This window comes from Malaclemys terrapin, chromosome 3, assembly GCF_027887155.1.
Source record: "Malaclemys terrapin pileata isolate rMalTer1 chromosome 3, rMalTer1.hap1, whole genome shotgun sequence".
Classification (NCBI taxonomy): domain Eukaryota; kingdom Metazoa; phylum Chordata; order Testudines; family Emydidae; genus Malaclemys; species Malaclemys terrapin.
This window is the reverse complement of record NC_071507.1, coordinates 109,131,358-109,275,536: the sequence shown is the minus strand read 5'-3', so window position 1 is coordinate 109,275,536 and position 144,179 is coordinate 109,131,358. Positions and strand designations below refer to the sequence as shown.

Here is a 144,179-nt window from a genome sequence, read left to right as displayed (position 1 = left end):
GCCAAACCCCGCTCTTTGATGCGTCACTTTTTTACAAAAAATATTCGGCTTATGAATGAGTATATATGGTAATTCCCTCTTAACTATTAAGCCATTCAAATTATAGGGGGAAAAAAATCAGACCTTCCACTCCTGCCTTAACATTCTTTATTCCTTTCTAGCCCGCCCCTTTCAAGCCTGAAAATACAAATAATTCTTGCAATGTGCCATGAAGGTCAACAGACTCAAGTTCTTAACTTTGGTGTTTCCTGATTTGCTACCTTAACATTTTCAACATACATTTTTGTATGGAAATTCTTTTGGGGGATGGATGGGGGGAGGTTGTTTAAAGAGGAAAAAATAGAAAAATGAAAATGAAAACAACAAAAACATAAAAAGTAATATCTTCACTCTCCAAATTTGAAGCTCTTCTGGGTGGCCAAAACTGATAACAGCACATGTAAATTTCATAATCTGTAACCCTGTTCCACTCACACACCTTAAAAGGTTTGCAGGAGGATGCACCTCCTCTGTGAGCTTTAGAAGCCGCATAACCAGGGGGAAGCTCCCTCCCGTGTACTCTACAAAATGCACTTAAGCCCACCCTCAGCTCTGTGCCTGATGCAAGGTGTGCAGGAACTGAGGAAGAGCAGCCTACGTGCCTCAGTACTACACTTTTAACTAGGCTGCTAAGTTAAGTCATAGTAGGGGACCTAAACTCAGAATTGAGACATTTATAGGAGTAGCATGAAACTGGAGCTGGCTGAAAAACAGAATATCAATTTCATGGGAAACTTCAAAAGCATCTTCAATCAAAAATGGAATGAAATGTCACAAATTTTGAAATTTAAGAACATAAGAATGGCCATACTGGGTCTCCAGACCAAAGGCCCATCTAGCCCAATATCCTGTCTGCTGACAGTGGCCAATGCCAGGTGCCCCAGAGAGAATGAACAGAACAGGTAATCATCAAGTGACCCATCCCCTGTCACCCATTCCCAGCTTCTGGCAAACAGAGGATAGGAACACCATCCCTGCCCATCCTGACTAATAACCATTGATGGACTCCTCCATGAACTTACCCAATTCTTTTTGGAAACTGTCTCCACACCAGTCATGATTTTATAGACCTCTATCATATCCCCCCTTAGTCATCTCTTTTCCAAGCTGAAAAGTCCCAGTCTTACTAACCTCTCCTCATATGGAAGCTGTTCCATACCCTTAATCATTTTCGTTGCCCTTTTCCAATTCCAATATATTTTTTTTGAGATGGGGCAAGCAGATCTGCACACAGTATTCAAGATGTGGACGTACTATGGATTTATATAGAGACAATATGATATTTTCTGTCTTATTATCTATCCCTTTCCTAATGATTCCCCCCAAAATTCATATGAAACAAAAAGTTCTGATAGTTTTTTTTAATCTAAAACTGTCAAAAGGAAAAATATCAACATGTTCTTGCCAAATGAAAAAAGGTTTGAAACTTTGACTCAAAAAAGGAAGTGCAAGAGTGGCCATTCTGCATTTATTTTTCAGTGTGCCAGTTATCCCTGGTTTATTTCTAACAGCTTTGCCACTTAAGCTAAACCCAGTAGAAAGTATTGACACAAGTGGACAATTAAGAAATCAATAAACCTGGTACTTATCAGATAGTAAGGCAGTATGCTACATGCTGGACACATCAAATCCAGTTTCCTATTGTTTCTGTGGGGGAAATCATTCTGACTGACTTCAGTGGCTCGCTGTGGATTAACTCTATAAGGTAGCCAGCTGGAATCAATGACTGTCTGTGAAACTGAGTTCCTCCCCACAACTGCAGGTATATAAAAATACAAGGTATTTTGTTCAGAACATGATCTGTAAAAAGAGAGGGGAAAAAAAACTCTTCATCCCTGGAAGCATCTCTGGAAGTTTCCCAGCAGCATCCTTGTGTTGGTATATTTTTGATTAGATTATATATTGGACTAAATTTTGCTCTCATTTACTTAGCTGAAGCCCTTTTTAAAATAATGGACTTGCACATGTACAACTGAGAGGAGAATTTGGCCCAGTAACCCAATTCATCCATAGTGTAACTGACAACTGCAAGACATGACACAGGTTAGTCTCATACCTGTCACAAGCATGGTCATGTTGCCACCTGTGTATTGACTGGTGGATGAGTATTATTATTATTTGTATTATGGTAGCGGGTAGGAGCTGTACTCATGGATCAGGATCCCATTGTGCTAGGTACTGTACAAATACAGAACAAAAGTAGTAAGCAAATTATATTATTTTCATGCATTCACATGTTTTTAAAAAGTTGCAGTTCTAAAGTTCATAGTTTAGATGATGAATAGCCTTTAAAATATACCAAACTGTACATAAAGCAAGGGCCCTCCATTTCCATTATAGACAATGGGCCAAATCCAGTTTGCCTTACTCATTTGAGTTGTCCTCTTGACCTGAGTGGGACTACTCAAGTGAGTATAAAGTGCAAGATTTCAGCCAATTGGGACTAAGAGTGCTCAGCACCTCACAAGCTTAGACCCTAAATTTCTTTCCCCATCAAAAAAAATTATACTTTCTTATTTGAAGTTAAGACATTGCAGAGCCAAATAAACAGTAATTTCAAATGCCTACAGAAAGTCTGTAAGCAAATGTCACTGATTATTAAAGTTGTAGAAAGTATTTCATAGGTTAATCAAAGATAATGGTGAAAGGAAATTTAAAAAGACATTTATTTAACTAGTAAGTATAGGGCTTCAAATGATTCAGTTTAGACCACAGTTCACAGGAAGATTATCAGTCTGTCCAGTGTTGTGGAGGTAGAAGAAGTCTGAGTTGAGTTCAGAGACCATCACTCTACAGTCCATATTTCTTGTGCATACCACACCCGAGTATTATGCAGTGATACTATAAAATAGATATCTTGTTAGTATAAATTCATAGGAGAACACACAATCCCCATTCCGAGTCCAAAGTCAGAAGGTTAACCTATGAAGGAAGAGTTATAATCTGTTTCAAGATACTTCTCATAATGGCCAATCCTGTGATGTGCTCAGGTGCTCTTGGGGGTTGCTGGACATCCTGGCTGTATCAGGCACAGAAGCATTCCAGTCAGATTCCTGGGCTTGAACTTTGTTGTCTTCCTTCAGATTTTCCAGAACATGAACAGCTTTGTTTTGAATCTCCAACAATATGCGTATTAGCTATTGGGATTCAAAAGTGCATCAAGATGTCAGATAACCAGGCTCAAACGATTTATGGATCAGCAGTAAAGTCAACAGAAAGGTCAATATGTTACCAATGTGAAGAACAGTCTTGCAGAGGTTACATCTTCACAATGTTCCAAAGTATGAGCTCAGTTTTGCTCATTTATATTTCCCTTGTTTATGACACATAGAAGACCCCTCAGATTCCACTTTATTACTACAGACCTTATACATCTTTTCTCATCTGGTTTTGAACAAAACATTCTAGATGTCAGTAGATCATCTGCACTAACTGTTCCAAGCACACAGTTCACAGCTGACAAACCTCAACAGAACATATACATCTTGCTCTGACAAATTCTATATGTACAAGGAACAGAGGTTCCAACAATTCAACCACTACTAAGTTTCCACAATAAAGCTTACCCTGAGTACAAAATATTCTAGGAGATTTTAACTAGATCAATGCACTAACATGCCACTATGTTCAAAATAATCCAGACTTGAAAGGAAAAATGACAGATTCCTCAATCCCTTCAGATGCAATAATCTTGCTATATATTCCAAATTTACTCATCTTTGAGTTGGAGGACTGAAGTCAGGATAATTAAAATGTTCAGTCTTCCATATTTAAGTCCCTTTTTAAATCTTGATGCCTGCAACATTTTCTTGTGGTTTCTGACATCAAGAAATGAAATAATAGCACCCCACAGCTCCTCTATACTATTTTTTACCTAACATGGAGGAAGTAGCTTTTTTCAGCATGTAATGGGTCATCAGTTGAATTGATCCCCACATGTTCCAGTAGAAAATTCTCCAAGAATACTACTAGCTGAGTCCTGCTAGGATTCCAAGGATTCTTTTGTTCCAGGGCCTTGGCTACACTTGTGAGTTACAGCGCAATAAAGCAGCCCCAGGTGCCCTAGCTCACTCCTTGTCCACACTGGCAAGGCACGTAAAGCACTCTGACTCCGCAGCTACAGTGCTGCTGGTACTCCACCTTGGCAAGTGGAAAAATGTTTGCTGTGCCCCCGCTGGAGCAGCGCCGCACCGATGTGAATGAAGTGTTGCATTACTGTGCTGTGATCAGCCGCTGGAAATGTCCCATAATCCCCTTAAGTCAAGTGGCCACTCTTGTCATTGTTGTGAAATCGGCTGCAGGAATGCGGAAATGCCCTTTCAAAGCTCCATTTCAGAGCAGCCAGCTGCTTATCAGCTCTGAGAAAAAAACAAACATTTACTCTTTGCTTTGAGTGAGTGAGAGAGAGGCGAGGGGAGGGAGGGGGGTCTGAACTTACAAGACAGCATGCTGACACACTCTCAGCACCCCAAAAACCCACTCTCTCTCCCCCACATACACACAACACACTCCCTGTCATACTCCACCCCACCCCATTTGAAAAGCACGTTGCAGTAACATGCCCATAATACACCGCTCCCAATGCCACTGCAAGTGCCGGAAATGTGGCCATGTCAGTGCGCTTGAAGCTGTCAGTGTGGACAGACTGCAGCGCTTTCCCTACTGCACTCTACGAAGGTGGGTTTAACTCACAGCGCTCTACATCTGCAAGTCTAGCCATGCCCCAAGATCTAAACTAGTTCTCTAAGACCTCAACTCTTCTCTCCAGAACAGTCTTAGCCTTAACTAAAATCTGAATATAGGATGCTGCTCTTCAAGGACAGTCATCAAATCACTCATTTTTAAACAATTTTTTCCTACACTGCAATATAAAAAACACTATATTGTTAGGTGAAATTGGTGATTCTAGTTCTACTATAAATTGGTAGGTATTTCTGTGTTCTCAAGTACCTTTATTTCTTATGGATAAAATCGGGTAAGTCAGTAATGTACTGAAGTTATTTGCATATGTGTAACAATCTCAGTTTCCAATAATTTTCTCAGAATCTATAAGTCGTCATCACTTTATTTTACAAATATTGGAAAAGTTCACCACTCTGCAAGAAAGTTGTACCAGCATATAATTTGGCCAAAATTCTGTGCCAGTGGCCTTATTCTGTTTTTTTTCCTCTTCCTCCTTCCTCAGATCTGTATTTCATCATTCCATTGTTACATCTCTCTTTGCAACTCTCTCCCTGCCCTACTTTTTTAATGGTCCTTTGAAAAATTTAGTTCTCGTCCTGTCTTCTTCACCAAAAGTTAGCTCAAAAGATACCATTACTTTCTTAACAGGTGGAAGCTGAAGGACAATGAGTAAACTTTTCTAAGCAGGTGATTTTAACCCTCTGGATTTTTAATGGACCCTGATCCATTCTGTAGTTCATTCAAGCTGTTGTATGAGTTGACATTAAAGAGGCGTTTCTGCAGACATCTCTGCTGGTGGAACTAATGACGTCATTTACAGGAGAATCACAACATCCAGTGGTCAAGGTATCTGGGATTTATGAATGTGCTGTCATTTTTAACTGAAGACGACTACACAACCTCACAACACAGAACCACTCCTGCTGGCTGGAGAAAACAGCATTTCCGCTTATTATTTATATTAGAGCTTGTATGATTTTTTTTTAAGAGAGCTAAATTATCTTTGTGCCCTGTGATGATCTCTATATTAATTCACACTAAATTAAATTATAGGAACTTGTGGCAGGGCCCATAGCCTGTACAGTAGCTTACTGTATTCAGAGCTAACCATCTCTATTCAAACAGATATTTCTCTTATTATAAAATGTTAGCAGGATCACTGAAGGATATATCCCTGTGCCTTCATCCACTAGAAGACCATTCCTCTATACGTACAAAGGAACCTAGCAGGATCTCCGATGCCATTGAACTTGAATGAGGATATATAGAAAGACAAAAACAAATACAATATGCTGAGCCACTACAGGACCTTTTCTGTTCACTCTGATTCAAGAAGCACCACATGCTGGGTTTGTACCAGTGGGTGCATTTTCATGGAAAAGTACATTGCTGACTAATGAGAATGGATGAGAAGTAGAAACAATTCTCCCTGCTCTGTGCATTTCCTGGGATATCCTAAGTCTGACAACAAAACCGCATTTTAGTCTTCCAACACATTGAGTGTTGTAGCATTTGTCATTGTGGCAGTTATTTGTTTTGCTAAAGGAAATGCTTTGAGAAGGAGCTCAGACTCAACTGGGCATAAAACTGAGTGCCCAGATTCCTGACAATAACAGAGGTTAGGTGTGTGGTTTCTCTGATGTGTTTATAGCACCCATTCTGCACTGCAAAATGTAAAACACAGAAACTTCTTAGGGAAGCCACTGTCTTGAGCTACTTGACTTCACAGTGAGACAACACTGTTCCAATGGAAAATAACCCTCAGAACATCATAATTCCTTCCTGATCTGCAACAATGTGTTCATGCCTATCTGCTGCAGGTTAGTGACCATTTTTTCATGTTAGCATTTAACCAAGTTTCTATTATAAACTCCAGATACAACGGCCTCATGTATCTGCTGGACCCCAGTTCACTAAGGCAGTGGCAAACAATTTTACTCCAAAGAATAAGATTTACACTGCACAGAAGTTTTTGTTTTGTACCGCAGTGAATTAAAATAAGGAATTTGTAATTCTGGTAAAATAGTAAATAAAAAAAGTTATGAAAGTGAGTTCATCACATGAGGAAAAACACAAGTTATGCAAATAGCAAAAAAAACTTTAAATATTTTTGTGGGTTAAAATGAAACTTGCTGTAAAACATGAGGTGCCAAATCCTGATCCCGTTGAAGCCAATGGGAATTTTGTCTATTCATTGACTTCAATGTGCACAGGATTTGGCTATAGTGACTCAGTTACATCTCTTGCCACTTTGAGCTCTGCTGCTGTTTGAGAGAGGGTATCATACCTCAGCAAAGGTGGCTGGCTGGCTGGAACCATTGGGCCACATTCTGCCCTTTGCTAGACTGTTGAGAAACCGCACTGCTAGTCCCATTGCAGTCAGTAAATGAGAACAATGTGGACCACATTATCGAATCAGTTTGATGGTTCCGATTATCACCTATGAATCTAAATGAACTTTAAACATTTGTTTTGATCTGTTCCCTGGTATTTATCAGATCTACATCTTTTGGCCCTCACAGTCATTGTTTTCCCCATCAAAATATACTGCAAATTACTTTGGAAATATACCTTTTTAGTATATCTTTACTCACAGTTTGTAATGTATGCAGTCTTGCAAAACCAGGAAAATAATTCAGAATGGCACATATGAGAATCCAGAAGTGATATGGAATTTTCTCAGGGTCATTCACTTGTGGAGTAAAACAGATCGCAAGGAATCTCCTGTAGCCATTCTTCTGACTTCACAGTGCCTCCTGCATCTCCCTGGTTCATTGGACTCCTGACTAGTGCGGCTTATTAACCAGGGACTCCACTGCAGCCCCAGAATATCCCTCAGATCCCAAAAGAGACTAAACAGTATGGAGAGGAGTGACGATCAGTGTCCAGACTCCCCCAAGGGGGGAACAGAAGGTTTAAACCCCAAAAATGAGCAGTTAAACCAACTGATTGCATACTATATTATTGTACTATAAAAGTATATCAAGTAAGATCTTTCATGAAAGACTGTGGTTATGAATCTATGGCCATATCTACATTACAAAATTATGTCAACCTAACTTACATCAGCATATGGCCACCGCGTTATTAAATCTCTTGTGTGCGCGCACACTTGGCTCCTTATGTCAGCAGTGCATCGTCACCAGGAGAGCTTGTATCAATTGTATTGTCAGTGTGGGGCATTGTGGGATGGCTCCTGAAAGCCAGTAAGGTAAGATATGCAGTGTCTACAATAACATTGCATCAACCTAATTACATTGATTGAAACTCTATGCCGCTCGGGAAGCCAATGTTATTAAGTTGGCATAGAGGGGCACTGACGTCAGCAGGAGCCAAATTTAAGTGAAGACACTTCCACAGGTAGGTTGATGCAAGACAGTTCACGTCAACCTAACCATGTAGTGTAGACCAGGCCTAAGTATTTGTGTATATAGAAAACTGTGCTCATAATCTATACTACAATTTGGACCATACCTCACAGCCAGGCAGTGAGTAGTTAAGCCGGGAGAGGCAGCTCCCAAATCAATTGTTTACATAAAAACAGCTTCAAGCAATGATCCATTCTCCAGCCCAGGAAAAGATATTGATGGACCATTAGAATTAATGGAAAGACATTGAGACATTCTGGCTATCAAGTCAAGAGGGCATCTCCCCACTCTGAAACAGTGTGAGGCACCATGGACTGAGAGGAAGAAAGGAAAGAAAAAGCCTTGTAAAAACAGACTTGGCTTGGGACTGAAGTTTTGTATCCAGAATCCGAGATGCAGTCTCTAGCAGGGAAGCTGTCCATGAATGCTGAATCCCCCCTATAGTTAGAGGGTACACTGAGAAACTGTTTTAAGGATAACTCTTATTAGAACAGGGATTTTATCTAATAGGGAAGTGTATTGTGTCTTGACGTTTATTGACTATGTCTTGAATGTTTGCTTTCCCTTACTATTTCATTTTTGCATCTGTGTTTTTACTACTAAATAAACTTTGTTTATTTTTACTCAAAGCAGGTCTCTGGTGTGCACAGTGTGTGGAGTGTGAGTGCCAAAGTGAGCTGGTATGACGGGGGCTGGTTTTGTGCCTTCGGGGATGATGAACCAGAGGTCCGCATATCTGGTCATTAAGAACTCAAAGGACAGATTTGGGGAGACTTGAGATTGGAAAGGCTGTTGGTGTCACCCTGCAAGGAGTAACTAGGCTGGTGAGACCTCATGCTTGTGGGCAGGCTACTGGTGTCAGGGCATTGAACCATAGCTGCATAGCACAAAGATTACAGGGCTGGTGGTGACAGGGCCGCTTACTGGTTTGGGCAGTCCCCACAACACCACAAAGGGTAGGCAGAGAATTCAGTGCTGACTCTATTAATTTTTGAGTTGAATTCCCATGGGTTTGGGGATGGGATGATGAATGGAAAGCACATGTCCTTCCTAGCCTCACCCACTCCCTCCTCCCCAATCCATCCTCTTCCCATCTGTGGATTGAGATCTCTCCCCTTCCCCCACCACCACCCACCCACCCACCCACACCCACACAGTGTCTACTATTGGACCAGGGGGAGTGATGAGGAATACTTTTATAGAGTTGACATTGCACCTTCTGCTAACACCAGGTAAGCATCAAGCAAGTTTTCATCCCCTCCACCTGCAGATTTGGACCTTAATTCCTTACCAGGAAATACTTTCCAGAGCAGAATGGTACACTGTATAAATAATCAACTATATCCTAAGCTTAATAAGCCATTCCACTGGAGTGTGTTTGTTAGTAGCCTATTAACCTTCAGCTTCATGCCTTGCAATGCATCCAAAGTCTGCATGGGCAGCTTCTGAATGTACGCACTGTTGTGACTTATTGCTATAGTGGAGTCTGCTAAATTTAGAATTCCAAGAAGTCCACCTAGTATGTAAAGGAAAGAAGTGAGCAAGGGAAAGGAATGAGACAATATCTCCTTGACTACTGAGATATAAACTTAATTTTAATTAAGACTAATAAAAAAAAAATCAGGAAATGGACCAAAAGTAAAATTAGGCATCAGCCTTAAAACTGTACAGTCCTCAATACTATGTATTCATTGTATGCTTCCAGCAATCTGCACAGTTAGTCCAAACTAATAATCACTAGGCCTTGGACAAACATGACTGATACTGACCTTTCCTAAGTGTAAATGAAACAGAACATAAAAATAAAAAAAATACCTGGAACATAAACACATCTGCTTTGCCAGCAGCCACATCTGACTCTTCAGCAATCTTTTCTTATTCTGTTTTCTTAACTTTCTTTTTATTCAATTTTTAGAAAACTTAATACAGAAACCTGAATGTATTCACCAATTAGACCATTACACCTCCAGGAATTCTTAGTATCAATATAAACAGGTTTAAGTTATACACAGCTTGTTCCCAGAACATACCTCCTCCAAGGAGGGAGCGACCTCCTCATTCAAAGCTGGAAGGAAAGAAAAAGGACACAAGAAAATGAAGCTCAGTTAACAATTTCACTATACACACACATCAGCATAAAGAAATGAAGGGAGGAGATGTAAAACCTAGACCTCTTCCTCCATGTTTAAAGGGTAAATGTCACCTACACTTGTATTTTTTTAGAGAACTTTATCAAATGTCTTGTATCAAGTACAATTTTTAAATATATGGCGCATGCAATCTTCACCATAATATTTCAAACTTGATAGTGTCTTAGATTTTCACTAGCTGGATATCATTACTATTGTGACCCTGGGCCAGAAAGGGTTACAAAACTAGCAGGCGAAATTACCCAAATTCTACCTTTCAAGACATATTTTAAAAGTATGTAAATGGTAATTAGGGCCATTTCTTATAAATAGCTAACAAAGCCATATTAGATAGACTAGAGCTTTGAAATGTAGACTTGTATTGTTAGAGAATTAGTAGAGGATAGTGATCGTATTTGTCTGAGTTTACCTATAATCTTGTTTGAGGTTAACAACATAGCCCGATAGTTCCTGTCTCTTACTATATTCTATTGATTCTGAGATAAAAAAGGAATATTAACATGTAGATGAAACTTGGGTGTAATGATATCATTGCCTATATTTCTCTTTGAAGTTTGTAGTAAACTGTTTATGAACTGCTTGATGGCTAAATACCTTATGCTGATGAATGCTCCTTATTACCTGTGTATATATAGGAAATAGGAGGTTTTACTTCAAAGCCACAGTGCTTCACCCAAGGCTGTCGATAGCCTGCCAGAGATCTATAAAAGAACTCTTAGGCCCCAATCCTGTATCTCAGATCTGTTTAAGCTTGGTCAGGGGGAGCTTAAGTCACAAGACTGAGGTCTCCAGCTTCAGTCTGGATTACCCTGCTACTTCTCATGGAAGAAGTTAAACACTATAGATGGACAGCTTCTTTGGACTATAATCTGATGAACTGATTCTGGAAAGAACTTTTTGCAACTCAGCAGCTCACCATCTCTACTATGAAACTGACCTAAGAACTTTATTCAGACTTGCATGTATAATGATCTTTTAATCAGGATACTCTCTCTCTCTTCTTTAATAAATTTTAGTTTAGTTAATACGAATTGGCTGTAAGCATGTATTTGGACAAGATCTGAAATATTCATTATTCTGATGGATAACGTGTCTGATCTCTTGGGATTGGTAGAACTTTATATCAGATTAACAAGATTTTCAGTAATCCTCATCATATTTGACGTGGCTGTCTGGGTGGGAGCTCAAGGCTGGATTGCTTTAAGGGAGTTGTGTTTTTGGCTTCTGGGTTACCAGTAAGGGATAGTAGAAGCTGTTTTGTTGCTGGCTTGGTGAATCTAATTATTAGAATAACCACCAGTCTGGGGGATCGTCTGCTCCCTTCTTTGCAGTTTGCTGTGATTGAGCAATCTCAGTGTGGGCCCTACTGGCACCAACAGTCACAGCTATATAGAGTAAACCGAGTACCAACAAGAAAATAATCCTGCCAGCAGTCTCAATGTATTGTGTGTGTGTTGCAGAGGGAGAGGGGGAGATCTTATCACCCTCTAGTAGCTGGCCTAGCAAGAAGATAAAGGACCCACTCCTACTGCTAGATAAGGGAGATTTCTGTTTGCCTAAGGAGTAGATGCCTGTGTTCATGGGTGTATGTATGGTTTGCAACACATGGATTCATTCACCTTGTGCTCTCATCCTTTCATATGGGCCCCTAATGTGTAAGATCATCCAGAGCAACATCCAACATTGTAATATTCCAATCCTTACACTAAGCAATAGAGTTATTTGCAATTTTATCCTTTGTCACTCAAACAGGAGTAAAACAAAACCAATTATACAAATAACTTTGTTTTAACCAAATTGTTGACACTATATTGTCCCTACATTGACAAGCTTGTGGAACTGACAAAAATACAACAAATAGTCTAATTCTTGGGCTTCATTTCTCTTGGCAGTCATGAATTTGCCAGCTTCTCCTTTCCCTCTCAGTTTGAAAATTCAAGATAAAGGGCTTAAACCTGCTCACATAAGATCACATAAATGGCAAAAACTGTGATTGACTTCAATGGAACACAATCACCCCAAGGCCAAAATTTTTGCTTCCAATTCTTCCAACACAAATAATTCTACAGCAGCAAAAAAAAAAAAAAAAAAAAGACCCCACAACGGTGAGTCTCAGGGCCCAGGTCAATTGACTCAGGGTCATGGGACTCACATTGTGGGGTTAATATCAGCAGTGTAAACATTCAGGCTCATGCTGGAGCCCAGTGTCCACAACCCTTTCTCCTCACCTGATTTCAGAGCCTGGGCTCCAACGTGAGCACAAATCAACACTTATTTTTAGCCCCACAATGTGAGCCCCAGTCAGTTGACCGGGGCTCTTGAGACGCACTTCCACACGTGTTATTTTTGCTGCATGGACATACCCCCAAGAGACCTGACTCTGAGATCACACTGGTGAGAATCAGGAGTGACACCAGCATAAAACAGATATAAATGAATGAAAAATCAGGTTCAAGTTGCTTATATAGCTGTAATCATACCTGGTTTAGAGCCACCATTGTCCAATCTCATCAGCTGTCCTAGTTAAGCCTGAGAAGGCCTGCTCAGTGTTTTCCAAGGAACCTGCAGATTCTACACAAAGAAGCATTGATGGGTGGCACTGTTGTAAGACCCTGACTAAAACCAGATTGTGCTAAAAACTACTTTTTATATAGTATGTATTTTTTTCTCGATTGCAGAAAGGATGTGATTTAAAGTTTTATCAAAACCATTATGAAGATTAAGTTAATGAACTCTCCTGTGCATTAAGTAGGGTGGTTTTACCAGTTTAACTCATTCCTAATAAGTACTGTCTCTAGTGTCTTACAACAGTGATGTGACAGTATTAGACAACATCTTAGCAGTCAGTGGTTGAAACTGTTACATCAACACTAGCTTTTTGGCAGCACTTCCTTTGCTAGAGATGAAAAACTTGTTTGGCAAACCTTGTGTATTCATTCATATCATTACATTTTTGGAAATTGTACAGCTTTTCACATCCTGCCTGGCATGGCTTCTCACTCTGTTTTCAACATCAGTTCATGTGATGAGATGAATGTGTTCCACACCCAGATGGGCAGAAGAGAAATTACGCTTGTTCACTGGATGAATGGAAGAGAATCTGCTCCACCAAAGAAATGTTGACGTAGCTGCCAGGTATGGAGGGAGGGGGCTTCAGATGGGATTCCAAAGGAGCAAAGGTAAAACAAAATGAGTTTGCTTTAGAAGCTGGCTTCTTGTTACAAGTAGCTGAGGTTCATCTTTACATACAAAAGACGACTTATGACTATATGCCCTGAAGTAAAGGGAACAGATTTGATTTCCTGTGTTCTGCCAGAAAGGGAAAGTCTTTATTATTCAATAAAAGGACACAAAGCACTTATAAATCTCACAGGCTCCTACTCCATTGGGCCCATTGGTGTGTTTTTTTTTTCCCTGCAGAGTTGCAGCCATGATGTGTCCTAGTGGAATCAAAGACTCAGAGGTAAATCCATATAAATCCAGAAGTAAATCCACTGCTCCACAAATAACATCCCAGGAAATAAAACCTCAAGAAATGAGGCTGCAGTATTTAAAATACTGCTTGCTGGTCTCTCTGAAGTACCAGGAGCTGACATGTAGCTTATTTTAATCTTTTCCTTAGTTCAGTCTCCTTTTCTTATTAAAAGCTGGTTAAAGCTAAGCAAAAAACAACTTTTTATTTCCTCACCTAAGAGACCACGTTAAAACCTGCCCTCAGTTGTACCTGTGTACAAGGGAAAAACTTGGCTTTCAGTTTCGCCAGTGTAACATGCCACTGAATCAGACTGGAATCAATGTAAATGAGAGCAGAGCTTGGACCATCATCATTTTGAAAATATTTCCTACTGTCTCCCCCAAAGGGAATGTAGAGCACATTTCAGTGGATTTGAGTGTCAACTGCACTACATGGAAATGCATGTTAGAAAGAAACCCAGGCCACTTCCACTGTTTTCCCAAACCATTCCTACGTATTCCACCACTCTTCTGCTGCACTTTTGAAGTCAGATAGACAGTTCCCTTTTGTTTAGATCCCTCATTATACTAGAACTGTTGTCAGGCACAAGGGGTTTCCTTCAGTCTCACTCACAGGGAGAACTAGGGACTTTTATAAGATAACTGCTCTGTAATTATGAATCATAGCAAAAACAATACGGACCTGTTCCTTTTCCTTACATGAAAATCTCTACAGGAAGGGATTTGCCTGTTTCTTGGAGCAGATGTCCAGAATCCAAGTCAGAGATCCCTTTACACATTTAAGAAACGAATAGGGGATAATTTCACCCTGCAGGACGACACAGGTTCTAATATCCAAGGCTGGCTATGTATAAGCTAGAGATGAAAAACTTGTTTTTCACCTCACAATGACAGTTTTAGTTGCCTACACTGAACTAACAGCACCTATAACATCACAGAATCATAGAAATGTAGGGCTAGACAGGACCTTGTAAAGCCATCAAGTCCAGCTCCCTGCACTGAGGCGGGACCAAGTCAACCTAGACCATCATTGAAGGGTGTTTATCTAACCTGTTCTTAAACTCTTCCAATTATGACAATGCCACAACCTCCCATGGAAGCCTATTCCAGAGATTAATTACCCTTACAGTTAGAAAGGGTTTCTTAATATTTAACCTAAATCTCCCATACTGCAGATTAAACCTATTCCTTCTTGTCCTACCTTCAGTGGACATGGCGAATGATTGATCACTGTCTTCTTAGAACAACTCTTAGCATATTTGAAGACTGTTCTCAGGTCCCATATCAAGACTAAACATGCCCAGGTTTTTTAACCTTTCTTCACAGGTCAGGTTTTCTAAACCTTTTGTTATTTTAGTTGCTCGCCTCTGGACTTTTCCAATTTGTCCACATTTTTCCTAAAATGTGGCACCCAGAATTGGACACAGTACACCAGCTGAGACCTCACCAATGCCAAAAAGAGTGGGACAATTACCTCCTGTATCTTACATACAACACTGCTGTTAATACACCCCAGAATGATATTAGCCTTTTTTTGCAACTGTATCACATTGTTGACTCATTCAATTTGTGAGCCACTATAATCCCCACATCCTTTTCAGCAGAACTACCACCTACTCAGTTATTCCTCATTTTGTATTTGTGCATTTGATTTTTCTGTTCCTTAGTGTAGTACTTTGAACTTGTTGAATTCAGACTAATTCAACGTTTTTTCAAGGTCCTTCTGAACTCTAATCCTGTCCTCCAAAGTCCTTGCAACCCCTCCCACCTTGATGTCACCTGCAAGTTTTATAAGCATACTCTGCACACCATTATCCAAATAATTGATTTAAATATTTAATAGTACCACACCTAGGATTGGCCCCTGCCTCCCTTTGCTTTACAAAATATTTTAGATCATAATTATGAAAGGCACTATTGAACAAATACTAATGTTTTCTAATTTACATTGTAGTTCTGGAAACACAAAAAGCAAGTTGTGAGAATAAGATAGTCAAGATCTTTTATCTATATTTGAATTTTTAGAACATAAGAACGGCCATATTGGGTCAGACCAATGGTGCATCTAGCTCAGTATCCTGTCTTCCGACTGTGGCTGGCGTCAAATGCTTCAGAGGGAATGAACAGAACAGGGTAATTTATTGAGTGATCCATCCTCTGTTCTCCAGTTCCAGCTTCTGGCAGTCAGAGGTTTAGGAACACCCAGAGCATGGGGTTATGTCCCTGACCATCTTAGCTAACAGCCATTGATGGACCTATCCTCTGTGAAACTCATTTTAAATTAATTTCTAGTTTATTTCCATATACAAACCAGATTGGTGTTTTTAGTTGGTTTCTCCATTCTCCTGTACTGTAAGATAATGAGTCACTCCTGTTCTAGGCTCCAGCCAATCCACAAGCCAGGAACTGCACAGATAGTCACCAGACCAGGTGTATAAACCTCAAAGGAGGAGCAACAGCTCAGTCTGCTCAACCTCACTCCAGGGCTTTGAACTCTCTCCTGCCTGACAGTGGCAACAGACATGCTAAGCCTTATCCTGTTCCAGCCTTGCTCTTGCTCCAACACTGTTCCTAGTCCTGCTCCAGCCTTGCTCTCGCTCCACCTTCACTCCAACCCTGCTCTGACCACTAGGCTGGACTGCCACAACACTGACCACTAGGCATGACCATCCCCATCACAGTTTGTGACGTACTTATCTGGACTCCCTCTAGCAACGGCCATTTTTAATTATTATTTTTCTTCCCCCCCACCCCAAGAGAAATGGCTAAAGTGAGAAGTTTAATGTGTTTTTTTTTTGTTTGGTTGGTTTTTTTTTACTAAAAATAATAGTGGACACTAACAGAACTGCAACTGAAAGGGAATTTAAGTTATCATTGAAATTTGTGGCCAATTTTTTCAAAAATTGGTGTCTAAAGTCATGTGTTGAGCATCCAAGCACCTTCAATTATGCCACACTCAAATGTGACTTCATTATACTACACTCAAAACAAGGGGAGGTGTGAAGTGCTCAAGATTCATGAAAATCAGGCCACTTATATAGGTACCTCTGCATAAATCCTTAGTTTGCAGCAAGCTGAGGTTTAAAACTACCTTGAGCTAGCCTGCTGCACATTCAGGGTATGTCTACATTATAATGTAAGCCCAGGGTTAGCGGGACTCAAGTTCATGGACCCTGGATTTGCAAGTCCAGGGCTTGAGTTACACAGTGCATGTTGACCCAAAGTTTAGAATTTCTGGATCTATGCCCCACACTCAAGGCTCCAGTACCCACACTGCAGTATACAGACCCAAGTCAAACCACCGTATCCCAGGCTTCCTAGAGCCCTCTCCAACTGTGGCTGTTCTGGCCCCCGATTCATGGTTCAGTAAGGAAAGTTGTCACAGCCTGCCAAGCTCCCAACAGCTACTGTGGAGCCATCTGGTGCATGTTCCTGGTAACTGGAGCCAGCAACATGGTTTCTTGTTTCCGCTTTCATTCCTATTTCAGAAAACAGGCAGAGCGTCCATGAGTAAGGCTAAGATTTTGTGTCAGACATTTTTTGTAAAAAGTCAGTCAGGTCACAGTCAATAAAGAAAAATTCACGGAAGCCCATGACCTGACTTTTACTAAAAACATGTGACAGAATGCGGAGGGAGAAGGCTCCAGCACCCATTGCTGCTGCAGATGCTCTGGAGTCCTCTACCGCCCGCAGCAGCTGTGGGGACCTACTGGGAGCTCCGGGGAGGCCCCCACCAACCTGGCAGCTCAGAACTCCAGGGTTCTGTCACCTGCAGCTCGGAGCTGCCCACCACCTGCAGCTTGGAGCTCAGAGTGGCCCAGCCACACAGGGTAGCTCATAGCACTGCAGCTCGGAGCTGTGGGCTCACCAGCCACCACGGGTGGTGAGCTGTATGGGCCCGTGGTGCCCAGGCTCCAGGAATATTCAGGGCTCCGGTTCCACCAATGTTCAGAGTCAGGTCTCTCTCACAGCACTGCCTGTCGCCCGCCTGCGCCTCCTGCGGGCCCTGGAGCGTCCCTGCCTCAAGCGGGCGGCTGCTCTGCAGCTCCGCGCTGAGCTCCCTCCTTGCCAGCTGCTGCTGCCTGCAACACAAGAGCAGCACCGACAGCAGGCTGAGGTGGCTGCTGCACCTGTGGAGGGAGGAGGGGCACACATGATTTGCAGCTCTGCCCTCCCCCGGCAGGCGATGTGGAGGGGGCTTCCGGAAGACGTAGCCTGGGCCTCACCTGAGCAGCTTCTGGGGCTTGGGTGAGTGTCCGACCGTGCGATCTGCACCACACACACCCCGGCCACCACTCCTACGCCACGCTGGGCAAGGGGCAGCCCCATCCCCCATGAGGCTATGGTGAGGGGCAGCAGGGGAGGAGGCCACATATGATGGCAGCCCCGTCCCCTCCCAGCCCCCACCACAGGGGAGGCGAGGGGGCTTCCTGGACCTGAGGGGCCCGGCCCCTAGGAGCATGTGCAGTGACAGTGGTGCAAAGTGAATGTGCTGCTGGGGAGAAAGGGGGGCCCCTCTCCCAGAGCTCACTGCTGCCAGCAGGGAGAGGGCTGTGGGGGCTGTGGAGTTCTCCTCTCTGTCCCTAGCTCTGGGGCAGCCTGCCTACACCCCAAACTCCTCATCCCTGGCCATACTCCAGAGCCTGCACCCCCAGGCAGAGCCCTCACCCCCCACACTCAGCCCCCTCCTGCACCATGAACCCCTCATCCCTGGCCCCACTCCACAGCCCTCACCCCTGCACCCCAACCCTCTGCCCCACCCTGAGCCCCCTCCTGCACTGTGAACCCCTCATGCCCAGCCCCACTCCAGAGCTCTCATCCCCCCACAATATAGGGAAACTTAAACGCTTACTGTTTCCAGCCCATTTTCTCACACACATATATATACATATGTGCATACTTACAAGGCAGGCCTAGGGGGCAGACTTGGACCCGTTCTGGGCACCACCAAAAATTATACAAACCTGCCACCCCTGCAGCCTACTCTTCAGGACAGGGATCTGCCATGTTATTTGGCTGCAAAGCAACAGACATCCCTGTCACTGCATAAGCAAAACAACAATCAATACAATTTTTGGTCAGCCCCATTACAATCATTAAAAGTAAGAGTAATAGTGAATATTTTGAAAGCATTTGTTTTTTCTAAACTTCCTCACTGTTCCAGTCTGTCTGAATCTTATTTTTCAGGCTGTTGAGCAAAAGGTCACATCACTATCTCCCTCCAATGGTAAACTTTGGAATTACTTAACAAAAGAAAACCCCTCAAGGAGGTTTGTAAGAGACATTTACCAAAAGATCCTGTCTTGTCTATTCAGTAAAGAGGTATTTATAATTTAAAAAAAACAAATACTCATAACACAATGCAGCTTGTGAAGAATTTTAGTTTATGATCTGAATATGCATTTATACATTATTTATTTTATGAAAAGTATTAGTTTATTAGGTGCCAACATTCTTCTAAGCACTGTATTAAACTATAAGGAGACATGGAACTTATGGGACCCTGCTCCAAATAACTTTAGTCTAGTACAAATGCAAACAGAACAGTTCAGAGGCATATAAAAAAGTTCACGTAGGAATAGTATCAGTTGAGAGTGTATATATTATATGCTAATCTACATATGGACTGTAGGCCAGATTTTCTTCTGTACCTCGATCTACTTGGCATGGTCTCTTGGTTCTCTTATGATCAAGTTGACACTGGATCCTGTTTTAAAAGAAATATGTGAAAATAGAGATGGCAAAAAGGAACAGAAGAACAGAGGAGAGAGAAGGTGAAAATCGGGGGTGAGGGGAGGGGAGAAATAAAAAACATAATTAAAGAATCAGGACAACCTGCAGACAGGAGCTGGCAATCTGGAAAAGGATGAGGACATCCAGACCTTGCAGCATTTAGTATGTCAGCCTCCAAGGAGAAGGCCAAAACCTGCAGGAGACCACTTTATTCCTTTTATACCCCCTCCTACAAATCTCACACAACCTGTCACAATTGTAGTGTCTAAACACAGAATATTAGAGAGACTTCTCTCCCTGTGCAGCCAAAGGTGCTCAGAGACCAGGAAGATGAGACCATGGCCCTTCTCTGCCTTGCGAAGGGAAACAGGATCAGAAGGACTGTAGTAGCAGGCAAAATTATTCCTAGAGATGCCTGGTCAAGTTACAGCATGGGGATGAGGTAAACATGTTCTGAGCACCTTTGAGCTAGTTAAACATTTGTAATTTTAGGGCTATCAAGATGGTTTTGGAGTAAGACAAACTTTTGCAAATTTTGGTTTAGGGACCTGGGTGTGGAACATCATCCTGTTGCCATGGCAGCTCAGAAGAACGTGCACTCAAAAGTTGACCGCCCCCCACCAAAAAAGGATGGCTTTTTAAAATCATACCCATGCTCCAAGGATGGGCTTTGCTGCGTTGGCATTCTTTATTTATGCTGTAACCTAGGCTTGGGTCAGGGTCACTCACCTTCATAGCTAGAACCAGAATCTCACCAATTTTGCCAACTCTTTGGTTAATTCCTTTGGTCAGTTAGTATCATATCACTGTCCCTTCTGTGACACTTGAGTCCTAGAAAGGGAAATAAGCCAAAGGCCAAAAGAATCTTTATTTAAACTTGTGGAAGTATGAAGAGATATCTGCTTGCTGTGACAGGGTGTACCAGGCATTTGCTGGTATACCCCACCTGGAGGCCTCGCAGCCTCAGCACACCCTGCCTAAAGAAAGTATCCTGGGGGGGGAGACTAAATTTAGTCCAGGAGCTTCCTAGAAAGGCCATCCAGGATCAGGAGCCAGTGGAACCAATGAAGATTGGTACTCCAGAGGCTTGAATGGCTAGGGGCAGTCAGGAGCCAAACGGAACCCAGCAAGCAGAATAAAAATAGTTGGCTGCTTCTTCCAGGGGCCTGTTTTGGGTGAAGGTAGAGCAGAGGAGGAAGGATCTTCCTGCCTTAACCCAAGAAGCCAGCCTGGTCAGGACCTAAATCTGATTGCACCTTTTAGTTTGAGTTAATGAAAAACTGTTTTGTTTACTTTGTAGAGTGTAAGGCCTGCCTGGGCCATCCTGAGTTGAATATTAATTTGACTGATGTAAGACTAGGGCAGGGGTCGGCAACGTTCGGCAAGTGGCTCGCTAGGATAAGCATCCTAGCGGGCCGGGCCAGTTTATTTACCTGCTGACGTGGCAGGTTTGGCCGATCGCGGCCCCCAGTCGCCACAGTTCGCTGTGCCAGGCCAATGGGGGTGGCGGGAATCCGCGGCCAGCACATCCCTTGGTCCGCGCTGCTTCCCGCCGCCTCCATTGGCCCGGGACGGCGAACTGCAGTGAGTGGGGGCCACGATCGGACGAACCTGCCGCGTCAGCAGGTAAATAAACTGGCCCAGCCCGCTAGGGTGCTTACCCTGGCGAGCCGCGTGCCGAACGTTGCCGACCCCTGGACTAGGGCATCTTGCTTTGTGAGACTCTACTGGCTCATAGATTCATAGATTATAGGACTGGAAGGGACCTCGAGAGGTCATCGAGTCCAGTCCCCTGCCCGCATGGCAGGACCAAATACTGTCTAGACCATCCCTGATAGACATTTATCTAACCTACTCTTAAATATCTCCAGAGACGGAGATTCCACAACCTCCCTAGGCAATTTGTTCCAGTGTTTAACCACCCTGACAGTTAGGAACTTTTTCCTAATGTCCAACCTAGACCTCCCTTGCTGCAGTTTAAACCCATTGTTTCTGGTTCTATCCTTAGAGGCTAAGGTGAACAAGTTCTCTCCCTCCTCCTTATGACACCCTATTAGATACCTGAAAACTGCTATCATGTCCCCTCTCAGTCTTCTCTTTTCCAAACTAAACAAACCCAGTTTTCAGCCTTCCTTCATAGGTCATGTTCTCAAGACCTTTAATCATTCTTGTTGCTCTTCTTTGGACCCTTTCCAATTTCTCCACATCTTTTTTAAAATGCGGCGCCCAGAACTGGACACAATACTCCAGCTGAGGCCTAACCAGAGCAGAGTAGAGCGGAAGAATGACTTCTCGTGTCTTGCTCACAACACACCTGTTAATGCATCCCAGAATCATGTTTGCTTTTTTTGCAACAGCATCACACTGTTGACTCATATTTAGCTTGTGGTCCACTATAACCCCTAGATCCCTTTCTGCCGTACTCCTTCCTAGACAGTCTTTTCCCATTCTGTATGTGTGAAATTGATTTTTCCTTCCTAAGTGGAGCACTTTGCATTTGTCTTTGTTAAACTTCATCCTGTTTACCTCAGCCCATTTCTCCAATTTGTCCAGATCATTTTGAATTATGACCCTGTCCTCCAAAGTAGTTGCAATCCCTCCCAGTTTGGTATCATCCGCAAACTTAATAAGCGTACTTTCTATGCCAATATCTAAGTCATTGATGAAGATATTGAACAGAGCCGGTCCCAAAACAGACCCCTGCGGAACCCCACTCGTTACGCCTTTCCAGCAGGATTGGGAACCATTAATAACAACTCTCTGAGTACGGTTATCCAGCCAGTTATGCACCCACCTTATAGTAGCCCCATCTAATTTGTATTTGCCTAGTTTATCGATAAGAATATCATGCGAGACCGTATCAAATGCCTTACTAAAGTCTAGGCTCAGGCAATTCCATGACAGTTACTCTCATTGTTCTAGAGAGAGAATTTCAGAGTTGCAGTATTATTGTTACCCACAGAAAAAAAGGTGAATCCATCTCATGAAGAATCCAGAATGTGAAGATGAAAATAAGAAATCAAAAGGATATCAGGGTAGGAAAAACTCATTTGGACACTGATCTAAAGCCCACTGAAATCAATGATGCCCACTGGCTTCAACAGACTTTGGAGCAGGTCCTTATGAAAGATGAACAACTTAAACTTGATACTGACAACCTTGCAAAAAAGGTGCAAGTCCTAGATCTAAAACTTTTTGGCAAGAGGGAGTATTTTATTGCAAGGGGAAAAAAAGTTTGGGTATGTCCAAAGGTTACAAAGGAGGGCAGGTCAGTCTCTTAAAGCTAGCAGGTTCATAAAAACTTCAGATTAGCATCCAAACACCCATTTTTCTGGGGCCTCTAACTTGGTTGTAAAATGTCCTTATAATCTGAATTTAGTAACAAATGTCTCAACAGAAATTAACTGTTATCAAAAGCTAGATATAAATAAAGGTTTGGGCACATTAGGAACAAGAGTGCAAAGAAGACTCTACTAGCTTTGGATCTGTAATTTGAAAATGGCTGTTATAAACTGAAGTTATGCAGGTCATTTCATACCAGGACCACATTCATTCTTAAGTGTGTCTTCATTGGGTTTCAGTGATCTTTTTAATGATGGCCAGTAAGGACTATGGAGATAAATATTAACGATACTTTTTAAAAATGTAACTTGAAACTGGCTAACTGTGCCTATAACTAGTCTATGTGATGTATTCCTAACATTCTAATCCTGATCTGTCCTTCATCCCCTCAGATTGTTACACCCTATTGTTTTGTGTCATTTTGTAAACTCTTTGGGCAGAGATTCTCTTATCTCTTATGCATTTGAAGAGTGTCCAGCACAATGGGGCTTCAACCCTGATTGTGGCCTCAAAGTGCTACTTTAATACAAATACATATGTTTTTTTTGAAATGTAGCATAGAAAAAGGGAAGAGACTGTAAATTTAAAAATGCCATCCTTAGCAAATAGTTAAAAGTCTGTGATGGGGTATCTACCCCCCCCCCCATGAGCCTGAAGGCATTAAGGTGGCCACATAGTGGCCACATACTTTGCACCTGAAGGAGGACACAGGGATCAAAAAGGACTAATTAAAGAGGACAGTAACAGGAGGGGCCTATATAAAGCCCAGTAGCTGGCAGCAGAAGGGGACTGGAGAGAGAGAGAAACTGCAGTCACTCTCCACATAGGAGAAGGTAGGGTAGGAAGTAGCCCAGGGCTACAGCAGTGAGATGTGGGATTGGGCAGACCTTGACTGCTTATTGTGGGGTCTCTGGAACCCAGTCTAGAGGTTGGGCCAGGGTTTCTCTACCAGCTACTGGGCAGTAGCACCATTAAGGGGTAGTGAGAAGGACTGCCTGGGACATTGGGTCCTGATAGACTTTGAAATCCTTGGAAGATTAGGACTACAGTGACATGGCCAGAGGGCCAAACCATGAAGTGGGAGCTCTCAAATCCAAAAGAAGTGAGAAAGGGAGAGTGACAGAGTGAACAACTACAGGAGGGATGTTGGCCTGGCAGAGCTAATCTCCAGAAGGAGGCGTTCCAGTGGTGAATACAGCATCCTGTGACAGGTCTTAATAAAGGCTGCCACAGAATCCATACTCAGCCCTTTGAAACACATCATAGCACATAATGTTCTATTGCAGGTTCCTACAAATCATACTACTGAGCAAATGTTTATTTCACAAATTTGGAACAGGTGGAGAAATATAAATATTTTGTACTTTGCTTGTAGCAGAATTTCTTCAGATATGTGATATTCGTGAATCACACAGCACAAACTGTGTACTGAAATCTCAGTGTGTACACAATAATTTTAATTAATAATTTGTTTTATATTGAAGTAATGATAATCCATTTGCAAATATAGGTGTATCGTTTAGCAGGGTGTCTTACAGCTCTGAATATTTTGACCATTGGCCAATCACATCAGTATTGTACTGTTTATGGTCCTTTACTCACACTCACAGGCAGGCCTGGAGCCAACTACACTTGGAAAGTTCAAGAGGACTGGGTGTTCTTGGCCAAGGGTGGGGTGTTTTTTTCATAGCTGAGATGGGAAGGAGTCAGACGGGTGTTCATGAATGGGAGGAGAAACTGGATAGGTTTCCACAGCTGAGCGGAGGTAGTTCTTGGTCACAGGAGAAAGCTGGAAGCTGAGGAGGGTGGATATGTACCTCTTTCAGGGAAGGAATGGGAAGGGTTTCTGTCAGAGACCACATAGATTTTCACAGGGGGGAAATGTGATATTTGAGATGCTGAACAGAGTTCTGAATAGAAGTTTTTTTTGTATTCATATGCTTCTCTAGGGATACTGGGGGTTTCTACCTAAGTCCAGAATGAAAGTCCTCAAAACCCCTGCTCAGCTGATGCCTAACCCTGTAGGTGCCTAAATTCCCTAGGCCAGTAAAGTCCCCTTGGCATCCATATTTCTATGGGTAGGGATGCACAAAGTTGCTTGAGTTCTGATGCCACCAAGCTGTTCAGCACCTAAGCCCAGGCAGGATTCTCAAACTAGGTGTTCCTCTGCCCAATCCAGGAGGCCTTTTCAGAGGCTGCCTACCAGATTGGGCCTCACACAAAAGGTAGGAGAAAGTGCTGGTAGGTTATTCCAGTGATTAAATCACTCTCCTAGGTTGTGGGGGACCTGCTCTGATTTGGTGTGGGGAGTTGAAGGGGTGCACCTCTTAGTGCTGAAGCTTTTCCCTCTTTATAAATAGCAACTGGAGCAGGAACTGAACTCTGGTCACACAGGCAAGTGTCTTAACCACTGGCTTATAGGTCACTGGCATTCTCTCTCTGGCCTAATGACTATCAGTAACAAGGTATCTGAATTTAGGCATCCAAAAATTCAGGCACCCAAATTTAAGACCAGTTTTGAAAATGTTTGCTTCAATTTCTGCATGTGCAAAATGGAGTGCTAATAAAATACCTGTCTTGAGTCCTTTCTATTTTTTTCCTATTCTCCGTTATCTTAGTTTCTTAGCCATCACAGTACTTTAATTCTGACCTCATGACTTCAGTCCCCAGGCCTTACCAGACAAGACCATGTATGCACTAGCATTCTCAATGCAGCAAGCCAGTTTATTTGTACGTATTTCTGCTCTAATGTATGATGAATTCAGTAAGTTTTAATGATGACAAAAGGGAATTTAACAAAACAAAAACAGTCTTTTAGCTACACTGCTCTTTTCAAAGTACATATTAGGCAAATCACAGCACAAAGCAAATATTTTTCCCCATTAGACTGCCCTATCAATCCATCAGTATTTTCCATATCAAAACTTCAAGCAAAATATATTTTTGCAGTTTAACAGGATATGAAAAACTCCCATGTGTTTTCAGACAATTTTACTGCTATGCTAGTGTCCATCTAGGCCATCATATCAAGTTCTCTGATTATTCAACCCACTGTGATCTGCGTAAGTTGTTTTAACAGTCATGTACCAACAGTAAACATTGGCCTCTCTTCTTCCTATGTCACTGAGCTTCTCCCTTTACCCAAAAGCTACTGGCAAGCTGCCACAGACAGTAGGCTCACCCTCTTGACTCGGTCATATTTATTAACTCAGTCTGGATAAACACAGCTGATCAGCAGCAGCCAGTGTACCTTACTCAGCTTCCTCCCCTCCCCCGACAAATTCTAGTCATAGTGGCCAACTCTTATTTGAGGTTACTATTTCAATAAAGCTGTGTAGGAAGAACTGGTGTCACTAAGTGAAAACAGTGCAAACACAAGATTCCAAAACAAACTTTGTGAACTTTAAAAGCTCCTAGGCAATAACCTTTCCAGCCCAAATTAAGAAAACATAAGTTAACAGGAATAGGGCTTAACTGGTACAGAGGAGCCAATAGAAATTGACATTTCTTGACCCTGCCCAACAAAGGGAAGAATGTAAAACTAAAGAGAAAAGATTACAGCCAAAGTGCATGATTATCTTTAGGGAAGCTTGATTAATTAGCTGAGGATTAAATTATCTAAAAAATAACATGCACATATTCAATTCTAGTCAATACTGAATTTCTTGGAACTAAATGTATCCTTTTTACAGGACAGAACACGTCTCAAATTTATTCACTTAAGATGGTTGAGCAGCTGAGCCAGTGTTGGAATTAGTTTAGGTCTGAACCCTCACAATTGAAATAGGAACCCTGGTACCTCATATAATAGACCACCCTAATGAAAGGAGGAGGATTGCCTGGAATGATGCTCTGTATATGATAGAGCTAAAATAAAAGTGAAGTTTCCCAAAGAGAATATATTTTTTCTGAATATTTGGATACTGAATTAGTCAGCAAAAATCCTGCATTTACTAACCCTGTCTGTTTGTTGTTTAACTTCCTGTCTCTGCAGTGAATTATCCCCTTTGTATTTCCAGGTTTATATGTAAATATGAAACCGTCTAGCAGAGTGCTGGAATTCTCTGTGAACCAGGCTTTCTATTATAGCCTTTGCCAGATGAGCTCTTAAACAGGAATTATTTTGATGGGCACTGCTTAGAGATCACATCTGTAGCTTTAGTACATTCAGCACCTTGGGGGAGGGGAGGGAATGGAATCGCTCCATCGCTGATATCGATTATAAAACTTTTCTATATTGGTTACATTGTGTTAAATTACTTTTTGACTCCCTTATAGAGATGAAGTTTCTTTGGGCTAACAGTTAGGGCTAGATTTTTGCCATTTTTACATTGAGTAGTACCTGCCTCCACAAGTAGCCCCATTGAAGTCAGGGGACTGGATCCTGCCCTAGATGCAATTCCCACCCTTACTCATCTCCACGGACTCTCCAGAGTATAGTTCCAGGGGCATAAGAATAAACCGCACTGTGTTCCTGCTTGCCTGCCCCTGGAGTAGGTGAGTGGGAAACCGGCACAGGGGAAAGGAATAGGCAGAGGGATGTTGAGCTTTCAAACTTACCATCTAGCCTAAGTATAGAACTCTGGATTTCCCACTGAAATTCAATGAAAAAACATATTCTGATCTGTGACTGCTACTTGCTGGAATCCTATTCTCACTTTTCAGCTGCGAAACTATTGGTTTCAGTGATCAAGCTCTGGAATGCAGGGAATAACAATCCACAGCCAGCCCACCCACCAGTGTTAGGACAGCTTCTGAGTGAGCTATGTTTTCAGGACAGTGAATGGGGATCAGCAGTTAAGGGCAAGTGTACAGTATGAATTTCACCAGGAACTCTGAATTTTCCAATGGGCAAACACAAACCTTCTCCCCAGGGAGAAGTGGTACATTAGAAATTCTATGCACTATTTTTGAAGTGAGCTTTTCCCTCCTACAATTTTTTTAAACAGGAGAAGATTGTAGATTACTGGCATTTGTCCCCTTCTTGAATAAAACGAATGTACAAAACAGTAAAAACGAACAGGAGTCAAATTGACCAACTAACAGTGGCTTGGTGAGCTGATATTTTTTCAGGTGCTTATATTTCAGACTCTAAGCTTACATTGGAATAAAAGTAATGTAGGACATATGACTGCAAAGGGAGAGGGAGATTGGGAGTTGGTGTGGTAATGGAGCATGGGACTGGCTGGGCAAGGAGACTAGGACTAGGAGCTAGGGAAGAAAATTGCCTGGGGGGACTAGAATGGGGGGTGGAGGGAGAAGACTGATCAGATGAGGAGATGGGGAGGAGAATGGGACTGGCTGGCAAAGAGACTGGGATGAGAGGCCTGAGGAATGGAGAGTGATGATTAACTAAGAAGATAATGGGATTGGCAAGAGAAACCAGGCTGGGGACAGGTTGGAGTGGGCAGGACAGAAGCAGTCTAGCTTGGGTGGGGAGGAGCAGGCAGTAATATATATTTCCCTGCAGAGTCTGAAATGGAATACACGATTCCCAAGTTTCAGAATCTTCTGCTGTCAGAAAACAGATGTGAAACCCACTGGCAAAAAGCAGGTCTCATCCTCCCACCACCCCTCTACTGATGGTCCACATAGAAGATTACAACTTACTACTGCTATCAGTTACTCTGTTAGCTCAAGGTCTGTAGCAAAGACATGTCTGTGAGGTGGATTTAGGGTAAGTCTACACTACAGCGCTACAATGGCGTAGCTGCACCCATGCAGTTGAGCCACTGTAGTGCGTCTAGTGAAGACACGGTATGCTGACGGGAGAGCATTCTCCCATCGGCATAATTACTCCACCTTGGTGAGAAGCATAAGCTATGTCAGCGGGAGAGTGTTTCCCACCAACATAGCACCAGTGTGGACAGTACAAAACTTGTCGCTCAGGGAGAAGGCTTTTTCATACCCCTGAGTGACGAAAGTTGGATCGATTTAGCCAGTAGTGTAGACCTGCCCTAAAGGTTCCAAGGCAGAGGTCTGTGAGGCAGCTCTAGAAGTTCCAGTCCTGGTGGTGAACCGTGTAGGTGTCAATATTATGCCACCTTTTTTAGTTTCTTTTTTTAAAAGACTAGGAAAGTACACAAACAATATTAAAAGAACATTAAGGTTACTAAAGCCAAGCACTCAACGGTTAAGAAATGTCAGAAATAAGGTTGCCCGTGCTCACAAGAAGATATAGGTGTAATAGCAGGCAGTGTTTTCCCCAGGAATTGAAATTGGGGGAGGAGTGTTTGAATTTAAGGGGGAGGAGGGATCAGGGCTGATGAGGGATGAGGCCGTGAGGGTGAAGGTGGGCTGTATGGTACCATAGTAAAAACTGTTTCATGACCATTTTATTAGATTTAACTCATGTTTTGAAATCACACAAATTAAAGTTGGCTACTCAAGCATTCTATGAATCATTACATCTACATCCTTCTTGGTTTCTTGTTATAATTTTGCACAACTCTGTTAATGAACTTCTTGAATGCAACGCATTCATTGTTGGTGGCTTCTCATGTGTCCAGTACTTCCATTCCTTTAATTGATATGCTCATTAGTTCATTCACATGATCAGGCAGAAGGTGACTTCTTTCAGAACACAAAATTCTATTCGATGATGAAACACTCAACTGTAGCGGTTGTGACTGGGACTGGCAAGAGATGAATTCCTACTTCTTTCATCCCAGAAAACATAGCATAAAGATCAGGTCACGCCACTAGTGATGATAAAAAAGAAAGTTGAAGTCAAATCTTCATTCATTCGTCATATGATATTCCACTCTGTTCAAATTTTCTATTCTGTCCTGAGCACATGGCAGCCCCATTGCTGGTAGTGCCTCACTTCCCTCAACTGTCAGTGTTTTATAGGACAGGGATCTGTAAAAGCTACGTAGAGGTTGAGTAGAATCTAGAAGTTGCTGTTGTAGATTTAAGAATAAAGTCTGTGTACTTTTTCAGTTGTCTTAAACACTTCTTGTTCTCTTCACTTAAGGATTCAATATAAATGCCTTCATTAGTCAACTTCTGGACTGAAGTCTTTGCTTCTTCCAGTACTTTTTCAATGAATGCTCTCTGATTGATCCAAATGTAGCTTCTATTGCTGGACAAAGATCTACTACTTTTGTAGCAGATGCCTGGATGGCATTGTTTAATGACCCAAGTGGTTTCAACAGTAGACTTACAAGAGAGAGAATGGCAATAGTCTTCTCTGAACGTAGTAGCAAAAGTAATCCACCAGCCTCGCTACTTAGATCCATCCCATCTTGGTAGATACTTTCCAAAGTCAGTAATAATGGCTGGAGTAATTTTAAGACAACAGCCAAGGACCACTTATGAGAAAGCCAGAGGGTTTTCCCAGGCTGGACTAATTTGAACTTCAGTCCCAGTGTATCTTCTATATTTTCCAAGATATTCAGTCTTTTTGGATTCTGGCTGAAAAAAAGAATATAATGAAGACATTAAATTTATAGCTTTTTAAATGTCTTTGAAGAGTCTGCAGCTTGTACTAGTGCTAGTTGGAGTAGATGGTCTCTGAAGTGTGTATAGGAGAGATTAGGGTTACACTTTTCTCTGAGCAAAGCTTGTACTCAACCATATCTTCCAGAGACATGCACAAGCAGCCATCTGTTTGGGGTCCAATTGACAAGCATTTAACTCTCCTAAGATGCGGATTGTCATAGAGGTCTTCTATAATTTGAACATCTAGAAATGCATCTACTGACCTACCACTGACATCAAGTACACAATGACTTAATACTTGCCCATTTGCATCGGTGCATTCTTCAGCCATGTATGCAAATTTTTTGAATGTGATGAGAGAGGTCTTCACTTTTTCAACTATTGAGTCTTTCACTGTTGCACCATATGCTTCTAGCCAGTCAGTTGAGTTTCTTGCAGAAAGATAGTGAGCATTTGCTGGTCTTGTTCGGAACCAGTGTTCAACTTCAGGATGTACAAGTGACAATGAACTTAACATTGGCTTCCAGTTTGTATTGTGTGGTGTCTCTTGCTTAAATAGAAAGTATGATGCCACACCCATGTTTGTTTGCATGTCTCTTGAGGTTCCACCCAGCCCACAGTGATTTCAGCTGAGCTCTCAGTGGGGTAACCTTGCTGCTAGTGCAGTCTGGGCCCTCTCTTCCACTTAGACCTGATTATCAGTGATTTCAGCTGTAGTGGTCACTTAAGAAAACAAAAGACTATCTATGGAACCTAATCAGCTCTGTCTTTAAACAGTGGAGAGGGGCAGGTCAAATTAGAGTGACCAGACAGCAATTGTGAAAAATTGGGACAGGGGATGGGGGAGGGGGGTTAATAGGAGCCTATATAGGTCAGACCAGATGATCATAATGGTCCCTTCTGACCTTAAAGTCTATGAGTCTATATAAGAAAAAGACCTAAAAATCTATAAAACCCTATAAAATCGGGACATCTGGTCACCCTAGGTCAAATAGTACTTGTGACTCAGGCAGACCATCAAGCAAAGCACCTGTCCCCACCCTCTTTCTCGATGCCCTCAATGAGCACAGGCTAATTACAGTTCTACTGCCCTGTACTCATACAATAAGAACAACAGCATTTCACACACACCCCTGCTCCCCTGGCATTCAAGTGATTTGTAACCCAACCCCAGCCAAAATCTATTACTTGGGCAACACAGCTCAGTTTGCTGGATACCGAGGTAGATTAGGTGTGACTGTAAATACAGTCTGGTTCTGAAGCCTTTCCCCCCAACTCATCACTAGCTGTCAGGGAGAGCTCATTTAGACTTTGCTTACAGATCATCATTTGGCCAACATCACTGAACTGAATGCACTGACATAGTCATAAAAACAAAAGCTGTATAAGGAATAAGCTAGTCTATATTCATACTTTTCAAATCTATTATACTTTTTCAGATACATGTATTTTATCATACACTTTACATGCTTTTAAAATATGTATTAATGTTTCAATTTCGATTCAAATTTCCAATCACTAAATTGGCAACAATGTATGTAACTAATTCACAAAACTGATAGCAGGCACTTTATAAGACATAACTCAAAGGCAGAGAACTTTTCAGAGCTCCCATCAAGGAAGTAATGAACTTACAGTATTTAAATCTTTTTACTCTTTCCTGCCTCCTCTCTAATTACTCTCTCACTTGGTGCTGTCAATGATTTCAAATATTCATAGTAAGTAAATTTTGCCCTATATAATGTTAGGAGGGATGGATTCCCCCCCCCCCCCCTCCTTTTGCAGCAAATTCAATACCACAGGAGGGCACCCTTCTCTCTAACTTGGACATGAGGAGTTGTTGATATTAAAAGAACTGCTCCTGTGCCAACAGAGCAAGCTTAATGTGTTTTTCCAAACGGTTGTGAACCAAATGTTTCAGCAAACCTGCTTATTTGGGACTGAGATGAAGCAAATCATTCTGAAGATGGATTAAAATTAACTTCTTGGAATGATCTATCCAACAATGTGTTGCTCTTTGCTAGGCCGTAATACTCTCCTGATACCATTAGATGGCAGCTCCTTCATTCAAAGCAGTTAGTCATTATCAATTTCTTTGTAAATTTGTTTGGCAGGTTTAAATTCTGATTTTTCCAAGAGATGATCTCTTTCCCAGACCTGAAGATCTCTGTGGAGCTCAAGAGTTTGTCTCTTTCACCAAGAAAAGTTGTTCCAATAAAATATATTAATTACCTCACTCAATTTGTCTGATTCCAATGTCACAACTGAATGTTAATTTTCCACAAGCCAGCAGAGAGCACTGTTCCCTAAGCTATTATTTGCTAGATTTCCATAAAAGGATGAAGTACAAAGAAAAACTACAATTAATAATCATCATCAGCAGCAGCAGCGGACTCTATCTGTATTCAGTGCCCTCCAACCTCTACCAATCAGATTCTAGAGGCCAGTCAGCATTTAAACAGTTATAGGACCTAAAGAGAAATTAACAGCGTTTTAGCTCACTGTGCAGTCTGTGGAACATGTTTTCCATACCCGAGCAACTACGCTGTGTGCCCAAATCCAGCCAAGTGGTCATTTTGACTTCAAGGAACTTTAAATCAAGGTCTATGGGAGTCTTCCCATTGACTTCAGTTGGCATTGGATTAGGCCCCTAGCTGCCTGGATAACCATTTTATGTGCCCTATTTGAATAAAGGATTTGGGTTGTCCTCTTAGAGAGGACAATTTGCCAATTAGGCCTCAAGATATAACTACCACCAGAAACCTGCAGAAGACTATGGAGTCAGCCCAATGAGGCTCAGAAAAATCCTCATTTTTAAGTACTCAAGACATTTTTAGTTACTTTTTTAAACTAGTTTTGTAATTAAAAAAAAAACTTACTGTGGGAAGGGGGGAAAACTGTAGAAGGTGTGGATGGGTTGATAAGGGGAGCCAGAGAGAATCTGAGGGCAGGGAATCCCTAGAAGAAAGATGAAAAGCTAGAGAGCGTGGAGTGGGGAGAAAAGCATCAGCGAGTGAAACAGCAGGAAAGGAGAAGTAGCAGTCAGAGGGAGGTCAGCAGGATGGCAAGTTAGCTACAGGGTCATCAGGTGGATGGGAACAGGGGAATTATAAGATTATAGTGCAGGAATAAGGGAAGAATGGTGACCAGTTATTAGGAGATAGGTCAGGAACACAGCAGGATGATTGGCTGGGAGGGAAGCACAGCAGGCTAAAAAGGGAGTGATGAAGTTGCTGGAAGAGAGCAAGCAATCTGCTGTATAAACAAAGCCGATGTTACCAGAGTTAACCCAGAATCCAAGTATTTGAGGGAAGAATTCTCCTTTTCCTGTTTATGATGATTTGGAAGTTTAGCAGCTCTGATGCTAGATATTAGAAAGATGCTGCCCTCTTCTCTGAGGAAGGGGAAAACTTTCTTTTCACCATTCTTCCCCTTACCATCACCAGGATTAGTCAAATGTACATGGTATTTACTGTGAACTACCTTTGACAAAGATAGAATATTTCATAGATGTGTATTCCTTTTCTGCTTTATGCTATTGCTTTTTTAACCCAGTAAAATTTTAATACCAATGAAATTTAAAAATTAAATTTCAAAATGTTGTTAGTAGCAATATTACATTAGCACTTCGCCCCAACTGATTTGAGGGCCCCCTTGTACAAGGGGTTTTGCATACTCATTGCAAGAGGCAGTTCCTGCCCTTAAGAGTTTGCAATCTAAATAGCAAAGACAGACAAAGAATGGGAGAAGGAAAATATTATAAACCCCATTTTACAGATGGGGAACTGAAGGACAGAGAGGCTAAATGACTTGTCAAGGCCACACAGGAAATTATGGAAGAAATCAAACTCAGATCTCCTGATTCCCAGGCCTGCAGATTAAATATATCACCAAATTTCCCCTCTATTTTATAATTTAAAATGTATCCCCTTAGTAAATGTAATTGAGAAAATGGCAAAGAAAGCAAAAAAACCCAAACCAAATTCTGTCCTTGCATGTGCACCTGAAGACCACAAAATGAGTTTAAATAAATCATTCCTTTAATATTGAAATGAAAGGCCACTTTCCCCTCTCTGTCACCCCCAACTCACTCAGATTCCCTCTCTCCTATCTAGGTTGGGAGCACACGGACAAAATATTTTGGGTGAAATAGCGGCTCCACTGAAGTTAATAGCAAAACTCCCACTGACTGCAGTAGGGCCAGGATTTCACCCTATGATTTTTATTGAAAAAATAATGGTGATACTTTTTTTTCCATTTTGCAAATTCCACCTTTCTGCCATGAAAACCTGATACAAATGCTCAAACTGTAATTTTTTTAAACAATCTGGAGTCTGACTTTTCATGAAATCTTTCATAAATATCAGCTCTGGTAAATCTATATTCCCCACAGAGAAACAAGTCCTGTCACCCAGCTCTGGTTGCGAGTGAAATGCTTGCAGATATACTACAGAAATTAGAAAGGAAAGAGACTTATTTGGTCACCTTGCTCATCCCCTTGGCCCACGTGGGATTATTCCATAAAACAGATTTTCTAGGATTTCATCAAGTCTAATGGTACATATCCCATGCCACGGAGCTCCCACAGCTTTCCTTCTGAGACTAGTCAAGAGATCTCACCATCGTGAGAAATGTGTGTGTAATATTCAGCTTCACTCTTCCATAGTTGTATTTTATACCATTGCTCCAACAGCCCCGTGAATAATGCCTTCTCCTCCCCCAGTGTTATAGAAAAATGTGCATCTAAAATATATTTCTCATCACTGTGGAATCTAAATCCCTCACACACATTAGCAGATGTATCCTCCCCCCGGCCTGTGAGGCAGGGAGATTATCATCATCCCAGCTTTGGAGAGAAAGATGAGCAATTTGCCCAGCATCACACAGGAAGTTTTTAGCAGAGCTGGGAATTGAAGCCAGAGCTCTTTAGTCCCAATGCAGGGCCTCAACTGTAACACCAGCTTTCCTCTCTTTTACACCTTGCACATTATATGGAGACTTCATTACGTATCCCCTAACCCTCCACCCCTTCAAGTCACTGCTTAGCTAAGATATAGCCATTTTGCTTTTCAAACTTTTCCTCACACAGTAATTCCTCCCTCCTCTCTCTGAACTCCTTCCAATTTGTCTACATCTTGCGGGTGTTGACGGGCCAAATTCTCTGCAGATATAAATTGGTACAGCGCCATAGTGCTGATTTACACCAGCAGCGAATTTGGCCCACCATGTCTAAAAATGCAGGTCAGTATTCCAGTTTCCATCTCGCCAGAACTGCAATGTCTGGGAATAGCATCACCCAGATTTATTACTTATTACCAAAACTTAACAGCTTTTATGGCCTTAGCACACCGCAAATTTGTAATTGTGTCCAACTGCATCTCTAGGTCTCTTGTACTATTACTAACTTACAGGACCTGTCTCTCCCATTAGGTAACTACATCCCCAGTAACTTTCCTCAGAGGCACAAGTGTGCACTTTTGAAATAGAATCACATTTAATTATTTCCTGCCCATATTTCTAACTTCTCACATGATTGGGAGGCCCAGACTGAAACAAGGAGAGGTACAAATCAGAATTGAAATGCAATTACTTTGCTTTCACTAGCACTGTATTAACTCACAGGTTTTTTTTTTCTTTTGGGTTTTTTTATTTATGAAAGGTTTCCAGGAAGAAGCAGGGACAATTGAAGTCCTGAGGCCAGAATTAGTGCTGGGAATGCCGAATATGGTGCAACGTTCCAACGATAATATCTCCTGCAAACCATTTGTGACAAAGACAAACGTAATGTCAGACAAAGTGTGTTTTTACTGGGTTGCTCAATGCATCAATGTTTAACAGCACTTGAGTCTGAGAGAGCTATTTTAACAATGGTTCTGCATCTGCTAAGGATATCAGCAACTCTTTGCATCATTCCTAAAGGCCTCATCTTTTTTAAAAAAAGGTAAGTTGATCAAAACAAATAATGCACATCTTTATGGGGGTTTGCTGCATTCCAGAGATGTTCTGCAATAGGCATTACAGCTAGCAAAGGCTTATGAAGAAGTTTTTAATCACATCCAGTTACAGATCTAAAGATTTCTCCTGATAGCAAGAAATTTAGATAATCTAGGCTTCATATAAGCATCCAAATTGCTGAGCACTTATCTGAGCTGAAATAAACCTGAGTAGCCTGCAAACCATTTGAAGTTCTCCTGTCACTAATAACTCCTTAGAAAGAGTGAATTGTTCACTAAATTATATAAAGTTCTACCTTTTTTATCTTCCCATGTCTTTGTTCAGAGTACTGGCATTGGCAGACAGGCTTGTACGCAATGGCAGAGAAAGATTTGCCTGAGAGGATCATTATCTGGGCTAAGTAAATGTTCATTTCAATAGGATTTGAGATTGCGGGTGAAAAGCACTGTATTAGTCTTAACTGATTTTCCTGTTATTTTTAACAGTTAAGTTCTGACAGTGTGCTGAGAAAATGATTGCTCAATGTCAGTAAAACTAAGACCCATAGCTGCATAGTGGGGGTGGGGCAGAGGGGAATATCAACTGTGCTGCTCTTTTTAGGGGAATTGGAAAACACCTGGATTGAGGCTGGCCTAGTGGTTAATTAGTGAAGGAACCAGACTGCAGCTCTTTGTAAAAGCAGCAGGTCTGCAGCTCCACACCAAATCTAATGTTGGCCTCCTTGGCCTTCTGGTATGCCTGCTGCAGCTCCTTGGCTTTTATGTGGCAATGGGGCTAGTCCCTGTTTTAGCTCTTCTCCTGCATCCCCTGAGCAATCTGCTCATAGATGTAGGGTTACCATATTTCAAGTTCCCAAATAGAAGACACTACCAGGGGAGAGAAGGGAAAGCTGGGGGCACAGTAGCCGCTGCTCTCCAGCTGCCCAGCTCTGAAGGCAGCACTGCTCCCAGAGGCAGTGCAGAAGTAAGGGTGGCAATACCATACCATGCCACCCTTACTTCAGCGCTACCTTCAGAGCAGGGCGCCCAGCCAACAGCTGCTGCTCTGTGGTCACCCAGCCCAAAATCAGGGACATTTGGTCAGATTTCAAAAATCCATCCAGACAGATCAGAGGACCCAAAGAGGTCATGTCTGGGAAAATACAGACCCATGGTAACAGACAGATGTCCGTGTTTCTACGGCTGGATCGGAGCTATGCCTGCACAGCCTCTTCTCCCCACAGACCCAGAAGATCCAACACCACTTATGTACTCCAGGCAGGAGCGCATCTGCAGCATGTAGCCATGGTCAGCTGGGCAGTTACACTCAACAGTGGAGAGCTGCTAGGTGTGTTTGCTGAGCTGGGCAACCAGGAAAAGGAATTTCAAAAATTCATGGGGCTTTCAAGGGGAAGGGTGGCTTCCTGTCCACCTTGCCAGTGAAGTTCAATGGTAACCACAGTGGTCAGTTACTGGAGGCCAGTAACAGCTGACATAAGAAATGCAGTGTCTACACTGACACTGTCAACCTAACTACATCGACCCTGACTCTGCACTGCTTAGGGAGGTGGTAGTAGGGCAGTTACATTGGCAGGAGGGAAATTTAATTGTAGACTCATCCATAGCTAGATTGACATACACTGCCTTGCATCAACCTAACCATCTAGTGTAGACCAGGTCTTACTCACTAGGATGGAAGTGGCTGGAAGCATTTACCAGGTGATATACTTAACCCCCTGGGAGACATGAAAAGGAGGGAACATTTACAAAAAAAGGCAATTTACTTTGCAGTAACTCTCTGAATCCCCAGGGCTATTTTTAAGGGTATTGTATGTATTTCAGAGTTCTCTCCCTCACAGCCCACCTCAGTCCTACAGTGAAACCCTGTGTTCATGAAATCACAATCTGTTACCATGGAAATGAATGTGATGTCCCAAATTCAGCATTATATGACTTCATGGCAAGGAAAAATGGGAGGGTGGTCTGTACAAGATGACATTTGTTTAAAAGCAATCATTGATGATAATTAGCAAAGATGACAAAAAAAGTCATGGAGAAAACACCAAAACAGAAACACAAACATTTAATTCAAGTGTTCCCTGGTATGGAATCACCTTTTGAAGAACTGTGTCTTCCAAAGGAGCTGTGTTCTGTCCAATCCTCCTCTGCTATAAAGAGGGCGATTACCATACAGTCCTGAGATGGACTGAAAGTGGAGAGAAAAAAACCCACTGGGCCCAATTTTAAGAGATGAGCCCCCACATCATCTAATTGAATTCAATGGGCTGTGGAAGTGCATAGCACCTCTGAAAAAAGCAGGCCTACTGTAACCAATATAATCCTAAATACAAAGATGTGAATTATAAAAGGTACTAGAGGGTTAAAATACAGGAAGCAGCTGCTATTAAAAGATTAAATGACAAATATATTCCACATCCAACATCCCTTCAAATAGAGAAATGATTAAAATTATTTTAAAAGTATTAAAAAAGTAATGGTATTTCAATATGGACAGAATCAATGCAGTCAAGGTGAGGATACCAAAAAGAAAGTATAGTTTTGCAAGCTCAGAAAGGCTACATTATTTATCTATCGGATGTCACAAAGGCAAGAATGGCTGGTCGTAACAATATTATCGGATTCAGAATTTAAAAATAAAAAAAAACAAAATAAATGCCTAATTAAACAGACATCTTGATTCAGATAAAACTGATGAGCTGAGGGGCTGTTTCCTTTTTACTATTTGTAAACTGCATCTATTTATGCCCTTCTTGTCTACTTTGAAAACCTCTAGTCAAGCAACCAACCCATGAATTCACTGCACAATGGTTGCATTGAAAATGAAGCTCTATCATTGTTTCCTTACATCTGATTCAGGAGTGTTGCCGTTTGACTTTAATTGTGTTGGTTATAAATCCCAAGACATCACAGACTTTGGCCCCGCTCCTTTTAAGGCCCTTTATTTATTTAGATTTGTAAAAATAATGAAAAGACACCTATCCATGGCTTTCAGTGCCCTGACACACACTACCAATACAATTCCAAGAAAACAGCATTAAATAATTACTTCAGTGAGAGTTCAAGCCAGCCAGTCACTTACAAAAACTCCTTTCATCATCATCATCTAGGAAGCATAGTCAATGGCAAAATTCCCACTGGCTTCAATGGAACCAAGATTGTGCCCATAATGCAGCTCTAATAGCCTTCATTATAAAAAGCATTTGATTAGTTTATAGTGTGGCCTACACAGTAGCCTCTTACATTTCAAAGAAGCTGCACAATGGTTTCAGCCATGCAGTTCCCATTATATTCAATAGGAATCACAGTTAAAATCCCTGTAATACTTTGTCAATGTAGCAATACAATCTGTTTCAGTGTAAAGTCCATGTGCAGTTTTAGAACACAATCTTTAAAAAACAAAAAAGAGACTCTGACCCAATTCTTGCCATTTTCATTGAGGCCTACAGAATTTTGCACAGCATCAATGAAAACTGACAAGAATCTGGTCAGTTTTAACTCTGCGACCCCTTGGCAAAGTTATAAGCAGCAGCAGAGGCTGTCTGCCTACAGACTTAAGATGACAACACTAGCTTTACATTTAGAAGGCAATCTTCAAAGCCATAAGGACTCAAAATTTAATTTTAAATGACAGCTTGGGTTCTGCAGGAGTTGATGATACTGATCCCCACATTTGTCCAAGAAAGCTTTATACTCATTATGGACTAGTGTGTTTTGTCAAGCTGTGAAATGTAGTAGAGAGATATATTTGCCAGTGCAATTTATTGCCTTAGATACTCTGAGTCTGATTCACTATTGCCCTGCACCGTCTGTGATCATTTACATCAGTGCAAATTGGATTTAAATACTACTGTCAGAATGGTAGCATTTTTCACTCACTTTCACAAGTGTAAAGACTACATAGGAACAGGGCAATAGTGAATGGTGTCCTCCATGAGATCTCTCACTTATGCATTGACTATAGATTTATCTTACCTTGAAAAAGACCGGATGGAATGGAGAAACAATTATGAATCTAGAAGAGAAACATTTGTATCTATAAATAACTCAGTGAAACTAAAAATAACTCTAAATACCAAAGCAACATATAAAATACAAACCAAGGCAGGTAATGGGAAGACCTGAAGTTGATTATGTGGGATATGCCAGTGTGATTCTAGTTAATCCTGGCTCAGAAGAAGTGGCATGTCAGCTCTTGGAATTTAATCATGATTTTAGCGTGTCTTGGTCTTCACATAGGCAGGGAGGAAGAGACATGATTTTGGCTAAACTGCAGGCAGGCCAGTGTAAGAGCAGATAGTTGCCAGCTCTTGCACTATGATTATGAGTCTTGCACATATTTTTAGAGGATTATTTTAAGGCTTCTCATGATGTCTTGACACATTCTTGCCAGCTAGGGCTAGGGTGACCAGATAGCAAGTGTGAAAAACTGTGGTGGGGGTGGGGAGGATAATAGGTGCCTATATAAGAAAAAGCCCCAAATATCAGGACTGTCCCTAAAAAATCCAGACATCTGGTCACCCTAACTAGGGCTGGCCAGCAATCAAGAATTCCACGTAAAAAATGTGAGGTTCAAAATGTGTTTTCATTCCAATGCAGAATGAAACTGAACCCTTTTGAATTTTTGGTGCGAGAGACATGAGAGGAGAAGAACAGGTAACTGAGAACCTGCCCAAATAGCAGCTTGAGTGGTCCCGGTAGTCACGCGGGGATGTGGGAGACCCACGTCCAAGTCTGTACTCTACCTGACTTGGAGCAAGCACTTGAACCCAGATCTCCCACATTCCACGTAGGGGCATAAGCACCAGGTTAGACACTCAGTCTCTCTTGTGATATCAGTGAATATTCATCCAGAATAGAACAAAGCCAGCGGTGGGTCAGACCGACTCTGTAGCCAAGTGTTTAGGGCACTCAGCTGGGGTGTGGGAAACCTTCTGACTTTAAAAAATATATATCAGAAAGTCCTGACCAGCTCTATTACCAGCATTTGCCCTTGTTCACAAGGACAGAAGCACCCCTTGGCTTGAAGTGGTTTCCATCATGTACAGGGTTTACAGTTTTGTTTAATGGCTTTCAGCATCCCCACCATACAAATTGTTTCAATGTCACTGACTGTCAGTGAGACAGAAGACAGGCTACCCCTTGTGTTTTAGGAGACAGTGAGTGGACAAGGGACTGTTGTGGGAAAAGGGATGAGTTGGAGACTGTGGGAACAGAGAAAGATTGTGGGGGAGAGGGAAATGTGAGAGAAGGAAAGATGGAGGCTGAGAGAAGTAGAAAAAAAACCAGGGAAATGGAGACAGCATGGTAGACTAAGGAGCAGGGAGAGAAACTGAGGGTCAAGAGGCTATGGAGGAAAAGGGAAGAAAAAAAAATGAGGTGGACTGGAGTATGCAGGGGGAATGTGAGGGACATAATATTACTAACCCTAAGCAACACAAAAAAATCTTAGGTCAGGACCCCCTCCCCCAATCAAGAAATTGGCTTAAATTTGACTTATATTTTTAAAAATATTTTGGGGTGTTTTAATTTGTCTTCCAGTTTGTAAGCTTTTAGGGTATACTGGGTTATGTCTTTATGCTTTTCTGCCAAACCACATGGCTTGAAAACTGACTGTTATAATAAAAGTTGAGATTTTCCACATACATCTTCTCATTCAGAAACCAGAGCTTTTAAAACTCAAGACTCACAATAAAAGCATGTGTTTGCAACAGTGTGGAGGGGGGGCAGGAAATCAGCAGAGTGCAAGGTAGGAAGAGAGACAGGGAAGACAGTTGATGGAGAAGGAAAGATTCCATAGATTTTGAGGGGCTTCCTCTATCTTGGTCTCCTTTGTCGTAGTATCTGTGAAGCACAAAATCTTTAATGCGTCTATAATATCCATGTGAGATCAAGATGTGCTATTATTCCCATTGAGGCACACAGAAGCTAAGGGCAAAACTGCCAAAGGTATTAGGCCCCTAAAGATGTATATAGTGGGATTTTCAAAAGTGCTTAAGTAGTTTAGGCACCCATCTTCTAATGAAATGAAATATCTTTGAAAATCTGACCCTAAGTTACTTGCCTAGTCATGCAGCAAGCAGAGAGGGACAATAAACCCATTTTGAACACTTCAGCTTGGCAATACAGGCAGCTCTGTTCCAGCATTACCTGACCTGTGCATGCTGCAATCCCATTGCTTGTGGGCATGGTGCAGTACAATGAGTACTACAGAACCCTCCCTATGAGCACAGGGCCAGTTCCTCCTTGTAGCAGTGTGGGACTCACTGCCAAGGCACCTCCTGATGGCCATTCTGGAGTTATCTCAAGTCCTTCTGCAGGGCACCTTCCTCCCATGGTGTCTCACACACCATTACTCACACTTTGCTATCTCCAACACTCTGGGACCTGCATCACTGTCCAGACCACAGCATCCTCTTCTGGGCACAGCTCTCTCGCCATGCCCTGCAGTCTCCCCCACTTTTGGGGGAACCAGTAGTCTATAGTACAGCCACTCAATTCAGCTGCCTGCTGCAGTCACTAGGCTAATCCCTTGCTCCAGCAAACTGCAGTCTGTGTTGGCCACCTCCCTCAGGGTAAGTGGGGGCAGCCCTAGCACCTTATCTATCCTTCCTCCAGGGCCTCAGTCTGGCAGTAGCCAGCCATAAGCTCCTTCTGCTCTGCTACCCCACACAACACTACTCAAGCCCCTCATGCTCCTAGACAGCCAATCCTTCTCTCTAGACTACCCTTTGCTGTCTTGAGCAGCCCTTTATATATGGCCCCTGCTGGCCCTGATTGGCCGCTGCAACAAGTCACCTCTTGATTGGCTCTCCTCTAATTGGTGAGCCCTCCTCTAATTGGAGGGTTCTGCGCAGGCTCCCTCTGGCCTGCTTTAACCCTTCCTCTTCCTGGTGTGGGGCAACTGCCCCACTCCACTCCCCCAAAATGGACTCATTCTTCATCTACAGTGAACTTCCTTACTTCTGCAGGGGAAATGTGACAAAAGGGAAGAGCTGTCTGTCAGGAGGGAGTGAGGTGAATACACCACATAAAGGGAAGGGGAGGTTGGGGCATTGGTATTGGGAAGAGAATTAAAACAAAACAGGAAGGGGCATAAAATAGGCAAGAGTATAAATAAATAAAATGAAAAGTTTAGACCAGGTTTCATAAATAATGTTAAGAGCTATAAAAGTATAGGCTGAGGAAACATTAAAAACAACAGACATGGGATCAAACGTATACAAACTGAAAAGGAGAAAAGAGGCAGGGTTAACATAAAACAAGCATTAACTATGAGGAACAATATCAAAAGATCATTAGACAGGCAGTTAAACAATCATATGACAATGAGGCTTGGGGTCAAATCATGTATTCCTTTCCTTCTCCCTCTTTATTTGGAAAAAAAAAAAAAAACCTCTTTTAGATTGCAATCGCTTTGGCAGGGGTTGGACTTTGTATGTGTCTGTAAAATGATTTGAGGTATGCTATGAAAATCAGTGAATAAAATAAGAATAAACAAGATGAATGGTCTTAGCATGTGGATGAATCGGTGAGCCATGGGGATATCCAAGATGAAAACAAACAGGTAACTAGTTTGCAGATTCACCATTTACAGCATTCCTCCCACACATCTTACCTACGCTCTTGCCAATCTTACGCGTCCAGAAATTGTGTCATAGCCCCCAAAATCATTATTTTCTTAAATTATGGATTTTGTACCACCTTCTGGTTTTTTAACTCCCCTGCCCATCTCTCATGTGCACCATTTATAAGTGAAAATTCAACCTTAAATGCATAAATTATGCACACCAAATTGCAGGTTCCTGATCCCCAGCCCCTCCCCACCTCACCTAGCATCCTCCACACTGGCAAGCTCCCACAGTCCCTTGTTCCCCCAATAGGCCCGCCCATCCCCCAACTCATGTCTGTCTCCAGCCTACAGGAAAAGGTCTTTCCCAGAGCTCCTACTATCTTCATTAATCCCCCTTTGTGCACTATGGGAGACTATGTGAATCCAGCTGCTGCTGCTGCCAAGCTTGGTGAGGAGGGGGCAGCTCCGCTGTTCTAAACTTGCCTCTTCAGACCACACAAGGACTGCTGGGAGTCAGACCCCAGTACAGCAGGAAGCTGATACAGCAAAGGGGGCCTCAAGGAGGAAAATTTCCTGAGCTGCCTGTGTTTTATTGCAGGAGGCCCCTCACCCAGAAATGGCTCCAATTCAGAATCCAGTGAGATTTGGGCATAATAGACACCCACAGCACATTAAGGCACTGTTATGTTATAATAATACTGACCTCCTTTGAGATTTGCTGATGGAAAACTCCACATAAGAGCTAGGGCTTATTAATCATCAGATAGTCGCTGGTGTTCAGGCAGTCCTCCATCTTGACAGATGAGCAAGCCAGCAGGAACCTAGGCTACTCTTCCTGAGAGCCAACTCCAGCCTCTCTACTCTCTCTCAGCATTTCCTGCTCCCTCTCCATTAAAGAGCTACAATAAACACACAGCCCATCTGACAGGATTAGCACGCTGTCCCTTTCAAGCAATATACTAACCAGGGCCGGCTCTGGGTTTTTTGCTGCCTCAAGCAACAACAAAAAAGGTGTCCGGAATGCCGCCCCTGGAATTGTGCCGCCCCAAGCACGTGCTTGGTTTGCTGGTGCCAAGAGCCGGTCCTGATACTAACATCAAAATGCTCTCATGTGGTGAGCATGGGAAGAGGAATGGAGATTTTCATATGTTCTGTAGTTAATGTCATCAGTCTCAAAGTATGTCTAGTCACATTCTAGGTTATAGGGGAGTGTGGGAGAAAGGAGTGAGGGAATGTTAAAATAAATATTGGCCTCAGAGTCTATTATTTGATAAATCCTTTAAGGCTTTTGGACATTTTGATTCTAATAGATCATCTCTATTTTAAAAAATGGAAATGTAAAACAGCCAGTCTGGTTAATTAAAAATGGACAACCCTCCCAAGGGAAGGGGGTTTAAGCCTACCAAACTATACCAGTTGGCTTCAACTATGGGTCATACAGGGTCCTCACTCAACACAGGCAATTTGCATGGATGTCACTGTGATTTAATCACAAGTGGATTGCATCTGTTTCACATAACTGGCCCTTGCAATGAAGAAGTAGGAATGGGGAATGACAGACTCCTTAATAGGGGTAAAAATTGAAGTGTTATATAAACACTGACTGCCACCTTTTTGACATTGTTGTATTCTGACAAAGTGAAAAACAATCTTTCAAATAAGAATTCTAGACATCTGTGGATCTGAGTATCCCAGATGTTTAAGATGAGCCACATTTTCATTACTTGCAAGCTTTATTATGATTAAAGAGCATAACAGAAATTGATAATATTTCATTTTGAGGATGCAGGTGGAGTGCAGCTGATATATATTTCACATGAGTTCTGATGGAGAGAGTTTTTATATTCTTTTCTAAAACATAAATGTTTGCACACTGAAGTATTAGATACAGCACTGTTTACAGATACAGAGCTGGTAGAGATTTACAGTCTGCTCCCAAAATTTCTGAAGTTCTCCAATCATTAATTAGCACACAGGATTATTTTGATGGCAACTTCATTTGAGTGAGAAATAGATTTAGCCAATAAGTTTTCTGTTCATTGTCTACATTCCACTTTTGTCAATCATTCAGTATATCCTCTTCACACACTTTTCCCCCCCACCGAGAATGTTTTAAGTACAATATTTACTGCATTTCTCATTTAACTACAACTACTCTAAAACTTCCAAGTAGCTGTATATTGCAAACATATATGCTTCAGTAGAAGGTAATAGTGCAGCAAACCATAGAAATTAAAACTGTACCTTCCTTTTTGAAAGCTGTTTGTGTACAAGGCCAAAACATCTTAGCCGCTGCTGCGTATACTTTTCCTATCTTTACCTTCTCAATGCCATGGTGTTCACTTCTGGTACTTTTCGTCCATGTTTTTGTTTTGATTTTTGGCAGTCTCCATCCAGACACCCAGCTTTTTTTCTCCATTGCAAATCTAGTTTGTAATACAACATATGCATATTTGCTCCCATTTCTTTTTGCTGGAAGTATGCTGAATCTGTATCGCTCACCCATGTTTTATTTACCAGTAAAACAGACTTTCCATTGCTATCCCTTCTAGACATTTAAAAGCAGAGGCAGGCCAAGCAGAAACGATCCGTTAGAGCTTATGGAAGCTCTTGCTGCCTGGTGTATTGGCAGTTAGTTCTTACAAACATCCCTTCCTAGGCCGCTTCATTTTATATCATAGCATAACATACTGGTTGGCAACAACACTTGTTAAGATATCATTAGGTGAGGTGCCCATGGAAAGAAAATCCTCTCAGATATGAAACTGCATCAAATCAGACAGCAGACATTATATTTTGTGTGAATGGAAAATAATCATATGTTTGCTTTATTTATTTTTATTCCAAGCCAAGTCCATATAGGCTTGAAGCCAGAAGCACACATCCACTAGCAAATGCGAGAGAACGCAGTGTTTAGCAAGACATGCCCAGCGTCCATTTTCTTTTCTCATTTTGTGCTGTATTCTCTTTTCCAAAAGAAAAGGTGAATAAAATATGTTCAACTTTCGTGATTTATGTGACTGCATGGAAAGGGCAGGGCATTTATGGACTTCTTGTATAGCAGTTTCCCGGTTCCAGCATTAGAAATTCCTCGGGCATTTGATGAGGATTCTTTTCTCCTTCTGAGTGCAGGTTGTATCCTTGAGAAGTAGCATTAGAGAAGTTTCCTTTGGAACTCTCCCTAGAATGTCTTATTTTAAATGAGGCTGCCTTGTACATTACACCCGACAGGTCGGTCCCTATACACATCCTAAACCCTAAATCTGGCTTTGGTTCATCTTCTAACCCATTCTTCAGTGCGTCTTTTCATTTGGAAGTGGTGTTAACACTGGCCATCATTTTGGCTCTTTACACGGGAGACTTAGCAGCCCTGCAATGCATTCCTCCTCATTGTATTATCTTCCTTGCAGAAAAGGTGGTGCTTAGGTCTGGTCCTAGTTTTCTCCCAAAAGAGATGTTATCTTTTCACAAGAGACAGGACATCATCCTTTTCAGTATCTGCTCTCATTTTAATGCAGAAAAAGAGAAGCTACTCTAACCTCTTTTGGAGTTTATCAGCTCCTGGAATGCTGGACTGAGCCTCAAAGGGTGTGTCTACACTGTAGTAGAATAGGTGGATCTGGCCCACGTCAGCTGACTTGGAATTGCAGGACTTTGGCTGCAGGACTATAAAATTGCAGTGTAGGGATCCGGGCTCAGGCTGGATCCCGGGCTTAGGGACCCTCCCCCCTTGTGAGGTCCCAGAACCCAGGCTTCAGCCCAAGCCAGAACATCTACACTGCGGTTTTATAGCCCCACATCCCAAGCCCAAGTCAGCTGACATGGGCTAGTCACAGGTGTTTTATTGCTGTGTAGACATATCCTAGGGGCCCTAGCCTATGGACCACAGCAAAAAATGGCTCCAGAGCCTCTGGACACCATTTTCCAGCAGGCTTAGAATCCAGGGCAGGGACAGAGTAGGCAGAAAGCTCCTGCATAAGGCAATAGGAAGGCTTTTGAACATGGGATGATTTATACAGACAGTTTTCTGGGCCAACGAGGAGCCAGGACTGCTCAACCCCCGCCCCCCCCCATGGGAGGGGGCAGCCTGGTTCATAAACAAAGGACCAAGACTTTTTAGTAACAGTTTTGGCTTTTGACTTTGGAGCAGAGCAAGAAGCAGAATAGCTCAGGGAGTCTCTGCTTAGCTCCCAGTCCCCACAAAGGGTGTGAACTGCTGTGGGATCTAGTGCACGGGTCAGGCAGTTCCAGCCCTGTGGAGATCAGTGGCCAGAGAGGCAGTGAACCAACCTGGTGCCAGCTACCTAGAGCCAGCTGGGACCTCCACAGGACTCCAGACCAGAGAGAGAACCCTGCCCATTCAAGAGTGAAAATACTGGCAGAGGGCTCCTTTTGTTCTCTAAACTGGCCATTTGCAGCGTTGCTACACTCATCTCTGGACTCATCCTATACATTCCATCTGCCTGGGAAGGTGCCAGGGGAGAGCTGGGGGCTATGGTACATCTGTGAATGTTGGGAGGTGGGGAATTTGTTGTATTATTAATGTTTAACCATAACACGTTCCCTCCCTAGAGCCTCTGTTTCCTGTCACCAATCAAGGCCCATTTTTGTTACACTGTTATTTTGGGTGTGGCATTTTATTTGCTGGGATTTGTATGACTATTTTGTTTCTTGTGTACTGTGTCATACTCCTTGTTAACAGTACAGTATAAACCCTGGTCTACACTTAAAATTTAGATTGACCTAAGTATGCCATTCAGGAGTGTGAAAAATTCACACCCCAAGCCATAGTTAAGCCGAAGTAGCCCCTATTGTAGACGTATCTAGATCAAAGGAAGAATTCTTCTATCAACCTAGTTACTCCTGCTTGGGGAGAAGGACTAATTCTTATAATGGAAAAACACCTTCTGTCTGTATACTATGGCTCTATGGGAACATAGCAATAGTGCTACAGTTGTGCCATCGTAGAATCCATAGTGTTTGTGGAAAATCCATTCCGTGATCTTTGCCAGTCTTTTAGAGTACTGAGTATAGCAGCCGGGTCACGTTACTCCAGCCCAGGTTTTGGTATTGACTGGAGAGGGCAGTTAGCTACAAAGGAGAAGTGGCATGCTGTGTTCTGAGAGTTGCAAGATTAAACCAGTGGTCTGTGGAATCTTACTTTAAAATGATATATTGGGTCTTTGTGATTCATTCCAGAAGCTCCTAATCCGTTAGGATACAAGTTTAGTGCAGATATCCCTTAGTTGTTTCCCTGAAACAGCACCCCTTGTGTCCCAGGCACAGAGAAGAGACACCTTGGGTGGAGGCACCAGGCATTGCAATGAAGAACTCAGGACCCAATCCATGCTGGCAGGGAAAAGCCACTCTGATTAGCAAGCTCAGAGAGGAGGCTTGTGCTACATCTCAGGGGAGAAACTACACTCCACTGCCCAGAAGCTGGGAAGGAGGGTTCCTGGGGCCAGAGCCCATGCAAAGACAAAGTGTCTCTGCATGGATAGTTCTGGCCTCTACAATGATCCCTGGGGTTCTGCCCTGCACCATTTTCCATGGAGGACAAACCCTGCACCCTGTCTCCCCTCAAAGGGACTATGATGGAGAGAATCTGCAAGGGATTTCCTGCCGAAATTCCTTCCCCACAAGCCCTCTCTTGAGAATTCTACTGCAGCAGGGGGAGAGCCATCCCAACGTGTATAGTTACTCAGGTACATAAGTGTTTGCAGGATCAAGCCCTATATCAGTAGTCTTCATCACTTACATGTCTCAAGAACCAAGACAAAATAATACAGCACACTCCATGTTGATTAAGGTGAACTACTTAAATTTTAGTTTATTAATTTTATTTGGATACAGATCTGTTTCTAGAAACACTGTGTGAAAAGCCAGGATAAGCTGTAACAAAACTGTAGGGGAAACAATTTTGATAATGTAACGTGGCAATGTACCTACTGTTCTTTACACATACTGTACATTAAAAAAACAAAATAAACAGAGTTTTCAGAAGACTTAAACATTTTATTTTGGACTAGTAAATTTACTTTATTAATATGTAAAAAAATAAATCTACAATAGCAACAGTGCAAACATATCTGGAGTTGCATGACATACAGAACATACATGAAAACAATTAATTTATTATACAAAGGGCCAACTGTTCCCGAGGGTACTGACTGTGACACATACAATGAATAACAGATTAAGGAATAGACTGCAATGTAAATAGGAAGATGAGATACATATTACTGGCTCTGTCTTGTATGGTCTCTCAATTTCCGGAGGTATAGCTGTCATGCCTTGGATCTACAATTAAAAAAATATTGAAAATGATCAGATTTTCTATCATATAAGATAATAAAATAGAAACTACCTAAGTAGTCCAATGTTTCCATCAGAAACATTATTTAACATTTATACTATGGTAGTGCATCTGTAGTTGTCAAACTCAATCAGCACATCAATATATTCTGGATCAGATTCTCAGCTGGTATAAGTCAGCATAGTTCCTTTGCATTCAGTCCATTAAGGGCAACTCCACACAGAAGGGCTGGGGGGTGGGGATATTCTGATGTAGGTCTTTCTCGATCTCTCCTGTTGAAGTTGTTCCACTTTAATTACATATTAATTGGGCCAGAGAAAGAATGAGTCTCTCTATATATAGCCCAATGGTTAAAGCACTCACCTGAGAGGTGGTAGATCCCAGTTTAAATCCCTTCTTCTCATCGGGCAGAGGGGGCACTTGAACTGGGCATCTCCCACATCCTAGGTGACCACCCTAATCACTGGGCTAAAGGTGATGAGGGAGGGGCCTCCTTTACCACTACCCCTTCTCCGCCCCTGACTTGTTTTGTATAGCGCTAGATAGCCTCTGAGCATGCCTACTGGATTGGGCCCTATAGGCAGAAGGATGTTGATCTTTTACTGATTCATGGATCACATTGGGGCTCAGGTGGAAGATAGGCATCCGGGTACCTTGAGTGAGGCAGCTGTGCACGTGCCCAGAGGCAGAAACTTAGGTATCTTGGGAACTTCCACAGCAAAAAAATTAGGCACAAAATGAGTTAGGTGGCAGCTGAGTGGGGGCTTTGTAGATTGGCAGTGGTGCTTAAAACTGGGCTTTAGGTGCCTAAGTCCCCTTGTGGATCTAGCGCATAGTTTCTTCAGGAGCAGCTGCTTTCATGTTGTCCTCACTTGCATTTTCTTCTGCACATCCCCTCAAAGAGTGAAATGGAAGGGACTATCGCACACAATAATGATGATGGAATATAGCCTTCAGAGAGTCCTCCTTGTGACCTCAATGTCATTGTGATGCAGCTCCCACAACCCCCTGTCTGCCCGCTTTGACATAAGAGGGGACTGGTGTACACTGTTTGGGTGTGTGTTTCCTGCTGTGGACTCCCCATTAAGATGAGCAACAACTTGAATTAAAAAGAAACATGAATATGTTTGAGATAAATAAAGGAGTTCCATGAAAAATGAGAATCCAGTAGCTTAGGACACACATTTTTTTAGCCTTTGAAAATGCAACAGATGGGCTTGTAGCTTGATGGGCCTTTTTTGAAGTTGCTCTCCCCTTACAGTACTAAAAATAAACAGTCACATAGAATCATAGAATATCAGGGTTGGAAGGGACCTCAGGAGGTCATCAAGTCCAAACTCCTGCTCAAAGCAGGACCAATCCCCAACTAAATCATCCCAGCCAGGGCTTTGTCAAGCCTGACCTTAAAAACCTCTAAGGAAGGAGATTCCACCACCTCCCTGGATAACCCATTCCAGTGCTTTACCACCCTCCTAGTGAAAAAGTTTTTCCTAATTTCCAACCTAAACCTGCCCCACTGCAACTTGAGACCATTACTCCTTGTTCTGTCATCTGCTACCACTGAGAACAGTCTAGATCCATCCTCTTTGGAACGGCCTTTCGGGTAGTTGAAAGCAGCTGTCAAATACCCCCTAATTTTTCCCTTCTGCAGACTAAATAATCCCAGTTCCCTCAGCCTCTCCTCATAAGGCATGTGCTCCAGCCCCCTAATCATTTTTGTTGCCCTCCACTGGACTCTTTCCAATTTTTCCATATCCTTCTTGTAGTGTGGGGCCCAAAACTGGACACGGTACTCCAGATGAGGCTTCACCAATGTCAAATAGAGGGGAATTATCACGTCCCTCGATCTGCTGTCAATTCTCTTACTTATACAGCACAAAATGCTGTTAGCCTTTTTGGCAACAAGGGTGCACTGTTGACTCATATCCAGCTTCTCGTCCACTGTAACCCCTAGGTCCTTTTCTGCAGAACTGCTGCCTAGCCACTCTGTCCTTAGTCTGTAGCAATGCATGGGATTCTTCCATCCTAAGTGCAGGACTCTGCACTTGTCCTTGTTGAACCTCATAAGATTTCTTTTGGCCCAATCCTCTAATTTGTCTAGGTCCCTCTGTATCCTATCCCTACCCTCCAGCACATCTACCACTCCTCCCAGTTTAGTGTCATCTGCAAACTTGGTGAGGGTGCAATCCACGCCATCCACATTAATGAAGATATTGAACAAAACCAATCCCAGGACCAACCCTTGGGGCACTCCACTTGATACCAGCTGCCAACTAGATATGAAGCCATTGATCACTACTCGTTGAGCCCGATGATCTAGCCAGCTTTCTATCCACGTTATAATCCATTCATCCAGCCAATGCTTCTTTAACTTGGCGGCAAGAATACTGTGGGAGACGGTATCAAAAGCTTTGCCAAAGTCAAGGAATAACACGTCCACTGCTTTCCCCTCATCCACAGAGCCACAGAGCTTCCAGCAGCACCCATTACCCAGGAACGGCAAACCACAGCCACTGGGAGCTGCGAGTGGCTGTACCTGTGGACGCTCAGGTAAACAAAGCATGTCACGGCCCACCAGGAGCTTACCCTGAACAAGCCGCGAACCAAGTTTGGGAACCCCTGCACTAAATGTATACCCCAAATCAGAGAAGACAATAAGAGGACCAAACAAATGCCATCATTGCTAAACAGTAGAGTAATGGAGATTGTTAGAGGGGAAAAAAAAAGGCATCATTTAAAATTTAGGACTCAAATCCTTCTAAATAAGGATAATAGGATAGGTGTGCAAACTCTGGCAAGTGAAAAATAAAAGTAAAATAAGGCAGGCCAAGAAAGAATTTGAGAAGCAACTTGCTAAAGATGCAAAAACTAACCATAAGAATGTTTGTAAGTATATCAGAAGTGTGAAGCCTACCAAATAAGCAGTAAGGCCTCTGGATGACCAGGGCGTTAAAGGAAGACAAGGTCTTTGCAAGGAAGCTAAATGAACTCTTTTCATCAGTCTTCACTGCAGAGGATGAGGGGGAGATATCCACATCAGAGCTACCCTGTTTGGGTGAGAAATCTGAAGTACTGTCCCATATTGATGAGTCAATTGAAGAAGTTTTAGAACAAATTGATAAATTAAACCATAAGAAGTCACCAGGAGAAGATGGCATTCACCTAAGAGTTCTGAAGGAACTCAAATATGAAATTGCAGAACTACTAACTGTAGTACGTAACCTATCACTGAAATGAGCCTCTGTACCAGGTGACTGGAAGGTTGTTAACGTAACACCATTTTTTTATAAAGGGCTCCATACACAATCCTGGCAATAAGCCTAACTTCAGTACTGGGAAAATTGGTAGAAACTATAGTAAAGAACAGAATGATCAGGCACACAGATAACGTGATTTGTGGGAAAGAGTCAACACTGCTTTTGTAAAGGGAAATCATGTTTCACCCATCTATTAGAATTCTTTGAGGGAGTCAACGAGCACGTGGCTATGGGTGATCCAGTTGATACAGTGTACTTGGATTTTCAGAAAGTCTTTGACAAGGTCCCTTGCCAAAGGCTCTTGATGAAACTAAGTAGTCATGGAATAACAGGGATCCTCTCATGGATCAGTATCTGGATGAAAGATAGGAAACAATGGGTAGGAACCAATGGTCAGTTTTCACAATGGAGCGAGGTAAACAGCGGGCTCCCTCAAAGATCTGTACTAGGACCTGTGCTGTTCAATGTATTCTTTAATGATCTGGAAAAGGGAACAAACAATGAAGTGACAAAGTTTGTAGATGATACAAAATTATTCAAGATAATTAAACCCAGAGATGACTGCGAAGAGTTACAGGGGATCTCACAAAACTGGGTGAGTAGGAAATAAAAAGCCGATGAAATTCAACACTGATAAGTGCAAAGTAATGCATGTTGGCAAACACAATCCCAACTATACATATATAACGATGGGTTCTAAATTAGCTGTTACCACTCAAGAAAGAGATCTGGGAGTCATCATGGACAGTTCTCTGACAACTTCAGCTCAATGAGCAGCAGTGGTCAAAAAGCTAACAGAATGTTAGGAACTATCAGGCAGGGGGTAGAAAATAAGACAGAAAATATCATAATGCAACTATATAAATCCATAATACACCAACACCTTGAATACTGTGTCCAGTTCTGGTCACTCCATCTCAAAAAATATATAGTTAGGAAAGAAGTGGACAAATTGGAGAAAGTCCAGAGGAGAGCAACAAAAATGATTAAAGGTCTAGAAAACATGACCTATGAAGGAAAATTGAAAAAACTGGGTTTGTTTAGTCTGGAGAAGAGAAGGGTAGAGGTGGGGACATAATAGTTTTCAAGTACTTTAAAGGTTGTTATAAGGAGGAGGTGGAAAACTATTTTCCTTAACCTCTGAGGATAGGATAAGAAGCAATGGGTTAAATTGCAGAGAGGGAGGTTTAGGTTTGGACATTAGGAAAAACTTTATTTAACTTCCTAACTGTCAGGGTAGTTAAGCAGTGGAACAAATTGCCTATGTAGGTTGTGGAGGTTTTTAAGAACAGGTTAGAAAAACTCCAGTCAGGAATGGCCTAGTTATTACGTAGCCCTGCTTTGAATTCAGGGGACTTGATTAGATGACAAATTGAGGTCCCTTCCAGTCTTACACTTCATGATTCTATGATCAAGAGTATGGAACGGCTCCATATGAGGAGAGACTAAAAAGATTAGGGCTCTTAATCTTAGAAAATAGATGACTAAGAGGGGATGTGATATCAAATCATGAATGGTGTGGAAAAAGTGAATAGAGAAGTGTTATTTACCTTTTCCCACAATACAAAAACCAGGGGGTTACACAATGAAATTAATATGCAGCATGTTTAATATAAACAAGAGGAAGTATTTTTTCACACACTTCACAATTAACCTGTGTAACTCCCTGCCATGCAATGTTGAGATGGCCAAAAGTATAACTGGATTCAAAAAAAGAACTAGAGATGTTAAATGGCTATTAACCAAGATGGGTATGGCTGCAGCTCCATGCTTGGGGAGACCATAAACCTCTGACTACCAGAAGCCATGAGAGGAAGAAAGGGATGGATCACTCCAGCTGCCCTGTTCTGTACAGTCCCCATGAAGTTCAGGTATGGGTTACTATCAGAGACAAGATACTGGGATAGATGGACCATTGGTCTGACCCAGTATGGAGCTCTTATCTTAATCTTGTTGAAGGATGGCTAACTGCAATACTGGTTATGGGAAAGAAAGAAAGAAAGAAAGAAAGAAAGAAAGAAAGAAAGAAAGAAAGAAAGAAAGAAAGAAAGAAAGAAAGAAATCCTGCTCTTAGCTTTAATGGACGTAACCTGGTGGAAAAAGAAACTAATGATAAAAACATAGAGCCAATCACCCTCAGCTCCTACTGAGATCATACCGCCTTGGGTCTGTAATGCTGCAAATATTGCTACTGTATTCTGGAATATAAAGGAACAGTGCTGTCTAATAAGTGAAGAGCAGAGAAAATAGAAAATCCTCCTCATATCTGATATAATTTCCATATATGATTTCCAGCCTCTTAGCTAGAACCCCGAAAAAAATAAATAATGAAATTATGTTGGCTGTGCATTTTGTGTTCACTATTGTTTTAAGTAGATTAAAGCAGCCAAGCTATTTAACCATGATCAGTGAGCATTTTGCATGTAGTGTCTGTAATTACTTTTCATAGAATTTCAGTAGTATAGCAAGCATTAGAATGAAATCACAACTATTTTACAGACATCTCATAAAAATCTCTCATACACTATACAACTTCAGTGAAGGTGAGTATCATACTATGCATAATTAGACCTGTATTGATGGTGAACCATGAATTATTTCAGGTCCATCCCAAAGACATGCCAATCTGGTCAATGTTAGATTCTCTTATAATGTATGAATATGACAACTCTAAGAATTCTAGGGACATTGAAGGCCAGATTCTGCATTATACTCCTGCCCTTTTGAAACTCTCAAGAGGTATAAGGGGGTTGGATTTTAGTGAGTAGAGAATTCCCCTGGAGGATGGAAACTCCCCCAATGGCATAAATCTCCTGTGCCAGTAGTCCCCACTCTTATTGGTGTGGGAGATGGAGGGAGCTATTCAGGGTTGGGACGAGAGTGCTGCTTTGCCAGACCACCACTGACAGCTCTGTGCTTACAGATCATATCACCAATGACATAGAACTGTGTCTAGGTTTCTCTAGCTCATGCCCATGCTGGGTAAGCAGAGAATCAAGCACATAACTGGGTCCATGATGCACTCCCCTCTCATGCTCAGCAGAGGTCACATACAGAGGAGAATTGATGCATGAATCTGTTTATAATGGAGTCAAATATGCAATAGAGTGTCAATGCACATTTATTTTTTCAATGTCTCCTCCACTGATACTACATTGGCGTTGTAATGGTGCTTTGTCAATGCAAGTTCAATAGCCATGCCATTCATTTTTTCCCAGAGGGACTGTTAAAATGTCAATAGACATTTAGAGCTCAGTGGAGGATTACTATTTACTTTACATTTCAAAGTGAATTTAGTGCTCAGGGAGAATCAGAAAGGAATATCCTTGGAGACTGAAATCCTGCAACTGGACACAGAGAAAATATGGCAAACAATGTGAATTTCCCTTTCCTGGCCTACTAACACACCTCATCACTGAGCTAGGAGACCAACTCCTAGGGTGAGAGATGTAGACTCCATGACCTATGGCCCAGAGGTGATGAAAGGCTCCTTATTCTATTACTAATTCCATGGACTGGCTAGGGTACTGATTTTTCAGTCGTTTAATATCCTGTCAGTGCTCAAGGAAGGAAAATAGTGATAATATATTCCAACTTTTCCAAACCTTTTCAACTGTTTTTCAACAACCATGAGAAGTGGAGGGAAAGGCATATAACCAACTACTTATTCCCCATCAATTCAAGTACAGTAACTCCCGTTTTCTTCAGAGAGGACCCCATTGTATTCATAGTATTGTTATGTCTTCAATAGCACTTGGACAGCTAATGCAGGATTAGACTTACCGACCATTCTGCATTGTCAGTCTTTGAGCATCTCACATTCACTGGCAGTCTAAGAACAAGCTCATTGTAGGAGAGACCTGCTGATCTGGACCATTTAAATTTGTTCATTGCATCCATGAAAGAGAGATTTTTATATTGCTTTGGACTCTTGATAATGAAAGGCCATGTCCTGAATAAAAGAAAAATTCCCCACTAAGTTATTAACATTCATAAGCAAAGGTACATACAATACTCTTCTCACAAAGGCAAATTGATTATTAACCTTTTATGCTATCATTATTTTTATTTAATTTTGAATGTGACTAATACTCAATTTATACTCAATGGCAGAAAACTACATTAGCACAGAGTTAAGGTTGCTTGCTGGTATGTCATCCCCCTGCAGAATGTTGAGTTCAGCAAAACTCAAAACTTTTGAAAACCATGAAACTCAGTTAAAGTTGCCCACACAATCTTGCCTCATAGATTAGGGTTTCTAACCCTTTTATCATTTTGCGCTCTCCATTGGACTCTTTCCCAGAATTGGACACAATATTCCAGCTGAAGCCTCAGCAGTGCTGAATATAGTGGGAAAATTACCTCCTGTGTCTTACATACAATACTCCTATTAATACATTCCAGAACGATATTAGCTTTTTGGGAAACTGCATCACATTGTTGACTCATATTCAATTTGTGATCCACTATAGTCCCTCCCCCCGATCCTTCTCAGAAGTACTACCATGCACCCAGCTATTCCCCCGTTTTGTAGTTGTGCATTTGATTTTTCCTTCCTAAGTGAGGTACTTTGCACTTGTCTTGACTGAATTTCATCTTGTTGAATTCAGACCAATTTGTCAAGATCATTTTGAATTCTAATTCTACCCTCCAACATTCTTGCAAACTCACCCAACTTGGTGTCATCTGCAGATTTTACAAGCATGCTCTCCACTCCATTATCCAATTCATTAAAGAAAATATTGAATAGTCCCAGACCCAAGACTGACCCCTGCAGAACCTCACTAGACACACCCTCCCAGTTTGACAGAGACCCATTGATAACTACTCTTTGAGTACGTTTTCAGAGTGGTAGCCGTGTTAGTCTGTATCACCAAAAACAATGAGGAGTCCTTGTGGCACCTTAGAGACTAGTCACAAGGACTCCTTGTTGTTTTTTCTTTGAGCATGGTTTTTCAACCAGTTGGGCACCCACCTTATAGTAATTTCATGTAAATTGCATTGCTTATGAGACTGTGTCAAAAGCCTCACTAAAATCAATATATATTGTGTCTACGAGTTCTTCACCTCCTTCACTTCCTTTTACTAACCATTCAGTCTTAGCCACATGATTCCATCTAACACTACTAAAGGATAAAAATAAAAAATAAAAAGGTTGCCTTCCCTCTCTCTCTTTGGGCAATGCCTCAATATGCACACAGCACATACTGACTGGCCCATGACATTGTGACATTGTAGGATTCAGGATACACTCAGGAACTTCATTCATTGTAGGTTTCAGGATACACACACATTTAGCCAACTCCCCAGAAGGAATACCTACCACATGTGTACAATTTAATAACTATTTCCCAGCCTTTTACAACTCCCTTACACTTGCTCACAAGATACCATCTCAACCTTTCATTTAACCATCATTAAAGCATTAGGATGCTCTCGTATTCCACCTCAATGCTGACAATATCCTTTGTAACAGAAGCCCTATTCTCTGTTACTGATGTAGCCTACACAATTCTGCATAAAAATAATGCATCCTGAAGGTACAAACACATCTCTTCCCTTTCCTCACACACAAGCAGGTGCAAATCACAGATCTCCTCACAGCATAATCACAGCTCTGTCACACTACTCAGAGTAATTCACACATGTCCTCATATCAAAAACACACCTTTACCAAGCAGGTCCAACTACTGTCTCCACCATTTAGTGTGGGTATACCTAACACTCTGACTGCACCTAGTGTGTATGCAAATAATTCCCATTGGCTAATGCCAGCTCCAGGGGAACAGAGGGAACATGGCATAGGCACCTTTTTATTTTTGTCTTTTAGTAGTATTAGATGGAATTCTGTGAGTGAGAGTGAATGGGTTGTAAAAGGAGGTGAAGAGCTTGTACATTTCAGTAACTGTGAGGTTGGCAGAGTAAAGGGATGTGTGTATTAATGGAGCATATTGGGGCACAGCTTAAAGACGCAGAGTTAAGGTTGTACTGGACATCTGGTCTGTGCATTTCCTGGTTTTCAGAAGTTTGAGTTTTGCTGAACTCAGTGTCCTGCAAGGGGACGACATACCACCAAGCAATCTTAAATCTGCGATAAAGTAGGTTTTTTGACATTGAATTTCCTAGGTTTCTGAACAGGAAAAGATATGTTGTTGGTAGGAGTTAGTAGTCATTTAGGCAGTTGTACATATCATGTCCTGTACTTTGCACACAAAGTCACACACCCCCTCCCCCCCCACACACACACACCAACTGTGCCCAATCAGCACTGCTTCAACACGCCTCTCCAGCCATGCCTTGGCTCAGTCACTGCCTACCACCTCTAACCTGGCCACTCCCTACTACTGTACCTAGGACCTCCCCACTACAAGCAGGGAATACATTTTCCTGAAGTCTTCTATCCCTAGTATACAAACATTTCCCATTGCTGTCACTTCCCTCCCACTCCTATAACCTGACTCACATACTGTGCCTGTAGGGAAGGACAATGATGTTACAGTGGCGTGGTGTTGCCAATTGTGTTTCAGAATGTTTGGAAGATGGAGTTTGTGGCAGAGCTAGGGAGAGAAATCCCAGACAGGTTTCTGTTCCAAATTACTGACAGTTTTATGTCTGAGAGAAAGATGCTCTGAGCCCTGTTGTACCCCATCTCCGAGAAACAGAGAGGTGTCAGAACTTGAAGTGTTTCTAAGCCATACAGGGCACATTTTCTGGTCAACCATGAACTCTCCAATTTCCCAATTAATGTTCTTCCGAAACACATTAATAGCTTTCACATTGTTACTGTAGTCAATATTCAGATGCTTAGCCAAATCAGAGAAAAGTATCAGCTCCTGGGCACAAATTGATGTGGCCCAATCCTGCTTTCAGACATTGTATGAAATATACACCAGGAATAAGGCCCGGAACTTTTCCACCCAAGCGAATAACCACAATGTCCATCAGATAACAACCTCTTAAATCACTGGTTAGATCAGTGGTGGGCAAACTGCAGCCCACGGGCCGGATCCAGCACATCAGGGCTTTGGATCCGGTCCGGGGGATTGCCCGCCGTGGGCCCCGCGCCGCTCTCAGAAGCGGCCAACACCACATCCCTGCAGACCCCTCCTGAACCCCGTCCCCCAACTCCCTGCCCTAAGCCCCTGCCTGCACCTCGTACTCTGCCTGCACCCCAACTCCCTGCCCTGAGCCACCTTGTATACCCCGCCCCCCTCCTGCACCCCAACCCCCTGTCCTGAGCCCCCTGCCTCACCCCTTGTGCACCCCAACCCCCTGCCCTGAGCCCCCTCCCCTCCTGCACGCCAATCCCTTGCCCTGAGCCCCTACCTGCACACCGCACCCCTCCCATACCCCGCACTCCCTCCCACACCCCAACCCCCTGCCCCGGCCCTGCATACAATTTCCCCACCCAGATGTGGCCCTTGGCCCAAAAAATTTGTCCACCCCGGGTTAGATGCTGGAGAGTAGGCAAAACATTATGCCAACAGAGATCACCGCCGTACCCCAAATCAGCCACGTCACGGTGTTCTCCTTGCTCTAGAACAAAATGAAAACCCTCCAGCCATTTTTCTGTATTTGGCACATGCACCAGAAATAGATTTATCATTAAACAAACAGTGTGGTGGCATGGGGCTCCCAAAATGCAGGGCAAATCTCATCTGACAACCTTCCCCCAAGTCCTGGCCAGCAGCGCAACAGGGCTCAGGCAAGCAGGCTGCCTGCATGCCATTGCCAGTGGCCCCACATCACTCCTGGAAGCGGCCAGCTGCTGGCACGTCTCTACATGCCCTGGTGGGGGGGAGATGGCTCCGCACACTGCCCCTACCACAGGCAGCACACAGAGACACACTGCCCCCCTTCCCCCAAGGGGCATGCAGAGACGTGCCAGCAGCAGAGCTAAGGTGGCTCCCTGCTCACTCTGCCTCCCTCCCTCTGTGCCACTCCCAGAAGTGGCCGGCATGTCCCTGCGGCCCCTGGGTGGGGAGGGTGTCTCCACATGCTGCCCCTGCCCCAAGCACCGATTCCACAGCTCCCATTGGCTGGGAACTGTGACCAATGGAAGCTGTGGGGGCGGCACCTGAGGGCAGCAGCATGCCGAGACCCCCTGTCCCCTCCCACCTAGGAGCCGCTGCCAGACGGGTGTGTGTGCCAGTCACTTTGGGAGCCGCGTCGTCCCAGGTAAGCACCGCCCCCCTGACCCCCTCCCGCACCCCAACCCCCTGCCCCAGCCCAGAGCCTGACCCCCGCACCCCCTCCTGCACCCCACCCCCCTGCCCCAATCAAGGTACCTCACTTTAATTTTCATTTACTCCCCATTACTTATAATATAGGAGGAGGATGAAGAAAAAAAGAATGAAAAACACAGGGGAGATAAGAGAGAATGTTCTTTTACTTGGCTGGGTCCCGAGGGGGAAGAGGGGCTAAAGTGAAGCTGCACATAGGGCCCCACTAACTCTAAATCTGCCATTGACATGCACACTACAAAAATGTACGTTTTCTTAAATACCATTCTCAATTTGGGTCCCCCAAAGATTTAGTGGGCGCCATGCACTACATTGGTTAAACTCGACAGATTGAGACCATGTTGACCTGCGTCACATCAACAGTTTTATCTCTAGCTCTAGGCAACAAAAAATACCTAGAAACTTTTTGAAGAATGGCTGTTTCTTCAGATGTTTATCTCTGCAGTTCCCTAGCTTTGACCCCTAATTTGGGTCATTAATCCTACTCTGCATCCTCCTCAGGCACACCAAATTTCAAAGGAATCTGACTAAGAATGTGGATTTTAGAGGATTTAGAAAGGTCAACTTTTAAACAGACGTCATGATACAACTTTAACTATAGAAGTGCTACTGCACCACTGTATTATGTTACCTGTAGACATGTGGGAACAGATCCTCAGATAATGTAAATTCTTATAGCTCCATTGACTTCAATAGAGCTATGACAGTTTATAGCAGTTGAGGATCTGCCCCATCAGGCTTTGGTAAAGGGAAGGAATTTTTCTAAAGTAAAAAACAAAAAGAAAATCACCACAGCTTCTAGATAAAATAACTGCAAACCGAAAAAAAGGAGAAAACAAATCCATTGCAAATCTTTCCCCTCTAATTTCTCAAAAGACAATTGGTCACATTTTCTGCTGCATGGAGCAGACACTTAGCACAGAGAAGAGGGTGTGTGCTGTCAAAAAGCTAGTTACAGCTCCCTGATTTTCATCCTAGTCCCAGCCTCAGAGGAAGTTGGAGCTGCATGGGGGCTGATCTAACATGTGCCAAAGGGCCCAAATGAGGACACACAGAGCATCGTGTTTTCTAGACACTTTTCCCTTCTTGCACCTGATCAGGGCCGGCTTCAGCTTTTTTGGTGCCCCAAGCGGCAAAAAAAAAAAAAAAAAAAAAAGAAGAAAAAGAAAAAACCCATTGAGCTGCCGCCGAAGTGCCGCTGAAGAGGAAGACAGGGAGTGAAGGACCCGCCGCCGAGCTCCCGCCGCAGACTAAAGCGGACCGATCGAGCTGCCGCTGAAGTGCCGCCGCCGACAACCGGAACATGCCGCCCCAATAACAGATAGAGTGCCGCCCCTTTCTATTGGCCACCCCAGGCACCTGCTTCCTTCGCTGGTGCCTAGAGCCAGCCCTGCTCCTGATATGTTCCAAGAAGACCCCCAGCACGCACTCTGCTCCAAGGACTGTGGGAAAGGATGGCACAGAAGTTTGCTACACTGGCTCTATGCCCTCTGAGGACTCTTCCATGCCAGGGGGATCCCCAACAGGAGAGAAGGGCCTGATTCTGTCCTCTGTGCACAGTCTGAGATATGCAAAGGGATAGAGTAGGATAGAAAATTTGGCCCAGTCAAACTGGATCTTCTGTGACTCTTCTAAGGAAGAGAGAGACAGAGTATAAGGAACTAGGAAGTAGGCATAAGGAAAACATTTTCTATAACTTTAGCCTTCTTTAAAGGGATACGATCCCTGGTGCTGAGACAGAATGAGGGGGATGGAAAGTCATATATGGTGTATGGTATACTTTTAAACAGAAATCTGAATTTTGTTAGTGGAGAACTGATTGTGATTAAACTTTATTTAACACAGATTTAAATCCTATTAGTTCTTTGGATGAAGGCATGATTTCATCTGTTTAAAATATTTTAATCAGACCTGTGCCTTCTACAATAAAGCTATATCCCATTTGTTATCAATACTGTACTGCCTCCTCTACCATACTTGCACCCCACTGCCATAGATGGAAGGGTGTGATTCTGCTCTCACACCTGTTTTACAACAGTGTAATGGCTGATTTCACTGGAAACCCTCCTGATTTACACCACATTAGGGACAAAGAGTTCTAATCTGAGCCATCAGAGGCTTGATTCTGATCTCAGCTTCACTGGTGTAAGTCAGGAGTAACTTAACCAAGTCAATGGAGTTATACTAGTGTAATACGGGTTTAAGTGAGATCAGCATCAGGCCACATACTCTTAGGCTGGCAATTCTTAATGCAATAAGAACTGTAGATTAGGTCATCAAAACTAGGAGCATTAATAATCTCTTCTTTTAATGACTGTTCCATCTCAGGCAGACAGTCTGCCTACTTACTCCATTCAAAACATCTTTCTTTCCTCAGGCCAAATGCGCATTTTCTTGTTAAGAACAGTGATTATGAATGAACACTCAAGATAACACTTCATTTATTAGAATATTTTGTTCATGAGATCAGAAAGCTGGTTGTGCTAGCACTAAATTAGAAAATGTGTTTGTTTAGCTGTCAAGGGAGATCATGAATACTGACAGCATAAGAGCAGCAGCAGGTATTGTACCGTGAGGTTCTTCTTATTCCTGTGCATCTGACAGAGTTTAGAACTGGGATCAGTGATTTTGTACATCAAAGCTCTCTGGAACAATAGTCTTAAAAGCCTTTGTGAGCGTTTACTGGATACTTTATATATGCTGAGATCACAAATTTTAAAATGTAAAGTTAAAAGGACATTCTCCAATACCAAATTCTACAGGCCATTTTCCTCAGATACCACAAAGGAATATACTAAGAAACTGCACCACCTACTCAGGACACTCCCTACACTAACACAGGAACAAATCAACACACCCTTAGAGCCCCGACCGGGGTTATTCTATTTACTATCTATCTATCTATCCCAAGATCCACAAACCTGGAAATCCTGGATGCCCCATCATCTCTGGAATTGGCACTCTCACTGAAGGACTATCCGGATATGTAGACTCTCTACTCAGATCCTGCACCACCAGCACTCCCAGCTACCTCCGTGACACCACAGATTTCCTGAGAAAACTACAATGCATTGGTGACCTCCCAGAAAACACCATCCTAGCCACCATGGATGTGGAGGCTCTCTACACAAATATCCCACACACAGATGGAATACAAGCTTTCAGGAACAGTATCCCTGATGATGACACAGCACAACTGGTTGCTGAGCTCTGTGACTTTATCCTCACACAAAATTATTTCAAATTTGGTGACAATATATACCTCCAGACCAGTGGCACCGCTATGGGCACCCGCATGGCCCCACAATATGCCAACATTTTTATGGCTGACATGGAACAACGCTTCCTCAGCTCTCGTCCACTCACGCTCCATCTCTACCTACATTACACTGATGACATCTTCATCATCTGGACCCATGGAAAGGAGACTCTAGAAGAATTCCACCACGATTTCAACAGCTTCCACCCCACCATCAACCTCAGCCTGGACCAATCTACATGGGAGGTCCACTTCCTAGACACCACAGTACAAATAAGTGACGGTCACGTTACCACCACCCTAACACCATATCGAAAACCCACCGACTGCTATGCCTACCTTCATGCCTCCAGCTTCCATCCTGGACACACCACACGATCCATCATCTACAGCCAAGCACTGAGGTACAACCGCATCTGCTCCAACCCCTCAGACAGAGACCAACACCTACAAGATCTTCACCAAGCATTCTCAAAACTACGATACCCGCATGAGGAAATAAGGAAACAAATCAACAGAGCCAGACATATACCCAGAAGCCTCCTGCTGCAAGACAAGCCCAAGAAACAAACCAACAGAACTTCACTGGCCATCACCTACAGTCCTCAGCTTAAACCTCTCCAACGCATCATCAGTGATCTACAACCCATCCTGGACAATGATCCCTCGCTTTCACAGACCTTGAGAGGCAGGCCAGTCCTCACCCACAGACAACCCGCCACCCTTAAGCATATTCTCAACAGCAACCATGCAACGCACCATAACAACTCTAACTCAGGAACCAATCCATGCAACAAACCTCGATGCCAACTTTGCCCACATATCTACACCAGCGACACCATCACAGGACCTAACCAGATCAGCTACAACATCACCGGTTCATTCACCTGCACATCCACCAATGTTATGTATGCCATCATGTGCCAGCAATGCCCCTCTGCTATGTACATTGGCCAAACTGGACAGTCCCTACGTAAAAGGATAAATGGACACAAGGCAGATATTAGGAATGGCAATATACAAAAACCTGTAGGAGAACACTTCAACCTTCCTGGCCACACAATAGCAGATTTTAAGGTAGCCATCCTGCAGCAAAAAAATTTCAGGACCAGACTTCAAGGAGAAACTGCTGAGCTTCAGTTCATTTGCAAATTTGACACCATCAGCTCAGGATTAAACAAAGACTGTGAATTGCTAGCCAACTACAAAAGCAGTTTCTCCTCCCTTGGTGTTTACACCTCAACTGCTAGAAGAGGGCCTCATCCTCCCTGATTGAACTAACCTTGTTATCTTTTTCTGTTAGTCTAGAAGGTGCCACAGGACTCTTTGTTGCTTTTTACAGATCCAGACTAACACGGCTACCCCTCTGATACTTGACTGTTAGGTTATTAATCATATTTTAAAATCCTTACCTGTATCTTAGGTTATTGGAACTATTTTTTAATAATGGTAATTTACTTTTCACCATTTCATTATTTGTTTACTGTTCTATAGTTCACTCAACTTGGGCAATGTAACTAGACTGGATCATTTTCACTTTTGGTTTGTAATCACTTTCAATTTCTGACCTTCAATTTTGCTTTTCGGATTCACAACACCACAAGGAACATTTAAATGTTAAAAAACCTGTTTATTAATTTTTAAAAAAATCTATTCATAGTATTTCTAGGAACCTTCCTTCCCTCTTCCTTTAAATTACCAAAACCTAAATGTTGTATTGTGCTGGAAAACATATTATAACTTTAATTTCTGGAAGCCCAATTCTACCTTACTCCTAGAGAACAATGCTTTATCTTGCAAGTTGTCCCATTGAAATCAAAAGCTGTAGGAGTCAGGTCCAATGGGATTTTTAAAAATAGCTATTTTTATTTCAGTTTAAAAGTTATGTAGAAGCTTAGTCATGATGATGAAAGGCTGTTTATAGAGAATTTCTTCCCAAAACTAACAATATGTTGCGAAACTTTTGCTTTCTCTGATACAGTCATAGTGAAGCCAGTAAGGGCCCTGCCATCTTAATGGCCAATCCACAATACATCATTTAATCTTATGAGTGCCACACCCACTGCAAGTTCATGGGTCAGGTGGTTTACCCCACACCCACATTCCAGCTGAGTATTCCGTGGAATGTCAGGATGTTTGACAGAGATCTTTAGTTGCTAAAAGGGTGACACTTTTATGAGGGTATGTTGAATATCTGTAGAGCACCAAAGTGGTTAGAACCCACAATAAAACAAGGTTACCCATTTTGACCTGAGCAGGTAGCCAATATTTAGGGCCTTGCAGATTGTTTCTGTTAGGAGGAGAGACTGATTTCAGTTCATGTCAGGTATTTCTTTGGTTCAATCCTTGTTTATTTACAAAGAATATATGCAGAGGCCTGTTTCCCTGAACACAGTAGGAATCAAACATCAGGAAACAGTTTCTTTGCTCACTGTTACAAGCCTCTTTCAGCCAAAAAGCTCTCTCTCTAGGCTTTGTCTCAGGACTATATTCCCAGTGGTTGTTCTTGCTGTTTCCTCGTCTTAACTCCCTGCACTGCATGGTTCAGCCACTGCCCAGGTTTGCATGCGGTCTAGATCTTGGGTGATGATTTTCCATTGTTTCAAATGTCACTAAACAAAGGGGCATTTAGTTGTTCCCTTATTTAGCCTGAACTGAAGGCAGCTACTACTTCCAGCAGCTTCAATGTGGTGGTGTACATAACAGCATAACAGTAACAAATTGTTTCTTAGGGAAAACGTTATTGGCAACTTGCCAAAAATAACCTTTTCTTTTTTTTTAAATCTCTATTTTTTCCCTACGAACATTTTTGCTTTGCAGCTCTAAGTGTGCATTTTGGTAAATCAAGGCACAGTATATGCAGTGCACACCCAAGCAAGTTTCATTTCAGAAATGGTTTGAAGAAGAACAATACACACCAGTGACAAAAGGCAAGATTCTTGGAAGCAATATTTTGTCTTACGTCACTTGATTTGTTTCCTCCTTTTGCTCCTAAACTTCCTAATACCTGAGTGGGCTGTTCTAGAGACAGTGCCACTTGGCTGTCTATCTCAAGAGGCACTTTCTCTACTGGGATAAAAAAAAATGTTGCTTTTTTGTTTCTACCTCTCCTGTGTGCTATTTTGTTTCATTCTCTTCCTGCTGTCTCTGATCTCTTTTTCTCTACACTTTTCATCACTACTTCCCCTGCACTTCCTCTTATTACACCTCTACCCTGATATAACGCTGTCCTCGGGAGCCAAAAAACTTACCGCGTTATAGGTGAAACCCCGTTATATCGAACTTGCTTTGATCCGCCGGAGTGCGCAGCTCCCACCCCCCCCCCAACCCCGGAGCACTGCTTTATATCCGAATTCGTGTTATATCGGGTCGCGTTATATCGGGGTAGAGGTGTACTTGCTACTGTCCTGCCCTCCTGAGTCTCTACCTTCTTTCCACATCTCTTTCCATCTCCATTTTGTCCCCTGCTATGTACCACCCTTTCTACCTTATTACCTTTTCTATCATCACCCTTTCTTGTCATTATTTCCAAATTGTTCTTAGCTTTTGGATGCCACCAGCAGTTCTAGGGCCTGATTCTCCTCTGTAACTCAACTGACTTCAGTTTAACTTGTCTTCTGATTTGGTAAGAGGACAATCAGATCCCCAATGCCTAACACTAGGGCCCCTAAACACTGTGAAAATGACCTGTGTTTTAATGTTTGTCAGCAAAAGGTGACCCTCAACCCCTTCTCAGCTAGTGTTGAAAACATTTTACCTGATAGTGATAACTGATCTTACCGTTAAATTAAGTGTAACATGGTTCCATTAGGCTTTTTGTAATGACAGTGAAAATGATTTTGTTCTGTCTATACTACCCATCGAACCTTTTTCAATACCAGTGGAGGAGGTGCCTCATGACTGACAAGCATGGTCAGCAATGTGTCATTTTTTCTACTGTAAACATACCTTAGAAGAAGTGCAACAATTATGAGACATCAGATGCTGGAAACACTTACTAGCATTTCTTGTATTTAATTCAAGTAGTGCCAGTGATGCTAGATGAGACAACATACTATGTTATTACAAGGGGTTAAAAAAATCATATGATGTGTGTGTGCAATAATCCCACAGACAAAAATGAATTAATGAATGAATACAAGGTGCACACCCTGTTATATTTCCCCTACTTACCTGACTGGTCTATATATTTCCTTCACTCCAATAAACTGGAGTTGCTCCATTATGTCTGGAATACTTGCACATCGGGTAAGATTGATTCTCGGGTAGTACAGTAGGTAAGACAGGCACATTTCATTTCTGGTGCTCAGACCCCCCTGAAGATGAAGATGTTTTAGCAATATAAGTTTATGATTTCTCAGAAAAAGACAGTGATGATAATTAATATGTTAGCTATTGAACTGTATATGAGAAAAGAAAAAATGGACCAATATGGCAAGGTTATTCTGCATATTCAGTTATCAAGGAACAAAAGTCAGTAGTCCTTTTGTAACAAAATACATTAAAAGCCCACTCATTACTCTTATCGGGTATAAAAATAAATGTCAGCAAAAGCAGCTATCAGTATGTTACTGACAGTGAAGTCGGAATAACCTTCCTGCTATTTTACACCTTTGTAGACTTTCATGAACTCTTGTTTTGACACTATTTTCCAAAGTGAGGTAGAGTAAATTCACACTGGGGTGCTGTGAACCCCGCTGCACCAGGAAGAAGCAGTTGGCAATGGGGATGATTCAAGTGCAGCTGTGGGTATTTTATTGTAACACCCGCCCATTAGTTGCTTTTCCCATTGTAGACCACTTCTAGCTCACTGACATGTAGGTCACACTTGTTATACTCAACCATTGAATGCCAAGTCAGTGGAACTACAGTTATAGCATTGCACTTGCTTCCTTTTCCTTCCCATACTATTTCTGTAACCGGGAAATCAAGAGAAGTAATCAAGATGTTGAAATAGAGAGTGCATATTGCCTGAATACAGGAGACAAAATGGAAGCGGTTGAAATCCATGAATATCAGTGAGGGTTACAAGATAGTATATCATGAATCAGTAGCTAAGAGGAATGGAGTGGGGATAATGGTAGCAGAAATATTACAGGATAAGGTACCTAGACATTCTAAAGAAGAGTGACCTGCTGATGAAAGTTAGAATAGCAGTGAGCAGAGAACAAATATTTAATGTTATATGAGGATATGTACCACAAGTTGGTTGTACAATTCAGAGAAGGAAGAATTCCAGGTAGTGCTAGATCAAGTGATAAGTGAAGTACCATAAGCTGAGTACTTGATTATTGGAGCGGATCTGAATGAACATGTGGGAGAATGCAGTGACGGCTACAATTGTCATGGAGGATGAGGCTTTGGAACCAGAACTGAAGCTGGAGAGGATATATTAAAAGGTAGCCAGAGCCCACAGCCTGATTGTTGTCAACACAGGCACCAACTCTCCAATGTCCTTGGGGGTGCTCAACCCCAGGCTCTGCCCTAGGCCCCACCCCAACTCCACCCCTTCCCCCAAATCCCCAACCCTGCTCCACCTCTTCCCGCCCACACCCCACCTCTTCCTGCCCCATTCCGCGCCCTCCCCCAAGTGCGCCGCATCCTCGCCCATGCCCTCTCCCCCCCAGAGTCTCCTGCATGCCACGAAACAGCTGATCGTGGTGGAAGGGAGGTGCAGGAAGAGAGGGGAAGGTGCTGATTGGTGGGGCCCACCAGCGGGAGGGAGGCGCTGGGAGATGGAGGGGGAGGTTGATAGGGGGGCTACCAGTGGGTGCTCAGCACCTACCATTTTTTCCCCATGCGTGCTCCAGTCCTGGAGCAGCCACAGAGTCAGCACCTATGATTGCCAATATATACTTTGTAAAGAGGAAGGGGCACTTATTTACATACAAGCTTGGTGCCAGCAGGTCCCAGATCGATTACATCCTGACAAGAAGAAGAGATTTAAAAAAACATGAGAGACTGTAAAGTGATCCTGAGAGAGCAAATTGAGGAGCTTGTAATGGACCTCTGGGTGAAAAGATTAGTGGGGGACAAAATATGAGTTGAGGAACAAAGGATAAACTGATGGAGGCTTATGGATGGGAGGTTAGTCTGAGAATTAAGGATGAGTTTCCACAGAGATTGGACTATGACCAAACCTACCACAATGATACTAATAAGGTGTTGGGGGAAATAGCCAAAGATATCACAGAAAGTGCACAAGCTGCTTGTGGCCAAACAAAAAGAGGGAAATTGTATGGCAAGGGGACGTGGTGATGGTGGTGGTGGTCTAGTGATGTGCAGGAGGCAGCAAAGAAGAAGGAAAGAATTAAGCAATGGCAGAAAGTCAGAATGGAACAAAGTTATGAGGGATACAAGAAAACAGTAAAAAGAATGGTTGCAGAAGCTAAGCATCAAGCATTTAAAGCCTCAGATGCAAGACACAGGACTTCTATAACAAAGGAAGGGGAAAGGGAATATATAGATTAGCCAAGATTAGGCAAAGAATCATAGAAGACGTGGGAGCTGTAGAAGTGTGTCAAAGATGAAAATGGAAGAGTACTGGTGGAAGACAGTGAAATCATTAGGAGTTGGGCAGCAGTTTTATGAGAAACTACTCAATTAAGAGAACGTGAAGAAACTGTTGAGGCCAGTATGCGCAAAAACCTCACAAAACCTATCATCATGGTGGCGATGCACACAGCACTAAAGATGATGAAATGCAGGAGGGCAGTGGGACTAGACTGTGTACCAACAGAGGCATTTTAAAGTATTAGGCCATGAAGAAGTGGTTATGATGATGAATTTTTTCAACTTAATTCTCAGTATCAGCAAAATGTCCAATGAGTGGAAGAAGAGCACATCAGTCTCTTTTTTCAAGCATAAAAGAGATGTGCAAGAATGTAGTAACTACAGCCCAATCAAATTAATGAGTCATATGATGAAATGGATGGAAGGAATTATCGAGAAAATAGTTTGTGAGGAGCTCGAGCTCATATAAGCGACAACCAATTTGGGTTTATACCAGGAAGGCCAGCAATGGATGCAGTGTTTGCAGCCCAAATATTGCAGAAGAACAGGGAGAAATGCAGAGAATTGCACTTAGTGTTTGTGGATTTAGTGAAGGGTTAGGACAGAGTGCCTAAAGAATTGTTATGTTGGTGCCTACAGTCACATAGTCTGCTACAGATATATTTTCAGATGATCATGGACCTGTTAGGATGCAGCTGTGGCTACAGTGAGGGTAAGTCTATATCAAGGATCAGCCTTAAGCCCTTTCCTCTTTGTGTCTGTAATGGACATCTTGGGGTTGGGCGCGGTGGCACACCTGTAATCCCAGCTACTTGGGAGGCTGAGGCTGGCGGATTGCTCAGGGATTCTGGGTTGCGGTGCACTTTGCCGATCAGGTGTCCAGTGCCACTAACAGCCTCACCAGCAGGTGACTGAAGGACTGGCTAGAACAACACGAATTACATGTTGTGATCGGTGCTCTCTGTGAGGGCTGATGGACCTATGGACACCATGTGACACTTTCTCGGGGTGCCCAAGATTGAATCATCATGTTACCCCCACTCCCTCAGCTAGAGAGAGGCTTGCTGGTGCTAAATTAAGTGTCAGCTCCCTGACATCCCCAGTCTTTTACTCACACACACACAATCTCCAATCCCCAGTCTTTTACTCACACATACAATCTCAACAGGGCTCTGCCAGTCCTTACTTTGCCTTGAAGTTTAACACTTAGTGTATTCCAGTCCCTGAGCTCCTCTGAAGTGTACCCCACTAGTGTCCAGCCCGTCACTGAACACTCACAGTAATTAGCAGGTCTGCTATTCTTGAGGAAACAGTACACACACAGTTTCATTGATACAACTCAGGATCATATCTTTTATACCACCACAGCATGGAGATATAATTATAGTGAAACAATCATAAGTTTATCATCAAAGATTAAGATGTAAGAGATAGTGAGTAACAATAATGGAAACAGAAATGATTAGATATAAAACAAAAGAAAAAGTATAACATGCATCTTAGAGGCTAAACTTAACTTTGACAGGTTAAATTCCTTGTCTAAAGCATCAGAGGGGTAACCGTGTTTTCCTTCCATTATTTCCAACAGATCAACTTGGGATCCCATTTTCATGAATATAATTGTGCTGCCCAACTAATTCCTTAAGTGTAGGATGACAGGGTGTTATCCATGTCCCCAGGTTATAGTCCCAGTAAACCTTTGAAGTGCACCCCCAAACAAGTGGTTCCCCCCTACTGTTCTCTTCTTGTTAAATCTGCATTTAGCTCAGGTTGGTGATTGTGAATGAAACAATGCTCAATTTGTAGTTCAACACACAGATTGATTTCCTGCCAGACCAGAGATGTTTATCAGTTTCTCACCTCTGCTGGGGAATATCAACTTGATACAAAATATAAGGATATATTCAGTATGTAGACATAACTTTTTAAATATGATCAATATGTGCATTCCACAATTACATTAATGGCCAGCATGATCCTGGCTTTCATTTAAGATCTTACTCTACGGATAGATACTATGACAGCAGTAGGTGTAGTGAGTTTGTCAACCTTGATAGGAGTTGCTAACACAGAATAGGGAACCCTTTGCCAGCTGGAACCAAAGGGCCTCTGTCTCACATCTTGATGCGGGAGACTAGGGGAGATGCTCCATGGAGCATGCTTTTCGCCAATAACATTATATTGCACCATTAAGATAAATATGAATTAGAAAAGAATCTAGAACTATAAGAGGCTGCATTAGAAGAAAATGGCTTCTGAATCAGTTGATAAAAGATAGAATCCGTGTGATGCTTCATTAAGAAGCACAACGAGAAGACAATAAAATTAGTTGGTAAAAAAGTTAAAAGCTGTTATGCCAGATTTATGTTACCAATTTGCTTGGGGCATTAGGTAATTAGGCTGAGGCCGCAGGATTTCTAGGGGAGGAGATGACGGAGCACACCAAGTGTTTAAGTTTTAAAGCTTTATTAATAAAATAATAAAATAACAGTGGAGAGTGCTGCGTTTTTTTCCGTTATTTAGAGGAAGGAAGAAAGAGTTAGTGCCCCAAGCCCTAACCCACTTTTATACTTATACCCGCACTAACCGAGGCTGGCCAAGCCTGGGTGTAATGTAAGAGGGGGAGGGGTGGATGGGAGTTTTTGTTTTGTGCACAGGTTCTTTAGGGTTTGCTGTGGATTTTTGACTTGCTTTGGTTTTTGGGAGGGTGTTTTTAAGTTTTGGGGCTTTTGGGGGGGGGTGTTTTGTTTAGGGACCTTTGCTTTTTGTGCTAGTTTAAACTGGCTTTTTGTGGTCTTTTTAGTTTTTTTAAAACACACTGACTTTAGGGACGCAAAATTTTTTTGTTGTTGTTGGCTTTTTCTGTTTTGCTTGTTTTTGCAGTTTTGCTTAGCTTAGTTTGTTGGTTTTTTATGGCTGGCTAGGGTTGGATAAGATATGAATGGAGCTGCAGACTTTTTGCCATGACCTTGGACCGGGGTCAGCGTTTTATTTTTAGACTGAGCTAGCTGAAGTGTTGAGTTAACTTGTTTTTTGCCTTTTTTTTTTTTTTTTTTTTTTTTTTTTGCCTTTTTGCAACCTGCAAAGGAATTTTTTATTTTATATTTATATTTTTAACCCTTTTTAAAATGCCTTGCGATGCTTGCAACAGCATTAGCAATATACAATTAAATACCTTGGTTCATTGTTGAGCCATGATGGGAATGGGGATGTAGATGTTGGGAGCTGCATGAAGAACACTTGATGTAAATGGAGGGAATTGATGGGAATTCTCTGCGATAAGAATATGACACAAACTAAAAGCAATGTGTGTAAGATCATGATTAAGCCAGCTATGGCGTATGGGTCAGAATGCTGGCCAAAAAGGAAGAGAGAAGAACACCTACTTTACATTGCTGAAATGAGAATGTGCAGATGGACACTGTGTAAGATGAGAGCTGATAGGCTACTTACTGAAACAGTATGAGCCAGGATGCAGGAAGTCACCCTTTTGGAAAAGAAGAGGGAGTATCGACTAAGATGGTTGAGTCACATGAGACAATGAAATGTGGGATATGTTGGCCAGAGAGTACAAGAGCTATAGTAGTCACAGGACAAAGACCACAAGGAAGACCTAGAAGAAAAGTGGTTTGAGATGCTGAAGTAGGACATGAAGAAGGCTGGTGTCTGCTTGGAAGAGGCACTCAACCAGAGCACTTAGAGGCAAAGAACAAGAGCTGCTGACCCTGATTGATGGGAGAAGGCAAAGACGAAGAAGACTATTTCTGTAACCTTTTGCATTATAGTTTGGCCCAGAGACTTACATGGAAGTTGCCAGCACTTAGTTTAGGTTTCTCCAAAATGAATTTGCTCCAAACTGCAAGTGCTCCCATGTGGCACTGTCATATCCAACCACTAACTTAAAATTATAAAAGACCCAAGAGTACTTCCATTCTAAAAGACTTTACTACATTTGAAAAGAATGGTCGAGAGTCTCTCTCGCTCTCTCTCTCTATATATATATGGTCCCCCTTACAGTAAATTATTATTATTATTAATGGAGATATCCCATCTCCTAGAACTGGAAGGGACCTTGAAAGGTCATCGAGTCCAGCCCCCTGCCTTCACTAGCAGGACCAAGTACTGATTTTGCCCCAGATCCCCAAGTGGCCCCCTCAAGGATTGAACTCACAACCCTGGGTTTAGCAGGCCAATGCTCAAACCACTGAGCTATCCCTCCCCCCCTCAGTAGTATCTGAGCACCTCCCAAGTATTTGAAGATCTATCCTTAAAACACCACTGTGAGGTAGGGCAGTTGTATTATCCCCATTTTCAGACACAGACAGAATTGAGATACAGAGAGATCAGTAACTCAAGTGTGGCATTTATCCCCAGCTTTGGCTTGGGACAGTACAGAACTGTACCACACAGGGGGACCACCAGAAGGCATTCAGTCTCAGTTGCAATGAAGTGGCAGCCGGGAGCACAATAATAATGTGTTACCCCTTTAATTTTTTTTTTTTAATTTTTTTTATTTTCTTCTCAGGAGGAGTACAAAACCAAACAAGCAACACATCTTTAATGGCTGCAAAATACTGCCCTATAGCCTGGCCAGCCAGATCTTCTGTCCAGTGTATAAGAGGGGGCAAAGCCCCGGTTCTATCTACCTTCCTCCTGTACTTTTTCTGCCAAGATCTACTGCAGGGACCATCTTGATACTAGCCTCTGTGCATCCTAAGTTCATTCACTGCAATTCTGATCAGCCCTCACCCTGTCCATTCAAGGGACGGCAGGGTGTGCCTTATTCCCTCCCACCCCACTATGCAGCCATGTAAGGAACATCGCAATCTAACTTCAAATGACTTGCTGAAGGTCACACTGGAAATCCCTATCAAAACTGGAATTGAACTCAGCAACAAGCAAAAGCTACTTGGAATAACTAAATGTCAAATGCTGCTTGCAAGCACTCCCACTGATTTCACGGAATCACAGACGCTAGAGATGGAAAAGACTTAAAAGAGTATCCAGACTTCAGTGAAAGTACACCTGGGACTGAGATAAACAGGAACTGGCCCTAAAACTGGTACATGAAGGCAAACCTAAAAATATGTCCTATTGAATAATTTAACCCTGATTGGTTGCCTACAACTGATAAACAACAACAAGATACTGACAGATTCAATTCTGTACAAAGATTAACAATGGTTTGGTAATTTTTCCATTTGACATTTTTTTGTTTTTCCTAATCTTAAAGCCTTAAGCCATGTTTTGCTAAAACAAATTCAAGTTGTGTAATTCCATACTGGCATTCCATTTCATATAGCTCCAGGTATGAATTATTACTATCTTGCTCTGTGACATAATAGGGTGGAAGAACAGAATGTAAAATAAAATTGCAGTATTCAGTCTAATGATATATTTTCTCACCACAAAAGGTATTTTAGTACCAGAGAGCACAGTTTAATTATTAAACACCTTCTGAGTTAAGAGTGCATAACCAAGGAATAGGTAACAGAGTGACTCATTACTACTGTTAAAGTTTTCTAAGCTTGGATGGTAGATATATGGCTCTAACTAAGATATAGACAATGCATCAAAAATTAAAGACATCTTTGTAAAAGATGCAATTCTCATTTTTTGTTTACTTATCTGTCTCCTGAAATATACATATTTCACTTGTAACGGTAAACCATAATTCAATAGCCTAATACCTATGTACTGTCTAGAGTGCCCTAACTAGGTTCCTAATTATCCTGCTCTACACACAGACATGCAGCTCCTCAGGTTTCAACTCTAGGAATTTCTGACTTACTTTATCCTCGGGGGGAGGGGCCAGTGCCAGAGCAGAAAAGATCAGAGGTTGGTACAGAGCAGAAAAGATCAGAGAATCTGTGAGTAGTTTCAGTCCTAATGCTGAAGATCTTAAGCCCCTCTGGCACAACTCCAGGCCCCACACATCCTTCATCTTGCCAATGATTTCCCTGCCACGCTGTGTTCTGGGACCCTCCTCTGATGAGACTCACAAAGCACAGGGAGACCTTCACTGCTGGAAAATCTTTTGGATTTGGAAGGCAGCATGCCCTCTGGAGTAGCTGCTCTTTGAGCTCAACCTCCATGACCCAACATGTCTCAAAAATCCATCCCCCTCCCATCTACACAGTAGTCTCATGTAGGATTTCCACAGGCTCTGCAGGAAAAGGTTGCCTAGGTGGTGCTCCCCACTTTTACATGCATTGGCCACATTTGGACCTCAATCCTGCAAAGACTTACTCGGGTGCATAGGTCAATAGGATTATTTACAATGTGTAAAATTAATCATATGCATGAGTCTTTGCAGAATTAGATCCTTGGCTGGTATTTGCATGCTTTCACTCCCCTCCATATAGTGCATATTTGAGCCTAGGATGATTCTTTATGATTAGGTTGAGCAGTAAACACAGACTCAAAATACAACAGTCTAACTACCAAGACTATGTAGTGCCTAAACATGCATACACATTTAATTGTCTAATTACTATGAGTCAGACACTGGCTTTGGAGTCCCTATTCAGTCTTTTTATTAGGCAAAACATCCAGATGAAATCAATGGGTTTTTTGTCTGAGGACAGACTAAGTAAGGATTCCAGAATTTGACTCACATTAATTAGGCAGTTGAGAGCTCACATATTTTCAAGCACTAAATAGACTTGGTAGTTAGGATTGCATATTTTGATTCTATATTTACTGCTTAACCTAGTAATAAAATATTATGCCAACCCCCCAAATTTCCCACTTTTGTATTATATGGAGGAGACAAATTGATGTAAATATCATCCAGTTGTGCTGATATATGGATGTTTTGCCTGGGAATAGATTTAATAAGAGCATTAATTGTTTCTTATTTTAATGAGGAATAAAAAAGAGCCAGAACAAGCATTGTCTCATGAAAGATCAAACTTCCAAAGGGAAGACTGGTACCTTACTTGCATGCTATACAGTTACAATTAGAGAACGTTAAATGATATATAGTAATTTCTGCATAAATCCATAAGTAGCCTATCAGTTAATAATGCTTTACTCTTCATAATATCAAATTATTTTTGCTTCCAAATGAGAACATATCACTTATGTATTTATTTCAAAGAAATATGCCTTCGGTGTCAACCCATTTGAAAGTTTCCTTACCCATGTCATACGTATTCGATCTACAGTGCTGTAGCGACATTCCGTGATTAAATTATCCCCCTGAAACACAAAATATAAGAAGTTCACAGTTATGAAGTTTAATAACATTTGGTTCAGATGATGATTTACTATTGCAAAAGTTTAACAAATAATGGTCAGAACACTGGAATCCAGGGATTTGAATTTTTGAAGGAGCAGAGGATAAGTACATTAGCCCAGACTAAAACTTTGGTAGCTTAGTTAATTCATTATTCATTATCCTTAGAGGGTGTAAATTAGTGTAGCGCCATTGACTTAAATGAAGGTATGTCAATTTACACCAGCTGAGAATCTAATCCATTATTTGTCCTGCAGTAGCACCCAAAAGCTCCAGTCACGACCAAGGCCCTCACACATAGGAAGATGTGGTTCTTGTTACAAATTCCTTACAATCTATGAGTATGGATATTTTGTTTGTGGTAAATCCTCTCACCAATTTCAATGGGACTACCCGTGTGAATAAGGAAAAGATTTTCCCTATCATAAAAGCACCATATTGTTTGCCATGATTGGCAGTCTCACCTCAAGAGAATCCTGAGCTTGGTATGGCAGGAGGTGTGGTGAGCTAATGATTGAAATGAATTGACAGATTTATATGGAAAAGATTGCACATTTTCTGTCGTTAGTATGTTCAATTAATTCTTCATTTTCATGACAACTAAATTGCTCTACCTTGTTTTTAAATAATAAAAAGCAGTAGCTCACGGAATAACTAATCTTCTATACAAAATCAAATGCAGTCTACATGTCCCTATGCAAAGCAATATGGATCAGAAATTATAACACCGGACTTATGAGAGGTGCAGAAGTACTGACTGGACACATTTGTATTAGCCTTGTGGGAAATTCTTGTCTAACCTTTAATTAGAGGAGTTCAGGGCTCTCACATGCTTGTTTATTCATTGACTGAGTTGTTAAATGATTACTAAAAAGAGGGAAACCTACTTTTTCTGAGGAATATTTTTTATCCCTTAAAGAAGATGGTGCCAGAGTGTCTGCAGCCACTGCCCCTCACAAAGTAGTCCTAAGATTTGAAGAATTCAGTGCTACAGGGCATAGGCCTGCTACTTAAAAAAGGTGTATTTTGTTAGCCACCAATAACCCCTCCCCCCCCAAAAAGGAGAGGAAACTGAAAGGGTTGGGTAATAGAATCATGGATTTAGAAAATTCCTCTTCTGGCCTTAGCGATTTAAAAAACAAAACAACAACAACAACAACAACAAAAGCCTACAACTTTTCCTGTAAGTGGATGTAGAGAACAGGATAGAACTAGAAATATGATACTTTGGGGAATTTCAGAGCACACCAGTTCTGGGGATTTTAATGTTTATTTGCATATGGATAGCTGAGTTATTTAGCCCTTATCTGCTGATTTAATTTCTCTTGAAATGGTCAGGAGATTACCTACCAGAAGGTCTGAATCCACCTCTGCCTATGTCATTCTGATAGTGTGTACACCTTTACAGCTTTGTACTTAAATTATGTAATTAGTTGTGAAATGGATAAAGTGGACTTATTGGTTCTATAAGCAGTCATCATCCTAACTAAACTCTGACTCTTTGAAGAAGATATATATACCTAAGAACAAGGTCAAGAAGGAGGTGGGAGGCAAACTAGTAGAGAGTCTCTGAGTAAAGGGTAAAAAATAGGGGTGACGTCATGGTAGGGATTTGCTATAGACCATCAAATCAGGAACAGGAGGTGGATGAGGCATTTCTAGAACAAACAACAGAAATATCCAAAACACAAGACCTGGTAGTAATGGGGGACTTTAACTACCCAGACATCTGCTGGAAAAGTAATAGGGCAAAACACAATATTTCCAATAAATTCTTGGGAATGTATTGGGGAGAACTTTGTATTCCAGAAAGTGGAGGAAGTAACAAGGAGGACAGCCATTTTAGACTTGATTCTGACCAACAAGGAGGAATTGGTAGCAAACATGAAGGTGGAAGGCAATTTGGGTGAAAGTGATCAGGAAATTATAGATTTCATGGTTCTAAGGAAAGGAAAGAGTGAGAGTAGCAGAACAAGGACAACTGACTTCAAAAAAGACGACTTTAACAAACTCAAGAGAACTGGTAGGTAAGGTCTCATGGGAAGAAAATCTAAGGGAAAAAGGAGTTCAGGAAAGCTGACAGTTTCTCAAAGAGGCAATAACTGCAAGCTATCCTGATGTGAAGAAAAGACAGAAAGAATAGTAAGAGGCCAATATGGCTCCATCAGGAGCTCTTTAATGACCTGAAAATCAGAAAGAAATGCTACAAAAAGTGGAAAGATGGACAAATTGCTAAGAAGGAGTACAAAAGAACAGCACAAGTATGTAGGAACAAAATCAGAAAGGCTAAGGCACAAAATGAGTTATACACCTAACAAGGGAAGTAAAAGCCAATAAGAAGAGGTTCTTTCAATACATTAGGAGCAAGAGAAAGATGAAGGAAAGTCTACGTCTTCTCTTAGTGGGGAAAAAGAGTTAATAATTGATGACACAAAAAAAGCTGAGATGTTAAATGCCTATTTTGCTTCAATCTTCACTAAAATGTTAATATGACCAGATACTTATCACAATTAATATTAACAGTATGGGGGAAGGAATGCAAGTCAAAATAGGGAAAGAACAGGTTAAAGAATATTTAGATGAGTTAGATGTATTCAAGTTTGCAGGACCTGATGAAATTCTTCTTAGGGTACTTAAGGAACTAGCTGAAGCAATCTCAGAACCATTAACAATTATCATGGAGAACTGGAGCATAAGTGAAAACTAGAGAAGGGCAAAGATAGTACCTATCTTTAAAGTGGGGAACAAAGGTAACCCAGGGAATTATAGACCAGTCAGTCTAACTCTGATACTTGGAGAGATATTGGTACAAATTATTAAACAAACAATTTATGAGTTCCTAGATTATAATAAGGTGACAAGGAATAGCCAAAATGGATTTGTCAAGAACAAAGCATGCCAAACCAACCTAATTTCCTTCTTTGGCCTAGTGGATAAGGGGGAAGCAGTGGACATGATATATCTTGATTTTAGTAAGACTTTTGATACAGTCCCACATGACAGTCTCTTAAACAAACTAGGGAAATGTGAAATTATTACATGAATTTACTATATGGTGGGTGCACAACTGGTTAAAAAGCCCTATTCAAAGAATAATTGTCAATGGTTTGTTGTTAAACTGGGAGGGTATATCTAGTGGGGTCCTGCAAGGGTCAGTCCTCGGTCCAGTACTATTCACCATTTTAATTAATGACTTGGATAATGGAAATTGGCAAAGCTCCATTGATGTCAGTGGAACTATGCTGATTTACACTAGCTGAGTACCTGGCCCTTTGAGTACAGGTAGTTATAGAATATCCAGCAAAGCTTTCTTTGGTTGGTGATTAGCTCTTCTAGTTTCAAATGCATCATAAGCTTCTAATACTTGCAGAGAACAAATAGTATGAACTCAACAACTCCAAGGAACAGCACATGCAGGAACAGACAGAGAGACTGATAGGAATGTCTCAGAATACTTTGAATTAATTGTTCTACCATACTGTCAATAAGCAATATTATTAATTATATGTATTGTGGTAGCAGTAATATTGGAATCATTGGGTATCAAATTATGATATTTTAGATGCTCATGATTCATATTATAGCAGGCATAGACCAGAGCCACTTTAAAGAAGGTTGAATTCCAACTTTCATTCTAACCCTCTCTTTTTGAGTTGCTCATAATATACTCAAGCAAATGTGCTTTTCAGTCTCTTTTCTATATATTTCTGTTTATTCTTTAATCTAAAAGGGACTTTTCTCTATAATTTGCATACAGGCTTTTTCTATAAAGGTATTCAAACTTCTAATCCTCTCCCAGCCCCCATTTTCTCCTTTCCAAACCCCTGCACCTCTTCTCTGGAGATGGAAGCAGTGCTTTCTCTTTTGAAGTCCCACTGGACTGTTAGCAGTCAGACTTCAAAAAGAAAATACTGCTCTCCCCTGCAAGCACAGCTGCACCTGAGAAGTGGCCAGGCTTTGAATTGGAAGCTAGATAAAGGTTCCCATTTCAGTTTCTTACCTTAGAAGGGCAAGTATCAAAGGAACCTGGTATGGGGGAGGAGAGATAGAGATGAAGGGGATTGTGAAGGGAAGACTGACAGTTTTAAGCTAACATTCAGTCACTCTGGAGGCCTTTTCTTGTAACTTTCAACTTACTTTCTGTTATAGGCCCCAATTCTGAAAAAATTACCAGGTGCTTAACTTTACCCATATGTGTCCATCCCATTGAAGTCAACGGGACTGCTCCCCCTGCATGAAGATAAGCACATGATGAACTGCTTTGCTGGATCTTGACTGGAATGCTCAGAGCCCTGCAGAATCGAGCCCTCAGTCTGTAGCCTCTCTGCCAAGACTGCCAAAAAGTTGCCAGTCGGAGCTAACAAGAGCTGAGTGAATAATCTGTAATGAATTTAGACTCTTTCTTCTCATGGAATGTCTGCAAATAGATGGTGATTGAATTGAATGTATTTGTTAATAAAAAGTGTTGAAGATTTTTGTATTTTTTTAAATTGTGCATTATATTATTTATTTATTTTACAATGCTCAGGAGTGTGCTAAGTGCCTCAGTGAAAATAAGACATCATGATTTCTTGCCCCAAGGAGATTCAGTTACTCAGTGAAGGTCAATGCAGAGCATGATGGAGTAATGAAGTTTTTCCCCTTTAGCAATAAATAAAAAATTTAAAATAAATGGAAGACTTAGTTGACTGATTTCCTGTCTGTGTGAGGTTGAACATAAACAGCTCTTTGCAAGTACTTGATAGTCAAGATGTGTTGTGTTAGTTACAATTGGTCAGAAAAGCCATATGGTGTTGTTTTCTTTCCCTGACTGGATGAACGCACCAAAAAATTGGCACACTCACATATGAGAGTTTAAAATGTGCTTTCCACAAACATTTGTGACAATAAAACTCAATTACTCAAATGTTTGTAGAAACCAAACACACAAGAGATCAGAACATGGTCAAAGAATATTATTTAAAAAATTAGGTAAATATTCATGGGATATTGTTTAGGGTATTTTCCCAACTCTAATGTGATGGTGGTTTTGTGAAAAGCAGGAAAGTGAGTAAGACAGAAAAGTCATTTCACAAGCAAAATTAGTCCTAACTGTGAACAAAATATTAGTCACTGTGGCTCACAAACTATGGTCAGGGGAAGAATTAAGAGATTCATACAGGCAAGATAGTTCTTTCTTCCTTTAGATACTGAAATTCCTGAAAATTGAAGTCAAACTCATCATCATAAGCAAGCAGCTTCTGTTCTTCACCCTTGCGGAAGTGACGCATCCTGATGGCTCTGCCAGCAAGATGGGCATGGAGAAGAACAGCAAACACATGAATCCCACTTGGCCTCTCAGCATCCAAGGCCTGACAAAGGGAAACCAACAAAACTGTCAGTACATCACAAGCAGAAAAGGTAAACAGATGAATGAGAATGTTAAATATATAAATGCACTGTATGTTTCCTCAGTTTATAGTAATATAAGCAGTGTGCAATATGGAGAAAGAGCAAATATAAAATACCAAATGAAAACTGAATTGCCATTGTACAATAAAAACAATAATTTAAGCGGTATTTATTAGACTTTGATGCACATATGTAGCTCTCATTACAATTAATTGGAATGCCACGTTCCCAGTACACAACCAATAGAATCTGACCTTTAAAATACAGTTTTTAAAATGGTATGTTAATTTCATAGCTACAGGCTGCATATGAGTGTGTCTTTATTGTGACAAATGATTTTCAGTTTGTTACCACATTACTAGAAAGCACATGCAAAGACAGGCAGTTTAAGATGAAAGTTTGGAATTACTGTTTAAAATGTTCTTCTGCCCAACTGCAGGTGAGCTGATACCAGAATACTGCCGAATTAAGTCTAAAGTTTTCATTCCAGGCCAAAACAATTTTAAAGTATTCTTTGACAGATTAGCACAGAAGATTGGTAAATCTGATTCAGTCCTATCTGGCACACACATCCCCAAATTCCAAGTGGTGTGAGTGTTTCAAACACAGATCTAAACGTACTCTGGGGTCCTGATTTCTGTTTAGATTGAAAACTGGAAAGCACATGTTTTCCAGATTCGTTTCACATGTGGCCTTAGATGGCAGCAACCTCACAAGAACAGATCTTATCGTTTTTAGGCTGAAATTTGCTACAACCACCAACACCACCATCTTGGTACTGTCAGTTGCATACCCAAATCCTCGCGCTAGTTTGGCCTTAAACCCAAACCATAGCTTAAATTAACGATACATTCAAACTTGTCCCAACTCTAGATAGGACAAAATATCAACGAGAGTATTATATAGTACCTTGATCACTGGTTTCATACCATATCTCAATAACACAAAGTGGAACAGAATCCTCTCCTCAAAACTACATTAAAGGTCTTTTAATGAAACTGAGACTGTACAATTTAATACTTTGGGACACAGCAAAACCTCAGTACCTGTATCTTAACCAGTCTTCATTGATTGATCTAACACTGTTTTTCAGACTGTGACTTCAATACATAGAACATTTAGCTTTTGCATAGATCTTAGTTAATCTCTGTCCACAAGTCTTCATGGTTAGCTTTCTATACAATGATGTCTTTGCTCTGCAGAGTGAAATGTTTTATCTAGTATTATATTAAAAAGTGTATAAAATATTAAATTATTTTATATAATACTTCATTATATGGTATCAATATTTACAACTGAAATATTGAATGTTACAAATTCAACTTCATAGAATAATCTCAGCACAGAGAAAATCATAATTTAAAAAATACTAAAAATTCTATTGTTTGAAAAGGAGGTACTTATATCCAAAAAGATCCAAAGTTTTGGTATCTAGTAAGTGGCAAATGCCTTTGCTCAAGTTACTTTAACTAATATTTGTTATTCTTCCCAAGAAGTTAATTTAAAAATGCCATCACAAATTAATACTGAGACCAAAACCTAATAGCATTAGACAGGACACATACTTCTTCGAGACATTCCAGAGTGCAGTGACCTTCTGACATGAATTCAGGCATGCCCGGTGGGATATTGTGGAAGAGGCTAACCCAGACACCAGCTTCAATAACCCCAGCATCATATTTCCGTAAATCTGTAGTATAAAATAGCCTCAGTCCAGAGTTATCTATCAAACCTGCAACAAAAGAGCATTGTCAACTGTGGCTAAAAATCAGGATAAAAAAATTCCAATCACAGAGTTTCTCTCAGATAAACTCTTTGTTCATAAATTTTTACATGAAAATCATGCAAGGGAGGTTTTAAATTGGAAATGGGTTAAATATTTTACAGGAATCAGAGAAGCAATAAATAAAGGTAACTCACAAGAAAGTGGTCAAATAAGGTATGTTGATATCTGAATCACATTAACCTGTATGAAAAATGTTTGTCATACTCCTCTTAGTCGTTTACATGGAAATTAAAGGGTACAAAAGCAGATTATGGGCAATCTTTGAAAGTGAATAATAAAATCTCAAAAGGCAGAATGTGTGATTTTAAAATAAAATATTTGAAAAGCAGCTCAACGCATTTTGGAGGGTTTTAGATAATAGACATCTATTTTCATCCAGTTGTAAGTTTCTTTATCCCTTCGTAACATCTGTGGTATATTTCCTCTCTGTTGGCTTGACTGTAAAGAAACCTTTTAGATTGCAGCCAGGGCTGGCACTACCCATTAGGCGATCTAGGCGGTCGCCTAGGGCGCTACAATTTGGGGGGTGGCAACCGCAGTGGTATTTCGGCGGTGGGACCTTCTGCTGCCTCTGTGGGGGGCGTCATTTTGGGGCGGGACCTTCCGCCACCTAGGGCGGCAGGAAAGCTGGCGGCTCTCCTGATTGCAGCATGTCACTGGAGACAAAGCAAGCCTCTTTTGCAACTTCTTTGTTCCCTGTCAGCTCCAGGAGCCTTTAATGATGAACATGATTATTCACTGTATAAATCTCAGAGAGAGGAGGGACAACTAGATAAGGATATTTTGGTGCTACAATCAGGGACATCTCTAGATTTTTGCTATACTCTGTGCACACCATTGTTTTGTGGTAGTCAATGTACTATGGGTGTTGAGCTTCCTGTGAAAGTGCTAAGGACATGTTGTTTTTCTAGCCTGACACATGTCTATATTAATATGAAGTCACTGAAGGAAGCTAAGCCTTATGTATAAAGACTGACAATTTATAAGAGTCAAACTGATATTTGTCCAAGACCATTTCATACATCAAAATGTATAGTCACGTTTATGTATTTATTTACCTCATCACAATTCATTCCAGTCAAAAGTCAATTTAGTGCCTCTGATTATTTATCTTTGTATTAGGTATTCTTATTAGACAGGATATAATAGAAAAGAATATGCCTTCCTTATGTGTTAATTTTTTATGATCATTTCTGTCACTTCCTTCTTTGATTTCTCCCCCCTTTTAAAATATTTGCCTTAGAAAATTAAAAATGCAAGTAAATTAACAAGAATGTCAAAGAAGGCAAGAAACTTTCCAGTGACTTGTACAGTTCTTCTAAGAAACAGAACAGACATGATGCCTGCAACCATATATTACATCAATACAATATTATTAGCTGGCGATGTTAAGACAGATCTTTCCCTATCTACGAATAGTTTTTCTAAAGTGCCCATTCAAAGTATGCAAGATCTAAACTGTGTAATTGTTTGGGGACCTGGAGTATCATCTTGGAGTATCATCCAGTTTTTACAAGTTTGAGTTGGCAAACTGAATGTAAGATATGTCCTGATTTTTCCATGTCTATGCTATACACGACGAGTTACTATTGTTGATCTACAGTACAGTGCATGACTTACAACCTCTTCAGAGGTGACAAGGGAGCCAGCAACATATTGATTTTTAATACTTGTAGTACTTGGGACTCTAAATTGACTTTTTTTTCTGAGCTCCTTGTAGGATCTCATCTCTTTGGAGCACCAATGTATTCTGAGTTTGGGTGGGTTTTTTTGGTCTTCTTCTGAAGCATCAGAGATGGCTATGGCTGGAAATGGGACACTGGATAGGGTGGCCCAATGCTCTGAGGTGGGTCTGAGCATTCTCTCTCTCAGGGGCTTAGCTGGTTGGTTCTTGATCCCATGCTCAGAGTCTAACTAATTGCCATATGTGGGGACGGGCAGGAATTTTCTCCCCAAGTCAAATTGGCAGTGACCTGGGGAGGGGGGGAGGGGCAGGTTGCCTTCCTTTGCAGCATGAAGTGCAAGTCACTTGCCAGGATTATCTGGGATTATGATCTCAGTTAATCATTTCCCTGCCACTGCAGGGGCCTCAGGCATTGATGTACCTTGTTCCCTCGTATTCTCTGCCTGTGGCAAATAATAACTTAGTGTCGTGTGGACTGTAATACTTTGGTCTAATTTTGGTTGTTTAGTTTAGTGTGGAGGTGCTAGGTGGTGCTGATGGCTTGTGGTAGCAGGAGATCAGAATAGATGATCTGGTGATCCCTTCTAGCTTTAACCTCTATGACCTCATTGCTCCAGAATACGTTATTTTGTACAGTCAAGCCTCTTTATTGTCAATGTCAAAATGACAAACCTTTTTCTGGCAATATCTGAGAGTTTCCAATGAGATTTTCAAACAAAACCTTCCTCAACACAAAAATTAAGGGTAACATTTTCACAATTGCCTAAGTGACTTAGTAGGTTTGCCAACCCTCCAGGATAATTCCTGGAGACTCCAGGACAAAAGATTAATCTTTAATTAAAGATAATGTCACGTGATGAAAGCTCCAGGAATTCATCCAACCAAAGTTGGCAACCCTACTTAGGAGTCCCATTTTTAAAAGTGGTTTAGGCACTTAGGAGCGTAAGTAAGTCAATTATTCTTAGGCTCCTAAATCATTTTTGAAAATGTTACCCTCAATCCCTCAGTGGAGGCATTGGCTAAGATTCTGTTCTGCAACGCCAGCAGGAACCGCACAAAAGATATAGTATAGAAAGAGGGAGGACAGATGTGACTTTATGACAATTCTGTGCCCTCAAGATTCTAGTCTGGTCCAGTAGCCAGGAGTTGTTCTAATAATTGACAGCATCCTTCCCATAGCATTGTGCACTATAGGCCCTCACCCCTTTGCTCCTTGCATGCCTCCTGCAGCAGAGCATGCAGTAGTGATGGGGGGTGGCAGCATAGGGCCACCTTTGGTGTTATCCATACTGTGCCTCCACTGGGCACATTTTCCCTTGTCTCTTGCTGGCTGTTTATGGCAACATAGGGGGGCCAGAGCAGGAGGCAAAATCCTTCCCATGGCTTCCAAAGTTAAATTATCATTCCAGTCTGCCCATGTCCTTCATTTTTTTTTTTTACAAGTCATTTAGATAAAACCATAAAATTATACAGTTTGGTTAATTAAAACAAAACAATGGTTCTGTGAGGATAATTAACATTAAGTGCTCTCCTTGGAGCCTGAAATCTCTGATTTTCAGCTGATATTTCATGGAAAATCATTAAATGTCAGTGATATTAATGGGGACTCTTGTATTTAGTGCAAACTGATTTTGACAATATCTGAGAAACTTACAGAGGTTTGCAGAATGGAGAAAGTGCTCAATTAAATAAATGTATTTTAGGTGGACTTGATTGTACTAATACAAAAAATAGGAGAGAGATAGGGTCTCTTAAGCTATGAGCAGAGGATTTAATATGGACATGAGTTTACTAATGATGATAGATTCATCTTAAGTGAGAATTAAAAGGGCCTGTGGTACATTTTACCCAGCTAGCATTTTGCCAGATAACAGTAAATTCTCAGGTAACTCAGCATATATTTGTTTAAGATCCAAAATGAATTACTAATCTTTTCAGAAGTCAGCTTTGAAATGTCTTAGATTATTCTGGGATGTCTCTGGTTTCACAGCAAAAATTCCTTTTGCTTCTATTTAACTTAAGGAACTTTCTTCAACTTTTTGATAAAAATACAAAAAATAATATTACAAAAGGAGAGTAAATCTTTCAAGATATGCATCCTTTAATCTGTGATTTGTCTAGCATCCTGAGTAATCAGTTTTCAGAAACTGCCCTCAATTGTGGTAGCTTACTTATTCTTAGTTTAATCTTGTTCCCTGATTCCTCTACTGAATTTTTTTTCAGAGTGGTAGCAGTATTAAGCTTATGCTCAAATGAATTTGTTAGTCTCTAAGGTGCCACAAGTACTCCTCGTTCTTTTTACTGAATTTTTGATTGTTTTTACATTATGTATGCTTCAAGGTCACTTGATGTAAGCTAATTAATGCTAGTCATCTTTCAGCAAGGCTAAAACTTATCAATGTAAGGAACAGGATACAAACAGACACAATATGAAGTATTTAGTAATAAAACAGTTATTCATTGCTCATGATGGGCCTGATCCAGAATTCTTGTGCATCCAAAACTTCCATTAATTTCAATCGAGTCTTCTGGTGTGCAAGGAATGAAGGATTGGATCTGATAATGAATAAGGACAATATCAGAGGAAAATGGACTTCTATTTTGCTATTAATTTGGTTCACCTGTTCTGGTGAAAGGATGAGATACATCAGCATGCAGTACATTCTGAAATCCTGAATATTATGGTTAGGACGAATGAACATACCTTCTAGATATGATGGGTTGTCATAATGGACTTCCATAAGCACATACTGAGGGTCTGTTGATGTGCCAATGGATAAACCAACGTGAGGAGGATATGTAAAGGCCTGTAATTTGAAACATGCACATCTGGTTAATAGGGTTCCTGTCCTGACCACGTGTCAGTTTTGTTTTGATCAATATACCTACTGATTTTAAAACAGTGGTATAACAATGTAAATAAGAATTATGTGAACTATGGACAAACAACAATTCTATTTAAAACTTACTGGACATGGCATCATGGAATGATAGATCCCATTAAATAATAATGAATGCATAAACCAAACCACTAAACCTATATAAAATATTCAGTTCTGCTGCTCGCTAACAGAATATTCATCCTACGTTTGGTAACCGAGCTGCAAAAGGAAATTAAATTTAAAAAGTGTCAGTATTGCATCATCAAGTGGGTTAGTTGGAAAATACTTTTTTTTTATGAACATTTGAATCTAAAGTAAAAATGTTCCTAATTTTTAAAAGCAACAATTTCCAGATAATATGCTGGTTATATGAGTTTAGACTGTTCTTAGACAAACTGTTGCATTCTCAGTAAAATTATTTGAGCCTCAAAAGTGATCCTAGATCTACTAGAAGAGGTCATTTACCAAACTTCAGACCTTTCGGAAACCAAGTTACACTGTTTCCCAGATACAAATAGTATTTTTGCACTTTGTATTCTAGGCTCCCAGCATTCTAGTGGCTTACATTAATGAATTAAATCTCACAACACTTCTACGGGAAGCAATAAATATTATCATCCTTATGTTGCATATGAGGAAATTGAGGCACTAAGAGGTTCAGTGGCAAAGCCAGAATAGAACCCAGATCTTCCCTTTCCTACTCTAGTGCATTAACAACAGGATTATCCTTGCAAAGACTGTGATAAACTTTGTTAAACCAGATTTTATTTATATGAGCTTCTTACATCACTTGAACCAAGGTAGAGGAAAGTTACAAATATGAGGCTAGAGTGTAGCGTTATGGCCAAAATGCACAAAGCACCTCAGGAGTGATGTGCAAAAGTAGCCTAAAGTTGTCCATTGGACTGCCCTGATTCTGGTGCTTGACTGTGCTTGGAAGTTCCAGCTGCACAGTGTGACAGTACCATTAGGACTGCCCTAACTTTAACATTTGCAAGGGGCTGAAAACATAGCCTAGGATTGGCATGCCATCAGGATTGTGTCCTCTTTTCCATAGCCATAAGAACAAATGAACGGCCATACTGGGTCAGACTAATGGTCCATCTAGCCCAGTATCCTGTCTTCCGATAGTAGTCAATTCCAGGTGCCCCAGAGGGAATGAACTGAACAGGCAATCCTCAAGTAATCCATCCCCCGTCGTTCACTCCCAGCTTCTGGCCAACAGAGGCTAGGGACACTCAGAGTATGATATTGCATCTCTACACATCCTGGCTAATAGCCATTGATGAACGTATCCTCTATGAACTTATCTAGTTCTTTTTCTGAACCCTGTTATAGTTTTGTCCTTCACAACATTTCCTGGCAAGCAGTTCCACAGGTTGTGCATTGTGTGAAGAAGTACTTCCTTATGTTTGATTTAAACCTGCTGCCTATTAATTTCATTGGGTGAACCCTAGTTTTTGGGTTAGGTAAAGGAGTAAATTACATTTCCTTATTCACTTTCTCCACACCAGTCAAGATTTTATAGACCTCTATCATATCCCCCCTTAGTCATCTCTTTTCCAAGCTGAAAAGTCACAGCCAATTTCCACAGATATTATAGGTCACCAAGTCCAGCCCCCTGCTCTGAGGCAGAACCAGGTAAACCTAGACTATTCCTGACAGGTGTTTGTCCAAAAACCTCCAATGACGGGGATTCCATAACCTCCTTTGGAAGCCTATGCCAGTACTTAACTAACCTTATAGGAAGAAAGTTTTTCCTAATATCTAACCTAAATCTCCCTTGCTACAGATTAAGCCAATTACTTCTTGTCCTACCTTCAGTGGACATGGAGAACAACTGATCACTATCCTCTTTAGAACAGCCCTTAACATATCTGAAAAATGGTACAGGTGTCCTTCCCTCTTTTTTTCTCAAGACTAAACATGACCAGTATGCTTGCAGCAGGAAAGATGTGTGGCATATAAGCCCCTCTCTTGGCTCTACACTAGTGCAGGATCACCCTCTCCGTGGGGGTGATACTCCCTGGTCTGGCTATACCAGAATTACTGCCAAATTACACCTGCCATGTGGTGCAAAGTAACAGCAATGCACACAAGGATCTGTGCCAGTGTGAAATCAATCTCTGTCTTTATTTGGAGAGAACCCTCCTGTCCTTACCTAGTTTTCATCACTAACTATGGGCTGTTTGTTTTTTTCCATCTTCTTCTGAAGCACCAGGTGGTGGCCATTGCTGGAGACAGGATTCCAGATTAGATGGGGCAGTCTGATATGGCAAAGCCAATGTTCCCAAGTCATTTTTTCCACAAGTGTCGGCACTTTCTACATTATTTTCCACTACTTTTAACTTGGAACATAATATCCCTATCACATTTTATACAGAAAAGGTCAATAAAAATTAACATTGTAAGGTGAGACACTTAGCTATTGTGGCTATATATGTTTTAAAGAAAAGAGCTTAAGGCCTGGATCCACACAGGGACTTAGGCCTTCTGACACTGAGGCCTGGTCTACACTAACCCCCCAATTCGAACTAAGGTATGCAACTTCAGCTACGTGAATAACATAGCTGAAGTTCCAAGTACCTTAGTTCGAACTTACCTCGGTCCAGACGCGGCAGGCAGGCTCCCCCGTCGACTTCGCATACTCCTCTCGCTGAGCTGGAGTACCGCAGTCGACAGCGAGCACTTCCGGGTTCGACTTATCTTGTCCAGACAAGACGCGATAAGTCGAACCCAGAAGTTCGATTTGCTTGCCGCCAAACTACCGGGTAAGTGTAGACCTACCCTGAGTGTTGCAACACCTAACTTTTAGGGTGCCTAGAAAATCACTGGAATGCACTGCAATCCACAAAGCCTGAATTAGGTGCCTATACTCCCTATCCAATGCATGGGGAGAGATAGGCGAGTAAGAATGGGCTCCACAAAAGCCAGTACTCTAGGTAGGGAGGATCCTAAGTACCTTTGTAGTTTTAGGCCTAAGTGACCAGCTAAGATAAGATGTAACTTCTTCCTGAAAAACTGTATTTATATCTTGACTATCAAAATAAGAACCCAAGGGCTCATGTTTTGTTGTGGGGGGGTGTTGTTTACAACAATCATTTTATGACAATGACAGAGCTATGTTTCCGCCTGCTCCCCATCCCCACTCTCCCAACAGCTGCTCCCAAGAGAGAGCCATGACTCCACCTAATCCCCACTCTCTACCAGTTGCTTCCTGGAGGTGGCATTCAAGGCAAAGCCCCTGCACATCCTTGAGTGCCAAGGCTGCACTGCATGTAAGGGGAAAGCACAAGTTCTCACTCCCTATTACACCACTGTGCAGGTGTGTAATGGCAGAACACAATCTCAAACAGTTTTCAAATATGGTAAAAGTCCTAGTGACCAAAATTCTGTAGCATGAAATCCAATTTACTAATTGGCAGTATGGAAAAACCTTCACTGTGACGCACATTCCTTTAAAGCTTTATTGATAAATCATCCCAGGTAGCCATTCATCCTACCTCTCCTCCAATGGCCCAAGCAAAAATGACTGTCTCACATGTGAGAAAAGAATCTGGCATGTTGGGGTGGTAGCATTCATGGCCGTAGTCCAACACACTGTCATTCAAACTGCTGCTACACTGATAAAGTAGGATATGGTGCACCAGATTCCCATGGCCCTTCTGTATCAATGGTTCGACCTGTTAACACACACACCAAAAAAAGATGACATCTTGGATGGAATCATTTTAAGTCACAGAAAACAACTAATATAGATATGTAGACTTCACCCAAAAATATGGAGGGTTCTTATTTTAATGGAGAAGGCTTTGTCATAAAATATAGCCTGGTTATAGTGTTTGAAGAGCTACTTCAGTGCTGTGCAACTCCAAGAGGCACTGCTGGTAGGATAAAGAACATGATCGCTCAACAGTATCCATGGGACACTAGACCCATGATTGGTCAGTTTTGATACAGAATCTTCCATAATTTGCATACTTCTAGAGTGAGAGTCTGAAAGTTGATTATCATGAAATAAACCCAACCTCTTTCAGTGTGTAAACAGACACTTTCTGGTTACCATGGCATTTGTAAGGAAACAGAATTAATTTTACAAACTATGTTACCCAGAATGTTTTACATGAAGTCACCCATCACAGAATAGATGCTGTAGTATGTTTGCTGGAGTGACGTGCTGGAGGGCTCTCAGGAGTGCCTCTGGTTAAAGTTCTGCCACTGAACTTAAGAAAAGGCTGGAGTGATTTCACTGCTATCTAATGGAGTTCTTCCTCTATCTGGGTGCTATTAAATCATCCCTGTCAGAGATGACATCCTTGGGGCAAACATGAATGTTTCTGAAGAGCAAATTTTTTTGCTTTTTGAATAGACCAGATTCCACTAAAAGTCAGGCTATCCAAAAATATTCAAAGAGAGAGAACCTCTCCTTCACTACCCTTTCAAGGTCTTCACCCCACTCCATCCAAGCCTTCTTCAAATTACACAAGAGAAGCCCTGTGCTATGCTGTCAATATACTGCATATATATTTCAGGGGCAAAAATATAATCACTTCTGGCATGTAGCGCTTAATATGTTTGTTTGCCTAGTAGTGTTGTCTCCTTTTAATGTTATGAGAATACTTTTTTTCTTTAAATGGGAAAACAAGTGAACACATTCCCCAGTCCTGCAATTTCACCTTCTCTGTTACAGCTGGCTCATAACTGGTGAGAACACTTTTTGTCAGAACCTCTTGTTAAAATATTGGGAGCACATTACCAGTCTCCAGAAATTTATGTCACTGGTCCTTTTTCAGACTATCAAAATGAATGCATACAAACCAGGCCACACAGAGTCTGCACACACCAAAGCCAAGTCCCCAGTTGATGTAAATTAGCATAGTTCTATTGAAGTCAATGGCACTATACTGATTTACACCAGATCTTCAGGTAGTGTATCAGAGTTTACTATTGATGGCAAGTCTTAAAGTCTTCCTGATGGAAGCATCTTCAGCATTATTTCCCCCATTTTCCTCCACTTTGCCACTTTCCAAAACCACTGTACAAATACAAAATGTATTTATTGGAAAAGGAGCTACCATAATGCAAGCAGTTTTCCCACAGTGATGAGATTTCCACCATTATCTTTCCAGGACTAATGCTGATTCCATTATGAGAATTCCACCTCAACCTGATGTTTCCCTGACTCAGCTCCATGCAGAGCACCTGCATATCTGTCAAGAAGTGCAAAAACCAAAAACCGCCCACACCGCTGTGGCTCAGAAGTTACATAGGAGTAGATGCCCCCAACATTCAGAATCTCTATGTAAATTATGAATGGATTCAGTGAAAAGGTTATGGGAAATGTTTTCTCTGTATATGCCATGGAAATAAGGGTACTTGTCCAAACACGTGATACGTCCGCCTGCTGCTGCAGGATCTCAGCACCAGCTGTGCTTACACTCACTACTTCAAAAACTATTTCTCTTCAAAGCAATAGGACATCACTAAAGTTAGAAAACTACATCCTGTCATTGACATCTTGTTATCTAAACAATAACATTATTTCAAATAAATATTTTGGTTCAGCTTTCTTTGAACTTTTTTTAAAGTCTTTTAAAAATAATTTAAAAATCCTTCAGTTGTGTCTCTGCAGTGCATTTTGAGAGAGGTTTTATACTCTTCAGACAGAATTATGAATATATTGTACATTGTTAAAAATGTCAGTGCAATGATAAGTATATGCTTTTCTTATTATATGTTTTTTCTATAATGCCTAATTTTAGGCACCCAAACTTGAATCTTTGGACCAATTAATTTATAAATTCTGATTTCCCAATTATTTGAACTTTTTAAAGTGCAAAGTTAAAATTTGCTTCTATGCCTTTTAATCCAAAAGCCAAAGAACCTGAAACTAAGCTACTTAGGTTCAGTTCTACCTTTACAAAACACCAGTCACAGAAACAAACCAATTATTCCAGCAAAAGTGTTATGCTCATGAGTGTCGAAGGCTACTAATTCAGTATGGTGAATAGGATAAAGGAGGAAGCCAAACTTCGGAATAATTTAGGAAAAAAAGGTTTTAATTTGTCATAGTAAAGTCGGGTAGGAGAGTAAAGTCCTGGGAAAAACTTATGAAAAGTCAGACATATTCTGTGTTGACTAAACAATCTTTGCAGACCTATGTCACTAATTCATTTTAGATCTGATTTTCATTTACACAAAAGTCCCTTTACTCTGCTCTCACAGTGTAAATGAGCCTTCAAATTGCATTTATGCCCCACTTCCTGGTACAAATGTACTGCCAGAGCCACATGAAGGGACTGTCGCATAAATGAGACTCCGGGCATTTATTTGTAACAATTTAGGCACAACTCTTGACTTGGCTATTTGGTTCCTTCACCTTTCCTTGCCGATTCTTACAGCAAGATTTGGTCATCCATTAGTCACTATTATTGAAAGAGAAAGACAAGATGGAGGGGGAATTCATTTATAGTTACCTACAATGTTACCATCCCCACTTTGCCTAATTCTTTAGTTGTTTATGTGTGGTATTTAAGCAGTTGCTGAAATGCAAGTGAGAATCAGCTGTCAGAGTTGATCTGTAAACTGTGTCATGAATAAGCCCACAGGAGATATTGTACTATCAGAGCATGTCAGTCAGTTCTCTCCCCCAAGGCAGAGGAATTTTCTGCTTCACATACCCTACCACCAATGGACTAGGGAATGAGAGCCCCACATCTACCCCAAATCAAAATGCCTAAAACCCTTAGGAGTGTAAAAAGTATTTAAAAAGTCCCTAATTGTGCCTAGTTTTCACAAGAATTTTACATATATATATATATATATATAAAAATAATCAACTGCCACTTCCTTATTGCTGCCACTAGTTCTTGCTCACTTCCTTTCTACAGTACTCCCTCTATAGCATGAAAGTTTGGGCACAAGATTTTTCTGAATGACCACACAAATACCCATGTACATGTTTTATACCCCACTACCTGAAATGGAAGGAATTCCTTTCATTGGAGGGATATGTAGCAAATTTTGTTTATACGGGGGTGGGGAGTGTTGAGAAAGGGAGGAGAGAGAAGGGCTTTTCTCTTCCTTGGGAGCTTCTTTGTGGGATGATCAAGGCTTGAAGATTACAATTTTGCCCAGGGCAAAGCAAGAATATGCCTTTTTTGACTCTAAATAGTCGGATTATGACGTTTGACCTGCATGACCTGTCTTGATTGGGTAAATTAAGTTTTTTAAAATTGTTCACATAGCCACACATCTGAACTTTGTGAAAGTCCATCTTTGTTACAGGATTTAATAATTCACTTCAAACACCTTAGAAACCTCCTCTAGTAGCAAACTTCATAATTTGGGAGCCATTACACCCCTTTATACCATCTTTCATCATAATGTATCCTCTTAACAATGGCCACAAGTCTAACTCCAAAGACCTGTCAGTGTAATATCAAACTAGAATTTTGGGCCAGATTCTGACCTCAATCAGACCTGTGTAAATCCACAGTAACTTAATTAAAGTCAGTTGAGTTACTCCATGTTTACAAAGGAATAACTGAGACCAGAATCTGGCCTTTGATTTTCCACTCATCAGTGCCCAATAATTATTCAGATAAATTCTTGTCCTCTTTTGCATATTATTCATTCACCTATTACACAAACACAACCATACTGTTTTTCTTTATATATACTGATTTTTTTTTTTAAATATAGCATTATTAACAGGGGTTTTGCATTCAACTCTGTTGAAAACCAGCTTCAAGGTACTGATGGGATTAACATTAAACAGGATGAAATTTCAAATTAATCTAATCTAATGTGCCAAGATGTCAGGACTCCTGCTAGGAAGAAATCTCATCAGAAAGCTTACTCTTGTTTATAACTATTTTCTGTCTCTTTTTGTTTGCTTTGCTTCCTTGAAGTTACAGCTGTAGCTTGTTATTAATGGCTGTTTCTCCAAATGATCCAAGCCAGCAAACTGTATCCCATCCTCCACCTCAGAAATATCTCACTAGCAAATCTGGTCAACCAAATTTAGCAAAACAATTTTTGGATTTCTTTGTTGTGTAAAGAAATGCCAATCAGTTTTTGTTCCAGTGTTGTTTTTCCACTAAAATGAAAACATCAATAAAAACTGAAACTAGTCTATTCATTTGTTCAGATTCAAAAGCTGGTTTCCATTTAATTTTTATGTTTTAAATTCTTCAAATAAAATGCAGTTGTGATTATTGCATATTTCTGTAGTCACTTGTGGCCCAATTCTGTACCTGTTTACAGATGAGAAATTCCTAAAATGTAGTAGTAGTGTTGCTAAAGCCCCAGGCTCACATGGGACGCCACATTCATTAGCCAGATACAAAAGCACTTCCATACTCCCTGCACTGAAGCAAGTGATCTTCATAATGCAGGCTGCAAAAAAGGGGCTTTTCTTGCTGTAACAGGGTGCACACTGCACCCCTGAGTATCCAACCCCAGCACCTCCCTCCTCAATGAGTCAGGGACACTGCAGTCTGGTGCAACACCCATGCTCTTTATTCTCTAAAAGTTTCCCACCACCAGTTCACAACTATATAGAGGCTTCACAGCTACTTTGCCTACAACAGGCTTGACCAGCAACAGACTACGCAGCTTGCGGCTCCCACCTCCTTCTATACCTGACCTTTCTCCATACCTTCCTCTTTTTCTCTGGCTTCCTCCCAGCCTTTATAGCTCTGGGCTAATAAAACTGGCAGGTGCGGCCAGTTACCAAGCAGGCACAGGGCTATTCACCCAGCCCCAATCTATTCCCCTTGATTGGGGCTGGAGTGGCAGGAGCTGATGAAGGGCTTCTCAACCAGCACCCTGCCACACTTGCCCAGAGTAGGTGTGTCCGTGTCTTATGAACCAGGCACCATAGTGCAAGTGTGTACAGCAGTGCTTCAATGCAGAAAAATGAATCCAGGTCATTCCCTGGAGTAACTGTCCTTCCACAGCATCAAGACTGACAAGAGACCCATTACTCCATGGAGTACATGGCTGTATAAGTCACCCACATCTCATTAAACCATATAGTACCCAGAACCTCCTGTGAGTGCTCCACTGCTAGCAAATCACTATAGGAGGATATACTCTCCATGGTAAATGCCACTTAGCAAGGCTATGGCCTTACACAAAAGCTATGCAGTGGATAGGTACAGTCATTTGAATGTGGTACCATCAGCTGCCCATAGTGCTCAGCTCAGCGGTCCAGAATACTAGTCTACGGTCTGAAAAAATGGATTAGAAAAGGTGACATGAGATTTTGTGTATTGACTGTTGGTGTTCAGGATGGTTTAGGATAGTTATTTTATCTAATCAGGTTCACCAAACCTATGAATGCTTTTTGAAAATGAGCTCTGGCTAATTTTCACCAGACAGTTTCAATGACAGACATACAGATGTTTTGCTCTTCTCTTGCTTTTGACATGTAGTATTACCTTCTTGTTTACTTTTACCTTCCCATATATCAACAATATTTTTTTCATTATCTGTTGATCTGCCTGTCCAATTTAGATGATAAACTCCTCAAGGTAAGGTCCATGTTTTCTCATTAGAGTTGATTGAAGATATTTTTGTTGAAACTTTTTTCAACCAAAAATTGGGCTTTAACTAAGCAATAATTTTGATGGGAAGTATCTGCTTCACTTAAAAGTTCTAGATTTTTCTTCAGAAAATTAAAAACTGAAAATATTCGCTGTAAACTGAAATGTTTTGGGGGGGGAGGGTTCGACAAAAAGTTGATATTTTCTGCTGAAAATGTGATGAAATGTATTTTGTCATTTTGGTGTAATTTTTTCTGCACAACATCCCGTCCTCATTTTCTGATCAGCTCCACTTCTTATATACATATGTAAAGCACCATGCAAGCCAGGGCAGGTCAAATGAGCAGAAGCCCTATGTAGCTGGACCTGCAGAGCTGGGATGGAATCCTGACTCTACTGAAGTCAATGGGAGTTTTGCCATTGATTTCAATGGGGCCAGGATTTCACCACTGAAATCTATTTTCATAGGAATCCAAGGAGTTTGGGGACCACACTCTTGTCCCCATTGTAGCCCTGCAAACACCTCCACCCTGTGGAGAGCATTTGTCAGAAGCTGTGAAATTAAACTCACAGAATAGCCAAGGCATCTGTCCATCTCCCATGTGGTATGCTGAAAAATATGCTTCAAATACTGAATTTTTACATAGGTCTGAATTCTGCATAGTCTTACAACATGTGCTTAATTTTACACACTGTGAGTAGTTCAAAGGATTAATCACTGTGTGTAAGGTTAAACGTGTGCATATGTTTTGGTGACTGTCATGCAGTCCACATTAAATTCAGTCCTTAGTTCTCACTAATCAGTTTTGAACTCTGCCCTCCAGAAAGAGTTCCAGAATTTATGCTGTACCAAATATATATGCATCTTTAAAAAGCGTGTGATTTTTGGAGTCTACTGTGCTAAGCGTAACAAAGTCACTGTTGTAGTTCCACTCAGAACTATTTATATATGACACTGAGCACCACTATGTGTCTTGATATTTTTTCAGATTAAAACAAGGTTCCCTCTAAAATATTTTCTTACATTAGCCAGACCTTGGATGTGGGGAAAATATCAATTACATTTTGTTGTTACTGAAGTAAATTGCTTCTTACAACAAATTAATTCAAAGATCGCTTAAATGGGAAAAGGCCCAGGCTGCAGGAGAAAGAACCAAATGATCAGATTAGGTAAATTTCCCTTGGAGGATGGGAAACTTTACATACCAACTGCAGAAGCTCCACCCAACTCCAGACATTTAAACTTGGATGATTCCTTCTTAGTGCATGTGGAGTGTATTCTGTGACAGTTTCAAATTAAGAATATAATCTTGAATTGAAATAACAGTGTTGTTTTGTTTATTTATTTTATAAACTGTGTTGTTGGAGTCTGGGTTTAACTGCTTCTGAAGGTAATTTAAACCATCTAGCAAGGTTACTGAACACAAATTCTGTCATCAATGTGGGGAACAATGTCCTTGCCATCTGAATGGAAAATATTATTCAGAGTATTGACATTTCCTGTTTATGGTTAAAAAAAGGGACATTTGTTTGCCGATTGACCATGCTGCTTAATGTAATAACAGACTCTTATTTAAATTTCACTATTATACCTCATTAAGACTAGAATTACTGTACTGTAGCTTGAAACTGTAGGATTTTCACTGGAATAAATATGCAGTTGCAGCTAAATGCTGCTCTGTTTTTTGCATTTCTAAATTCATGCTGTTTTCCCATTTCCTCAAAGGTTATCATAATTAAATTAAATGATTCTAAATTCATGCAATCCCCCCAAAATCATCATAATTAAAATACAAAATCCTAATGATAACTGTTATGCCTCCATATACCCAATAAGCAGCCATGCAACCATAAACTAAATGACTTTAATAGGGTAAGAAGAAACAAACAAAAACAAAATAGTAACAGCAAAGATTTCAAAATGAGTACAGGTGGACAACAATTACAACTGTCACCCAGTCCACTCCTAAATTCCTGCTTTTATTTCCAACTAACCAGTTTGAACTTACTACCTAGAAAGAGTTCCAGAATTTAAAAGTCATCTCAATCCAAAAGAAACATACATCACAATGAGCATTCACAGAGACTTGTTTCCCCCTCAGGTATGTCCTCAGCCTGTTAAGATAACAGATTGCAGTAACAGAGTAAAAAATGCAACCCTGAGGAGTAAACTGATAAAATGTTTGGGTTCTAGAAAATACATGTTTCATTCAGTTATCTTACACTGCTGTCCTGTCATTTCTCTCTCAAGCATGAGGCATATTGGCATGGCAGCTGTGATACACACACAGTGCGACCACAGAATCTTAGATCTCAGTGCAGCTCTCACACGCCACACAAAATTAATCTGAAGTAATCAGGAACACCATTACTACTCTGTGAAAATAATGAAGCAATAAAGGAATATTTAACTTCTTATGTTTCAGATCCAAAACCCAGTACTGTCTCATTCATTTTTATTTTATTACCTACCTATAGGCTAGCTACACTGGTATTTACACAAAGAGTGGTATACACCTGTCCACTGCAGGCATGACCATAGTTCTGGCTGATATATATTTATGGTTACAGGAATATTTTATTACCTACCATGATGGAGAGAATAGTCAGACTAATTGCAGACATTCCTATAACAGGATTTCCTTGCATCTTTGGTGCATTGGTTCAGAGGTGTAGCAGTAAAAAAAGAAGTGGGTAAACTCCTAAACTAAACTCCAAATTCCCCCAGTAAGAAATGGGTAAATTCTGTTTACCCTCAGCTACACTACTGCATTGGTTAGTCACTACCATATCCCCAAAACCATACACAGAACAGAGAGTGAGGAGCGGGGGGGAAGAGATGGAGTAGAAATTAATTGTGGTAATGGGGCCTTAATATCAAGCATAGATAGAAGATGACCCCACAAGGCAGACCAATTCTTCCATCATGGAATGGGGGCAGTTAGAGGATTTGGGGATTAGGGAGCTGAATCCCAGAGGATATGGGGACCCACACTTGTGTCCCTTCACTATGCTGGATTTTAAGAAAAAGTTTAAGTTATGATACTGGTCATTTTCTTAATAAGAAGTTGTCATCCATGTAAACCTGAAGGCCTGTATAGAGTATGTAATTGCCTACTGCATGATGACATTGTGAGTGCACCAGTATAGAGTTTGGGTGATCATTAGTTACAAAAGAAACCAAGGTGATAGGAGCGGGTGAATATAGATATTCATGTTCTGCAGCTGGCCACAATGGAATGGGATATCATAATATAGGGCTACATAGAAGGAGCTGCACCCTTTACATATTTCTTATTAGAAAGGAATACAGAAAAAACTTCAGGGGAGGATCACACTCCACTGAGAAGTGTGGAGTTTGGCCACACAACCAACTCTGATGTGGCTATAGATGCTGCCATTTTTGCTCACAAATTTGAGGCATACAAACACCTACGTCATGAAGAGACAGTGCTTGAAATGTGCAAGGTGTACATTTAAGGGTTTTTTCTTGGAAAAGTTTGAATCTCCTTGTGATATTGCACCCCATAATGCTTTATAGAAATATGCCTATGAGTGTAAATATGACTGTGATGGTACCTCCCATAAGGCTTTATGGAAATATGTTTAGAATGTGTTTTATGCTACATATGCCATGTAACATATCTCCGTAAAGGTTATGATCTACTGAATGCATTAATCCTATTTGTATGCATGTATCATTTTTGTATTCAAAGTTATGAATGTTATGAATGTTGTCTGTGTACTGGCTTGATTTCTAAATAACCTTAGTAGAGCATTTGGTCAGTTCCTGGAGAAAGAAATGTTGAAATTAAGTACCTAATCAAGAAACACTTAAAGGACAATGGATCCTGGAATGCTCCAATCCACATAAGAAGTCTACTTGAGGACGTTCAACGTTCAAGGTAGCATGTAAACAATGGATGCTACCTGTAAAAACTGTGAGTCATACATGGACATGTGACTTGCCCAGGTGACTCCTAAACTCCATCTTGAAGCTGGACTTTGCATAGGAGTAAGGAGGAGGTCTCCACCCACAAGAGAAAGTCTATTTAACCTCCTGGGAAACCCCTTCATTTTATCTTGAGCTGGCTAAAGAGAGAGCCCTCTCTACCCCCCAGAATACTTGAAAGAAACTGGAACAAAAGAAAGTGTGAAACGGGTGTGAGTGATTGCTGGACCCAGGCTAAAGGGAGATTAGCCGGTAAAAGGGAGCATTCTAGAACTGGTGAGGATCTTATCTGTATTCAGTTTGATTAGACACAGATTTGCGCGTTTTATTTTATTTTGCTTGGTGACTTGCTTTATTCTGTCTGTTACTGCTTGGAACCACTTAAATCCTACTTTCTGTATTTAATAAAATCACTTTTTACTTATTAATTGACTCAGAGTATGTATTAATACCTGTGGGAGCAAACAGCCATGCATATCTCTCTATCAATGTTATAGAGGACAAATAATTTATGAGTTTACCCTGCATAAGCTTTATACAGGGTAAAACAGATGTATTTGGGCTTAGACCCCATTGGGAGTTGGGCATCTGAGTGTTAAAGACAGGAACACTTCTGTTAGCTGCTTTCAGGTAAACCTGCAGCTTTGGGGCAAGTAATTCAGACCCTGGGTCTTTGTTGGAGCAGACGGGCGTGTCTGGCTCTGCAAGACAGGGTGCTGGGGCCCCGAGCTGGCAGGGAAGGCAGGGGTAGAGGTAGTCTTGAAACATCAGGTGGCAGCTCCCAAGGGGGATTCTGTGATCTAACCCGTCACAATGACAAAACTGGAATATGTTTTATGCTAGATATGCCATATAACACATCTCTGCAAAGATTATGATCTACTGAACATATTCATCCTATTTGTATGCATGTATCATTTTTGTATTCGAAATTATGAATATTGGCTATGTACTCGTTTGATTTTAAGTAGCCTCAGTGAAGCATTCGGTCAGCTTCTTGAGAAAAGACTATTCTCAGTAAGTGCCCGATCAAGAAACACTTAAGCTAACAATGGACCTTGATAGATGCCAATCCACATCTGAACTTTCCTGGGAACGTCCTGTAGAAAACTGAGTCATGCATAGACATGTGACTTGTCCATGTGACTCCAAAACTCCATTTTGTAGCTGGATTCTGCACATGGGAAGAGAGGGGTTTCCACCCACAAGAGAGAAACTATATATGCCCCTGGGAAAACCCCTCCATTTTGTCTTCAACTAGCTCAAGAGTTAGCCTCTCCACCCCAAACAGATGAAAGAAACTGGAATAAAGGACAGTAACTACAGGGGTGTGAGTGATTGCTGGATCCAGACTAGAAGGAGGCTAGTCTGTCAAAGAAGCTTATTGGAACGTCTCTGAGGATGAGATTTACCTGCATTTAGCTTCTTAAGCTGTTTTCAGTTAAGCCTGCCGCTTGTGGCGGATGTGGTTCAGACTTGGATCTGTGTTGGCAGCAGGCAAGCGCATCTGGCTCAAACCAGGCAAGGTACTGAAGTCCCAAGTTGACAGGGAAAACGGGCTCAGAGGTAGTTCCAGCACATCAAGTGGCAGTCCCAAAGGGGTTTCTGTGACCCAACCTGACATACTCCTGCCAGTTCAGTGGAGTGATTTTTGACATTGCATAATCTAATGTGCCTGTTCAGGCTTGCAATGAAGCGAGAGCCCACCAGATCAAAGGCCAGATAGCTTGCAAGCTTTGTGACACATGATGAACACATTGCAGACAATCTAATTTTATAGGGTTGAAATTGTTCTGCACATGCAATGTACATATAAAATACAGAACTTTTTTTGTTTCAGACTGTCTGATGCAATTTGCCAGAGTTATGCCAAACGTAAACGTTCAGGCCCGAGAACAACAAGAAGTTACTGTTTGGTATCATTCAACATAAAAATCAGTGCCCCCATTTAGGTACCAAAGACTACAAGCCGCTTCTCTGGCTTTTAATCAATCAGTCTCTTAAACTGGAGTCCCTTTGTGTTTTTTCACACTAGAGTCTTTGGTATTACTAAAGCATTCCCATGTCCAAAAGCCGAGTCTCCCTTGGCAACAAGATTTTTGAGGGATTCTGCTTTCTAATAAGAGATTACTATGAATCTGAAAATGAAGTTTAACCAGCAGCTGCTAGCCTGCTCCAATGCAGATAAATCTTGGTTTAAAAGGCACTCCCTTCCTGTTGCAAGACCAGTATTGGAAAAATGGTTACTCACAAGTGGAAAAATATGTTATGCACAAGTGTACTGCAACATTTTTCAGTGTTCAATAACTAGGCTTTTCCTGGTGAAATATATGGCCTGATTTGATTATTCTCTCTATCATCTTTTGATGATTAAAAGCAAAAATAATTGCCTATGCAAAAATTTCCAAACCTCCTCAAATCAGACTTTTTTTTAAAACAGTTTTTTTTTTCTTTTGAAGTAGGATAAATCAATGGGACTCAAAGTGATTTACTTCCCTAAGAAATTAGAGTTAAAAATACTTTATCACTACCTTCTCTGTCACCCAACATATTAACAATGATGGAAAAAGTTTATTTGTATCAATATGCTATCTATTTGTTCTATTGTACATGAGACACTCAGATATTTATACTATACAAATATCAAGTATATATTTATCAATATATACAGTTCTTGATATTTGACCAACCAGATGTATTTTTGATTGTGTCTTATGTGTCCACCCATATAAACCCTAAACATTGTACATTCTCCCATTTCATCATTGGTCAACATGTTTGCTCCATTCTCATGAGTGATAGTGCACAATGAATGGAGATACATAAAAGGGATGGTTTGAGTACGTATCCAGACATCATCCATACTCTCTGAACCTCTGCAGAGTCTGCAAAATTGTGCTGAAAATCTCATAAAAACAGGCTCTCTGATGGGATTTTCAGTACTTTCTGGTTCCATTTGGTCATGGAAATAGTTAAGCCTTTCTTCCAGTATTTTGGCTATTCTGCTTCTGGTCCCAGACACAATGGCTAATTTCTTTGTATCTTCAGCAAGGCTGGTTCAAAGTTCGGGGTGAAGGTTCCAAATTCTGGGTAAGTTTGTTCTTATTTTATACAATCTGCTTTGACTATTCTTAATACTAGAGAGACAAGGTGGGTGAGGTAATATCTTTTATTGGACCAACTTTGTAAGCTTGAAAACTTATCTCTTTTACCAACTGAAGTTGGTCCAATAAAATATTACCTCACCCACCTTGTCTCCCTAATATCCAGGTACCAACGTGACTACAACACTGCAAGCCATGGAAGATATCCTTAATACCAATATTCAGTCTCAGTCAACGTTTTTCTGCCTATTACTACTATTCATGTAGAGATGATTATTACTAGGAGTTGCAAGATTCGTTCCTCAAATAAAAAAAAAAAAAAGATACTTTAAGGAGGTTAAGAAAATAAGAAGGAAAAATGGATTGGGTGTTGAAACTAGTATGGTCATGTTACAGTTAGTGCCGAAAAACCTTCAAGCAAAGCGATTATGGAGTTCCTGGCTTCTAAAACAAACATTCTTTCATCAACAGACGTTATAAATTCTCAGAAGTGCGTACACACCACTCAGGTATGTAAAGGGAAACAGAGGTGTGTCAAGTGTGGTGGGAGAACATGTGAATAAAGCAGGTAATACTGTATTTAAATGTTTAATTGCAGGGGGAAATACAGTGCTGCATTTGGGAGATCTGAGGTCAGCATTTATACCTAAGAAGCACAGGACCAAAGTAATGAATAATATAATTTTGGCTGATGCAGTTAAATTAGTAAGTAATCCAATTAAAATAAGTCTTAGGGAGAAAGAAAGCACTGAGGCCTAAGCTAAAAACAGTAAAAAAAATGTTACTGAAGAATCATGAACAGAAAGAGATAAATGGACTAAAACAAGCTTCAAAAATATAGTTTCTGTGGAAGTGTTTCTAATGAATTTGAAACTGTCATTTTCATGACATCTGTATGGCAAACATCTGTATGGTGCAAGCTCAGAAAAAAATGAAGAAATAAGGTCACCAGATAAATTGAAAAATAAGACAAAAGAAATTAATACATATGCGAAGCATTAAGAGTGAAAACGATCTGGTGCCATTTTTATATATTGTGACAAGTCAGACCTGGCAGTTCTGGAAGGGTGGTTGTATTAGTTGTAGGTGTATTAGTCTTAAAATGATTAAAGCACTTTTTCCTATGAACTGAAAGAGGTTACCCTCAAGTTAATTGTCGACACCTGTGTTTAATGAAGGGCAGCCAATGACCTTTAAAAATTTCTTCCAGAGGGATAAGAGAGGATGGATGAGAAACAAGCTGCAGAAGGGTTGCGTGCAGTGCGGGGGAAAGATTTCTCGTAGGTGAAAAGCTGTTTTTTCCTATAAGTGGAAATCTTTCTTTTATTTTTGTTTGGGGAGGAGGTCTTGGTTCTCAACATAGCTGGACCCAGAGAGGGTTAGAGAGGGTGGCTGGCAATTGGTAGTGACATAAAAAGGGGCAGTACTCCATCCAGCTGGTGTTAGGAAATTTAATTTTTTTGTTTTTCTTTAAAGATGCTTTGGGGCCAACCCTGTAAATATTGTAAATAAATGGATATGAAGTATTAAACCTCCAGTGTCAGCCTGTTTTACCCCAGGCCTCCTGAACACCACTTGGAGAAATGCTGAGACCTGACGTGACAAAAGAGAGGTGTTGTCACACGATGTAGAAAAGCAATGGAAATCAGAGTACATGATGGTACTTAAATGGATTTCAGAAGTTTCAATGTGCCTCCAGGGGAGAACTCTTACATAGAATGAGAAATAATAAAAATATTTTTTTAAAAACATAATCCTTGACCAGATAAAATGGCATAACCTAAACTAATCCTTTCATTACCTGCAGAAAACCTGAGTATTCAGGCTGCAGGCAGGTGGCGTACAGAGCAATTGGGGGTGTGGAGCTGCTCTCTCTCTCTCTCTTACTGACATAGCTCCTATCCCAACCTAAGGGTTGGCATAGCACCAGTGGCCCATCTATACCAATTATCCATTCACACAAAATCCATGCTCAATGTGGCTTATGCAAGATCGATGCAGAGACCTTTTCATGGGGGTTAGGAGTGCATAGGCACCCCTGTGTGACTACCCTGTCAGCAGACCCTCCAGTCATTCCCTGTGAGAAGCTTATGTGGTGCAGAGGACTTTGCCTTATGCATATGATACACTTTGTATACTCATTTCAATAAAAGCACGTTTAGAAAAAGAAGTGAGACAAACTTTCATTTTCAAGAATGGCTCGTTAATAATTGTATAGAGCAGTGCAAGAATCTGAATAATCAATAGACTTAAACTTATATTTTAGGAAGTCTTGAGTAACAAATACAACACAGAGCCTGAGCCCCTACATTTGAAAAAACTCAGGGCTAATTTCTATGTATAGAAAAAATAAAAAAGTACGGCATGGTAGCAAGCCCCAAGCATAGGCCACATCCTGGAGCTGCAAGCAGCAAGACAGGCAAGTGCACATCTAGCTGTGGGAGGTTTATGCATGCAGGAGGTGATGTACACTGCTCCGATATACAAAGCCAGTTTCATCTTGGGGTTTCAGAGCTACTGTACAGCCATCTTGCAGGTCCAGCGTGTGGATTAGATGATGCCTGACATACTCTATCCCCAACATGTCCCCTTTTTCAGTTCTACCTATTGCTATTTTTAAAATTGGCCTGTCGCACACTCGCACTGATATTTAGTTCTGCAGACAGAAAGTTCATACTGGGATTAAGAGGGTGTAGAGGAAGGCTGAACAAACCCTTAGAAGTTTAGTGAAACAAGAGGAAGAGATACTGTTCTATTGTTTGAAGCTGTATACAAAAACAGTTCAGTGCCTGGTACTGACTCTGGTTCAAATAGTTTTTTCTCTATGTTGTTGAAAGTATACTTTGTATTTATGACAGATAAAGTGATAATATAATAATAATAAATTATTTGTATTGCAGTAGCTCCTACAGCCCTCAAACAGGAGGATTTAGTAGAGCCTGCACAAATATATAGGCAGACACTGTCCCTATTCCAAGGAACTTAAAGTTTCAAGAAATATAACACAAAGGAAAATTAAAATGAGAAATCATAATCCTGATTCAGTGTCCAATTATTGTACTTATGCTCTGTACTCTGTTAGTGGATATGGTGTAAGGCATAGTTACTTGCTCCTGTCCTCCTTGTAGCTATGGGTTGAATACAGAAGTAGTCTTATCTGCTACATAATTTACCTGTTGTATGCAGTGCAGTTGTAGCCATGTCGATTCCTGGGAGCTTAAATTCATAACTCTGCTAGACACTAAAAATCAAGGACTGAAACTGGATTTATGGCTTATTACAACAATCCGTAACCCACTAACTCCCTTTTTGTCCTATGACTGCAGAGGTGTTAACAGGTCACTCTACCTTGAATGGTCCCTTAAGATATGTGCTAGCTACTTATGCTAAATCTGTTCCACCTTGCATTTAGCTGTGACACTCGGAGTACCTTTCCCAGACCCGAAGAAATGTTCTGTGTAGCTCGAAAGCTTGTCTTTCTCACCAAAGAGAAGATGGTCCAATAAAAGACATTTACCTCACCAACCTTGTCTCTCACATAATTTACCTGTCACCTGGTGCATCTTGTTCTAGGATAAAGAGGCAGTGGAGAAATGCTGATTTACACCAGCTGAGGATCTGGCCCACAGACAACAAAGTGAATGTTATGGGTTTTTTTCCCTACATATGGCATGGTACCAGATAATGAAAATAGTGCAGGTGGCATTTTACACTGATTACACTGGTCTACAATTTTTGAGAAGTCGTCTGCTTCAGAGATAAAATGTGCTTTTTATGTATTTTGATGTGCTGAATTCAAATATGACAAAACAACTGATTGGCTACTGTTTCTAAGATATTTAAATTTTTACATTTTATGTCTATGTATATTGTGTAGATAGTAGACTTTTAATCATAAATTGTAAACCTAGGTCTTTTCATGTGTTTATGGTTGCTTTACATGATAATATTTCACCTGTCCTGTTTATGTAACACTTTAAAAATCAGCAAAAGGGTTATATAAATAAAATTTATTATGAAACAAAAGGCAAAAAACTATTATGTACATAGTTTAGTCCTATTCAGTGTCTACTCGGCATTTCTTGGCTTGTCTCTTGTATTTACTAAATGAAGCACCTCTTGTCACTGTCCAGCAATAGTCTGCAAGCATTGATGGGCTCCATTTGCCCTGATAACATTTCTCCATTGTTGCAATGTCCTAGTGAAATCGCTCGCCGTTCTCGTCGCTCACTGCTCCGCAGTTCGGTGGAAAAAAATCTAGATGAGAGTTCAAAAAATGTATCTTTAGTAACATGTTGCAACCAAGGCTTTTGTATGCCTGGAGGAGGTTTTCCACCAACAACCTGTAGTTGTCTGCCTTGTTGTTTCCGAGAAAATTTATTGCCACTAACTGGAAGGCTTTCCATGCCGTCTTTTCCTTGCCACGCAGTGGATGGTCAAATGCATCATCTCGAAGAAGTTCACGAATCTGAGGACCAACAAAGACACCTTCCTGTATCTTAGCTTCACTTAACCTTGGAAATTTTCCACGGAGGTACTTGAAAGCTGCTTGTATTTTGTCAATGGCCTTGACAAAGTTCTTCATCAGACCCAGCTTGATGTGTAAGGGTGGTAACAAAATCTTCTTTGATTCAACAAGTGGTGGATGCTGAACACTTTTCCTCCCAGACTCCAATGACTGTCAGAGTGGCCAATCTTTCTTGATGTAGTGGGAATCTCTTGCACGACTATCCCATTCGCAGAGAAAACAGCAGTACTTTGTGTATCCAGTCTGCAGATCAAGCAAGAGGGCAACAACCATAAAGCTGCCACTGATGTTGGTCATAGTTTATGCACCTCAAAAGTTGTTTCATGTTGTCATAGGTTTCCTTCATATGGACTGCATGACCAACTGGAATTGATGGCAAAACATTGCCATTATGCAGTAAAACAGCTTTAAGACTCGTCTTCGATGAATCAATGAACAGTCTCCACTCACCTGGATCGTGAAGGATGTTGAGGGCTGCCATCACACCATTGATGTTGTTGCAGGCTACAAGATCACCTTCCATGAAGAAGAATGGGACAAGATCCTTTTGACAGTCACGGAACATGGAAACCCTAACATCACCTGCCAGGAGATTCCACTGCTGTAGTCTGGAGCCCAACAGCTCTGCCTTACTCTTGGGTAGTTCCAAATCCCTGACAAGGTCATTCAGTTCACCTTGTGTTATGAGGAGTGGTTCAGAGGAGGAGGATGGGAGAAAATGTGGGTCCTGTGACATTGATGGTTCAGGACCAGAAGTTTCATCCTCTTCCTCTTCCTCATCTGACTCAAGTGAGAATGATTCTGGTGCATCAGGAACCGGCAGTCCTTCTCCGTGGGGTAGTGGGCGTATAGCTGATGGAATGTTTGGATAATGCACAGTCCACTTTTTCTTCTTTGACACACCTTTCCCAACTGGAGGCACCATGCAGAAGTAACAATTGCTGGTATGATCTGTTGGCTCTCTCCAAATCACTGGCACTGCAAAAGGCATAGATTTCCTTTTCCTGTTCAACCACTGGCGAAGATTTGTTGCACAAGTGTTGCAGCATATGTGTGGGGCCCACCTCTTGTCCTGATCTCCAATTTTGCAGCCAAAATAAAGGTGATAGGCTTTCTTAACCATAGTGGTTATACTGCGCTTTTGTGATGCAAAAGTCACTTCACCACAAACATAGCAGAAGTTATCTGCACTGTTCACACAAGTATGAGTCATCTCTGCTCACTTTGGCTAAACAGAAATGTGTCCCTTTGCAAAATCAAACACTGACAAATAAGAGGGCACGACACTGTATGATTTCTAGAGCTGATATAGGGCAATTTGTTCAGCAGAGTGATGTAAGCTTCATTATGATTGCATCATCCATGACTTCTAGGAATAACATGATGCAATTCATATCATGTATGATGCAATGCCAGCTTCAGATTGCATCATTCATTGTTTTGCCTAAAAAGCAAGTACTGTCCAAACCCAGTCATAGATTTATTCATAGATCCAGTCCAAGATGTATTTTAGTCATTTCTGGTTTAAATTGAGATCCCTTCCCTTTATAACTCACTTATCCTCCGCCATTCCCAAGTCAAGGGTCGTATATACTGACCCAATAGCATATCTTGAAAACTAGAGCCAATCGACAATTTTAAACATCATTTTCATTCTCAGAATTAGGAAAGTTTGACTACATTTATTTCAGAAGCATTTGGGCTGTAGAGCAGTGTTATAATACATTGTGTGTGAAATCCTGAACGAATAGAAAGAACTGTTAGTTTACTAACATATGTCATATCATTACCCTAGCTTGTGGTAGGAATAATGGGCCAATTCTGCAAAACCTTACCCAGGCAAACAGTCCCACTGGCTTCAATGGACTACTTGGATGAATAAAGGTTTGTAGGATTGGGACCTAACTTCCTTAACACGCAAGTCTCAAAAACAGCACCTAATGCAGGGAGAATGAACACTGCATCTTTTAGAAAGGTGGAGCCTGCTCCCCACCAGCAGAGTTGGACAGCTCTATGTGTGGGAACAGAGGGCTGATGTCTCCTACTGTGGGTGACTAGAACCACACCCCAGGTTTCACAGTTTTTTTTTTTTTTTTTTTTTTTACAAAAATCATCACTTCCATTTCTTCACCTCCTTCAATCTTAAAATTCTTCACTGTCTAGCTTTACTTTTCTCTCTATTTCCCTAAGGTCTCGTCTAGAGAAAATATTGTACTTTACAATGAAAATTAATATATCTGAAAATAAATTAGTCAGAGGATAATAATAATTAATAAAAAGAAATGAAAGACAGAGAGAAAAGGTGTGCTATATGAACCAAATTCTACTTCATTTCGAGTTGGACCAGCTTAAGGGCTTAAACCACTACAGTACTTAAGCATTTGTGCATAACTAATTGTTTAGTCCTACTGAAGTTGATGAGACTGCTTATGTATTTAAAGTTATACACATGGCTTAAATGTTTTGCTGCATCAAGGCCTACTCAAGAGTAGAAATGGGCCAAATTCAGTGCAGCTGTATCCTTATGGATGCATTAGAATTATACGAGGGACAAATTTTGGCCATTTTGTCTAAATCACTGCTTTTTCTCTCTCTAAAAGTGGGATGCCTCATTTGTGTTGAATGTATACAACAGAAGAAACCATGAAACAACATCTACTTATGTATCCAAATAGCCCAATCAGTTTGTTGAAAGCAGATAATGCATTTGGCTTGTCCTTTGTCCATTTCTATCTTTGTTTGCATGGCCCATGTCCTTTTTGGAGATCCAAAATCCCATTCCTTTGTGTAATCAATAAGCATTTGGAAATGTACAATGTGTTTGCAAGAATACATCTGTATAAATCCACAACAAGCCTGCATAAGTCAGCTATACAGCTGTGTGACATATCTGAAAATTCAAGTTCTACCCTTTGGAAAGAAATGCTAAAACAGGGTTTTCACAATTCCTTTTCTCTCCTTCTCTCTGTAATCAGTTTAGCTGTCAGTGAGTATACACCATTTAAATTACAACATTGTTTTTCTGACTTGGGGAAGAAAGCATTGAAATTAATATTAAAATTCTCAGCTATTTATAATAAAATATCAAACAGGAGACTTTCAAAATTTATAAGATTCTAATATTCATTATAAATCACAGCATAAGTAAAGAATATGAAATACCACACTTCTGTGGGGAAAAAAAAAAAATCAATAAGTAAATTTCAGCTTAAGTTCTCAAACTTCATCTGGCCACATATTACATTCATATGGTACACCTATAGTAGCTGTCATGCAAAGCATCTTATGGCAAGTTACACAGAGTCTTTTCAGGGAAGCATACATGTGTACAGTTGCTATTAAGATCAGCACTGAAAGACATGCATAGGTGCTTAATATTCTGAGCCTATATCTTTTGAAAACAGATAGCAAAGAGTTTTCACACATTAATATTGTAGGCCAAATTCTGTTTTACATATACCCTTGTATGACTGGTTACCACTGACCAGGGCCGGCTCTAGGCACCAGCAAAACAAGCTGGTGCTTGGGGCGGCACATTTTTAGGGGCGGCATTCTGGCGCGGGTCTCTAAAAATGTGCCCCGGCCCCCCTAACTCACCTCTGCTGCTGCCGCTCATGCACCGCTGCTCGCCGTCCCTCCCAGGCTCTCAAACCGGGGAGGGAGGGGGAGATCCCGAGCGGCCACGGCGCGCGGAACAGCTGATTCGCGCGCTGCTGCTCCCCCTCCCTCCCGGGTTTGAGAGCCTGGGAGGGAGGGGGAGCAGCGGTGCGCGAATCAGCTGTTTCGCGTGCCGCGGCCGCTCAGGATCTCCCCCTCCCTCCTAGGCTTAAGAGCCTGGGGGGAGGAGGCAGGGCTGGGGATTTGGGGAAGGGGCGGAGTTGAGACGGGGCCGGGGGTGGGGTAAGAAAAAAACGGGGGGGGGGGGGGCGGGGGCGGCAAAAATCCTAGAGCCGGCCCTGCCACTGACTTCAATGGGGTTTACATGTAAGTAACTGAGGCATCATTTGGACCTAACAATTTACCAGTAATACAACACTGGAAAATTGATTAAACCCATGGTACCACAGAATAACCATGTCTCATATACACATTAGAGATAATGGGTCAAGCTCTCTTAGCGTATGTCTACACTGTAAAAGAACCCAACAGCAGCAAGTCTCTGAACCCAGGTCAACTTACTTGGGATTGCTTTACCGAGCTAAAAATGGAAGTGTAGACATTCTGCCTTGGGCTGGAGCCTACGCTCTGAGATCCACCCCTGTCACTGGGTTTCAGAGCCTGGGCTCCAGCCAAAGCAGGAATGTCTACACGGTTATTTTTAGCCCTGTAGCGCAAGCCCCAGAGCCTGAGTCAACTGACTTGGGCTCGAGATTCTCTGCTGGGGGTGTTTTTTGCAGTGTAGATGTACCTTTTGTTTTTAGACTCTTGCAATCTCAAAGTTATTGGAGATGAATGAACATAACAGAGAAGCCCAACAATAGTAGTAACATCTTCATGTTTTTACTTGAAACATCAATGGGTTTTAGGAAAAATTAAAAGCTTGGGCCTGATCCTGCAACCCTTATTCATACATAATAATTGTATAGTACCACTCAAGTCAAGGACTGCTAACTGCAGGGTCATGCTCCTTTTAACTAGCACCATCTAATTTTGTTTCCCCAAGATTAAAATGTATCTCAAATAATTCTTACTTTGTTCTTTTAACATCTATTCACACAGATATAATAATTTTGATTATATATTACACACCTTAAATTAATAAGGATTGAATCTAAAAATGTTTGTTGATTCAGATAAGCATCCAAATGTATGGATATTTATTTGAACTATCTACTTCACTTTGGTCTGCTAAAGTGGGACAGAATTATTGTGAGAATAGGCTCTTTTGTGAGGAAGAGTGTAAGCACCATCTTTCTCAGTGTTTTTGTGCTTCTGGGTCCAGCCTGAACCAGAAGTTACAGAGGCTAAAGATATATGTAATATAAGGAATAATGCTAACTGGTTGCAGTTTTGAAACCAGTTTGAATTTGCTCTGAGCTTTGTAAAAAAGCCTGTGTTTTTTTTTTTAAACCCAAATCAGTTTACCCATTTTCTCACACACACCCACAGAATTGTGGAATATCAGGGTTAGAAGGGGCCTCATGAGATCATCTAGTCCAACCCCCTGCTCAAAGCATGACCATTCCCCAGATCCCTAAATGCCCCCCTCAAGGATTGAACTCATAACCGTGGGTTTAGCAGGCCAATGCTCAAACCATTGAGCTATCCCTCTCCCCCTCCTAGTTTCACAAAAACATTTGAAAGATCTTCTTTGTTTGTTTTTTGTCCCCGTGCAGAACAAAAACAAATTTGAAAACCTTGAAAGTTGCTGTGAAACAGAATTGCTGTCCTATGGACATCTCTAAACATGAGGGTATAATTTGGACTCTTCAGACTGAGTCACATACCTTTATCACATGATGCTTTTCATGACGTATAGGTATCTTAAACATTTGGCACCAATATGTTGTGTCTTTGTCTGGTATAGGCACCTGTCTTAATAAAAAGGGAAAGAAAACACTAATATAAAAGTCAAACTTTTTTCATGTTTCTTCAATCCCTACCTCTTGCCCCTACCTCTACCCTATCTCCAAATAAAAACAAAATCCAAAGTAACTTACGTCTTGGTTTGTCAAGTCAAAGTATGCCAAAGAGGCAGATATAACATTCTTTTTCTCAGGGTTCAGTAAACGTAGACTCTTTGAGCCGCGATTTGATCCATGGTAATTTTGACCTGCTTCTCCCATGTCTTTGTGGTGATAGGCCCATATCACCCTTACTGTGCTCTCCTTGAAAACAAAAATATTTTCTATCATAGCGAACTTTCTAAAGTTAGAAGATTAACATACCAAAATGAATGATTTGATGCAAGTCTTTCTGCTTGTTCAGTCATCTTTAATGCTATTGTCAGTGAGTACATATTTTAAAAGTGCATAAAAAGAAATAAATAGTCTATCGCAGCCACTATGCAGTAAATAAAAGAACTTAACATGGACAGTAAACATATTTAAAAAAACTGCTCTGCTTAAACAAAGAGAAAATACAGAAATTAAAATATAAAGTATGTTTTTCCTGCTATATGCACAAATTTTCCAGAAATTCAGCTTTTTGTACTGAGGTCAAGCATGTAAGACTCAGTATGAAAGAAATTTCAGAAAGGTCTGAGAAACAGAAGGGGAGGGAAAGAAGTTGGAATTTGACTTTAACTGCCTATGCCTACTAAAATACATTTAAATATAGAAATTTTACATGATTAATCTAAGCCCTAAAATGAAATTTTTGGAAAGTTTGTGCATATAGCTGGATAAACACATTTGGTAGTTGAATTTCTGTAGTTCTTTTTCTTTTTTTTAATCTGAGGAGTTTTTGATAACTGGCTTCAACATCATGGTACATTTTTATGTACTTGATCTATATGTATCTGTCTATATAAAAGCAGAACACCTTACCGTTATACTCTTATCATTTGTGTCACAAGTGTGTAGCTCTCTGCTAAAAGCCAATATTGTATGTGTACTATTTTCCATGGCATACTCAAGATGGTAATCCTGTTGAGAATCTCTCTTCAATGCTCTGTTTGCATCTGTAAAATAATCCTATTGAAAATACAAAATAAAAACAACTTGCTGTAATTCATTATAAAATGATCTCTGGTATTAAACCCAAAACATATCTTTATGTAAAATATTGAAACTACAACAATTGTTTGTTAAAGGATTTATTGTAGATGAGATTGGATAATTCTCTGGGTAAAAAGTCATCTAAGTCTTTCTCCAGCAGGTGAACCTTACTAGTAAACATCTGAGGCTCAGGAACTTAAAGCAGATCCTTCTTTAACAATAGTATAAATTTACCGCTTGTGCCTAGACACCTAGAAAAAACAAATAGGATACTTAAAAGATAATGAGCAAATTCATCTTTACTGTAACTTTACTGATTTCAGGACAGCAAGAATCGATTTCACTTAATGTTTATATCAAAAGCACTTCCTCTTCCTCTCTCCCCACATTTTAGTCTTTACTATTTTTTCTCATGAAAAAATTGGGGGAAAAAAATCTAAAAGAAATCTAAAAATCTAAACAAACCAGCCACTCTAGCTTTAACTACTGTGTTTTTTTGGAAAATTACCATTAAACGGCAAAATTCATCTTATGATGGCATAGTCTTGTTTACACCTCTATCAGTTAAAAAAGCCCCTCAAATGTTTTCAGTGTATTTTTTAAAAGAAAGATCAGTCTTCAGTGTAGCAGACATATCATATAATTGCAGACTTCAATAATGTCACATCATTAACCTCTTCATCCTTGAATTCTTTGCTGCCATGTGCAGCTGCTTGCTAGCTGTGCCTCATTCCCACAAGATGACACATCCTCTCATATTGACAGAGCCCCAATCATGTGGTGTTCATTAAAAAAAAAAAAAGGCCTTCCATAGGCTCAGGGACAAGGGAGCAGCATAGTCTTAGTTGCCCTTCTTTGAGTTTTAGGCCTTTTCTGTGCAGATATTTTGTTTTTCGCTACTCTGTGCGCTGAACCTTGGAGGGGAGCAGCTGGCCTGTGGTTAGGAAAACATCAAGAGAAAACTCTTTCCCAGCATATGCTAGTGTTCTCTCTGTTACCAAAGGATTTTGTTTGAAGCAGAATTTTTTAACTAGTAGATGTGCTTCTGGGGCTAAATGTGTTTTATGTGGTTTCTATGACTTGCATGCTCCAGCCTCCAGAGAGAGAGAGAGAGAGAATCTCTCACCTGAATATGCAATTGAGAGAGTTTTAAAAGTGCACATGCAAGTGTTTAGAAATTATATTCAATGCAAAACTTGAGGCTGAACTGAAATCTTTGAAAATCTGGCTCCTGGTCAACAGCAACTAAATCAAAATCTTAGGTGAAATCTTGGCCCCAGAAAAACTCACATTTAATTAATGAGTCCAGGATTTCACCACTCATTTCTGAAGTGTCCCTTTTTCTCTCTCATTATCACCATAGAATCTGAGAGTGGAATTTGGCTCATTATGCATGTTATAGATTGATATGCATAAATATGTATGCATCTATATATCTTGAACGTGGAGCACTCAAAAGTTAGGACATGCCAGATTTAATGTTGCCTGTGAAAACTTAACTGGTCCCTCTTCTGTATATGCACTATGACATTAATTACAGGAGCATATTTTTTCCACAGGACTCCTGCCTCATCCAGTGCACAGGATGGACTATGTTATGGGGATGAATCAAGCCTGTATAGTGTTGCTTGTAGGAACCCTGCTTCATTTGCTACAGAAGTTGGATGGTGTATAGCAAATGTGGCAGAGGGCAGCAGGAAGAGAAAGGATGGACTCTTGGTTAAGGAAGTTGAATCTGCCCTGGAGAACTGGATTCTATCCTTGCACGTGCCACAAAGTTTCCATGTGATGCTTGGCAAGTCACTTACACCAAACTATTCACACATGGACACTGTTTAGTTTTTATTTTATGGTGTCCAATTTGAGTCCCTGAGGTTGACAACTTGCAATTGCAACTGAAGTCAGCATAGCTGTGCTTTCAAATTAAAGTGTTTGATAATGGCGATAATAATGTTCCCTTACCTCACAAGGGCATTGTGAAGATAAATTAATTACAAGTTTCAGAGTAACAGCCGTGTTAGTCTGTATCCGCAAAAAGAAGAACAGGAGTACTTGTGGCACCTTAGAGACTAACAAATTTATTAGAGCATAAGCTTTCGTGGACTACAGCCCACTTATGCATCCGAAGAAGTGGGCTGTAGTCCACGAAAGCTTATGCTCTAATAAATTTGTTAGTCTCTAAGGTGCCACAAGTACTCCTGTTCTTCTTTTTATAAATTAATTAATGTTTGGAAAGCACTCGGATACTATAGTGATGAGCACCACAGATAAGCCCATGAAGAAATTCACAGTTCTGTATGCAGAGCAGGGTTTGAGTAGTGTGCAGTAATAAGGCCTGGGGCCACACATTGAACAATGAGGAAAACACAAATTATGGAATAGCTGCTCCTTCATCGACCACTGTCCATCCTGTGCACTGAATGAGGCCAGGGTACAAGCCACAATAAAAACAAATTTTAAAACCTCATATGTTGTCACAAAATGAAATAATTGTTTTCCGGACAGCCCTATGCATGGCTAGGTATGAGTATACATGCAAAAACGGGTATGTGAGTGTGTGTGGATGAGAAAAGTCACAGAATCAGCAGAAGTGTGAGCTGAGAAGAGGAGCAGAGGAAGCAGCTGAGAGATCTGGGGCCTATGTATGTGTGCTGAGAGGAAGGGAATAGATGGTTGGGTTGGGTTGGGTTGGGTGATGGGACAGAATTGCTGGATTTGTTTTACCAGGTGGAATTAACGGAGCTGCTTTGGGGTCTGTATTGGGAGAACAGATGGGTGGGTGGGTGTTGAGTGGAGGTTTGCTTGAGGAACTGGGGTGTTGTGTTCAGTGATTAATATATTTTTGTTGAGTTGAAACTATGGACTTTTTTCCATTCAGATAGTTACAAGGGATTAGATGGATTTGCAGTGCGGTGGAGGACCCACTTCCAAGTTTTGCTTGAGTCCTATCCAAATATTAAAATCCTGTCCTCTGCATCACTGAATTAGGCATAAAATATGCCAATAAGGATAACTGATGATAATAATACAAGTGTCAACATAACTATTTCATTCATCCTATATGAATGGAGAGGGACGGTCACACATCTGCACAATTTACAGTGAGTGATGTCTCAGTTTGATTCTATAAGGGAATGGTGTTTGGGAAATATCACCATATCGATGTGTTTTTCAGCATCTAGTAAGGGTGAGAAAAGCTGGATTCAGTCATTACCTGTACAAATCCATTCACTCATTTACCACTTTTGGCACGGAAAAAGCCCAGTATTTACTAAACAAACGTATCCAGCCATTAGCTTGGGAGCAATTTATATTTTTGGCTAAATCTTTTAGTTCCGTGGCTTTCACCTTTCCAGACTACTGTACCCCTTTCAGGAGTCTGATTTGTCTTGCATATCCCCAAGTTTCACTTCACTTAAAAACTACTTGCTTACAAAATCAGACATAAAAATACAAGTGTCACAGCACAATATTAATGAAAAATTGCTGACTCTCATTTTACCATATAATTATAAAATAAATCAATTGGAATATAAATAGTGTACATACATTTCAGTGTATAGGTATATAGAGCAGTATAAACAAGTCATTGTCTATCTGAAATATTAGTTTGTACTGACTTTGCTAGTGCTTTTTATGTAGCCTCTTGTAAAACTAGTCAAATATCTAGGAAGTAATGTATCCCCCAGAGATCTCTGTGTACCCCCAGAGGTTCATGTACCCCTGGTTGAAAACCACTGTTTTAGTCAATCCTTTTGTCTTTGGAAGATCTGCCATCATAAACATGGAGGACATATGGATCTGGAGATACACCTCTTTGGGGGGGGGGGGGAGAATAAGAATAAACAATGTAGGGCCTGTTCCCACATTACTGATAGAATCGAACTTCCCACTGGCTTCTCAGGTTACTAGTGTGGAGGCTGCTCCCTAGCACAGGACTTGTCCACACTTATAAGTTTACTGGTACAACTATGTCAGTTAGGGGTGTGATTTTTACCTACCCCTGGTGTGGACACAATTATAGTTGTATAAGGATGCCGTATACCAATATAAGTACTTTTATGCCAGTACAATTGTGTCCACAGTAGCGGGGTTTTACCACTTAAACTATACAGATATAGTTAAAGCAGCTAAACTTTCTATTGTTGACAAGCCCATAGTGGTACATGCTGTTCTAAATATTAGAGAGATGAAGCACAGATCTGTGGTCAGAATGAAGCCCTCAGTATAAGATTTCTATATCAATCTTAACAGCACGGAAAAAATATGGTCTGGTTTGCTGATTCTGCACTTACTATTCATCCATTATAATAAGGGCTTAAGGTACGAGTCTCTATTTCTTTGCACCTCTGGGGATATTGCCATGCAAAATAAGTGCAAAGTGCATATAAAAACACTATCAAATCAGACTGGTAGTGTTTTATACCCACTTTACACTGGTGTAAATGATTACAGAAGGAGGAAGCAAGTGGAGAATCAGGCCCTTTCTTTCTTCTGTGAAATCTAGCTCTCTTGCCCAATGGTAAACCAAATTTTGGTTGTTTATAGAATTTCTGTTGAAAACTTGCAGTACTATAGATTAATCCTTTGGAAGTAAATATTATTAGTCTTGACACATGATAGCACAGACTTTCTTCTTTGGGATATTTTACACCCTTTGAAAATAATATAAGTATCTTAAATATAACACAATTCTTCTGCATTTTCTATAGTAATATTGCATAAATCAGTCTTAGCAAACCTTAGCACAGACTTTACATCAGTCGAATACTTAGATAGCATTATCACAATATGCTGTTTAGAAATTAAAACAGCATATGGAAAGTTAACAATCACACAGATTATACAAGTTGTTGTGTATCATTTACAACAGATGAAGGCAATGATGTTAAATTGGTTCTCACATTCTATTGACCTGTATCACTTTCATATAAGAGCTTTGCAATGGACATGTTTCTGATTGGCACTATACAAAACAGCATGGAGAGTAATTTCTTATAGATGTAATAAAAGCTGTAAATAGGCTGTTTTATCCTTGAAGAATGTAAGCACAGCTGCACAAGGAATCTTGAGAAAAAAAAATATTACCAGCTGTCATCACACACTTGAACAGGTGTTTATAGAGAAAAAAGCAACCCTCAACATCTTTACGATGTCCAAGACTGTTTTGTTTATGATATCCATTACCTATAATAAATTTTATATAGCATCTTTCAACCCAAAGGATCATAAAGTAATTTACAGACTATGGCCCTATCCACAGGTTCAATGTGTGAGCAGACTGCAAGATTTATAAAAGTTGCCATGTTCTTCCTCAGAGATCACCAAATTTCAATGCTAATTAGATTAGTGTAGGGGGGCATGTCAGGGTCAAACGATAGGGAAGAGGCATGGACAAAGCTAGATGCACTCCAGCTATTCCCAGTTTAAAGACCATTGTTCGTTAGTGGAGGTTAGACCTGCCCTGAGATTGCTTTAGCTTGGGACAGAGTTGGAGATGACCTGGGCAGAGAAGCAGGGAGCTATAACCTAGAAGGAAGTAAGCACAGCACAGAATCTGACTCAGAATATCTAGGAAGGATAAACTGCTCCAGAAAAAGAAAGAACTGACCAAAACTTTTGTCTGAAATCTGCAACAAACCAACCCTTTATTTGGAACTCTAAATCACGTGGTTAACCTTTTTATTATTAATTACTATTAATATTATCTTTCATTCAAATGGAATCCTGCAGTTCTTGGTTCCAGCAGCCACTGGATAATATCACAAGAAAAGCTGTTTTCACATGGTATCTGACAGGAACCATATAGAACATAATATTATAAATAAGCAAAACAAACTTTTTTCAATAAATGAATTCCAGCTTGAATTTAGAGCAATGACTTTACTCAGTTCTTATTTTATTAAAAATAAAGTAGAGTGACCAACAGAGAACTAACAAGAAGGAAAAGTCTGCAAGCCTCAATCACTGTGTCACAGTAAGAACATTATGAGATCATTCTGGTTGACTGATAATGATGTAACAGGTCCCAAATGACAAATAATATTCTATAGAAAGCATAGACTGACAATCAAGCAACTGCAGGAGGTGTACAAAGTAACTGTCCAATAGCCAATTCATTTGCCACCTATAACCAGTTTGTTCAGAATTAATTATCTATGGCTGATTATATAAACAGTAGATTAAATAAACTATGCTTCACTACTACAAAAGCCAAATAATGTTCGTATGAGCAGTCCCAGCAGGCTACACTCATTACTGGTATAACTCTGATTAAGTTAGTGGAAGTACACGAAGGTGAATGTGGCCCACTTACTTCAGCAGAACTGTCATTTGAGTAAGGAGAGAAGGATTTTCCCCCAAATATATGTATTTTTTTTAAGATAGAGAGAGAAAGAGATACATGCACTTCTTCCAGTTTTTAGGGTTTTTTGACATATTAGAAGGATTTGTTTATAATATGTGTGTGTGTGTGTGTGTGTGTGTACACACACAGACATAAATAGAATATAAACAAGCCATTCTTATATGTCAAATAAACCTACAAACTGGAAGGTGCCAATAATTTTCATTCTAAATCCAATTTCTTTTATCCAGGTGAGTTCTGTCACGGATCTGTATATTCTGCAGCAAGACGGACCTAAATTCTGCACACACCCCTTGGTTTCTGTGGAACCCTGTGGCAGTTGATGAAATTTTGCATCAGACTAAGCCCTGGTCTACACTACGGGATTAGGTCGAATTTAGCCACATTAGGTCGGTCGATTTTATAATACACAACCAACCCAGTTCCATCAACCTAAAGGGCTCTTAAAAACAACTTCTGTACTCCTCCCCGGCAAGGGGAGTAGCGCTAAAATTGACCTTGCTGGGTCAAATTTGACAGCACTTTCAACTCCAATGCACTAGCCAGATACACAAGAAAAGCCCCAGGAAATTTTGAATTTCATTTCCTGTATGGTCAGCGTGGCGAGCTCAGCAGTATAGGTGACGATGCAGTCCCCCCAGAATCGCAAACGAGTTCCAGCATGGACCAAATGGGAGACACTGGATCTGATTGCTGGCTTAGGCACAACTCCGATCAAAAAGAAGAAATGCTAATATATATGCCAAAATCGCACAGGGCATGATGGACAGAGGCTACAACAGGGACACACAGCAGTGCCGCATGAAAGTTAAGGAATTCAGGCAAGCCTAACAAAAGACAAAGGAGGCAACAGTTACTCCAGGTCAGAGCCCCATACATGCCACTTCTATGATCAGCTGCATGGCATTCTAGGGGGGGGACCCTACAACTACCCCACCACTGTCCATGGACACCTGCAAGGGGGAGTCTCATGCAACATGGAGGAGGATTTTGTGGATGAGGAAGAGAAAGAGGAGAAGGAGGAGAATGTACAGCAGGGAAGAGGTGAATCTGTTTTCCCTGGCAGCCAGGACCTTTTCATCACCCTGGAGCTAATACCCTCTCAAGGCAGGATCCCCGACCCTGAAGGCGGAGAAGGCTGCTCTGGTGAGTGAACATTTGTAACTACAGTACAGAGTTTAAAGCAATAGTGTTTAATGTTTGATTTGCCCTGAAGACTTGGGATGCATTTGTGGCCAGTACAACTACTGGAAAAGTCTGTTAACGTGTCTGGGGATGGAGCGGGAATCCTCCAAGGACATCTCCATGAAGCTCTCCTGGAGGTATTCTGAAAGCCTTTGCAGAAGGTTTCTGGGGAGGGCTGCCTTATTTCGTCCTCCACGGTAGTACACTTTACCACATCAAGCCAGTAGCAAGTAGTCTGGAATCATTGCAACACAAAGCATGGCAGCGAATGGTTCTGGATTTTGGTCACATTCAAGCAACATTCAGTCTATATCTTTCTGTGTTAGCCTCAGGAGAGTGATATCATTCATGGTCACCTGGTTGAAATAGGGGAATTTTTGTAAGGGAACAGTAAAAGGACCCCGGTCATGCTGAACTGTTTGCACTTGACTAAAAGGGATCATCCCAGAGAATAGCCACGCGGTGGGGTGAGGGGGTGGGGCGTGCTGCACATCCATCCAAAAACTGCAGCCCCTCCTTTTAAATGGCAAAACCAACCAGCATTGTTTGTTATGGGAAAGGAGAGTGCTGCAGTTCAAAACCATTCCCACATATTATGAAGGCATTAGAAGCCAACCCCACGTACCCTTTGGCTTACTATGGCTGCCTGGAAACCAAATTCTGTTGCCCAGCTGTGTGTGATGTGTCACCATACCAGCAGGTGCTCAATATAAAAGGCAAAATGTGACCTTGTACCTAAAGCACATGTGCTATCTGCTGCAAATTGCTTGATTCACTGTGAAAGAATCTCCCTTTTGTTCTCAGAAATGTATCATCTTAAATGTTACTCTCCCTTTTTATCGGGTGAAAATATTTCTATGCTACCCCTATCATCTCCGTCCCTGAAGTTATCGCAGATTAGAAGGTGAAAAAAATGCACTCGCGATGACATGTTTTCCGAGCTCATGCAGTCCTCCCGCACTGATAGGGTACAGCTCAATGCATGGAGGCATTTAAGTGGCAGAGTCCAGGAAAGCATTAAGTGAGCGCAATGAGAAGAGGCAGGATGCAAAGCTGAGGCTAATGGGAGAGCAAATGGACATGCTCAGGCGTCTAGTGGAGTTGCAGGAAAGTCAACAAGAGCAAGACTGCCGCTGCGTCCACTGTATAACCCCCTACCCTCCTCCCCAAGTTCCATATCCTCCTCACCCAGATGCCCAAGAATGCAGGGGGAGAGGCTCTGGGCACCCAGCCACTCCTCACAGAGGATGGCCGAAGCCACAGAAGGCTGTCATTCAAACAGTTTTGATTTGTAGTGTGGCTACAATAAGCAATGTGGCCTTGTCCTTCTCTCCTCCCCTCCTCCCCCCCTCCACCGCACTCAGGCTACATTGTCAGTTCTCACTTTTTTAAAAAAATAAATAAAGAAAGAATGCATGGTTTCAAAACAATAGTGACTTTATTTCCTTTGCCAGCTGTGATCGAAGGGGGGAGGGTGGTTGGCTTACAGGGAATTAAAATCAACAAAGGGGGCGGATTTGCATCAAGGAGAAACACACACAACTCTCACATGGTAGCCTGGCCAGTCATGAAACTGGTTTTCAAAGCCTCTCTGATGTGCAGCACACCTAGCTGTGGTCTTCTAATCGCCTTGGTGTCTGGCTGCTCAAAATCGGCCTCCAGGCGATTTGTCTCAAGCTCCCACCCCACCATAAACATCTCCCCCTTACTGTCACAGATATTATGGAGCACACAGCAAGCAGCAATAACAATGGGAATATTGGTTGCGATGAGATCTAACCTAGTCAGCAAACAGCGCCAGCGAGCTTTTAAACATCCAAAAGCACATTCTACCACCATTCTGCACTTGCTCAGCCTATAGTTGAACTGCTCCTTACTACTGTCCAGGCTGCCTGTGTCTGGCTTCATGAGCCATGGGAGCAAGGGGTAGGCTGGGTCTCCAAGGATAACTATTGGTATTTCAACATCTCCCACAGTAATTTTCTGGTCTGGGAAGTAAGTCCCTTCTTGCAGCTGTTCAAACAGCCTAGAGTTCCTAAAGATGCGAGCGTCATGCACCTTTCCCAGCCATCCCACGTTGAGGTCGGTGAAACGTCCCTTGTGATACACCAGTGCTTGCAGCACCATTGAAAAGTACTGCTTGTGGTTTATGTACTGGTTGGCAAGGTGGGCTGATGCCAAGATAGGGATATGCGTTCCGTCTATCACCCCACCACAGTTAGGGAAACCCATTGCAGCAAAGCCATCCACTATGGCCTGCACATTTCCCAGAGGCACTACTCTTGATAGCAGAACATCAGTGATTGCATTAGCTACTTGAATCACAGCAGTCCCAACAGTAGATTTGCCCACTCCAAATTGATTCCCGACTGACGGGTAGCAGTCAGGCATTACAAGCTTCCACAGGGCTATTGCCACTCACTTCTCAACTGTCAGGGCAGCTCTCATCTTGGTATTCCTGCGCTTCAGGGCAGGGGAAAGCAACTTACAGAGTTCCAGGAAAATGGCCTTATGCATGCGAAAGTTTCACAGCCACTGGGAATCATCCCATATGTGCAACACTATGCAGTCCCACCAGTCTGTGCTTGTTTGCCGGGCCCAGAATCGGCATTCCACTGTATCAACCAGCCTCAATGCTGCCATGATGTCCCAATTGCCACATCCTGTGCTTTTAGGAACGTCTGTGTCCATGTCCTCCTCACAATCATCCTCATGTTGCCGTCCCTTAGCCAGGTTCTGCACATACTGCAGTATAATGCGCGAGGTGTTTAAAATGCTCAAAACAGCAGCAGTGAGCTGAGTGGGCTCCATGTTTGCCGCGCTATGGTGTCTGCACGGGTAAACCAGGAAAAAAGGCGCAAAATGATTGTCTGCAGTTGCTTTCACAGAGGGAGGGAGCAAGGGAGGGGAGACTGACTACATGTAACCAAAACCACCCGCGACAATGTTTTTGCCCCATCAGGCATTGGGAGCTTAACCCATAATTCCAATTGGCAGTGGAGACTGAGGGAACTGTGGGATAGCTGCCCACAGTGCACCACTCTGTAAGTCAATGCTAGCCATGGTACTGAGGAGGCACTCCGCCACCTTAATGCGCTTAGTGGGGACAAACACAATTGACTGTATAAAATCAATTTCTAAAGATCGACTTCTATAAAATCGACCTAATTTAGTAGTGTAGACATAATCAAAATATCTAAGGGTATTACCTACACAAAGAGAAGATACTGGATACTGGAGGGCTCTTTGATTTAGCATATAAAGGCATAATAAGATCCAGTGTCTGGAAGTTGAAATAAGACAGTTTTTTTAACTTTGAGGATAAATAACCAACAGAACAGGTTCCCAAGGTACCTGGTAAATTCTCCACCACCTGGAGTCTTTACATCATGATTAGCTATCTGTCTAAAAGATCTGATCTTGTTCAACCGTAAGTTATAGAGCTAGATGCAGGACTGTCATTAAAAAAAACTAGACTACACAAAGCATGTGACAATATGCTTTAGGGGAAAAAACTTCACTGAGTGGGGGTGCACGACAACCTAGGATTCTTTAGTCTTCAGATGAAGTAAATGCTAGTCAAATGGCATCTGAAGTGTCTATCTTTCAGGTGGACTTAATGTTGGAGATTTATTCATACCTCTCAGCTGTTCCTTATCATTAGGAACATCCCTCATTCTGGATCCAGATTTATAAGGTAGATGTTATTTTGTTTTTAATTACTTGAAATTATTATGAGGAAGACTTTCAAAAGCACCTAAGGGATTTTGGAGCACAGTTGTCAAGGAATTTTGGAGCACAAGTCTCATTGACAACTGTGCTCCAAAATCCCTTAGGTGCTTTGGAAAAATCTCCCCCATATAGCATTAAAAATAAGGATTTTAGATAACTAAATTATATTATACATGTGATATCATATCATAACTATATTTCTTGTGTTTCCACTTAAGTGTTTTTGTTCACATTGTGTCCTATATATGAAACTGTATGGGTTAATGAAGAACTGTAAGAAAAATCTCATCTTCTCCTTGTTTCATAAAGACAACAAAAGTACTATAAATAAGGATATGATTTGATCATGGCAGATATGGAGGTCACTGATTCTGTGACTTTCCGGGACCTCTGGGACTTCTTCCACAGTGGAAGGACTGAAGCAGCTGTCAGCCCCAGATCAGCCCCAAGCAGCAGCCCCAAGGCTGAAGCTGCGGCTAGGGTGAGCAGATCAGCAGTCCAAAATATCAGGACGGGGGGGAGGGGGAAGGCAGGGGCGGAGAAAAAAAAAAAAAAAAAGGCGTTTAAAAGGGGCCGGGGGCATTAGCAGGCCCCGGCCCCACGTGCTGCCCTCCCCGCGGAGCCTCCCGCCCCCCAGCCCACCACGGGCATATGCGGCACGCGGTGGATCCGGGCGGGGGCAGCGCAGAGCGGGCAGGAGCCGGGTGGGCGGCAGGGGCCGAATCCCCGCTGCTGCCAGGGAGCCCCGCGCCTCTTCCGCCCGCTCGCAGCTGCGGCTCCTTCCCGGCGGGACGCGCATCCCGCCGCCCCGGCCACATGCGGCGCGCGTCCCCCGCGCCTACTCTCCCTCCCGCCGGGAAGGAGCAGCTGGACGCATGTAGTTCTGGGAAGGAAATCTAGTAGCATCCAGCCAGTGAGATAAGAACATAAGAACCACCATCCTGGGTCAGACCAATGGTCTATCTAGTTTAGTCTCATGTTTTCCAACAGTAGCCAATGCCAGGTGCTTCAGAGTGAATGAACAGAACATGGCAGTTATCAAGAGAATGAAGTGTTCAGCATTTGAGTTCTAAAAAGGCCCCTAAACTAAGGCATCTATTCTGTAGTAGTTTGAAGGAGCTACAATGATTGAGTCTCTTGATTCATTTCTAAGCAAGCCAGGTTAATATAGTTACCCCTAGGAGAATAATCCAACGTGAAATTTGCTAAGAACAAGTTATCCATTGAAACCAAAAGCAGCTACCAATAATAATATCTGTTTAGTAGTCCTGTCATCCTCTCCCAGCTTCTGGCAGTCAGAGAATAGGGACACCAAGAGAATGGGGTTGCATCCCTGACCATCTTGCTTAATAGCCATTGATGGATGCATCCTCCATGAATTTACCTAGTTCTTTTTTTTAATCCACTTATAGTTTTGGCCATCACAACATCCCTGGCAATGAGTCCCACAGGTTGACTGTGTGTTGTGTGAAGTAGTACTTTTTTTTCTTTGTTTTAAAGCTGATGCCTATTAATTTCATTGGGTGACCGCTGGTTCTTAAAGGAGTAAAAAACACTTCATTATTCACTTTCTCCACGTATTCCTGATTTTATAGACCTCTGTCATATCCCCTGCCCCTCAGTTGTCTCTTTTCCAAGCTGAAAAGTCCAAGTCTTTTTAATCTGTTCTTGTATGGAAGCTGTTCCATACCACTAATCATTTTTTTGCCCCACTCTGTACCTTTTGCAATTCCAATATATCTTCTTTGAGATGGGGCAATCAGATCTGCATGCAGTATTCAAGATGTGGGCATGCAGTGGATTCATATAGTGACATTATGATATCTACTGTCTTATTATCTATCTTGTTCCTAACATTCTATTAGCTTTTTTAACTGCTGCTGCACATTGAGCAGATGTTTTCTGAGAACTATTCACAATTATTCCAAGATCCCTTTCCTGAGAAGTAACAGCTAAATTAGCCCCCGTAATTTTGTGTGTATAGTTGGGATTATGTTTTCCAATGTTCATTACTTTGCATATATCAACTTTGAATTTCAATTGTCATTTTCTTGCCCAGTCACCCCGTTTTATGAGATCCCTTTGTAAATCCTTGCAGTCTGCTTCAGATTTAACTATCCTGAGTAATTTTCTATTGTCTGCAAATTTTGCCACTTCACGGTTTATCCCTTTTCCAGATTTGTGAATATGTTGAACAGCACTGGTCCCAGTACAGATCCCTGAGGAACACCTCTATTTAACTCTTGCCATTCTGAAAACTGACCATTTATTCCTACCATTTGTTTCCTGTCTGAATCAGTTACTGATCCCTTAATCCATCACTGCTTACTTTACTTAAGAGCCTTTGGTATGGGACCTTGTCAAAGGCTTTCTGAAAGTCCAATACACTATATCCACTGGATCACCCTTGCCCACATGTTTGTTGACCCCCTCAAAGAATTCTAGTAGATTGGTGAGGCATGATTTCCCTTTACAAAAGCCATGTTGACTCTTCCCCAACAAATTGTGTTCATCTCTGTGTCTGATAATCCTGTTCTTTCAAAAATTTTCCTGGTCCTGAAGTTAGGCTTACAGGCCAGGATTGCCTCTGGACCCTTTTTTTAAAAAAAATGGTGGCACATTAGCTGTCCCCTATTCATCTGGTACAGAAGCTGATTTAAATGATTGATTACATACCACAGTTAGTAGTGCTGCAATTTTATATTTGAGTTCCTTCAGAACTCCTGGGTGAATATTGTCTGGTCCTGGTGATTTACTACTCTTTAATTTATCAATTTGTTCCAAAACCTCCACTATTGACACATCAACCTGGGACAGGTCCTCAGATTTGTCACCTAAAAAGAATGGCTCAGGTGTGGGAATCTCCCTCATCCTCTGCAGTGAAGACTGATGCAAAGAATTCATGTAGCTTTTCAACCATGGCCTAATCTTTCTTGAGTCCTCCTTTAGCACCTCGATCATCCAATGGGCCCACTGATTGTTTGGTAGGCTTCATGTTTCGGATGTATTTTTTTTTTCTGTTGGATTTTGTGTCTTTTGTTAATTGCTCTTCAAATTATTTTTTGGTCTGGCTAATTATGCTGCAGTGTTACCTTATGTCCCAAACTCAAGCTAAGAGGGGCTTAATAGTCATCTGGAGATTTTTCCAGAGTGCAAGAGATACCTCCAACAAAGCACCAACTGAAATATGTCAGGGTGGTACACATTTTGCATCTCCTCTTTTGCTGCCTTTCAACTTGTTTTCTAAACACTTTTTTGTTGCTTTTGGCATGAGTGCACTTAAAAGCAGTATATCGCCAAGCACAGAGAATGCTCACTGTTTTATGTCTTTTAAAATCCATTCCAAGCACTTTCCTATAAGCAAATAAGCTAACTCTATGGGATACATTTGATAACCGATATTCTTTAGTTTGGGCGAGAGTTAACAAGCAAGTCTGTAATGAATAATGAAGTACTTTAGTGACACACAGCCCCTATTCACTAATGATTTACACCCTAAGTAAGGACTATTTTTGTGTAAGTTCAACAGATGAATCTTACAATGCAACCCTCTTGTATAACTTGCATAAAATAGGCATTCATCAAGGAGGATTACTCAAAATGGGTCTCTAAACTGCTACGTGCTGTGGGTCAGGATGCACAGTTCCAGACAGGGGTGGAGACCGAAGGAGAAGGCTTGGATTTAGCATAAAAATACATGCTGTGTCAATTCATGAGCACAAATGAGAGAGGCATTTTATTTAAAAATAGCTAGATGCAAAAGTTAAGGCTGCCCCAAGCACTTTCATGGCATTTAATCCAGGTTGAAAGTGAACTTGGCAATATTACAGGGGTAACATTTTTACACGCATGAGCTGTTCAACAGTTTCTCTAATGGAATCATAAGGAGCTCCCAGCCCTCCTATATCAGGCACCATTACTTTGTTTCACGGTTTGCTGTTTTTTTAAAAAAAGCATGTTCATTGTAGTCCTGTGCAATCTGCAGCTATGCCATTGCAATGCTCTCTGCAACATGGCAGAATACTTGGCTGTAGTATTCTTACTGATAACCACAGTTCCCCGCCTCTTCTCCTGTTTTATCTGTCTCTCTCTCCCCCCTCTCTAGTTTTCCACCCCCTCATACAAGTATACTATTGAGTATTCTAAAGTGACTATGCCATAGGACTTGTTCTCTGCACCCTCCCAAAATTGTTTACTAGGCTGCCACTCCAATAGCTGAACTCCTGAAATGCTTGGCCACTAATGTATTATTGCCCCATCATTCAAATCACTTAGCCACACTTTTTAAAATCATGTTGCCTTCTATGATATAATTATACTCTTCAGCCTGATTGATCTACAGTACTTGGAGAGAGTTAACAGACTTGTCTTTCAAGTCCTTTTAGCGCTACCCCACCAGAAATCCCTTCTGTTGCATTAAGGCTAAGGTGAAACAAAAGTTGTAACATCAAAGTCCAAGCGACATTTAAAAATATACAAAGTAAAATCTATGTTGAATAGCCAGGATTTGAAATGCTATTTTAAAATATATGTATAATTTAAGGAAAATGCTTCCTGGTGGTGGGGTGGTGACTGTGGAGTACAAATGTAGGGATGAACAGTGTATGCCAGGCAAAAGATTTTTTTCTGCTCTCTGGAAACCCTCTGCAGTCTTCTTCCACCCCAATGAACTGATCTTTCACAGGGTAATAAACAGAACCTGGTTTTACAATTATTGACTGAAGTAGTTTTGCTATGCTTATAATGTCTGTTCTCAAACAATGACCTCTCTCTTCCTGTAACACTTTCTTTAAAAATAGAAGGGAAGGCAAAGAGGGTTAAGGAAAAAAAAGATAAGCGCCAAAACTGTCACAAGGGACCAGTGATTCTGAGTGCCCACTTTGAATTTGAGGAACTGTCCTAAATTGAGATGTCAGTGGAGGAGATTTTGGAACAAATTGATAAATAAACCAGTAATAAATCACCAGGACCAGATGGTATTCACTCAAAAGTTCTGAAGGAACTCAAATATGAAATTGCAGCACTACTAACTGTGGTATATAACCCATTGCTTAAATCAGGCTCTTTACCAAAGGACTGGAGGACAGCTAATGAAACGTCATTTTTTTAAAAAGCTCCAGAGGTGATCCTGGCAATTACAGGCTGGTAAGCCTAACGTCAGTGTCAGGCAAATTGGTTGAAACTGTTGTAAAGAACGGAATTATCAGACACAGAGATGACCCCAATATGTTGGGGAAGAGTCAACATGGCTTTTGTAACGGGAAATCATGCCTCATCAATCTATTAGAATTCTTTGAGAGAGTCAACAAGCATGTGGACAAGGATGATCCAGGGAATATAGTGTACTCAGACTTTCAGACAGCCTTTGACCAGGTCCCTCACCAAAGGCTCTTAAGCAAAGTAAGCTGTCCTGGGATTAGAGGGAAAGTCCTCTCATGGATCAATAATTAGTTAAAAGATAAGAAACAAAGGGTAGGAAAAAATGTCCAGTTTTCACATTGGAAAGAGGTGAATAGCAGGCACCCCAAAATTATCTGAACTGGTACCAGTGCTGTTCAACATATTCATAAATGATATGGAAAAGGAGGTAAACAGTGAAGTGACAAAGTCTGAAGATGATGCAAAATTACTCAAGGTAGTTAAGTTCAGTGCTGACTGTGAAGAGCCACACAAAACAGAGTGACTGGGCAAGAAAATTGTAGATGAAATTTGGTGTTGATACATGCTAAGTAATGCACATTGGAAAACATAATCCTCACTATACATCCTGTGACAAAGCTCTGGCCTTGTCTCCGTGGGTCCCACATTTCCTGGCAGATTTCGCTAGCCTCAGAGGCTCACTGTGACCCTCCACGTAGCCCTTCTCTCTCTAGAGGCAAGGGTCACAGCCCACTGAGCCATTTTCATCATAAGCCAGCAAGGGAGGTGAGGAGAAGCTACCCTCCCTTGCACAGTCTCTGTTGTCTCCCAGTCTCAGTGATTAAAAGGGGGCAAAGGGGGGAGCCCGGGCCCACCCTCTACTCCAGGCTCCAGCCCAGGGACCCTAATAGTATCAGCTATGGTAGCTGACCTTTTAGAAATAGGATGTGTACAATTCCCTGGGCCATTTCCACACAGCAGCCCCCACTTCCTCAAGATCCACTTCACCCTTACCTCAGGGCCGCCTTCCTTGTGCCTGATATGGTTTGTACTGCTCAGTCTCTCCAACAGCACGACTTCCTCCTACAGCTCCTAACATGCATGCCCACCTGCTTAACTCAGAGGCTTTTAACTAGTTTCAGCCAGCCCCTGATTGGCTTCAAGTGTCCCAATCAACCTAGCTGCCCTCCCTGCCTTCTGGAAAGATCTTAATTGGTCCCAGGTGTCTTAATTGACATAGAGTAGCTGACATTTGCTTATCCTGGTAACAGAGATTTGTTTAGCCTGTGGCTAATATATCTGTCTCCCATTACTTTACTATAGCCATCTGGCCTTGCCCCATCACAATACAAAATGATGGGAACTAAATTAGGTGTTATCACTCAAGAAAGAGATCTTGGAGTCATCAGGGTAGTTCTTTGGTAACATCCACTCAATGTGCCTGAGCAGTCAAAAAATCTAACAGACTGTTAGGAAATGTACAGATAATAAGACAGACAATATCATAATAATACTAATATGTAAATTTATGGTATGCCCACACCTTGAATACTACATGCGGTTCTGGTTGCCTCACCTAAATATATATATATATATATATATATATATATATATATATATATATATATATATTAGAATTGGAAAAAAGTACAGAAAAGGGCAACAAAAATGATTAGGGGGATGGACCAGTTTCCATATGAGGAAAGATTTAGACTGGGTCTGTTCAGCTTCAAAAAGAAACGACTCAGGGAGGATCTAATAGAGGTTTATAAAATCATGAATGGGGTGGAGAAAGTGAATAAGGAAGTGCTATTTACCCCTTCACAGAACACAAGAACCAGAGTCACCCAATGAAATTAATAGGCAGCAAGTTTTAAACAATCATAAGGAAGTGCTTCTTCACACAAAAGACAGTCAACCTGAAGAACTCATTGCCAGGGGTTGTTGTGAAGGCCAAAACCATAAGTGGATTGAAAAAAAGAATTAGATAAATTCATAGACTCATAGACTTTAAGGTCAGAAGGGACCATTATGATCATCTGGTCTGACCCCCTGCATGCTGCAGGCCACAAGACCCTTCCCTGGACTCTGCCATTGAAGTCCCCAATCCTGTGTTTTAGTGACTTCAATCGGCAGAGACCCTCCTGCTAGTGATCCCTGCCCCATGCTGCGGAGGAAGGCGAAAAACCTCCAGAGGCTCAGCCAATCTACCCTGGAGGAAAATTCCTTCCCGACCCCAAAGATGGCGATCAGTAATACCCCGAGCATGTAGGCAAGAGTCTCTAGCCTGACCCTTGTTGGCCATTATGCTATTTACGTACCATTGCTTGGTTTTCCTTGGCTACTATGTTTTACCATTAAACCATTCCCTCCATAAACTTATCTAACTTAATCTTAAAACCAGACAGGTCCGTCGCCCCCACCGTTTCCCTCGGAAGGCCGTTCCAATATTTCACCCCTCTGACGGTCAGAAACCTTCGTCTAATTTCAAGCCTAAACTTCCCCACGGCCAGTTTATATCCATTCGTTCTCGTGTCCACATTAGTACTAAGCTGGAATAATTCCTCTCCCTCCCTTGTATTTATCCCTCTGATATATTTAAAGATAGCAATCATATCCCCCCTCAGCCTTCGCTTTGTCAGACTAAACAACCCAAGCTCCTCTAATCTCTTTTCATACGACAGGTTTTCCATTCCTCTGATCATCCTAGTCGCCCTTCTCTGCACCCGTTCCAGTTTGAGTTCATCTTTTTTAAACATGGGAGACCAGAACTGCACACAGTACTCCAAATGAGGTCTCACCAGCGCGGCACCGGAGGCAGCAAACAGGGCGGCTAACAGCGGAGTTTGAGAGGGAGTTCTCATTGGAGGAGAAGGTATCTGTGTTTGTGTCTGTCTTTGTTGTCCTTGTGTGTTTAAGTTCATTAATGGCTATTAGCCAGGGATGCAATCCTATGCCCTGGGTGCCCCAAAGCCTCCAACAGTTGGATCCTGGTGCTGGGCAACATGGAATGGATCACGCAATAATTGCCCTATTCTGTTAATTCCTTGTAAAGCACCTAGCATTGGCCACTGTCGGAAGACAGGATACTGGGCTAAATGGACCTTTGGTCTGACCCAGTATGGCTGTTCTTATATAAGACTCTGCCCCATTTTACAGAAAGGTTTTAGGATGCAGCACTGGGGAAAGGATGATGGAGAAAAAGAGATGCTGTCAGCAAGCTGAATAGATACTGGCATTTCAGCAAGACTCTATTTCATACTGCAACAAAATAAGTCATTCCACTTGGCATAGCATAGGTTTATGAATAAAATGTGCAGTTCCGAAAAATAGTAGGAAGTTGCTAATATCACTTTTTCATCTCAGTTGTAATTTATTGTGCATGACAGTGAACACAATCTTTAAAGGTTACTGGAATACTGCATAGAGTTCTGGTGTCTACATTTTAAAATGGATGTTGAAAAATTAGAAAGGGTGTAGAAAAGAGCCACATAAATTATTTCAAAACTGGAGAAAATGCCTTACAGTTAAAGACTTGAAGAGCTTGATCTGTTTAGCCTATCAGAAAGAAGATTGAGCAATGACTTGATAACAGTATATAAACACCTTCCTGGGGAGAAAATACCTGGTACTAAAAGGCTCTTTAATCTACTAAGGAAAGATATAACAAGAACCACTGACTGAAAACTGAAGCCTGACAAATTCAAAGTAAAAATAAAGCACACATTTTTAACAGGGAGGATTATTAACCATTGGAACAGACTACAAAGGGAAGTGGTCTTGAAATCAAGACTGGATGCCTTTCTGGAAGATATACTTTAGTCAAACACAAGTTCAATTCGGGGCAACTGAATGAAATTCAATGGCCTGAGTTATACAGGTCTGTCTTGATGATCCAGTGGTCCCTTCTGGTTTTAAACTCTATGAATCTAGGACATACATTTCCAGATAACTAAACTGGTCTCTTTTGGTTTTGTGTTTTATTCAAAGACAGATTTTCTGTAAATCTATCTTCAGTTTGAAAGATCAAAGAAAATCCCTTTTTACCTGAAATTATCAGTTAATATATGCCTGTACTTCATGCAGTAAAATAACAAAGTATTCCAAATGTTAAACATGTTACTAGTATTAAAAAAACTAGTTTATTTTAGAAAATCTGATTATTGATTATTTGATTATTGAGTTGATGCAACAGAGACATTTTAGAATTTAGTTTCTACTGCTGAAATTTTAGAGATGCCATATGCTTAAAATAAAAGCACCTCCAATTTGTATGAAGTCGTTTCAATGATCAAATACTTCTAGTAAATCCTGGAGGAGAAAAGAAAGGCTACAATTATTACTCCTGGGGGAACCACTGCACATGAGCAGAATTTATGTCCCCTGTAGATTTTTTGCTTCCCCGCAGAAAATGACTTTCTGACAGGGAAACAAAGGGAAGTCACAAGAGTGGTCATGTGACCCTCCCCAGCAGTATGTTTTGGGTGCACAGGGCAGCCGGCAGAGAGACAAAGCACTGTGGGGCAGGAGGCAAGACTGTGGGGCAGGAGGCAAGACTGTGGGGCAGGAGGCAAGACTGCGGAAGACCTGGCTGGTGGTTCCTAGCCTGTGCCGGGCTCAGCTGCTACTCTGGGCTGGGGAGGATGGGATTTCTTCTTCCCCTGCACGATATCCAGCACTGGATCAGACTCATCCCCAGATTTCTTCCCCAGCTGCAGGAAGCTCTGCAAACTTCCCCCTCCCCCACTGCTTCCTGCACCCATCGCTCCTCAGCTGCACAGAGATCTGCTTCCCCATCGCCCAACCCCCGTGCATCCAGACCCCCTCATACTCAGACCCGCCCACTGAACCTCACCCCCCCACACACACTCAGAACCCCCCCCCCGAGGAGCCCCACTCCCCCTGCACCTGGACCACCCAGATGAGCCACCCGCACCCGGATCCTCACCCCACTGAGCCCCAACCAGTTCCACCTGGATCCCCACCCCACTGAGTCCCACTACCCCAGCATCTGGTCCCCCCCACACCCAGACCCCTTCCCCTGCTGAGCCCCAACCACCTTCACCTGGACCCCCCTGCAGAGTCCAGATTGCTCCACACAGAACCCTCTCAACCCACACCTGGATCCCCCCACACTAAGCCCCTCCACACTTGGATCCTGCCTTGCTGAGCCTGCCTGCCCACATCAGGTGCACCTGGCAGAGAGGGGCAGGGCCTTTGGATATTTCTGGGGCAGGCCCAGTCCTTGCAGTGTGTCAGGGTTGGGTGCAGCCTCACCGCTGAGTCCATGCCCGGGGGGAGGAGGGGAACTGCACAGTGTTCTCCCACCTCTGTGCAGCCAGTGGCCTGTATTTCCCCAATGCCTTGCTGGAGCCTCCACATTTATGTGATAAACAAAATGTGCAGAAATTTAAAATATTGTGCACAGCATTTTAAATTTTTTTGGCACAGGATGCCCTCAGGAGTATATTATAGGGCTTGATTTTTTCCACCCCTATTTGCTTTGGCTACTACTTTACTCCATGAGTAGCCCCTTTAAAATCAGTGGAGTTACTGGGAGAAAAATTACTATTCAAGGCAAGTAAGAGTGGCAGAATCTGGTTCATCATTTGTAGATACCAGGCTTGATTCTCCTCTCACACCAATTTTACATCATCTAACTTCATTGGGTTCAAAATAGTTCCTTCAGATATACACTGTTATGAATGGATTGCTGTTCCCATGGCAAAACGGGCATCTGATCAATTTCTAATAATTTTTTATACACTTCTATAACACCAATTAAGTTAGGGGGATGTGGTTCTGGACTCCTGTTTCAAAGCCAGGCTTCTTAGCATTACCTAGCAAATGTTTCCGCCAGGCTTATATTAAAACAAGTGGCCTGGAGAGTTTCACTGAAACCATCCTGGGAGCTTGTCTTACCAGGAGGTACATTTTGCAAGTACAAATACTGTACTCACATAACATAAAGTTGTTGCTGTTGAACCCCCTTTTGAGAACAAGGTCAAACTATTACTGTCTGCTTCCAGTACATAATGGCTTGAACAGAGATGGGCAGAGACAGTTTATGCTCCAGTTGATGAGGCTGGATCTGGGGCTAAAAGTTGGGGAAGTTACATCCCGATTATAAGGCGATGATAATGTCGGTAGGGTCCCCTAGATTGCCTAGAAAGGAGAAACTCCAAGGGCAGGAAGATTATAATACACGAAGCCTGCGCCACCCGCGGGAAGCGTAGTTAACTGTTCATGGGCAGCAGTGTGCCAAGGAAGGCGCATCCCGCTGGAAGAGGCTCCGCTTTTGCACTTCACTTCTCCGGGCACAGAGCTCAGTCCCGAAACGCAACGCGGAGAAAGCGGGGAAGGGGGAGAGAAAGGGGTTATCTATTCTTGGTCCTGGGGGGAGGGGGAGCACCGTGACAGCTTTAATAAAGGAAAAGTGGGCAGAGGGACAGAAGAAGGGTCACATACACAAGACAGAAAGAAAAGTTCTAGCGAAAGGAAAGGCTGGAAAGGGCAGGGAAAGACCGAGCGGGAAGAGAACTCAGCGAAGGGAAGGGCAGAGGCTCGCAGAGCAAGGCAGGGCACAGCAAGGCAAGCAGGGTGTGCGGAGGGAAGAGAGACGCAGAGACGAGAGAACTAGAGCGGGCACACGCAAGGGCAGAGCGGGACTTGGTCCCCAGCGCTCCGTCCTCTCCCGCTGCCTCGGGCGGTGCAGCTCGTAGCCTGGCTGGAGTGGGGGTCGTCGGCCAGGTGCTAGGGGCGGCGCGGTTCTTACCTGCAGATACGGCTTGCCCCTGGCCACGCCTCCCACCACGATGTCCGCGGACGCCATGGCCCCGGTGGAGGAGAGCCCGAAGCCCACGTAGCCCTGGGTGCGCACCTCCAGGCGAAAGGAGATGCTGCTGCCCTGGTGGCCCCACAGGAGCCGGTATCCGGCCGCCCCGTCCAGCACGGCGCTGTGCGGGTAGCGCCCGGCGGCCGCGGTGGCGGCGGGGAGCAGCAGCCCCCACAGGAGCAGCGGCCAGCGGCGCATCCTTCCCGGGTGCCGCTCGCTCGGGCACGGAGAGGCTCGGTGCGAAGAAGTCGCCGGGCTCCAGCCTGCACCTCTCAGCCGCCGCCGCGCACTGCACTGGGGGGGGGGGGAGGGGAGTCCTGCTCAGCCCGCCTCCGCTGCGGGCGGCACCAGCGCTGCCAGCCCCGGCTGGGAGCAGGGGGAGCAGGGGGCTGGCTTTGTTCCCCCTCGGGGCGGCGAGGTGATGGGGCGGGGGGCGGAGGCGGGTCACTGAGGGGAGGAAGGGCTGTGGGGGCGGGACGCAGAGGTAAGAGGCAGGGCGGGGGGGGGAAGGGGTCAGGAAAGGGAGGGGTCGGCACTCGGGGGGGGGAGGGAAGGGTGCTGGAGGCCAGGAATGGGGGCGAGAGGGGTTCAGGGGAGAAGCGGCTGGGGGCCCACGTGGGGTTTTGCCTCCCCCTTTGGTTCGGTGAGTCAGGAGCCCCAACCCCCGCTCCATCGCCCCGTGAGCCCCTGGCCGGCCGGCTGCGGCTTCTCCTTCTTTGGGAGACGCCCGGCGGCCAAGACACTCCTGCCACTGCCGGGGCAGCCCGCAGGCACCACAGCTGCGTGAGCCGCCTTGGCCGGCTAGCTACCAGCCCCGGCCTGACAGGACAGCTCCCAGCCTCCCTCAGCCCTGGCGCCTGGGCTGGATGGGTGACGCTGGGAGGGTTTGCTCTGTCATTTACCAAGAGACAAGCGCTCAGCTTGAAACCCTTCCCGCTTTACACAGTCCCAGCCTCAGAGCAGCCCCTGGGCCGGCCACACACTTTCCCCTGCTCCTGCTAATAGCTTGTGGGTAACCTCATCTGACACAACCGCAGTGAACCTCCAGGCACTGCCGGGACTCCGGTAAGGCACCACCTCGTGTAAATGGGAACACTGCATTCCCCTTGTTAGAGATCGGGGGCTTACTGGTCACGTCTTAGGGCTGTGACAGAGTGACTGAGCAGCTGGGAGGAAGGTGGACTCTAAAGGCGCCCCGCGAAGCTATGCCCTGGCTGGTGCTCAGCGGGGGCGCTCGCCCCCACACAACAACGCCAGCTTAAATGTCTTGCATCTAAATGTCACCATAGTGCCCCTATGAGAAGCTTGTACATAGAAAGTAGAAAAGATGCAAAGTGGAGAACACGGCTCTTATGCACACAAGGCGAAGGCGTCTGTGTTTGAATGGAAAACACATGCCCCTACCACCCTGTACACATTTGATGCCTAATTCGTCAAGGAAACCTAAAGTAACATGCCCTTGGAAAGGTGCGTAGGTTGAATAATATGACTTGACGAAGTGGCAGAAGCAGAGAAATAGTTCTTTTTCACCAGGGAAGAAATCGGTGGGTACTCTTACAGGGAAAGTGCCTGGGACCTAACCCCATCCCACACACCTTATTATGCCCCTTCCTTGTATATTGCTAAAATGAGGCATGAGCAATAGGAATGCCTGAAGTCACGTTTCCGTGTGTTCCTTTAATGCACTAAATTTTTTAGTTCTTCTTGTTTTAAAAAAGCTTCCCAAATACATATCCCCATATGGGAAACGTTTCTGTTCCAGGGCAACTCATCTTCAGCATTCTTTATCTGAAAGCGATAGTGCAGGCTCCCTTTTCTCATGGCTTCTGGTAGGTTCACCACCCAGGGCAGATGTTCTCAAAGGGAACTCCCATGAGGCTACGAAGAGCATTGCTTCCAAGCTACCAGGCTTGCGCTCACTTTTAAAACTACATATCCTTCACTGGCCATGTGTGTTAATTCATTTGGAAGTCAATTAGCATGACTATGCAGAAAGGTACCCAGAGATGGGGTGAAAAGACCTCTTAAAAGAGGAGACTGGTAATTTCAGGCCATAGGGGGAGGGAAAAATTGAAAGAGCGCATCAGAAGTGGGCTGGCATGCTAGTACAGGAAGGTAATATACTTATTGATTCTCAGTGTTTTATCCTTTTCTTCAGTCTTTCCTCAGCAACATTCCAGATCCATTCACTAGAGAGGTATTGGGAAGATATACCCTGGATAGTCAAGTCATGGGTGTTATATAAGCACCAGAGTACCCATACCAACCAGACAATAACAAAGAAAATCAATTACAAAATAAAATAAAATAAAATAAAATAAAAAATATCCCTGTAGTAAGAAGAGGCCCTGAGATATAAACCTTGGTATCAGAGGCCCAGGATGAGGCCTAAGGTCTGAACCAAAAGTAATGGTCAAGACTTTGTTAACATAAAGCAAAGTTAAGCTGTGAGCCAGAGGCAGGCCCTGCTCACAGAAGCTGGCAAGGAAAGGGCTGATGCTGCAAAAAGAGACATACCTACAAGGTACTGGACACCAAATATCAGAACATTTGCATACTTGTACACTCCACACAGATAACAAGGAACAGACTGACCCATCCCACTGACAGGGCCAAAGGGGTAATATGATGGATAGAGTTGTTTTGTTCGAACCAACATGTACAAGGTGAGAGGCGGCACCTTGCTACGTAGTGGGGTTGTACCTTGCTATGTAGAGGGGTTGCACCTCAATACGTCAGGAGTGATGTGTAACTTGTTTGTACCTCTGTATAAGAATGCACCCCTGAGTGGATATCTTTG

General features: G+C 41.7%; 1 protein-coding gene across 2 annotated transcripts; it reads right to left on the bottom strand.

Moving 5' to 3' along the window:
- Positions 1 to 49,560: 49,560 nt before the first annotated feature.
- Positions 49,561 to 141,671, bottom strand: MOXD1 (monooxygenase DBH like 1). 2 transcript variants are annotated; one of them, XM_054024124.1, is made up of 12 exons: positions 141,320 to 141,671; positions 117,951 to 118,097; positions 117,123 to 117,290; positions 116,910 to 116,993; positions 93,831 to 94,010; positions 90,150 to 90,252; positions 85,541 to 85,707; positions 83,744 to 83,935; positions 78,488 to 78,547; positions 69,005 to 69,147; positions 57,113 to 57,281; positions 49,561 to 50,056 (listed from the first exon to the last, which is right to left on the bottom strand). In XM_054024124.1, exons 1-12 carry the CDS (start codon positions 141,575 to 141,577, stop codon positions 49,892 to 49,894), a joined length of 1,836 nt encoding a protein of 611 aa, XP_053880099.1. In that variant the 5' UTR covers positions 141,578 to 141,671; the 3' UTR covers positions 49,561 to 49,891. The 2 variants fall into 2 exon arrangements, with proteins under 2 accessions (XP_053880099.1, XP_053880100.1); XM_054024125.1 differs by lacking the exon at positions 93,831 to 94,010.
- Positions 141,672 to 144,179: the final 2,508 nt, after the last annotated feature.

Excerpts from the sequence above, each read along its gene's own strand:
- MOXD1 (XM_054024124.1), bottom strand. The coding sequence starts at position 141,577 with ATGCGCCGCTGGCCGCTGCTCCTGTGGGGGCTGCTGCTCCCCGCCGCC. Across the intron at positions 117,291-117,950 it reads CAAATGATAAGAGTATAACG|GAGAGCACAGTAAGGGTGAT; the intron begins GTAAGGTGTTCT and ends TTTGTTTTCAAG. Across the intron at positions 78,548-83,743 it reads AAGAAAGAACTATCTTGCCT|GGGGATAATTTAATCACGGA; the intron begins GTATGAATCTCT and ends TTTGTGTTTCAG.